At 55.3% G+C, this 123581-nt stretch overlaps 3 protein-coding genes across 13 annotated transcripts; 1 reads left to right on the top strand and 2 right to left on the bottom strand.

Annotated features, from left to right (window-relative positions):
* Positions 1 to 10093: 10093 nt before the first annotated feature.
* On the top strand, positions 10094 to 88022 carry SLC5A10 (solute carrier family 5 member 10). 11 transcript variants are annotated; one of them, XM_080679962.1, is made up of 15 exons: positions 10094 to 10360; positions 36078 to 36149; positions 36401 to 36505; positions 36892 to 36951; positions 37798 to 37902; positions 44719 to 44824; positions 45138 to 45218; positions 46406 to 46611; positions 49900 to 50035; positions 81637 to 81744; positions 83907 to 84057; positions 86793 to 86961; positions 87093 to 87308; positions 87530 to 87587; positions 87706 to 88022. In XM_080679962.1, the coding sequence occupies exons 1-15, from the start codon at positions 10163 to 10165 to the stop codon at positions 87801 to 87803; spliced, it is 1869 nt and encodes a 622-aa protein (XP_080536088.1). In that variant the 5' UTR covers positions 10094 to 10162; the 3' UTR covers positions 87804 to 88022. The 11 variants fall into 11 exon arrangements, with proteins under 11 accessions (XP_080536088.1, XP_080536081.1, XP_080536087.1 ...); XM_080679955.1 differs by having other exon boundaries at positions 10223 to 10360; positions 83778 to 84057; XM_080679963.1 differs by having other exon boundaries at positions 10229 to 10360; positions 87254 to 87308.
* Positions 46131 to 74056, bottom strand: FAM83G (family with sequence similarity 83 member G). Its single transcript, XM_080679954.1, has 5 exons — positions 71436 to 74056; positions 59757 to 59924; positions 52353 to 52477; positions 50505 to 51750; positions 46131 to 47104 (listed from the first exon to the last, which is right to left on the bottom strand). Exons 1-5 carry the CDS (start codon positions 71955 to 71957, stop codon positions 46754 to 46756), a joined length of 2412 nt encoding a protein of 803 aa, XP_080536080.1. The 5' UTR covers positions 71958 to 74056; the 3' UTR covers positions 46131 to 46753.
* On the bottom strand, positions 88009 to 116969 carry GRAP (GRB2 related adaptor protein). The gene is made up of 5 exons (XM_080679966.1): positions 116815 to 116969; positions 111013 to 111110; positions 102029 to 102151; positions 90968 to 91136; positions 88009 to 89150 (listed from the first exon to the last, which is right to left on the bottom strand). The coding sequence occupies exons 1-5, from the start codon at positions 116890 to 116892 to the stop codon at positions 88965 to 88967; spliced, it is 654 nt and encodes a 217-aa protein (XP_080536092.1). The 5' UTR covers positions 116893 to 116969; the 3' UTR covers positions 88009 to 88964.
* Positions 116970 to 123581: the final 6612 nt, after the last annotated feature.

Genomic DNA, 123581 nt, shown 5'->3' with positions numbered 1-123581 from the left:
GTTTTCGGTCATTATTTCTTCAAATAGGTTTTCAGTATCTTGCTCTCTCTCTTCTTCTGGCACCCCCATAATTCTGATGTTGGTACGCTTGAAGTTGTCCCAGAGTCTTCTTACATTATCTTCAACTTTTTGGATTTTTTTTTTTTGCTTTTTGCTTTTTCGGTTGAGTGTTTTTTGCTTCTTTGTAATTCAATTCTTTGACTTGATTTTTGTGTTCCTCTTGTCTGTTTTTGGGTCTCTGTATAATATTTTTTATTTCAGTCAGTGTATGTTTAATTTCTAGTTGGTCCTTTTTCATCTCTTCGAGGGTCTCGTTATATTTATCGGCCTTTTCTAGGATATTCTTAAAAAGCCTTATAACCGTGGTTTTGAATTCTATATCCAGTCGTTTGTTTTCCTCCATTTCTTTTGTTTGTGATCTGATTCTTAGACGCCGCATTTTCACTGCTTCCCTGAGTTGGTAGATTTGTGTGCTAGGTTTCCAATTTGGCCCAGTGGGTCTGCCTCCCCAGTTAACCTGAGGTGGACACTCTTGGTGCACACCTTTGTGGACTGTGTGTACAGCCTTGTTGTAATTAAGTCTTTATTGTTGTTGGTATCACTGGGAAGAATTGACCTCCAGGCCAGTTGGCTGTAAGGATCAGCTGTGTCTATGCTGGGAGAAGTCCGGTGCTGGAGACAGCCTTATAGGATTAGGCTTGCCAAATTGCAATAGCCTCTGTGCTCAGCTTGGATGGGGTGGAGTCTCAGTCTTGGCTTCCCGTCAGCCTTGCCCTTGCGCGCACATGTGTGCCTTCAGTCCTCTGCTTTCCCGGCTCCCGATTCTCCGCCCGAGAGTCCAGACTCCCCCCACAAGAGCGTGGGTCCCCAGGGGCTCACCTGGAACTGGGGTTCACTGCAGTCAGAACTGGGGCTCACTTCAGTCAGAACTGGAGTTCAGTGCCGTCAGTAGCCTCTCACTCCCTTCTGCTAGGGAAAGCCTGTGGCAGCCTCCGCAGCCTTTGTGCGCACTGGCGCGAGCGGACTTTCAGTCCTCCGCCTTCCCCGGCTCCTGAGTCTCCGCCCGAGAGTCCAGACTCCCCCCACAAGAGCGTGGGTCCCCAGGGGCTCGCCTGGAACTGGGGTTCACTGCAGTCAGAACTGGGGCTCACTTCAGTCAGAACTGGAGTTCAGTGCCGTCAGGAGCCTCTCACTCCCTTCCGCTAAGGAAAGCCTGTGGCAGCCTCCGCAGCCTTTGTGCGCACTGGCGCGAGCAGACTTTCAGTCCTCCGCCTTCCCCGGCTCCCGAGTCTCCGCCTGAGAGTCCAGACTCCCCCCACAAGAGCGTGGGTCCCCAGGGGCTCGCCCGGAACAGGTGTTCAGTGCAGTCAGAACTGGGGTTCAGTGCGGTCGGGGGCTCCCTTCCCCCTTCCGCCAGAGAAAGTCAGCCAGGCTCTCAGCCGCCCTTCCTCTCTGCGTGCACAAAGACCCTTTGCCGTACCTCCAATTCTCTGTGAGCTTTTCTCTATCCTTCTAGTTGTAGAATTTTCACTCAGTCAGCTTTCCTGCGGTTCTGGATGGTGTCCGTTCTGTCTTTTAGTTGTAGTTTTGAAATTGTTGTGCGAGGCAGCAGTTTAGGTGTTTACCTATGCCGCCATCTTGGTTTCCTGTTCCATTGACTTTCAAAGAGAGTGGAAGAGAGAGGGAAAGATTGAAACATTGATGTGAGAGACACATGGATTGGTTGCCTCCTGCACAAGCCCTGACCAGGGCCCGGACCGGTGAGGAGCCTGCAACCAAGGCATGTGCCCTTGACCGGAATTGAACCTGAGACCCTTTGGTCCGAAGCCCAACACTCTATCAACTGAGCCAAACTGGCTAGGGCTGAACCAATTACTTTTTTAAAAAATTCTCACCCAAGGATATGTTTTTATTTTTTTTTATTTTTAGAGCGATGAAGGAAAGAAGAGAAAGAGAAACATCGGTTGCCTCCCATATGCATACCAACCATGGATCAAACCCGCAACCTAAGTATGTGCCCTGACTGAGGATCGAACCTGCAACCTTTGGTGTATGGGTGACACTCCAACCAACTAAGCCCCCAGTCAGTTTCTTGGAAGATAATAAATGGCTCAAATAGTTGGTCCTTGTTTATTTTGTCTCTGTTTCCCTTATTTCTCTAGCTTCTTACTATCCTTTCTCAACATGGCTCATGGCAGTCTTTCCAGGTAAGGAATGAAGGTTACTTTCCTGAGAGATGGCAAAGGAGGAACCTAGGACATTTTTGGGAACCTCAAGAACTTCAGGAATTCACCCAAACCTATTGGTATTGCAGTCAAAGCCTGATGACAACAGTGTGGCTTGGCTTCTTTTACCTGAGGGGATGAGTAAAGCTCAAGCTGAAGATTCCAGCAAAGCAGATTTAAAAGAGCCTGTGACCTGCCCTGGCCCGTTGCTCAGTGGTTAGAGCATCAGCCTGCGGACTGAAGGGTCTCAGGTTCAATTCCTGGTCAAGGGCATGTACCTCAGTTACAGGCTCGATCCCCTAAAAAAAAAAAAAGATACTCTCTCTAAAAAAAAAGAAAATCAATGGGAAAAGTAATTATAAAAATAAAAGAGCCTATGTGATCAATTTCTGTTCTTGTGTTTATGCAAATTATCAGGCCAGATTGAAATTAGACTCAGTGCAGTCTCTTTAATGAAAATAGTGGTAATTTTAGGGAGAGAAATTGTGTTTCAATAGAAATTACAACGCCCAGTTTTGGACACTGGACTCTCGTGCAGTTAACTGTCTTCAGAGTTTTGTTTTGTTTTTTACCTGTGAACTAAACTGGTTCCTGAATTCTTCAACCCTCCAAACCAACATTTCATCTCCCATCTTCGGACTAGGACTTTTGAGAACTTTTTCCTAAGTGTGTCTGTATATGCCTGCCAGGGTCGCTGAAGGAGGAATGCATGAGGCCGAAAGGGGTAAAGAATTATGAATTTATCAGGTCATCTGGAAACCAGGTGGACTGAGCCCCAAAATGGCGCCAGCAACCAGGGGCCAGGAATTAGAGGTTTTAAAGGACTCTAGGTGGGCTTTTTTGGTGGGCAGGAATTCTCTGGGCCTGTCTGGACCCAGGGCAAGTCCGGAGGGGAAAGTTACTGGTCTTAACAAATGGAATGTGGTCTAAGCCAGTGATCGGCAAACTGCGGCTCGCGAGCCACATGCGGCTCTTTGGCCCCTTGAGTGTGGCTCTTCCACAAAATACCACGGCCTGGGCGAGTCTATTTTGAAGAAGTGGCGTTAGAAGAAGTTTAAGTTTAAAAAATTTGGCTCTCAAAAGAAATTTCAATCGTTGTACTGTTGATATTTGGCTCTGTTGACTAATGAGTTTGCCGACCACTGGTCTAAGCGAAAGGGAATGTAGGTTGCAAAACGGTCTGAAAGTCAGTTTCCCAGGGGAGGGGCTATCGCTTCCATGATTTGCTCAGACCTAACAACACCATGCAGAATTTCCCTCAGCACCTCTGGACATCGCCAGAGATGTTCAAACTGAAGACAGAGAATCTACCAGATGGTCACTGTTTGCTTTCATTCCAGCAAAAGCCTTGCATCTGAAAGTCTTCTCAACTGAGGCTTGCAGACTCAGAAAATGGTTTATGACTTGCTGTGCTCATTAGCCTTTGTGTCTTCCTGCGTCTGTATTCATAGGGGGTATGCCGTGACCATATTTACCTGCTGCTTGTTTACACAGTCTAGGGCGGGCCTCACTCAGCAGCCCATTGGCTGGGCTGGGTTGACGTGCCAGGACTAGACAGTGAAGCACGAAGTGGTCTTTCGGCTTTGCTTTCCCTTTCTGCCCAAGTGGTTCAGACAGAAAAGGCCCGAGTTCTTCAGAGGGAAAATCTTAGAATAGTCCCCTCAGCTTAATTTGCATTAAGAATGGTAAACAAGAGGCTTCCGACACGTGGGATACACCTTTGTCCAGGGAGGCCCTCCTCCACCCTAACCTGGGACCCTGTAAAGTTCATCTCCTTCTGTCACCTGGTTTTTACCTCACCAGACCTTTATTTGCTACATTTCTCCTCATTTTGGATGGCACTGCCAGCTTGTCCAACAACGCCTTCCCCTCGACATCATGGATACTGCCTCCAGGGTGATCTGGATTTGCAAATCCCTCTTCCCTGTGGGAAGACTCCCACTCCCTCCTGCTCCTTTCTTCCTTGGCAGGTCCTGGGGAGAGGCAGGACTGTGCCCGGGACAGCAAGAAGCTGAAGAACAGGAGGCATCACCCATCTACCCTCTAAGATTGCAGGCCCCGGTCTTCAGGAGGGAAAGGCGTTGGTGTAGGTGGCTAGATGTTAATCAAGGAAGGGGCATAAGACATTATCAGCCTAGTATCAACCAGGAAGCAACAGCTTCACCCACTCCAGGGATTTCCAGCATTGCCCCGCCAAGGGGGTTAGCGCACCCCTTATCTCCCCACCTCAAGCACGGAGCAGCCAGCCCTCGGATTGTGGGGAGGGCAAGTGGGGGGGGTCGGGGTGGGAGGTAAGCACACGCGCAGAAGTAAAGTTGGCGGCCATAAGGGCCTGTGAGTGTAGCCTGGGAAAAGGACGGGTTGGATAAGGAGCACAGAAGCAGGAGATCTAGAAATGGGTTAGGTGGGGTGGAGCCACCGGAAGCCCAGGAAAGCTTGGGAAGTTGAGTGGTTGGTTATCATCACCTGGTCTGTTCCGAATTTAGATGAGATAGCAGCCTGACACAGACGCTCTCCTTCTGCACGGCAGGGCTGCCTGTGCAGCAGCCTTCCCTCCTGGCAGCCACGTGATGGGCGCCTGAGCGTAGCGCCAGCCGGAACCGCTGCGCCAGCTGGACCGGGACAGGGCCATGGCCTGAAACAACGCGCAAAATCTCTGGCACTGGCTCTAGTGTGGGCCTGATGAAGACGACACTGGACTTCAGAGCGGGTGGACAGAGGAGACATGGGGAATCCGGGGGGTGGGGGTGGGGGGCCAAGTAAGAGACCGGCCTCTTCGATTCATCTTCATAGAAAGGAAACAGCAGGCGGCCAGTCCGTCACAAGCTTCCCCGGGGCGCGCAGGCTGTGGGGAAGATAGGGGGAGGGTGTGAGGGCTGTGCACACGTGTGACTGGTAGCACCTTTTCCTGGAAGACCCGCCTAGACAAAAGGAGGAAGAGAAACCTAGAAAAGGACTCTGCCCATTAAAAAACAAACAAACAAACAAACAAACAAACAAACAAACCAATAGGAGACAAGACCTGGGCAACCTACAGGATAGAATGTAAACTCCATAGGAGTCAGCCAGGGAGGGCCCAGAGGAGGGACTCCCCAGCAATAGGATAAAATTGCGCTGCTCGCTGCCCCGGTGGGCCTGCAGCCCGGACACGGGCAAGAGCGTGTTAGAAGTCCTTTCGCCATCCATCCCTCTGTCTCCCGTCCCATGATTTGAATTCAGACAGGTGAGCGTTTCTCACAGGGCAGCCTTCTATTTTCACCCAAATACGTCTCACCACCAGACCTCATCCTCCCTTGTGGGTCCCCGAAAATGTTTTTCTCGTGACACTGCAAGGACCCCACTTCCACTGGCAACACTATTTATTGCAAAAGCAGGAGCCACAGATAGACACCCAGCTGGAGGGTGCAGTCCACAGCTGGGCAGAAGGACGCGGATATCACGCGTGCTTTAGCCCGTTCTAGCTCATCTACGTGGGTTCGCCTAAGCTGGCCTCCTGCACTTCCGAGGCACCAAGAAAGAAAATAACCCCATAGATGTCTCCTCCCCGCACCGAGAGAGATGCTCCCAGCCCTCCTGCTTTGGCCCCAGCCAACCCCTCTCCTGCCCAGCCCCCCTCCTTGTCCAAAAGACGTTTTTCATGAATCTTGGGCTGTAACATAAAAAAATGAATACGACTGTGCCCTTTAATGACAGGGATACGCTCTGAGACATGCATTGTTAGGTGAATTCGTCATTGTGTAAACATAGAGCATACCTACACACACCTCGGGGTGTAGCCTCCTACATGCCCAGGCTCTATGGCGTACCACCAGGCGAATGCAGTTCATCCTTGACCAAAACCTGGTTATGAGGTGTATTTGGTCTTCGTTCCCAGATCCTGGCACTTAGCCCCTAAAACCCTTGGAATTTCCAGAGTGATATGTTGGAAGCTGCCCATTGCCTTCACTAGCAGAGAGGTGTGGACAAGGAGTCCGGAAGGCTGGTCAACCTTGAGGCTCTGGCTAGGGTCAGAGCCATACACCCACTGTCTGGTAGAGACAAAGGGAGCTGAAGCAACTTCCCCACCAGACAGATAGTCATGTAAATCCTTACTGATAAGATAGTTTGCCTGTTACTGGAAATTGCCTGCCTAAGGGCTATAGGTGGATCCCAAACCTGAATAAAAGAGATCGCAAGGCCAGAGCAAAGCGGAGTCCTCTCTTGGGCTTCTGCCTGGCCCCCAATTCCCAAATTAGTATTTTCTTGTCTAGTCTCTTTCATTTGTGTGCGGCCTCCTCCAGAGCCCGAACCCTGAACCTGAACCCTGAACAACGCGGGACGTGGGGGATACACTCGCAACTGGCAGCCCAACGTGGGGCACTTGCAGTGATAGAGTGTTTTTTGTATGATAATGATGTTAACGTGAAAAAACATTGAAACTTGTAAAGAATTTTGTGAGTATATTTGCGCCAAACTGTCCACATATGCTTGGAAGCAGAACCTCAATGAATTGAGATAATGCTCCGGAGAATGGCAGGTTACATCTGTATTGATACATTGCCATCAAAGGAAGGGACGTAGGTGGGTTACATGAAATCCATTGGTGAGCCCTAACCGGTTTGGCTCAGTGGCTAGAGCGTCGGCCTGAGGACTCAAGGGTCCCAGGTTCGATTCCGGTCAAGGGCATGTACCTCGGTTGCGGGCACATCCCCAGTGGGAGGTGTGCAGGAGGCAGCTGATCGATGTTTCTCTCTCATCGATGTTTCTAACTCTCTATCCCTCTTCCTTCCTCTCTGTAAAAAAATCAATAAAAGGTATTTAAAAAAAAAAAAAAGAAAGAAATCCATTGGTGATAGACTAGAGAGGCGGGCCATGCTAGGCGCCGAAGCTCCTTAGCCCGCCCATGGGGAGTGGGATTTGGGGAGCTGCCAGGTCAGTGAACACACCCCTGTGCCAGGAGGGTGACACACCCCAGCTTCACTGGGGCGGAGGCTCCTGTGCTCAGGAACCTTCTGAACCTCACTGTACAGACATCTTTGTCTGGCTGTTCATCTGTACCCTTCATCAGACCTTTACTATAACCATAATAGCAAAGTGTGTCCCTGAGTTCTGTAAGCGGTTCTAGAAAATTATCAACCTGAAGAGGGCACTGTGGGAACCCTGATGTATAGACATTTGACTAGAAGTACCGGAGGCCCGGAACTGTAACTGGCGCCTCAAGCAGGAGCAGCCTGATGGGGCAGAGCCGCACTCTGTGGAGTCTCAGGGAGACAGTGTCAGAATTGAATTGAATTGCAAGACACCCCGTTGTCCAGAGATGGAGAACTGGTTGGTGTAGAAAACCCCACACATTAGGTGTCAGAGTGGTGTCTCAAGATATGACATTGATGCTTTCTCTTGGGACGGATGAGCTCACAGAGTGTGATATGGTTGGCTTCTCGGCTGGGCAGACCCTGGTGTTCCTGACCAGAAGTGTTGGATCTGTGCGTGTGATCATGTTGGACCGGATGGGGTGGGGATGTAGAAGGTGACTGGGCTTAAGCGTGGAATTTGTCCCTCCTGTCCCCTCTGCCTCGCTCTCCCTGGCCCTGCCCATCAGCTCCTCCTGACCCACAGTCTTTGTCCAGGACTTTTGATCAGAAGGGGGTCCGGGTGTTATCTCTAAAAGGTTTATTTCCTTCTTTTTTTTTTTTCTGACTTCCAGCTGAGGCAGGTAGGGGACAAACAAATCGTGGTGGTTTATATTTTTACAGACACCCAGAATTCTTTGTGTAGGTGTGGATCTACCCACTGCCAGGGAGTCCAAAAGCAGATCACTGCGTTCTACTCAATGGAACATCTAAAGCCCTTAACAGACTAAAGCAAAGCAGATTGGCTGACTATGCAAACCTTTGTGAGCTTGTGGGTGCTGCAATGAAGTACAGACACCCCAGGCTTAGAGAGCTCCCCATTCTTTTTTTCTCATTTCAGGTCTGCTTCTCAAATTCTGGTTTGGTATAGAAAGCTCCCTGTGAACACGTTGCCTATTGACTTTCATATTCTCAGACTCTCGGCATCAGAGGCATCTATGCTCTCTCTCTTGGCCATGTCCTTACGTGAAGAGGCACGGTGGGAGGCGGGCATGGTCCCCATCTAACCCCTGTTCTGGCAATAGGAATGTGAGTCACCACCTCGGTTTGCCCGGCGGTTTTCGGTGAAGGTCTCGGTGCTCCTAACTTGGACAAGGGCACCCAGGTCATTCTGGCCTTTGCAGGGGGGCATGACCCCCTCCGCAGAAACCAGGAGGGACCTCAGTCTTCCGGACGATGGTCCTTTATTCCTTCCTACAGCCCCTCCTCAGACTGAGGAGCCCCAGACACCTCCCTCATGCCTGCGCCCAGCTTCTCACACCCTAATCCAGGGCCTAAATTCGGGAGAAGCAATGCGTTTCCAAAGCCCGCAGACTGCAAGCCTGCGGCAGGAGGCTGGGGGTATCCCCGCCCTCGCGGCGCGCTCCCCATCCCCCCAGGTTTTTTTCCTTCTGAGACCCAGGCTGAGGAGAGGGGATCAAATACGTTTTTATCTTTATTTTGGAGAGGGAGGAGGGGAAGGGGGAGAGAGAGAGAGAGAGAGAGAGAGAGAGAGAGAGAGAGAGAGAGAGAGAGAGAGAGATATCAATGCGAGAGAGATACATTGATCAGTTTCCTCCCATATGCACCCAACCGAGGATTAAACCTTCAACCTAGGTATGTGCCCTGACCAGGGATCGAACCTGTGACCTCCGTGCACAGGAAAACGCTCTAACCAACTGACCCACACTGCCCAGTTGCTTTATTTTTAAGAGACATGTCTAATAAATCTGGATCCTTATGATGTGAACTAAGTGGCCTTTTGATTTGTGATACACTTCTGGCAATGGCTTGGGAAATAAATGCCACCTGAGGGGTTAGTTGACTGAAGGCGAAGGGAGTTGGGGAGGTCAGTCTGAGCCTTTCCTAGTTTACTATAAGCCGTGACTTAATGTTTCCTGCGTGGGAGGGGATTAATTTTAAACCCACACCGCCTGTTACTAAATAACAGGCATAGCTGGGTTTGCAGGCCAGCGTGTTCCCAGTGGCAGCCGCTCACCCATGAACGCCCTGGAAGGGCTAAGTGTCCTGGTCAAACTCCAAAGGTGTTGCAAAGCCACAGGCCCTGTCACTGCGATGCCCGCGGCTGTACACGATTTAATTAGTGAGTGAGTGTCAGGGCTGAAGGACAACAGCATCTGATGGGCCCAGAGCCATTGCTGCCACCAGCAAGGAGGGTCTGGGGTCAGCTAAGCCCCAGCCTTGTCTCTTCAGGGGCAGTGAAATGACAGATGGCGCAGCCTCCTGGCCTCTGTTCCCGGCTGGGGTGATGCCACCTGAGTGGTTTGCTGAGCACAGAAAGGGACAGTGCAGCTAGGCCAGTCCTCAGGCTCGGCAAGAGCTCGCTGGATACCAGGTCCCTTCGAGGACCTAAGGAGACCACAGCGACCCAAAAGAGGTCAAGCTGAGGGGCCTGGGCCTATTTCAGGTCTAGAAAGGGTGTTGGGGCAGGTCCTTACTGCCCCTCACGAGTACAATCTGGGACCAGGCTGTTGTGGCTGGAAGTAAGCCACGCACGTGAAAGTCACCCTCCCAGTCTCCTCGCCCACTCCCAGCCCACGGGCTGTCCAGGTGGGGTGTGTGGTGACCTTTGTCCCCGCCCCTCCATGCTTCTCACAGGAACTAAACAGAGGTCCAGCCACCCATTGGGTAACAGCCTTCCTGGGAACATCCTGATGGCTTTGGATCCACTACATTTTCTTTATTTTCCCCAGACCTCCTCTGAATTTATGGAGGCTCCTCCCTCCTCCCTCCCTTTCAGTTCTCCCTGAGGGAGGCCCCGCTGCACTTTGAAACAGTCGCCCTGCCCGGCCACAGGGGGCTGGGGATGCCCTGGTCTTGCTCGGTTTAATGATCAATTTATCGCTGCCAGGAAGTCCTATTTGTCCTGGTTTGGCCCCTATTCCCTTTGGTCAGAGAAGGCACTGCTGTAGGATGGCGGTGGACAACACCACCGGCGACCCCCAAGCCCTGAGCTCGCAGCTGAGCCTGGCTGACATCATCATCATCACCGTGTACTTTGCCGTGAACGTGGCCGTGGGCATATGGGTGAGAGCGTGTGGGGTGTGGGACCTGGGCGCTGACAGCATCTCCCCGGTGACCAGGGCCCATTGGGTCCTGCTCCCAGTCCTGGGATGGGTTTGTCAGAGACTGTGACCAACTTCCTTTCTTTCTTTGGGCAACAGATTCTCAGCCTACAAAGTGAGGAAGAGGAAGGTCTCTCTAAGGGACGGGGGATGGGAAGCTCCTTGGGCTTGTCTGGGCTGGGAGCCTGGATGCAGCAGGTCCTCTTCCTGGCCTCCGTCTCCTCCATGTCAGGTGGGCTCCCAGGGCCAACATCTACCTGAGCACCAGAGTCACACGGGTTCCTGTCTGGATGCCAGGCCGCTGGGTCGGAATCCAGAGGTGGGAAGGGCACTTGGGCCTGGGTATCTGACTTTTAACAAGCTCCCAAGATATCTGTGTTTGCTGCCTGGCCCAATCCAGGAGCCAGTTTCTCTTGCCCTCGATAAGAAAGACCTGATCACAGAACCCAGTGAGGTGGAGGCCCCAGGAGTGCAGGCCTAGGCAGGTGCCATGCAAGTCGCCCATCCGCCTGTTTGCCTACAGCTCCACAAAGCCATCGCCTGCGGGGGACCCAGGCCTGGGGAAGCGATCGCAGTGAGCCCAGGCCCTGCGAACAGGGGAGGCGCTGCTGTTTACTTGGGATGCGGATCTCTGAGCCTTCCTGATGCTGTGCTTAGCAGAGGTCAAGCTACCCGTGCCATGTGCCAAGGTGCCCAGGCCAGTGTCCTCGAGCCCTGACATATGGTCTTCATTTCTGGCTTCTGGCCTGACTGAGGGCTGGGAGGGAGAATGGTGTGTGCCACTCTGGCATCCTAGGAAGTTGCTTGGCTTTCTGGGCCTCGGAGTTTGATCTGTAAGATGGACACACCACCTACATTGTCCTCAGTCCCAAGTCCTTGAAGTGGGGAGAGGTCCCTGGGCCTGGACCCTGCTGCTGCTGCTTCCATAGCTGCAGTGGTGCCGGCAGCTGCAGTGGTAGTGGTGGTGGTGGTAGTGGCAGCTGCAGTGCTAGTGGTGGTGGTAGCTGCAGTGGTAGTGGTGGTGTGTTAATGATGGTCATAGTTGTGGTGGTAGCTGTGGTGGTATTAGTGGTATTGCTGGACAGTTGTGGCTAGAAGATTAGTTGTGATTGTTGTGGTGGTAGTTGTAGCAACAACAGAAGTGGCAGTTGAAGTTGATTCTTTTGTGATTAAATCGTGAATCACATTGAAAGCTGGGCTTAGCCCTGACTTTCTCTGTGCACTTGGAGCTCTTTACTTAACCTCTCTGGCCTCAGTTTCCTCAAACACACAATGTGATGTCAGTGCAGCCCATGCCCCTGGGCTGTGTCAAGGAGCACAAGGGATGTATCTGGTGCCAGCCATGATGGGCCATGTTCCGGAGAGAGCTGGGAATTCAGAGGCGGGCATGTGCATGCACCAAGTGGTCAAGACAGGCTTCCTGCATGCGACAGGTGGGAGCGAGGCTGAGAGGGCAGCCAGACCTCAGGAAGGACAGGAGAGGAGAGATGCTTTTCCGCCGGCACCAGCGGGGATTTAGCTGCGAGGCGTCCCTAAGGAAGGAGTTTGGGGCATCTGAGGCCAGGTACTGTGCTGAGCAGGGTCCACCTGTCCCAGCGCAGCCTGCCTGTGGCCCAGGCAGTGTGGGGTGGTGGGAGTTATGACCTGTCCCTCACAGAGGCCATGCCAGCCCAGCTGGGTGCAGCTGGCAGAGAGCTGTGAGCATATGCAGAATAGAACAGGGCTGGGAGAGGAGGGTGCTGAGCCAGGGCCCACAGGGTTGTGAGGTGCTCAGGGCCAGAGGCAGATGGACCAGCGGGACAGGTACAGCTCTGCAAAGATGCTCTGGTGGTGAAGTTAGAGAGCCAGGGGAGGGCCTTCAAGGATGTGCTCCTGGAGGAGAGGGCTCTGAGTTAACCCTTTGCATCCATTAGGGCATCTGTTAACAAGTGACAGAAAACCTATTGCTAATGAGCTAAAACACTGAAGAAAGTGTCAGGCATCCACACTGAAAAGCCCAGCAATAATGAAGGTTTCAGGTGCAGTGTGATCTTGGGGTTCGCAGTATCATCAAGGCTAGAGCTGCACTGCACTGTGGCTCTCTCGCCTCCACCTATGTGTGGCTTTGTCCTGAGTCCAGTTTCCCTCAGGAAGGGAAGATGTCTGGCCTAGTGGTCCAGCCTGGGTTTAAATTCTGAGTCCACTTGGAACCAACTCTGCCACAGAGGGGCTCTCGGTGGATGTACACGAGGTGTACATGGTGCTGGCAGCCCCAGAGCGCAGCTTTCTCCTCCACCTCGCAGGGTCCAGGAGCAACCCCGGCTGCACTCTGACCACCGCCTCTTAAGCCAGTGCTGGCCCCTGACCAGGTGTGACTACAGCTAAGGGGTGTGATAGGCACAGGGCCCGGCGCTGGAGATGGGGTGGGACTACTCAAGCCAATTGCTGGGAAAAGGGGCCCCTTTAGGAATGGAAAAGAAAATAAGGAGGCAATTGGCTGTGCACTGAGTCCTTGAAAATGAGAAGGCGTTAGCAAAAGGCAGGGCTACGGCCAGAGCTGCTCGAGCTGCGGGTGCGCAGGCCGCCAGCTGATGGAGCCTTCAGGCTGCACCGCACACAGTTCCGCTGGTCACAGGCAGAGAGGAAGTGGGGTACTCGTGTGGACCTGGGGCCGGGGAAAGGCATGAAGGAGCCACATCAGAATCTTTGGAGAGCAGGTCCAGAAACGTTGGCTTAATCACCTTGAATACAGGATGTGGGACAATGAAAGCCAGGAAGAAAGAAGCCTCGTGCATGGTGACTGCTACTTTCTGATCTAGCCTTATAATGTGTATCTAAGATACGTCCTGTTTTCAATTTTATATCCTTTCAATTTCTCTCACCCAGATAGCACCAAATGGGGCTTGAAAAAGCCACCTAATCACTGACCCTATTCAACACTAACCAGGTCCCAGGCGCCAGTGCAGAGCTACATGCATTAACTCATTAACCCCGTAAGAAAAGGACGAGGGAAGAACTCTTATTAGGGCCACAATTCAGAAGAGGATACTGAGGCACGTGGTTACATTAAGTCACTTGCCCAGGCATTCTGATTTCAGATTTTTAAATTCCATACACATAGAGCCAAAATATACACTCCCCCCCCCCCCCAAATAAAAGGCAGGCAGGGCACTCAAGTGAAAATTTGTTGAAATGTATTAGAAATATAAATATTAGAAGTAAGGAATCAAGACCAAAGGTCTTTCAGCTTCCTGGGCTCAAAGTCCTCATCCAGAGCAGAACTAAGAAAGCCCAGCTTAACTGTGCACTGAGGAACGTGCTGAGGAAGGTCAAAACTTGACCTTCAGGGCCATAGCAACTTTCCGGAAGTGGTTTGACTGGTCAGGGATAAGAAGCCAGGAGGGACCTGGCTCAGTCAGCGCTGGTCAGCACTGCTCGTGGTCACAGCTCCTCGTTATGTCTGTATCCATCCCTACCTGAAGCCCAGAGCTCCCCCCACCCCTGGGGTGGGGGCGGGGGCTCCAGGGAGTTGGGTGAGGCCTGGAGTAGGCTAGACAGAACTGAAGCCCTGGGGAAGCTGACGGCTGAGCCCAGGGCAGGGGTAGCGGGCTGTGGGTGGGGAGCTGGCTGCCTCTGTTCTTTTTTCTTTTAAGCGGTAATATTCACATAACATAAAACCATTTTAACCATTTTTTAGTGTTATAAGTTTTGTTTTGTGTTATTTCTATTAGTATTCAAAACAAGTAGCAAAATGATTAATAGTTGCATTCATCTCATGAAGCTACAATCATGAAGGGGAAGTGTGTAGGACATGGGGTTAGGAGTGCAGTGGGAACCTCTTGTGCTGCTTGTTCACCAGCCTCTCACTCCATGGAGCTCATCATCCTGCTGATCCTTGGAGCAGCCTGCAGGGCATAAAGCCAAATGCAACCCGTTAGTGTCTTCCCAGACCAAGATGCAGCAACTCTTTCTTTTTCTTTATTCATTTTTTATTTTTGACAGTATTACAGATGCCCCCCTTTCTCTCCCTTTCCCCCCTCCCCCCAACCCCTGCCTCACACAGGCCTTCACCGCAGTATTGTATGTGTCCATGGGCTATGCATATATGTGTATAAGTTCTTTAAGCTAATCTCCCCCCCCCCCCCCCCCCGCCGCTTTCCCTCTGAGTTTTGTCAGTCTGTTCCATGCATCCATGTCTCTGGATCTATTTTGTTCATCAGTTTATTTTGTTCATTAGATTCCACATATACATGAGATTATGTGATATTTGTCTTTCTCTGACTGGCTTATTTCACTTAGTATAATGCTCTCCAGGTCCCTTCCATGCTGCTGCAAAGGGTAAGAGATTTTGCTTTTTTACTGCTGCATAGTATTCCATGGTGTAAATGTCCCACAGCCTTTTTATCCACTCATTTGCTGATGAGCACTTGGGCTGTTTCCAGATCTTAGCTATTGTAAATTGTGCTGCTATGAACATAGGGATGCATATAGTCTTTCTAATTGAGTTTTGGGACTCTTAGGATATATTCCCAAAAAGGGGGTTGCTGGGTCAAACTGTGGTTCCACTTTAAATATTTTGGGCAACTCCATACTGTTTTCCACAGTGGTTGCACCAGTCTGCATTCCCACCAACAGTGCACTTTTCTCCACATCCTTGCCAGCACTTGTTGTTTGTTGATTTGTTGATCATAGCCATTTTGGCAAGTGTGAGGTGATACCTCATTGCGTTTTAATTTGCATCTCTGGGATAATTAGTGACTTTTGAGTGTTTTTTCATATGTCTCTTGGCCATCTGTATGTCCTCTTCAGAGAAGTGTCTATTCAGGTCCTTTGCCCATTTTTAATCAGTTTATTTGTCTTCCTGGTATTGATTTGTATGAGTTCTCTGATTGTTTTGGAAATTAACCCCTTATCAGATGTATTATGGGTGAATATGTTCTCCCATACAGTGGGTTCCCTTATCATTTAAAAAAATTTTTTTTATTGTTTCTTTACAGAGAGGAAGGAAGAGGGAGAGAGAGTTAGAAACATCGATGAGAGAGAAACATCAGTCAGCTGCCTCCTGCACACCCCCTACTGGGGATGTGCCCGCAACCAAGGTACATGCCCTTGACCGGAATCAAACCTGGGACCCTTGAGTCGGCAGGCCGACGCTCTATCCACTGAGCCAAACCAGTTAGGGCATCCTTTATCATTTTGATGTTGATTTCTTTTCCTGTGAGAAAGATTTTTAGTTTGATGTAGTCCCATTTGTTTATTTTTTCCTTTGTTTCTGTTACCATAGGAGATGTATCGGTGAAAAATCTGCTATTTGAGATATCTACAATTTTACTGCCTGTTTTCTTCTAGGATATTTATATTTTTGTGACTTATATTTAAGTCTTTTATCCATTTTGAGTTTATTCTTGTGTGTGGTGTAAGTTGTAGCCTAATTTAATTTCTTTTTCACATACCTGTTAATTTTCCAAGCACCGTTTATTGAAGAGACTGTCTTGCTCTATTGTACGCTTTTGCCTCCTTTGTCAAATATTAATTGAACATAATGGCTTGGGTCAATTGCTGGGGTCTCTGTTCTGTTCCACTGATCTATATGCCTGTTCTTGTGCCAGTACCAGGCTGTTTTGATGACAATGGCTTTGTAGTATAGTTTGATATCTAGTATTGTGATCCCTCCAACTTTGATCTTCTTTATCAAGATTGCTGTAGCTATTCACAGTCTTTTTTGGTTCCATATAAATTTTTGGAATATTTGCTCTACATCTGTGAAATATGTCAATTGTATTTTAACTGGGATTGTATTGAATCTAAAGATTGCTTTGGGTGATATGGACGTTTTAATGATGTTAATGCTACCAACCCATGAGCACGGTATATGATTCCACTTGTTTATATCTTCCTCTATCTCTTTTTTCAATGTCCTGTAGTTTTCCGAGTACAGGTCTTTTACCTTGTTGGTTAAGTTTATTCCTAGATATCTTTTTTTTTTTTTTTTTTTTTTTGGTTACAGTGGTAAATGGGATTTTTTTTTTTTTTTTAGTTTCTCTTTCTGATAATTCATTATTGGTGTATAGAAATTCCTTGGTTTCTGGATGTTCATTTTGTATCCTGCTACTTTAACAAATTCATTTATTAAATCTAGTAGTTCTTTTTATGGAGTCTTTAGGGTTTTCTATGTACAATATCATGCCATCTGTGAATAATGAGAGTTTTACTTCCTCCTTTTCGATTTGGATGCTTTTTATTTGTTCATCCTTTCTGATTACTGGGGCCAGGACTTCCAGTGCTATGTTGAATAAGAGTGGTGAAAGTGGACATCCCTGTCTTGTTCCTGTTCTTAATGGGAATGCTTTTAGTTTTTGGTCATTGAGTATGATATTGGCTGTGGGTTTGTCATATATGGCCTTTATCATGTTGATCCCTCTATTCCCCCTTTCTGAGAGTTTTTATCAAAAATGGGTGCTGGATTTTGTCAAATGCTTTTTCTGCATCTATTGATATGATCATGTGATTTTTAAAAAATATGTTTTTACTGATTTCAGAGAAGAAGGGAGGGGGGAGAGAAATAGAAACATCAATGATGAGAGAGAATCATTGATCAGCTGTGTCCTGCACGCCCTCCACTGGGGATCGAGCCCGCAACCAGGGCATGTGCCCTTGACCGGAATCGGACTGAGAACCCTTTGGTCCTCAGGCCAGCACTCTATCTACTGAGCCAAACCAGTGAGGGTTGATTTTTATTCTTTGTTTTTGAATGTGATGCAACACATTTATTGATTTGAGAATATTGTACAAGTGTTGTATCCCCAGAATAAATGCCCTGGTCATGGTCTATGATCTCTTATTTTTTAAATTAAATTGATTGGGTGACATTGCTCAACATGAACACAGGTGTCAGGGGTGGGTTTCTATGTTATCAGATCTGTATATTGCTCCGTATGCCCACCACCCACAGCCAAATATTCTCCTGTCACCATGTATTAGGATCTCCTTCTCCTCGCACCCCCTTCCCTCTGGCAACCACCACACTGCTGTTTGTGTTCATGAGTTTCGGTTTTATATCCCACATATGAGTGAGATCATATGGTTCTTAGCTTTTTCTGACTGACTTATTTCACTCAGCATAATGTTCTCAAGGTCCATCCATGTGTGGCAAATGGCACTATTCCATCCTTTCTCATGGCTGAGGAGTACTCCATTGTTCTATGTACCACATCTTCTTTATTCAGTCCTCTATGGCTGGGTACTTTGGTTGCTTCCATGTCTTGGCCACCATGAATAATGATGCAATAAGGGTGCATGTATCTTTGTGAATACAAGATTTCGAGATCTTGGAGTATATACTCAGGAGAGGGACTGTTGGGTCATATGGTAGCTCTATTCTTTTAAAAAATATATTTTTATTGATTTCAGAGAGGAACGGAGAGGGAAAGAGAGATGGAAACATCAATAATGAGAAAATCACTGATCGACTGCTTCCTGCATGCCCCATACTGGGGATCGAGCCCACAGCCCAGGCATGTGCCCTTGACCAGAATCGAACTTGGGACCCTTCAGTCCGCAGGCTGACACTCTATCCACTGAGCCAAACCAGCTAGGGCAGTAGCTCTATTCTTAATTTTTTGAGGAATCGCCAGACTGCTTTCCATAGTGGTTGTACCATCTACATTCCCACCAGCAGTGAATGAGTGTTCCCTTTTTTCTACAGCCTCTCCAACACTTGTTTTTGCTTGTCTTGTTGATAAGGGCACTCTAACAAATGTGAGGTGGTATCTCACTGTAGTTTTGATTTGCATTTCCCTAATTGCTAGTGAGGTTGAACATCTTTTCATATATCTATTGGCTGTTCGTATGTCTTCTTGGGAGAGGTGTATTTTCAGGTCCTCTGCCCACTTTTTGATTGGGTTGTTTGTTTGGTGTTGAGTTTTATGAGTTCTTTTTATATTTTGGAAATTAAACCTTTGTCGGAGCTACTGCTTGCAAATATCATCTCCCATCTGGTTGTCTGCCTCTTTGTTTTGTTGTTCCTTTTACTGTGCAGAAGCTTTTTATTTGATATAGTCCCATTCATTTATTTTTGCCTTTACTTCCCTTGTCTTTGGGGTCAAGTTCATAAAATGTTCTCTGGGACCAGGGTCCATAAGTTTGGTTCCTGTATTTTCTTCTCTGTAACTAATTGTTTTGGGTCTTATATTTAGGTCTTTGATCCATTTTGAATTAATTGTTGTACATGGGGACAGGCTGTAATCCAGTTTCATTCATTTGCATGTGGCTTTCCAGTTTTCCCAGCACTATTTATTGAAGAGACTGTCTTTACTCCATTGTGCATTTCTGGCTCCTTTATAAAAAATTATCTGTCCACATATATGTGTGTTTTTATAGCTGGGCTCTCTGTTCTGTTCCATTGATCTGTGTGTCTGTTTCTCAGCCAGTACCATGCTGTTTTGATTATCGTAGCTCTGTAGTATAATTTGAAGTCAGGTAGTGTGATACCTCCAGCTTGGTTCTTTTTTCTCAGGATTGCTTTGGCTATTTGGGGTCTTTTGTGGTTCCATACAAATCTGATGATTTCTCATTGTATTTCTTGAAAAAATGACATTAGGATTTTGATGACGATTGCATTAAATTGGTATATTGCTTTGGGTAATATGGCCATTTTAGCTATGTTGATTCTTCCAATCCATGAACACAGGATATTTTCCCATTTTGTTGTGTCTTTTTCAGTCTCTTTTAATAATGCTTTGTATTTCTCAGTATATAGATCCTTCACATCCTTTGTTAAGCTTATTCCTAGATATTTTATTCTTTTGGTTGCAATTGCAAGGAATTGTTTTTTCATTTCTTTTTCAGAAGTTTTGTTGTTAGTGTACAGGAAGGCAATGATTTTTGCATGTTAATTTTGTACCCTGCAACTTGACTGTATGTTTATTGTTTCTAATAGTTTCTTCAGTGGAGTCTTTAGGGTTTTCTACATGCAGAATCATGTTGTCCACAAAAAGTGACAGTTTGGCTTCTTCCTTCCCTATTTGGATGTCTTTTATATCTTTCTCTTGCCTCATTGCTCTGTCTAGGACTTCCAGCACTGTGTTGAAAAAGAGTGGTGAGAGTGGACATCCTTGTCTTGTTCCTGATCTTAGAGAAAAAGCTTTCAGTTTTTCACCATTGAGTATATTAGCTGAGGGTTTATCATATACTAGAGGCCTGGTGCACAAAATTCACGCATGGGTAGGGTCCCTAGGCCTGGCGGGCGATCAGGGCCAATCGGGGCCTTCCGGCTTCCAGCTGGGGCCTTCCTTCATTCTGCACCGCCCCCTTGTGGTCAATGCACATCATAGCGAGCAGTCAAACTCCTGGTGGATAGAACTCCTGAGGGGACAATTTGCATATTAGCCTTGTATTATATAGGAGGCCTTTATTATGTTGAGGTACTTTCTTTCTATTCCTATTTTATTGAGAGTTTTAATCATAAATGGATGTTGCATCTTGTCAAATGCTTTTTCTGTATCTCTTGATAAGATCACATGAATTTTATCTTTTCTTTGGTTTATGTGGTGTATTACATTGATTGATTTGCATATGTTGAACCATCCTGGTGCCCCTGGAATGAACCCCACTTGATCGTGATGTATGAAATTGTGGATGTACTGTTGTATCAAATTTCCTAGTGGTTGGTTTAGGATTTTTTGCATCTGTATTCATCAGAAATATTGATCTATAGTTTTCTTTTTTTTGTCTTATCTTTGCCAGGTTTTGGTATCAGGGCTATATTGGCTTCATAGAATACGTTAGGAAGTAGTATTGCCTCCTCTTCAATTTTTTGGAAGAGTTTGAGAAAGATAAGTTTTAAATCTTTGAACATTTGGTAGAATTCACTGGTGAAGCCATCTAGTCCTGGACTTTTATTTTTGGAGAGGTGCTTGATGGTGGTTTCAATTTTGTCACTGCTAATAGGTCTATTTAGATTTTTTCAGTTCTTCATGATTTAGTCTAGGAAGGTTATATATTTCTAGGAACACATCCATTTCTTCTAGATTATTGAATTTGGTGGCATGTAGTCTTTCATAATATTCTAGTATGATCCTTTGTATATTTGTGATGTGTGTGGTGAATTCTCCTCTCTCACTTCTGATTTAGTTTATATGGGTCTTTCTCCTTTTTTTCTTAGTGAGTCGAGCCAGGGGTTTGTCAAATTTATTAATCTTTTCAAAGAACCAGCTCTTTCTTTTATTGATTTTTTGTATAGTCTTTTTGTTTTCGATTTCATTCAGTTCTGCTCTATTTCATTATTTTCTTTGGATTGCTTTTGTTCTTCTTTCTCTAGTTCTTTAAGATGTGACATTAGGTTGTTTACTTGGGATTTCTCTTGTTTCTGGAGATAGGCCTGTAATGACATAAACTTCCCTCTTATTACTGCTTTCCCTGCATCCCTGAAGTTTTGATGTGTTGTATTGTATTTCCTGCAATACAGGTTTTCTGGTGATAAAATACCTCAGGTGCTGTTGTCTGAGAACAACTTTATTTCTCCATCAACTTTAAAGGATAATTTTGCTGGATATATTATTTGTGGTTGACAATTTGTCTCTTTCAGACTTTTGAATATTTGGTTCCACTCTCTTCTGGCTTGTAGAGTTTCTGCTGAGATGTTGGATGAAATTCTGATGTGGTTTTCTTGTTTTCCCTGGCTGCTTTGAGAATGATTCTTTGTCATTAATTTTTGACAGTTTTAATATCAAGTGCCTTGAAGAGGGCCTCTTTCGATTGAGGTAACAAGGTGTTCTTTTTTTTGGGGGGGGGTGTGGGGTGGGAATTCAAGGATCTAGTTCTTTCCATAGGTTTGCGAAGTTCTCATCCACTGTTTGTTTTAATAGACTCTTCATTTCTTGTTCACTCTCTTCCTCTTCCAGAATGCCTATAATTCTAATATTGCTTTTTTTGATGGAGTCAGATGATTCTCATAGAGCTCTTTCATTTTTCTTTATGTTCAGGCCTTTCTCTTCTTTCCTCTGCATCATTACTAGATTCCTATCTTTGACATCACTAATTCTTTCAATTATCTGGTTGGCTCTGTGTTCTATGCTCAGTAGTTCACTCTTTTTGTTTTGTCTTGTGTGTTTTTTTTGTTTGTTTATTCTCACCAAGAATATTTTCCCCATTGATATTTAGAGGGAGTGGAAAGGAGGGAAAGAGATATATATAGAGAGAAACATCAATGTTTGAGAGATACATTGATTGTTTGCCTCCCACATGCCCCTGACCAGGCCAGGGATTAAGCTTGCAACAAGGTATGTGTCCTTGACCAGAATTGAACCTACGACCCTTCAGTCTGAGGGCTATGCTCTAACCACTGAGAAAACCGGCTAGGGAAGTAGTTCACTTTTTTTTTAAAAAAAATGTAATTTTATTGATTTCAGAGAGGAAGGGAGAGGGAGAGAGAGATAGAAACACCAAGGATGAGAAATAATCATTGATGGTTTGCCTCCTGCACACCCCACTCTGGAGATCCATCCCACAACCCAGGCATATGCCTCAACCAGGAATTGAACCGTGACCTCCTGGTTCATAGGTCGACACTTAACCACTGAGCCATGCCGGCCAGGCATTAGTTCACTCTTTTTAATTTTTTAAAATTAATATTTATTGTTGAGATTATTATAGATACCCCTCTTTTTCCCCCCCATAGCACCCCTCCATCCGGTTCCCATCCTGCCCCAGGCCCTTGCCACCCTATTGTCTGTGCCCACAGATAATGCATACATGCATATAAGATCTTTGTCTACTCTCTTCCCGCCCCTCCCTTTTTTCTTCTGAGAATTGTCCATTTCCATACCCTTGATTCTATTCTATTCACCAGATTATTCTGTTCATAAGAGTTTTTATTTGTTTGATTTTTAGATTCAGTTGTTGATAGATATGTATTTGTTGCCACTTTGTTGGTCATATTTTTTAACTTAACCGTTTTCTTCTTCCTCTTCTTAAAGAATACCCTTCAGCATTTCATATAATACTCGTTTGGTGGTGATGAACTCCTTTAGCTTTTTCTTATTTGTGAAGCTCTTTATCTGACCTTCAATTTTAAATGATAGCTTTGCTGGGTAATCTTGGTTGTAGGTTCTTGCTATTCATCACTTTGAATATTTCTTGCCACTCCCTTCTGGCCTGCATAGTTTCTGTTGACAAATCAGCTGACAGTCGTATGGGCACTCCCTTGTAGGTAACTAACTGCTTTTCTCTTGCTGCTTTTAAGATTCTCTTTGTCTTTTGCTCTTTGCATTTTAATTATGACGTGTCTTGGTGTGGTCCTCTTTGGATTCCTCTTGTTTGGAGTTCTTTGTGCTTCCTGGACTTGGGAAGTTTTCTATCATTATTTCTTCAAATAGGTTTTCGATATCTCTCTCTCTTCTTCTGGCACCTGCATAATTCAGATGTTGGTATGCTTGAAGTTATCTGAAAGGCTCCTTACACTCTTTTCATATTTTTGGATTCTTTTTTCTTTTTGCTCTTTTGGTTGTGTGTTTTTTCCTTCCTCGATTTCAAATCATTGATTTGATTCTCAGGATCCTCTACTCTACTGTTGAATCCATGTATATTATTCTTTATTTCAGTCAGTGTATGCTTAATTTCTGACTGGTCCTTTTCCATTTTGTTGACATTCTCACTAATATCCTTGAAAGTCTTACTAAGTCCCTTGCAGCAGTAGTTGCCAACATTTCGGACCTCATGGACCACCAGCGGTCCGCGATCACCAGTTGGCGACTGCTGCCTTGGAGGTTTCTAGAAGATTCTTGAGTAACTTTATAACTATGGTTTTGAACTCTATATCCAGTAGTTTGCTTTCTTCCATTTCTTTCATTTGTGACATGTTACTTTGTCTCTGCATTTTGGCTGCTTCCCTGTGTTTGTTTCTATGTATTGGGAGCTGCTAAGCCTCCTTGAATTGATAGAGTGGCCTTGTATAGTAGATGTCCTATAGGACCCAGTGGCTCAGCCTCCCCAATCACCTGCAGTGGACACTCTTGGTGCACCCCTTTGTGGGCTGTGTGCACAGTCTTGTTGTGGTTGAGCCTTGATTGCTGTTGGTATCACTGGGAGGAATTGACCTCCAGGCCAATTGGCTGTGGGGACCAGCTGCTACTGCAGTGGGAGATCTGCTGTGCAGGAGACACCCTTATGGAGCAGAACTTGCTTCAGTGGGGTTTTGGTGCTCACTGAGTCTGCCCCTTGAGCATATCACTTATGGATGTGAAGAGTTGTAATCTGGTATGGTCTCACTCTGACCACTGGGTACACTACTCTTGGGTCTCCAGGGAGGTGCCAAGTCAGCCACTGCCTGGGGCTATCCAGCAGGAGCTACAGAGAGAGCTGCAGATTTCTCCTCTTTGTATCGGGTTTGGAAGTGCCCAGATGAGGCCCAGCTGTGAAGCAAGACAGGCTGGTGCTGGTGCCAGGTCTTGGGGTTTTTATTGATAGGTTGGGGGCTCCCTGATCCAGCTGCAGCTTGTTTAACAGGTTTTTAGTCTTTGAAAGGACAGGCCATTCATATGCAAAAGCTGCTGCACACAGCTTGGGTGGGGTTGTAAATGGGGTGGGGCAGGGTCTCAGGGAATCACCAGGGCAGAGAAAACAGAGATGGCTGCCAGTCAGCCCTGCACCGGGGAGGTCACAGCACGGAACAATGACCGCTGCCAGCACCTCCATCTGGAAGAAAGCTGGCCCCGCGTTCCTGCCCCGATGCCAGACAGTCCAGTTTCTCCCCGTTTGTGTCTGGGTCCCCCAGAGCCTCACCCGACACTGGAACTCAGAGGAAGTGGGGGCTTGTAAATTCAATTCATGGTGCTGGCCTTTTAAGAGGAGCAGCTGGGTCTCCAGCAGCCTGTGTGTCACTCAGCCCCAATCCGCACTGGTTTTTACAGTCCGTAGTTGTTATGGCCCATAGGGACTTCTTTCCCCAGCTCTGGGATCCTGAGATGGGCATATGGTATGTGACTGGGACCCCTTGCTCCTTCCTCATGGAGGCCTCCCCAGAGGTGATCTCCCTCACAATTAAAAAAGCGGCACACCTGGGTGCCAGACCAGCCCGTTCTGTACCTCCACACCTCCTACCAGTCTCAGTGTGCTTTCTTCTTTACCTCTCTAGTTGTAGTACTTCCATTCAGCCAGCTTTCAGGCAGTTCTGGATGATGGTTGTTCTGTATTTTAGTTGTAATTTTGATGTGGTTGTGGGAGGCAGTGAGTACAGGCATTTGCCTATGCTGCCATCTTATTTCTCTCAGTAGTTCACTCTTAATCTCCTTAATAGCATGCTTCATTTCCAGGATTTCTGATTAGTTCTTTTTTTAAAGTTTCAATCTCTTTGGTAAAGTGCTCATTTTGTTCATTGATTTATTTTCTGAGAGCATTGAACTGCCTGTCTGTATTTCCTCATATTTCATTGAGTATTTTCAGAACTGCAAATCTCTGTCATTTATGTCATATATTAGTGGCCCGATGTACAAATGAAGATTCGTGCAAGAATGGGCTTTTGTTCCCCTGGCTGCTGGCACCACCTTCGCTCTGGCCAGAGCTGCCTTTCCCCTCTGTCCCAGAGCCGCCTTTCTACCTTCTTCCCACGCTGCCCAGAGGCCCCAAGCAGCTGGGGTGGTGCGGAACACCTGTGTCTCACCCCTCCCCTGCTGCTTGGTGCCTGAATATGCAAATTAACCTGCCATCTTTGTTAGGTCGATTTGCATACTCACGCCTGATTGGCTGGTGGGCATTGCGAAGGTACAGTCAATTAGCATGTTACTCTTTTATTAGGTAGATTTCCATGTGGTATAGGTTGCTTCTGGGGATTTTTCCTTTTCTTTCTCATCATCCTTGTTATCATGGTTATTCATGGTATTTGTTGTTCTCCTTTGCCTAGGCATTTATATCTATATCCAGTAGTTTGCTTTCTGGATATATATGGCTGATAGCAGCTTCCTCTGAAGAGGTCTTTCTACTATTTTCTAGTAGATGGCACTGAACTGCAAGATTTTGTTTTCCTCTGTGATCTCCCTGTCAACCTCCACAGCTTCTGTAAGAAAGTACAGCTGTGCTGCTTGGGGGTGGGGTTTGTTTTGCCCTCACTATAATGGTGACCCCTGACCTCTGTGGGGTTTCACCCCAAGTACCCCACCTGGGTATCAGTCACAGAGGGAAATAGCAGTTCTACTGCAGTAGCTCTTGGTTTACAGATAATATGTTCCTCCCTGACTCCAAGGGCAATGGGAGGCAAGTTTTGGGAGTCCAAGTGGTGGCAGTCCTCTGTGGTTCCATTTCTTTGTCTGAAACTCCACTGCCTGGTCCAACAGTGGAGCTGCATGGCCAAACCCTGTGCTTTGTCAGGCATCTGCTGGCTCAGTCACTGTTTGCTCCCTTGCTGCTCACCCTGCTGGACTGCTCCTCCAGTCCCTCCCCTCTTGCATCTCTCTGTTCCTCTGGTGGAAGGAAGCACCTGCTACTGCTGGCTTCCTCCACTCTCTAGGTAGAGCCTTGAGCTCCCGGCTGCAGTGCTGCACCTGCAGGCCATCTGTGCTTTCCTCTCTTCTTGTGTCCCAGTTTATTCTTGGTTGCCCACCTTTAGATATTTCAGTATGCAGGTCTCTCAGGCATGGGATTTCTTTGTTAAATTATAGTTGGTTAAGTTGTTGAAATTTCTATGATCTCTTTAATGTATTGCTGGATCTGATTTGCTAATATTTTGTTGAGGATTTTAGCATCTATGTTCATCAGGGATATCCTATATAATAAAAGGGTAATATGCAAATTAACCATCACTCTGTCACAAATATAGCGGCACCCATAGCCACAAGATGGCAGTGCCCAGTCCCTTCAGCCCCGCCAGAGTCCCCCAGTCCTGCAGGGGGGGCGGTGGTTGCTGAGAGCGGGCAGTGTGAGCGACCTGGCGGAATGCTTGCTTCATTGCCACAGCAATGAAGCAAGCATCCCGCCCCAGCTGCGGAGGGCCTCTGGGCCGCAGAGAGCCTCTGAGCAATGGGAGCAAAGCAGCCAGGCCCCGCATAGAGCAGAGAACAATGGGGAGTGGGCCTAAGCCATCAGGGCTCCCGGATAGGAGAGGGTGCAGATCGGTCTGAGGGACCCACCCCCCATGCACGAATTTCATGCACTGGGCCTCTAGTTGGCCTATAATTTTTATTCTTTGTAGTATCTTTAATTGGTTTGGAATTAGGATAATGCTGGCCTAATAAAAGGAAGTCTTCCCTCCTCTTGAATTTTCTGGAGTAGTTTGAGGAGGCTAGGTGTTAGTTCTCCTTTGAATGTTTAGTAAAAATAGCCTGTGAAGCCATCCAGTATAAGACTTTTATTTGCTGGGAGTGTGAATGACCCATGTCCCGCGTGGTTCAGGGTTCAGAGTTCGGGATCTGGAAGAGGGGCCACATGCAAATGAAAGAGATGAGAAAAGAAATAATAATTTGGAAATTGGAGGGCCAGGTGGGAGCCCAACCCAAGAGGAAGGACTCCGCTTGGGCTCAGGCCTTGCCTTGCTTTTGTTCAATTTGGGATACACCTATAGCCCTTAGGCAGGCAATTTCCAGTAACAGACTATCTTATCAGTAAGGATTTACATGACTGTCTGGTGGGGAAGTTGCTTCAGCTACCATTGTCTTGACTAAACAGTGGGTGCATAGCTCTGACCTTTGCCAGGGGTCAAGGGTCACCAGCATTCCGGGCTCCTTGTCCACACCTCTCTGCTAGTGAAGACAATACGTGGTTTCCCACAGGGAGTTTTTTTTATTACTGCTTCAAATTCATTAGTTGTTACCGGCCTATTCAAGTTTCCTGATTCTTCCTGACTGAGTTTTGGAAGATTGTATATTTCCTGGAATTTGTCCATTTCACCCAGGTTGTTCAGTTTGTTGGCATATAGTTGTTCATAGGTTTTTTTTGTTTTGTTTTGTTTTTACAATCCTTTGTATTTCTGTGGTGTCAATTGTTACTTCAACTCTTTCATTTCTGATTTTATTTATTTGGCTTCTCTCTTTGTTTCTTGATAAAGTCAGGCTAACGGTTCATCAATCCTGTTTATCTTTTCAAAGGACTAGCTCTTGATTTCATTGATCTTTTATATTGTATTTTTATTTATTTATTTTTTAAAAAAATTATTTTATTGATTTTTTACAGAGAGGAAGGAAGAGGGATAGAGAGTTAGAAACATCGATGAGAGAGAAACATTGATCAGCTGCCTCCTGCACACCTCCTACTGGGGATGTGCCCGCAACCAAGGTACGTGCCCTTGACCAGAATCGAACCTGGGACCCTTCAGTCCACAGGCCGACGCTCTATCCACTGAGCCAAACCGGTTTTGGCAATGTTGTATTTAGTCTCTTTGCCATTAATTTCTGCTCTGATATTTATTATTTCCTTTTTTCTACTTCTTCTGGGCTTTTCTTCTGGTTCTCTTTCTAATATCTTATTTGTGGGTTTAGGTAGTTTAGTTGATGTTTTTCTTGTTTTGTGAGGTAGGCCTGTAATGCTATGAATTTTCCTCTCAGAACTGCTTTCGCTGTGTCCCATAGCTTTTGGGTGATGGCACATCCATTTTTATTTATTTCCAGGAAGTTTTTTATTTCTCCCTTGATCTCATTGTTAACCCATTCATTGTTTAATAACATGCTATGTAGCCTCCATGTGTTTGAATGTTTTTGAGATTTGTTATTATAGTTGATTTCTAGTTTCATGTCATTGTGATCTTAGAATCCAATATAATAAAAGCCTAGGTAGCATCACACCCTTTCATGACGCCCTCATGCGATGTTGTCAAAGATGGCTGTGCGCACAGCAGAGGCAGGCCCTGGGGGCCATTTCTCACAGTGAGGCCTGGGGGTCCCACAGCTCTGCATGGCATGGAGGAGGCTGGTCCCGGCAGTCAGCGATCCGGCCGGCAGGGGAGGGCAGTTGTGGGAGATCAGGCTGGCAGGGGAGGGCAGTTGTGGGTGATCAGGCTGGCAGGGGAGGGCAGTTGTGGGCGATCAGGCCGGCAAGGGAGGGAAGTTAAGGGCGATCAGGCTGGCAGGGGAGGGCAGTTGGGGGCAATCAGGTCAGGAGGGGAGCAGTTAGGCGTCAATCAGGCCAGCAGGGGACTACTTAGGGGGCAATCAGGCTGGCAAGCAGAGCGGTTTAGGGGCAATCAGGCAGGCAGGCAGGCGAGTGGTTAAGAGCCAGAGGTCCTGGAATGTGAGAGGGATGTTGGACATCCCCCGAGGGATCCCAGATTGGAGAGGGTGGAGGCCAGGTTAAGGGACACCCACCCCATGCACAAATTTCATGCACTGGGCCTCTAGTCCTATACACTGAGTGGCCAGATTATTATGATCTTTGAATGCATAATAATCTGGCCACTCAGTGTAGACTGACAGAGATGGGATTTTAAAATAAGGTTTTTCCATGTATAAGAACTGCATTGTGGGTAGTTAGAAAGAAGCAGAGGACTTAATAGCCAGAGGCTGGGGGCCACTATCTCCTGGTCCCTCGACATATCAAGATTTGCAAGCTTTCCCTTATACATAAGTACACTGAGTGGCCAGATTATTATGCATTCAGAGATCATAATAATCTGGCCACTCAGTGTATAATAAAGAATTAATATGCTAATTAGATGGATGGCGGAATGACCTTCTGGAACAACCTTCCGGAACGACCAGTGGGTTGGGGCAGGGCCGTGGGGCAGAGAGGCAGCCAGGGCCATGAGGCAGCTGGGGCTGCAAGGGCTGGGCCCCTTGCCCGAATTTTGTGTATCGGGCCTCTAGTATACTTGATATGATTTCAATCTTATTGAACTTGTAAAGGCTTATTTTGTGTCCTAACATGTAGTCTGTCTTTAAGAATGTTCCATGTGCACTTGAGAATAATGTATGTTCTGCAGCTTTGGGATGAAATGTTCTATAAATATCAATTAAATCCATCTGATCTAGTATGTCATTTAAGGTTGCTGCTTCCTTGTTGATTTTTTTGTGTATGAAAAATCTCCAGTGATGTCAGTGAAGTACCCTACTATGACTGTATTGCTGACAATCTCTCCCTTAAAGTCCTCCAGGATTTTTTAAATAATTTTTTTATTTGCTGAATCCAGATTGGTTTCTAGTGCTCTGAGTATACATCAGCCTCTTTTGTACTTTGAGGCTTTTATTTTTATTTATTTATTTTAATATATTTTTAGTTGATTTCAGAGAGGAAGGGAGAGGAAGCGAGAGATAGAAACATCAATAATGAGAGGGAATCATTGATTGGCTGCCTCCTGCACGTTGGACCGAGCCCACAACCCAGGCATGTGCCCTTGACTGGAATCAAACCTGGGACCCTTCCTCCGCAGGCCAATGCTCTGTCCACTGAGCCAAACCGGTTAGAGCGAGTCCTCCAGGAATTTTTAGATATATTTACATGCTCATTTATTGGGTACATATATATTTACCAGGGTTAAATCCTTTTGTTAGATCAATCCCTTTAGTATTATGCAATGACCATCTTTGTCTCTTTTATCACCGTTGTTTTGAAGTCTATTTTCTCAGATATAAGTATTGCTATCCCCACCTTTTTCATTTCCATTTTCATGGGAAATTTTCTCCCATCCCTTCACTTTCATGCTGTGTGAGTCTTTTGTTCTGAGGTGGGTCTCTTGAAGAGAGCATATATATGGGCCATTTTTTAAAAATCTGTTGAGTTACCTTATGTCATTTGATTGGAGCATTTAAGGTTATTATTGATAGGTACTTATTTATTACCATTTTTATTCTTTATGCCTATGCTCCTCTAGTTCTATATTTCTTCTTTTTTCTTCCAACAGTCCCTTTAGCATTTATTGCTATGCTGGTTTAGTCGTAATAAGCTCATTTAGCCTTTTTTTTTTTTTTTTTTTTTTTTTTGGTCTGGGAAGTTCTTTATTTTCCCTTCAATTTTATTTATTTGTTTATTGATTTCAGAGAGGAAGGGAAAGGGAGATAGACATAGGAACACCAATGATGGGAGAGAATCATTGATCAGCTGCCTCCTGCATGCCCCACACTGGGGATCAAGCCTGCAACCTGGGCATGTGCCCTGACTGGGAATCAAACACATCTTGATTGGGTCTCTCTCTGCCTCTTGAATTTGTGTGACTTTTTCCTTCACCAGGTTTGGGAAGTTTTCTGTCATTATTTCTTCAAATAGGTTCTCTACCCGTTGATCACTTTCTTCTCCCTCTGGTACTCTGATGATGCAAATGTTGTTACAGTTCATATTACCCCAAAGTTCCCTTAAATTCTTGTCATACTTTTTTTCTTTTTTAAAAATATATTTTTTATTGATTTCTGAGAGGAACAGAGAGTAAAAGAGAGTTAAAACATCAATGATGAGAGAGAATCATTTATTGGCTGCCTGCTACATGCCCCACATTAGGCATGTTCCCTGACCGGGAATTGAACCATGACCTCCTGATTCATAGGTTGATGCTCAACCACTGAGCCATGCCACTCAGGCTGTCATCATACTTTAAAAAAAAATAAGTCTTTATTGTTCAGATTATTACAGTTGTTCCTCTTTTTTCTCCCCATAGCTCCCCTCCAACCGGTTCCCACCCCACCCCATGCCCATACCCCCCACCTATTATCCTCATCTATAGGTATTCAATTTTTGTCCAGTCTCTCCCCACACCTCCCACACTCTTCCCCCTGAGAATTGTCAGTCCACTCCCTTTCTATGCCCCTGATTCTATTATATTCACCAGTTTATTCTGTCCATCAGATTTTTTTATTCACTCGATTTTTAGATTCACTTGCTGATAGATATGTATTTGTTGTCACTTCATTGTTCATAATTTTTATCTTTACCTTTTTCTTCTCCTTCCTCTTCTTAAAGAATACCCTTCAGCATTTCACATAAAACTGGTTTGGCGGTGATGAACTCCTTTAGATTGTTCTTACCTGTGAAGCTCTTTATCTGACCTTCAATTCTGAATGATAGCTTTGCTGGGTAGAGTAATATTGGTTGTAGGTTCTTGCTATTCATCACTTTGAATATTTAATATTTCTTGCCACTCCCTTCTGGCCTGCATAGTTTCTGTTGAGAATTCAGCTGACAGTCATATGGGTACTCCCTTGTAGGTAGCTAACTGTTTTTCTCTTGCTGCTTTTAATATTCTCTCTGTCTTTTGCTCTTGGTATTTTAATTATGATGTGTCTTGGTGTGGTCCTCTTTGGATTCTTTTTGTTCAGGGTTCTCTGCACTTCCTGGACTTGTAAGTCTATTTCTTTCACCAGGTAGGGGAAGTTTTCTGTCATTATTTCTTCAAATAGGTTTTCAATATCTTGCTCTCTCTCTTCTTCTGGCACCCCCATAATTCGGATGTTGGTACGCTTGAAGTTGTCCCAGAGGCTCCTTACACTATCTTCATATTTTTGGATTCTTTTTTTCTTTTTGCTTTTCCAGTTGGGTGTTTTTTGCTTCTTCATGTTTCAAATCTTTGACTTGATTCTTGGGATCCTCTAGTCTGCTGTTGGATCTCTGTATATTATTCTTTATTTCAGTCATTGTATGCTTAATTTCTAGTTGGTCCTTTTTCATATCCTTGAGGGTCTCACTAAATTTCTCCAAGGTTTCTAGAAGATTCTTGAGTAACCTTATAACCGTGGTTTTGAACTCTATATCCAGTAGTTTGCTTTCCTCAATTTCTGACATTTGTGACCTGTTTCTTTGTCTCCACATTTTGGCTGCTTCCCTTTGTTGATAGAGTGGCTTTGTGTGCTAGGTGTCCTATAGGGCCGAGTGGCTCAGCCTCCCTAATTACCTGAGGTGGATACTCTTGGTGCACCCCTTTGTGGGCTGTGTGCACAGTCTTGTTGTAGTTAAGCCTTGATTGTTGTTGGTATCACTGGGAGGAATTGACCTCCAGGCCAACTGGCTTTGAGGATCAGCTGTGTCTACGATGGGACAACTTCTGTGCTGGAGACACCCTTATGGGGCAAGACTTGCTTCAGTGGGGCTTTGGTGCTCACTGAGTCTGCCCCTTGAGTGTGTCCCTTATGGATCTGAGGAGTTGTAATCTGGATGGTCCCACTCTGACCACTGGGAGATCCAAGGAAGTGCAAATTTAGCCTCTGCCTGAGGCCACCCTGCAGGAACTACTGAGAGATCTGCAGATTCATCTTCTTTGTTTGGGGTTTGGAGGTGCCCAGATGAGGCCCAGATCTGCACTTTACTTTCGCACCTCCTCTGAGTCTCAGTGTGCTTTTTTCTTTCCTTCTAGTTGTAGAATTTCCACTCAGCCAGCCTTTCTGTGGTTCTGGATGATGTCCATTTTGTCTTTTAGTTGTAGTTTTGAAGTGGTTGTGCAAGGCAGCAATTTCAGGTGTTTACCTATGCCGCCATCTTGGTTTCTCCTCAAGCACCCAGATTTGGTTCTCATTGGTCGGTTCCTATATCGAATCTCTGTATATTATTCTTTATTTCAGTCAGTGTATGCTTAATTTCTAATTGATCCTTTTTCATATCCTTGAGGACCTCACTAAATTTCTCGGAGGTGTCTAGAAGATTCTTGAGTAACCTTATAACTGTGGTTTTGAACTCTATATCTTGTAGTTTGCTTTCCTCCATTTCTTTCATTTGTTACATGTTTCTTTGTCTCCGCATTTTGGCTGCTTCCCTGTGTTGATAGGGTGGCTTTGTGTGCTAGGTGTCCTATAGGGTCCAGTGGCTCAGCCTCCCCAGTCACCTGAGGTGGATGCTCTTGGTGAACCCCTTTTTGGGCTATGTGCACAGTCTTGTTGTAGTTAAGCTTTGATCGCTGTTGATATCACTGGGTGAAATTGACCTCCAGACCAACTGGCTGTGAGGACCAGTTGTGTCTACAATGGGAGAACTGCTGTGTTGGAGACACCCTTATGGGGCAGGACTTGCTTCAGTGGGGCTTTGGTGCTCACTGAGTCTGCCCCTTGAGTGTGTCTCTTATGGATCTGAAGAGTTGTAATCTGGTGTGGTCTCACTTTGACCACTGGGTGCACTGGCTCTTGGATCTCCAAGGAGGTGCTAAGTCAACCCCTTCCTGAGGCCACCCTGCAGGAGCTACAGAGAGATATGCAGATTCCTCCTCTTAGTTTTGGGTTTGGAGGTGCCCAGATGAGGCCCAGCTGTGAAGCAATGCAGGCTGCTGATGAGCCTTAGGCCTTCTTTTGGAAGCTCTGGGGTTCTTTGACCCAGCTGCAGTTTGTAAGGTTAGGTTGCAAAAGGCCAGGCCATTCATATGCAAATGCCTCTGCGCACAGCTTGGGTGTGGTTGTAAATTGGGTGGGGCGTGGCCTCAGGGAATCACTGGGCAGTGCAAACAGCAATGGTTGCCCATCGGCCCTGCCCCGGATAGGTCCCTGGGTCTCTGTGTCCCACGGCCCTGTGCAGGAACAATGAATGCTGCGACCACCTCTGAGAGAAAGCCACCCTTGTGTTCTGGCCCGATGCCAGGCAGTCCAGTTTCTCCCCGTATGAGTCTGGGTCCCCAGAGTCTCACCTGGTACTGGAATTCAGAGCAGCCGGGAGTTTATATCTCCCTCCCGATGGAAAAAGACCACAGTGTACTCAATTGCCAGCCTGTTTCTGTGCGTGCCTCCGTACCTTCACTCTTCCATACTTCTGCACCTCCTACCAGTCTAGATGTGCTTTTTTCTTTCCGTCTTTTGTAGAACTTCCTCTCAGCCAGCCTTCCCATGGTTCTGAATGATATCCATTTTTTTCTTTTAGTTGTAGTTTTGATGTGGTTGTGTGAGACAGCAAGTTCAGGTGTTTACTTACCTATGCTGCCATCTTGGTTCCTCTCTGTCATCATACTTTTTAAGTGTTTTTTTTTTTTTTTCCTTTTTGCTGCTCTAATTGAGTATTTTTTCTACCTTGTCTTCCAAATCACTAATTTGATCCTCTGCTTTCTCCAGCCTCTTTAAATTCCTTCTAGTGTCTTTTTGATGTCAGATATGGTATTCTTCATTTCTGACTGGTTCTCTCTTATTCATGGTTTTTCTGTCCTTTTTAATGCTGATGTCATCCCCACTAAGTTCCATGTAGTTCCCATTAAGTTCTTTGTAGTTTTCACTAAGTTCCTTGAGCATCCTTATAACCATTAATCTGAAATCTGTGTCTGATAAATTGCTTACCTCCATTTCGTTTAGCTCTTTTTCTGGAGAGTCCTTTTTTTTTTCATCCATTTCATTTAGGGGTTATTTCTTTGCCTCCCCATTTTAGTTGTTGCTTTGTGTTTGTTTCTACGTATGAGGTAGAACTGCTATGACTCCCAGTCTTCATGGGTGGTCTTTTGTAGTAAATGTCTGGTGGGACCCAGTGGTACAAGTCTTCTTGACCTCCTGAACTGGATGCTCTAGGATTGTCCCTTTTGTCACTTCTTTGGGCTCTGCTGTTGTAATTGGGTCTTTCTAAAACATATATATTTTTATTGATTTTAGAGGGAGAGAGAGAGATAGAAACATCAATGATGAGAGAGAATCATTGACTGGTTGCCTCCTGCATGCCCCCCACTGGGGAGTGAACTCACATCTGGGCATGTGCCCTGATCGGGAATCAAACCATGACCTCCTGGTTCATAGGTTGACGCTCAACCACTGAGCCACGCTGGCCGGGCATAATTGGGTCTTGATTGTTTTTTCCCCATTCTTTGGTGGGATCTGCTCTCAGGCTGGCTGACTGTGAGGCTCAACCCCGACCATGTCATGCGAGCTGTTGTACAGGTACAGTTGTTCTAACGCTCCACCCAGAAGTTAGTGTCCCCACTTGTACAACTGGTATGACTCTGTTGATTGCTGTGCTTAAAGGACATAGTCTAGCCCTGGTCAGGTGGTTCAGTTGGTTGGAGCATTGTCCCGATACACCAATGTTGCGGTTTCACTCTCAGTGAGGTGAGAAATGAGTAAAGCTGCAGGAGATGAGCCAGGAGTCAGAATGCAGAAATCAGAACTGGAGTGAGAACTGAGAGGAAGCTGTGTGTCCTTGGAACGTTTGTTAATATCTTAAGCGTTAATTTCTCCATCAGTTCACTCTCTGTGAGGAGAGAAGCTCTGTGATCCATTTTAACTGTTTTAAAGTAAACAATTCAGTGGCATTTAGTGCATTCACAATGCTGTGCAACCACCACCCCTATCTAGTTCCAAAATATTTTCATTACCCCAAAAGGAAACCCCATACTTATTAGCAGTCATTTTCTATTGCCCCCTCTCCCTGGCCCCTGGCAACCACTATCTACTTTTTGTTTCAGGATTTACCTATTCTGGACATTTGTATGAACAGAACCACACCACATGTGGTCTTTTGTGCCTGATTTCTTTCACTTAACAGAATGTTTTCAAGAGTCAGCCATGTTGTAGCATGTGTTAGTATTTCATTTATGTGGTTGGATACTATTCCATTGTGTGGAGAGACCATGTTTTGTTATCTACTCATCAGATGGTGGACATTGGCTGGTTTCTACCTTTTGGCTATTGTGAATACTGCTGCTATGAGCATTCATGTGTATGAGTTTTGTCTGAAAGCCTGTTTTCAGTTCCCCTAGATATGCACCTAGGAGGGGAATTGCTGGACTATGGAATAATTGTATGTTTAACTCTTTGAGGAATGGCCAGACTATTTTCCACAGCAATAGCACCATTGTACATTCCTTCTAGCAATGCACAGGGGTTCCAATTTCTGCTCTATTCTTGCAGTCCTCCTGTCGAGCCAGCAGGAACACAGTGAGCGGCTACTTCCTTGCGGGCCGGGACATGACATGGTGGCCGGTAAGTGCACCCTGACTCCTCCCACCCCTCCTTCTATTGGGGCCACATCTGACCTCCAGGTCAGCCAGCATCTGCATCCTTGAGGTCACTGCCCAGTCCAGTTTAAGCAGGTGGTGATGGGGCAGGCTGAGGCTGTCAGGGGGTCCTCAAGCTGAGGGTATAGGAGTGGGGTCCTGGAAATTGTGGGAAGGGTGGGGACTTTGGAATCTGGATGGCTCACAGCTGATTCCTTCTCCTCTCTCCCCCACCAGATCGGAGCCTCCCTCTTTGCCAGCAGCGAGGGTTCTGGCCTCTTCATTGGACTGGCCGGCTCAGGCGCAGCTGGAGGCCTGGCTGTGGCAGGCTTTGAGTGGAATGTGAGCTCCCAGAGAGTGGGTACAGGGTGTGGGAGAGCACAACCATCCTGCAAGGCCCTGGATAGGGGATCCACTGGAGTTCACACCTCGATGGCCAGAGGGGCACCTCTTAGCAACTTAGGTCTGCCAGTGTCCAGCTGTGTTCTATGCAGCAGTGTTCCTGGGGAGGTCTGGTCTTCAGAATGCCAAAATGCTGGACAGACCAGCAGGAAGGCAGCTGCTAGCCTAGGCTCAGGCCATCTGTTTACAGAGGTGCAAGGAGGGGAAGGGGCTGGCCTGAGTTCTCCTGGCAAGTCAGGCCTCCAGTCCCCTGGTCCCCGTTTCTCCTATGGAGCAGGGCTGTGGGGCTGTGCCCACTGTCCTCACCCTGCCTCTGTCGCCCGCAGGCCACCTATGTGCTGCTGGCCCTAGCGTGGGTTTTTGTGCCTATCTACATCTCCTCGGAGGTAAGTCTGCTCCTGGAACCTTGCAGCAGCCTCCCTTGGGTCGGGTCCTTGGTCCTAATTGGTGGTGGTGATGGGCACGACCCTCTGGCTTCACTCACAAGTTGGCAAACTCTCCAAACTGTGTTTATTATTATGCAATTAACACTCCTATCAACCCAGCAAAGCAGGCCCCTGGGATGTCAGCCAGGGTACATTCTCTGTTGGTTTGCATGCTGCATCTTGGAGTCCACATCTCAGTGGCCAGAAGGGCACTCCCAGCAACTTAGGTCTGCCAGTGTCCTGATGGGTTCTATGCAGCAGTATTTCTGGGTCACACAAGCCACACACCTGGACAGCACACCTGAATGGCACATCAGGGTGGCACACCTGGGTATTACACCTGAGCTGCACACCAAAGTGGCACACCTGGGCTGCGTACCTGGACTGCATACCTGGGTGGCACACCTAGGCAACACTGTCCTTGCCTCTGCCCACTCTTTTAGCCCCAGCTGAGCAGTCACTAAGTCTAGGGGATCCCATTTCCTGGATGTCTCTCAGTCTGTCCCCTGCTCTGCCCCTCACAGTCACCTTCTCCATTCAACCTCACATAACTCATCTGGTTTTGTCCTATAAGCTTCCGAGCCTGTCCCTCTGTCCCCATCAGCAGCCCCTCCAATCCATTCCTCTTGTCAGTCTTGAGCAGCCCACACAAGCTTGCCCGCCACGCCCCTGCCTGAAACCCTCAGATGAGGTGACACTCTTTGCCTGGAGCTCAGTACTCAGTGTGGGCCCGGGCCTGCCCTTGAGCAACTCCCAGCCCGAGTGCTGGTGTGGCCTCAGGAGAGTGACCCTGTCCGGCCTCCCCAGATCGTCACCATGCCTGAATACATCCAGAAGCGCTATGGAGGCCAGAGGATGCGCATATACCTGTCTGTCCTGTCCCTGCTGCTGTCTGTCTTCACCAAGATATCGGTGAGCCGCCCCACCTCAGCTTCTAGCCAGCAGAGCCTGGACACATCCCACGCCGGAGGCCCCTCAAACAGACCTGATGTCCTCTCACCCTTGTTTAACATCTGGGGAAACTGAGGCCCAAAGAGGGACAATGCTGGCCTAAGGTCACACAGTGAGTTTGTGACAACTGGTCCAGGGCCCCCAGAGTGGAGGCTCAGCAGCCAGCATAGTTGGGGGAAGAATGTAGGTTCTATGACTCTTGATTCACTGCAGGTTCTAGATATGGGGTCCCAGGGGGGTACTCAGTATCAGAGGTTGGTGGTGGACATCCCTGGTCAGCCTCTGGTCTTCCCTGGACCTGAACTGAGGTGAGCAGGACTGCCCACGAGGGGGCGCTGAGAGCCCTCCTGGTCTTGGCTGAGGTTCAGAGGCTGCATGGAGCCCACCTTCTGCCTCTCACTGTGGCTGGTCAGCACTGTCACTAGCTGGTCCCCAACAGCACCCCGCCCCCTGGCCCCCCGCCCCCAGCATTGGGGTGCCATCACAGGCCTCTTTCCCTGGGGGCCTGGACCTGGTCCCGCTGGAAGGGTAAGATCAGAAAGCACATCAGAATTCCAGTCAGCACTTGCTGGTGGCTTTCCTGTCCAAATTCCTGATTTTGCAGGTAGGGAGTCAAGGCCCAGGGAAGGCATGGCCTGGTCTTAGGCTTGCTGGTGACGTCATGGCAATGCCAGGCCTGGCTCTCACTCCCCTGACGGGGTTCAGGAGAGGGGACCTGGCTGTGTCCTGGGTCAGCCTGCTGTCAGCTAAGTGAGCCTGGACAAGACCTGAGACCCGAGACCCGAGACCCGAGCCTTGGCCCCCGAAGGTGGTGGACTGGCCGGCCTGCCTCCTAGGCTCTGTGCAGGGGGGTGGGGTGGCACGTTGGAGGCGGGATGTGCTCCGTGAGTCTGGCCTTCTCCTTAGTGGTGCTCACCTCCTGGGCCTTTTTCAGGTCGGCTCTGGGCCTGGAAAAACCCAGACATGCCATGGATTTTGTGGAGGGAGTGGAGGCCTCATTGGTCAGCCAGGAGCTGCAGGCAGGGCTCCCTGGAAATGCGGTCCTGGGAGAGTGACTGCTCCTCAGTGGCCCCGGGGTGCCTTGGGACTGGCCTGGGGTGGCCTGGGACTGGCCTGGGGCGGTCTGGGACTGGCTTGGGGCCACCTGGACCACATGGGCTCTGACTGGGGGGTCTGACCTGGCATTTGACCTGACCCTCCCCCACCTTGGGCCTGGGGACAGTGGTCGGCAGCCCTCTGCACACCCTGGGCTTTGTCTGGGCCTGGCCTCTACTGTGCACCCACAGGTCAACTCCGGGGGCCCCAGAGCATCTTGTTCTTGCGCAGGTTTCCGGGACCTGTTAACAAGCAAGCATTGCTCTGCCTTCCAAAGACAAGGTGCTCTCGGAGTATCATGAGGTTTCTGGCTCAGGGTTTCCCTTTGGAGACTGGAGGGACCTGCTCTGTACTGCGCTGAAGGTCCAGTTTAGAATTTCCCACACATGCGCTTCCTCTCCGCATCCCCGGCCCCTGTGCCAACGCCTCTCCTGGGACCAGAGGCTCAGAAACAGATAAGACCTGGCCCCTGCTCTAAGGTGCACCAGAAGCTGCGCTCCAGTTCTCACCAAACAAACCTATGTGTCATCTGGCTGTGGGGCTGCCATGTCCGCCCTGGCCAGAGCGCGACAGTGAGTGGTGAGGCTGGAGGTGCTGATGGTCAGGGGTCCAAGTACCAAGCGGCGCTGGGGGTTAGGCAGGTAGTGGCACAGTCAGGCTGGAGTTAGTGCCTCTGGCCCCTCCCAGAGGACAGGCCAGAGGGCGGGAGGCAAGAGGAGGGGAGGCCCCCTGGGTCTGCAGGGGCCAAGTACTGGGTCTAGGGGGTTCTTTTATCCCCCGTGTCAGCCTATTGGTAGTCTGTGGTAAGGTTTATGTCTCACACTCAGAACAACCTGAAATGGGCGGCTTGGGTGAACTTTCAGAATGACGAACGGTTAGGTGGGAGGTCCTCAGAGACTTTCTTGTCCTGCAGCCCCAGTTTATAGATGAGACAATTGAGACCTAGAGAGTGGCTGCACTTGCTGAAGGCCATGCTGAGTCAGGCAGAATCACAGTTAGAACCCAGGCCTCTGCCTCCCAGGCCCGCCCTGACCACTGCCTGCTGTGCCAAAGCAGCCACAATGGGATACTTGAAGCTCCACTTTGTGATGAGGGTGACTCAGTTTACCCACCTATAAGATGGGGAGCAACCCATTGACGTCAAGGCTGGGCTTCAGCACTGATGCTGGGGTTGCCCAGGTGAAGCAGAGAGGGGGCTAGAGCCCTGGCTGATGGCCCCGGGTGGAAGCTGTTTGCAGGCCTGTGCCCAACTGGCCTCCAGAGGCCCTGGCCTCCCTGGGCTGAATCCCAGGGATGTCCAGGTACTGCACTCCCAGGACCCATCCCAGATACAGCCTGTCCAGGAAGACACCACAGGGCCTGCCTGCTGCCACCCCTCCAAGGGGACCCATGTCTGCAGAGAGAACATGCGACGTCAGGGTGCAGAGAGCACCACTGACCCTCGGATGGGGCTGAGGGAGCCAAGGTCCAGCTCCATCATGTGGCTCTGGGCCCATCTACTCTCTGGAAAGTAGGGAATCTTGGCATGACACATTAGGCCACTTGGAGTCAAGGCCAACTGAGCCTACACGGTCCTTCACGATGCAGCCCCTGCTATGTCAGTGACCTCACCGCTCCCTCTTCTCCCTGTTGCACCTGGCATTCCAGCATGGCCTCCTTGCAACCTCCTGAACATGCCAGGCATGATCCTACTTCAGGGCCTTGGCACTTGCTATGGTCTCTGCCTGGAACCTTCTTTCCCTGGATAGCCACATGGCTCACTCCCTGACTTGTCTCAAGTCTTTCAAAGCTCACCTTCACCATGAGGGCTAGCCTGCCCAGCAGGCCCGGACTCCCTGACCTGCTCCCTCTTTTCCATCCATGAACTATCTTGCAGTATGCTGTACAGTTTGCTTAGAATGTCTGTTGTCGCCCCCATTTTTTCTTTGTTCATTGATGTATCTCCAGTCCCACATCATGGGAATTAATTAGATAATATATGCCAGGGATCAGCTATTTTTATGTTTTTGGTAGAGGGTTAGTAGTAAATATTGTGGCTTTGCAGGCCACATGCAAACTAGTTGACCCTTCAACAGCCTGGGTTTGAACTGCACAGGTCCACTGCTACATGACTTTTTTTCAGTAACTACGCAGTTGGCTCTCCATTTCCTGGGTTTTGCATCCACAATTGGGAGTCCACGGATGTGGAGGGCCAAGTGTATGGATTCCTCTTACTCCACATATATCAGGGACTTGAGTGTCAGTGGACATGGTGTCTGTGGGGTCCTGGAATCAATCCCCCGCAGTACCGAGGGACTGGAGTTAAGTCTCAGGGGGTCAAAAGTTATAGGTGGATTTTCAACTGCACAGGAGTCAGGACCCCTAGCCCCCAAGTTGTTCAAGGGCCATTTGCCTTTGACAACACCAGTGGGCATGGCGGATTGGTCTGTGGGCTCCAGTGCCATCCCTGACACAGTTCGTGCTCAGCGGTGCACCAGGCCGGGGCTGAGCCTGGGCGATGATCTCTTTTCTGGCTCTCAGGGAGCTTATGTTCCAGACAGATGAGATAAGTACACAGACCAACGCAATCTCAATAAACAGTGAACGTGCGACAAAAGCAGCGAAGGCTGGCCTGCCGTCTAGAGTGAGAGTAAGAGAACGGGAGTGGGACCAGGCTCGTGTGGGAGATGAAAACGCAGGGTTTGCAGCAGCTGAAGGTGGGGCTGGAGATGCGGCCGCAGCGGGGAGCGGGGAGCAGTGACAGCAGGGCTGCCCGGGTGGCTTTTACTCTGCACGCAGTGGTCATGCAGCCTCCGGGTTTCCCTGGCACCAGCCACGCGCAGGAAGGCAGCGCGGGGGGGTGGGGGGGGCGGCGGCTGAGGTGATGGGGGAGGGAAGGGGAAGGGGGGCTGAGGTGGGAGGTGATGAGGGCGTTGGCCGCGGGACTGTCCTGCAGCTGTGGCTGGTGGGTCTGGTGCAGGGAGTGTGGCAAAGGGGAGGGTTTCTGCAACCCTGAGGGATGGTTATGGCCCTGGTGAGATGGGCCAGGTGTGGGAGCGAGGGACACTCAGGATAATCTGGGGGAAATCACCACGCCTGCAGCTTCTCTGCTAGCACATGTGCAGGGGGCACGCGCTCGCTCCTGGGGAACCTGGGCCCAGCAGGTCCACCCAGCGGGAGCTCGGCGGGACAGCCCCTCTTGCTGCCTGGGCCTCACTCCCTGTCCCTCCGTGTCCTGGGCTCTGGGTGTTTTTCAAGCTCCATGAGATGGTGCCACAATGGGGTCCGCTGGCTCTAGGGACCTGGGAGCTCAGGGTCCCCAGGGCCAGCCCAGCGAAGACTGCAGCCATGGCCCCGCCTGGAGACAGCAGGGCTTTGGGCAGCGTTTCCCTCCATAGTGCGCTTCCTTGTGGGGAAACCAGGTCGGGACACCCACCTGGTAGGTAAGCCGAGCCTTAGAGATTCTCAGAATAAAGCGCTGTGGCGTGTGGGCGCAGGGTAGGTGTGCCAGGCACCAGCGGGCACTGCTTGGGGAGGGGGCCTTCCGGAGCGGCAGTGTTTCTGAGGGGAGAGGGGAAGCCCTGTGGACAGAAGGCACGGTGTGAGCGCCACCAGGCCTCACGCTTGGGGAAGAAGTAACAGGAAGTGGCAAGGACAGTTGGCGAGGAGTGAGTTTGGGGTCAGATCACGGAGCAGCCCCCACAGCGGGTCCTGAGTGAGGGTGGGCCAGGGGCTCTGCCCAGCAGACCTGGTTAGCCTGTGCCCTTGAGAGTGGCCTTCCTTTGAGCCTCCTGTCCCTGCTGCTGTCCTTGCATCTTCTCCCAGGGTTTTGCCAGCAGGGGCGACTCCCTGTGGCTTCGCCTCTATCTGCGCTTTCCTGGGCCCAGGGAAAGAGGCAGAGGGGAGTGGCCCGCGGGGGGTCCAGAGGGGATAGAGGAGCTGAGTGCTCCTGCGGTCTCCCACCCATCCCCCCTCCATTTCATAGATAAGAGCCAGAGGCTCGGGGTGAAGCAACCTTTAGCTGGGACAGTTGACCAGGGACACAGACCCAGGTCCCTGCAGCTCTGGGTTTAGGGCTCTGAGCTTCTACCAGGTTGCAGCTTGCCTGGATCTGCCGGGGAGAGTTCTGGTCAGCTTAGACACCGAGACGGACCGGGTGTCCCTGAAATTGCTCTGGTGACAGCAGCAAGCCTTTGCTGGACGCTGTGTGGGACCTGGAGCGAAGACAGGGCATGTCCCACCTCCACACTGTGACCTGCGCTGTCTGCTGCTAACCCTCTTTGGGGCCTGCTGCCACGGAGGGAGGTGGAACTGGCCTTGAGTGGAGAGGGCGGCGGGACCTGGCAGCTGGGGAGTGACTTCTGGAGGATGAGATGGAGACTGGGTGAGCCAAGGCCGGGAGGCAGCAAAGTGCTGGGCGCTGGGTGGTGTGGCCAGCGTCACCTGTGCTTAAAGGGACGTGTGGCCGGAAGGTCAGGCACAGGCCAGGACTCCGCTCTGAGGGCAGCTGGGGTTCAGGGAGGGTCTTTTGTGGTGGCCGGAGGAGCCTCCCGCCTGGCATCGCCACTCTCTACTTTCCTGGGTCTGACCTTGATGAAGTCCCTTCCCTCCCTGTGCCCCCGTTTCTCCTCTAGTCTCATGGGAGCTGAGGTAGATGCCTCAACGCATGCACACACGCACATACAAATACGTGTGCGCACACACGCACACACACGTGTTAGTCTCTGCACAGCTGGTGTCTTCTCCAAAAGAAGGTGAGGAGGAGCCTGGAGGCAGGCGCAGGAATGTGGGCTCTGTCCCTAAGGCCTGGGAGCAGGGGGTCTGCAGGCCTCACTCCCGGCAGTGCTGGCAGCTCCAAGTTGGACCAGGCGCTGGGGTAGCTCAAGGGTCTGGTGCCCTCTGGCCTCACAGACTAGCCCACAGCCCGGCTCAGCCTTCTCAGGAGCTGTGGCCCCAAAGGCTATTTCGGCTTGTCTTCCCTCTTAGCCAGCACGAATGGCAGGCCTGGAAATGGGCAGGGCCCTGCCCTTCTCTTTCTGGGCGCCCCCTGCACAGGGCGACGGGCAAGCTCTGGGAGGCCGCGTCCAGAGCGCACCCTGGAGCGCGAATTCTTGCCCCAAATGGGTCCTGGATGGCAAGGGCTGTGTCGAGCCCAGCCCCTGGGTCCAGCCTCAGCCTGACACACGGTCCTGACTTCAGTTCCAGTCCCGCCAGGGCATTAAGCAAGGCCACCCATTTCCCCCACCCACACTGATCTCCTCTTGGAGGCCCTGGCTGACAGGGAGCGGGTACACCCAGACAGGCTCTCCTGGACAGAGGCACGCTGCACGTGCACCTGCTTCCTGAGGCCTCTTAGTCTTTGTGGGCCTCCCCCAGGAAGCCCTCCTTGGGTCCTCCTCATCAAGGATCCCCAGGGAACCACAGGGCCAGGGCTCTGCCCTTACACCCTGCAGGGGCCAGATTCAATAGCAACGCTGCTCCCCGGTGGGCGTGGGTCACTAGGACTTTATCACCAATACTAGCATCCCTGCTGCATACAGTGCCATGGCCAGGACCTCCTCCGCCCTCACCCAGCTCCTGGCAGGTGGGGTCCCCTCCTCATCCACAGGGCGTTGAGGCCACTTGGGGAGTGAGCAGCAGCGTGGGGGCTAGCTCACCCTGCGGTCCCCTCGGGCCTCTACACAGATGCCTTTCCCACCCCAGATCGACCTGTACGCGGGGGCTCTGTTTGTGCACATCTGCCTGGGCTGGAACTTCTACCTGTCCACCATCCTCATGCTCGCCATCACCGCCCTGTACACCATCGCAGGTACAGCGCCAGGCCCGGTCGGGGGGTCATCCTGCAGAGAGGGGTCCTGACCGCTGGGCTGGGCGTCGGTGCCCGAATCCGAGAGGCCAGCAGAGCCCACAGGCATGAGCAGGAGGCAGGGCCACCTCCCCCCACAGCCCTGGACAGCTGTAGTCCGGCTGTGCTGGCCCAGCTTCCTGCTCCCACCGCTCACCCACCCGGGAAAGGGCAGGGCCTGGATGTGGAACAGTAGGCCCACCCGGAGCCCTGGAATCGCTTCCCGGTCCCTGCTCCCTCCAGACCAGACCCCTCCAACTCCCTCTCTCTGCCGCAGGAGGCCTGGCCGCTGTGATCTACACCGACGCCCTGCAAACGCTTATCATGGTGGTGGGAGCTGTCATTCTGACAGTCAAAGGTGAGGGCTACTGACTGGCAGGGCCGCCCAGCAGCATGCCCTATGGGGCCTGGGTGTCGGTGTTGGTTCAGAGGGTGAGGCGGGACCCAGGGCGGATGTGCAGATGCACAATGAGGCCACAAACCTGCCTGGGTGCCTGCTCCGATTGTTAAGAGCCATGTACAAGAGCCCCAGAAGCGCTGGGCAAGGCGGAGGAGAGCAGGGCGAGGCAGACCTGACCCTGGCAGGGGCTGTCCTGGGGCTCCGGGGAACTCCTCATTCCTGGAAGTATGCAAGCAGAGCCAGGACCCCACAGAGGGTGGCCAGGGGCCTTTAAAGTCTGTTCCAGACTCAGGTGCCCGATCCCGTGGTAACTTCTGCCTTTTGCGTCATGTTTGTACCTTTGCTCTGAGCACTCACCCCAGCCTGGCCTGGGCTCCAGGCGGCAAGGATGCTGGGGCCCAGAGTCTGGGCAGCAGACGTCCCGCGTGGGAAAGGTGGGGAGTAGGTCCTGGGTTCTCCTGTGTCCAGGCGTCTGTGTATCTGCTTCCTCTCAGACCAGGGGCCCGAGACCCTAGCACCTACTGTAGGCGAGAGGCCTGGGCGGCCAGGCCCAGTCTGCACAGAGGGGAGTGACTGCAGACACAGCCAAAGCCACAAGGAGCCAGGGCTGGGCCACGAAGGGCTGACCCTGAGGTAGACAGGAAGAGTGAGGGGTGAATGTGGTCTGGGCTTGAGGCCCAGCTGGGTGGCCCTGTGGCCTTGTCATGCCGGTCCCTATCCCCCGGGACCAGGTTCCTTTCTCAGGCCACGTCACTGCCAGCCACTCTCCGCCCTGCCTCCTTCAGAAGCCCCTGGGGCAGGACTTTAACACTTTACACTCCTCGGAAGGTCCTTACATGCTAAGAAAAAGTACTTTTGCTTCCCTGAATTGAGAGTTTAAAGCCCTTGCTCACGGCCAACCAGCATCAGAGGCCATAGGACCAAGTGCTCATTTAATGGTATTTAAATACATAGAAAACAGCCGTGGGGATTCCCCTCTGCAGAGAGCCCTCCCCGTCTGTGCTCTGCCCGACGCTGGGAAGGTGAAGTGGGGAGGCCAGCTGGACCCACAGGAAGTTCCCTGTGAGGTGAGGGCAGTGGGGGGGGCGGGGGTGGGAGCCAGGCCACCAGCCACCAACCATCCTGTCCTGCCCCAACCCGACCAGCTTTCGACCAGATCGGCGGGTATGAGCAGCTGGCAGCAGCCTACGCCCAGGCCATACCATCCAAGACTGTTGCCAACACGACCTGCCACCTGCCACGTGCGGATGCCATGCACATGTTCCGAGACCCCTACACGGCGGACCTCCCGTGGACCGGGATGACCTTTGGGCTGACCATCATGGCCACCTGGTACTGGTGCACTGACCAGGTGGGTGTCAACATCATCGCCTGCAGCCTTCTTGCCTTCCAGGGTGGGCTGCAGGGTCCGGCGGCCCATCTGCCCGCCCGTGGTGCAGCCCCAGGAACACCCGCATGGGCCTGGGCTTCAGTGGAGGCCGGGCACGACCTGGCTAGGGGTCCTTGTGGTCCCGAGGGGTCTGCACTCTCTGTCTGGAATCAGACGAAGCCCACTGGCTGCCTCCCGGCCTGGCCTTCAGGTGCTTTGACTGGGACAGTTTGGAGTACGGGATCCCCAAGGGACTGGGACGCACGTTGGTGGCCAGTCTCGGGCTCCCGGGGTCTGGCAGTGTGTGGGGCACGAGGCTGCCCTTGGCCTGCCAGTAATGGGAACCCACTTTCCTGGTAGAGCCCTGGGCGCCCTCGGCAGCGGGGCAGTACGGCGGGGGTCCTGGGGTCCTCGATGGCCGTGGGAAGCCGTCTTTATCCCTGGTCTCCAAGGCAGGGGCTCCACGATGGTGGTCCTGGGAGGGAGAGAAAAGACAGGTGACATCCGAGGAGCACCCACCTCCCGCGGGCTCTGCCAGCGGCTGCAGCTGCACCCTCGCAGCTGGTGGTCTGACAGATGGTTTCCTTACTTTGTGCCCCAGCTCCCAGGTGTCCTGTGGGAATAACCGCCTTTTGTGTCTGTGATATGGCAAGTGCGGTTCCTCGCTGTCCCTGCCCCGCCTCCGCCCCCTGTAAGCGGCTGCCAGCGAGGTTCTGGTGCGTAGGGGCGGGCCCCTCGGAGCCTGCCTCCAGGTACCTCACAGCCACCGCCTCTCTCTGGGTGGAAGCAGACGACGCCATCGCTGCCCTGGCAGCCCCGGCGGGGAAAGGTGTTGAGAGGCAGCTGCGCCTTAGCAGGCACAGACCCGTGACCGTGCCACTGCACCCGAGCAAGAGGGCCCCATCCTGGGAGTGAGGCACCAGGCCCCAGGGCCAGCCCAGCGTCACTGTGGGCCAATGGGGACACCTCCCCTGTGGGGGAGGTTCAGTGAGCCCCATTCCCAGGCTGGACCACTGAAGCCCAGAGGGCAGGATCGGGGCTGCGCCCACAGGGAGGGATTTCTCCTGGGGCCAGGGCTGCCTGTCCAGCGAGGGGCTGCTCAGGGCTCTCCCAGTCCCAGCAGCAGGTGCTCAGTGTGTTTGCTGACAGACCCTCCCGGGGCCGTGACAGTGGGAAGCAATCCATGTCGGGAGAAACCCTGGGAGGTCAGGCCTGTTTCCCCATATTCCTACGTCGGCCTCGCCTCGAGCATGGGCCTCCGAGGAGCACTGCTTTCCTCTCCTGGGAGGGCTGAGGACACACCTGGGGGGTGAGGGCTGGCTGAAGGCTGGCCATGGAGGGCATGCGGCTGAGCCGGCCAGTGGCCCTGTACCCCGGGCACCTCTTATTTCCTCCCCACTCAGCACAGGCCTGGTGTGGTGCTGGCACGTCTGGCCAATATTATTCAGGAGATTTCTCATGAAGGGCTGGCCTCGAGGTCAGGGCTGAATGGGCCTCCATCTGAAAAGAGGGCTACCCGGGGAGGCTGAGGCGGGATGCCACCGGCATTGGTGGCCCGCAGCCTGGCCTCAGCCTTTCCTCCCATCCTCCTCTTGCCTACTCTGGGGCCTGTAGGGGGCAGCCAGGCCTTGGTCCAGAGCACCCACAAGGCAGGGACGGGTCCACTGGGTCCCACCTGTCTGGACCTCCTGGGCCTGCTCTGCTGTGACCCACACTAGCTAGCACCTGTGGACTCCACAGGACACCCGGAGGGCTAACTCCACTCAGTCCCAGGCCAGGACGCCCCTTCAAGATGCCCGGTCTGGTCAATGCCAGGTGGTAGCTCTGTGTGCTGGGACCCAGGGTACTTCTCATTTCCTTCTTTAGACTTTTTTCCCTGTCTCCTAGCTCCGTGGTCGGCAAACTGCGGCTCGCGAGCCACATGCGGCTCTTTGGCCCCTTGAGTGTGGCTCTTCCACAAAATACCACGGCCTGGGCGAGTCTATTTTGAAGAAGTGGCGTTAGAAGAAGTTTAAGTTTAAAAAATTTGGCTCTCAAAAGAAATTTCCGTCGTTGTACTGTTGATATTTGGCTCTGTTGACTAATGAGTTTGCCGACCACTGCCCTAGCTCATCCACAGGCACGGGCTACACTCTTGTGATTAGAAACAAACAACCAATAGCACAGGAGGCCTGGTGGCCCCAAGCCTCAGCCTCCACCTGCAGGCGGCCGAGAGCAGTGACATGCAGCCCACCGTGCCAGGGCTCGTGTCATCACAGGGCACCAGTGGGCAGGGTCCACAGAGCCTCCTCGCTGTCCAGACAGGGAAACTGAGGCTCACCATGAGGCAAGGAAGGTCCCCAAGTCACCAGAAGCTGGTGAAGAGGGACTGACATCAGCTTGCCCTGCGTCCCAGTGCTGCCACACCGGCACCCTGCGCCTCGTGCCTTCGAGAGCCGTGCATGGAAGGAGCTGCTGGGCACTGTCTGTTAAACTAGCATGTGCTTGAAACAGCTAAAGTCTCAGATAATCCTGCTTCTCCATGCTGGTAGTGATTTACAACGCAGACAGCAAAGGGAAATACTTATATTTAAAAGTTATAGGTGCAGTGCTGTGAACATACGAAAAAGCACTGAAATGTACACTTTGTGGCTGAACCATAGGTGAATTCATAGCTTAATAAAGCTGTTTTTTAAAGAAGTGTTTTAAAAAGTAGAATCGTAATGTCAGAGTTGGGAGGGATCTCGAAGCCATCAGTTCCCATGAGCCCTCCCTCCTCCCATTCTGCAGACCTGGAAACGGAGGCTCAGCCAGGATCTGCCCAAGGCTACCTGACAATGCCTCAGGCAGATCTAGAACTGGAAGCTTCCCCAAACCACAGGTCTGAAAGCTCCTGTCCTCAGCCAGCAACACAAAGGAGTTGCTGCCAGGCTCCTGGCACGTGTGTGAACATGCCAGCCACTCTTGTGAGGGTACAGGAGCTGGGGAGTCCCCTGGTACCATCCTACCAGGGCCTCTCCAGCCCTGCCAATTGCTGGGTGGCAGGATGGGCAGGATCCACTTTCCCTGCTCAACCAACGGGGAGACAGAGTCCCTGGATGAGTGCCTTGGCCCCAGTTGCTTGGCCAATCAGGATGAGCTCTGCTTCTGGGGGAGCCGTCAGGTATCAGGCTTGGGTGTTGGTTGTCTCAGGCGGGTCTGGCACTAGTGGGACAGCACCCCATGCCTCTCCCTGGGGCTCACCAGGAGAAAGTCCTGCCACTGGGACTCACTGCCTCCATGTGCCCCCAGGTCATTGTGCAGCGGTCGCTGTCTGCCCGGGACTTGAACCACGCCAAAGCAGGCTCCATCCTGGCCAGCTACCTCAAGATGCTGCCCATGGGCCTGATCATCATGCCAGGCATGATCAGCCGTGCACTGTTCCCAGGTAGGGCCGGCGCCAGGGCTGGGCCGGGGCTGCAGAGGTTACCAGGAAGAGTGGCACAGGATGAATATGAGCTGTTTCCTGCGGAGCGGGGGGGGGGGGGGGGGGGGGGGGGAGGCAGGAGAGTGGTCCCCAGGGCCACAATCAAAGGGATCCACGCGGAAGTGGCTTGACACAAGCCCCTCCCCCTCGAGGACCACTTGCTATGTGCCTGGGGATGTAAAGGAATACCTCTTTGCCACTGCCACTGACTTCCTGTAACACGTGGGTGTGAAACTCCACCAGTGCTGCAGAGGCTGCCTTTAGGGGAGACTGGGGCCAAGGTCTCTAGCATTGTCACGTGTGTGCAGGTCCTGGGTGGTTCCTGCCCACTCCCTACCCCATTCATCAGGGAGCCCAGCAGAGCGCCGCTCTGGGTGCTCAGGCCCAGGAAAAGGGGCTCCTAGACCCCAGTGCAGAGACCCTAACCCACCTGTGCGTTCTTGTCCATGGAGCGAAAGGCCTGCATCTTCCGCGGAGTGCCCGCGTCTTCTCTCTCCCGACCCTGGGCCCACGGTGAACCACACAGGGGCTCCCCAAAGGTCCCGCGGGTCATGTGGGGGGCACTCAGCTGTCGGCGAGGGGGCTGGGCCGGCCCATTGGCTACTTGCTCTGAGTGGCGCCTCCGGAGAGGGGTCGGGTGCCCCCTCACCTCGAAATACTCATCCGACACAGAAGAGGAAGCCACTGAGGGCCGCCGCTGGCCACGGCCAAGGCCAGAGCTGCCCGAGAGGCTGTCCTGGTCACTGAGGGTCACGTAGTCGTCATCGTCGTCCTCGTCCTCCTGGTCCAGGCCGTTGGGGATCCCCACACACTCACCGCCAGGGTCACCCTGGGCCACAGACAGCTGCCGCCGGAGTGGGGCAGGGCCTGGGATTGGGGTCCTGGGCAGCCCGTGGTCTGTTCTGTTCTGCAGCGCCTCCTCTTCTGGGCTCTCTGGGGCCCAGCCGGCATCGCCGCCATCCTGGGCAAGCACGTCTGCCACAGGGACTGTCCGGGGCTTGGGCACCGGGGGCTCTGGCTTGGGGTCCCTCTGGGGGAGGCCATTCTTGGCTGGGAGACCATCCCGGGGCATGCTGGGCTCCGGAGCGGGGCTGCAGTCCTGGCTCTGCCTCCACAGCTGGGCGCCCACCTGGGAGGTGTCTCGGATCTTGATGCGGTTGATCTGGTTGGGCTGGGGGTTCCAGATGTTGGGGTCGATGATGTTGATGTAGCCCAGGATGTCGCTGCCCGGCTCTGGGTCCGGCTCCACCCACGTGGGCAGGTATTCGAACATGTTGGCCCGCTCCAGGTTGAGCAGCCCCGGGTGGACCGACAGGGGCGGCTCCGGGAGGTCCCCTGGCTGCTCGGCCAGCTCTGGGCCGCGCAGCCCCGGGGGCCTCTTGACCTCCTGCTTCTCCGAGGCGACCTTGGCGATCTCCTCGGCGCTCTTAGCCTTGACCAGCGCATACTTAGGATTGACGAGCTTCTTGGCCACAGTGCCGGAGGGCGCCAGGGGGACCACGGCGGGCAGCACGATGGGCTCGGGCTCAGGCTCCTTCTCCATGGGGATGCCCTTGAGGCTGACGCCGTGCGAGGTGAGGTATAGCTCCTGGAACTGCCGGTCGAACGTCTCCACCACTTGGCCCGACAGCACGGAGATCACGTTGCGGTCCGTTCGGGCAGCGGACCAGGTGAAGCTGCAACACAGGGACAGCTGCTGGTCAGCACGGGCCACTCCCCCAAGCCCAAGCCCCCACATGGGCGTCCATGCCCCCAGGCACCCCAGAGGCCAAGGGGCCCTGGGTAGGATTGATAAGTGAGGGGACAGAGGACGGGCACAGGCTCGGGGCCAGACCTGACCTGGGTCCTAGCGCAAGTCACTGCCACCAAGCCCTCTCCCAGCTGCGCTCCTCTGGGAGTTACAGCACCCCAAAGGCCACTTCTGGGGCCCAGAGCTGCCCTGGACACCTGGTGTCATTGAGTGTCTGTGGGCAGCACCACCCTGCTGCCCCTGCTGGTGGGGCTTGCAGAGCGGGGCCATGATGTCCCCTCTTGGCCACACACCCCACCTCTAGGCTGGTGACACCTCTAGGCTGGAGCAAGTCTCAGACAAAAGTCTTCCACTGCCTCTTTCTGGAGAGCTGGGTGGTGTCTGGGAGTGCCCCAGCCCAGCTCACACCTCAGCAGTTTGAGGGCCAATGAAACGGAATAACCAAGGTGTCATAAGGCAGGATTATGGGCAGAAACTAGCTGGGACCCAAAGCCACCTCTTCCCCAACCCCAGAAAGCCAGAAGTCACCTGTAGGAGCCACAGACGGCTCGGTCTCCATCCACAAACATGAACTTCTGGGCCAGGGCGCCCTTGAACTTGGTGGCCGACCTCGTGAAGAACTCTGTTCCCCCACTGCTCCGTACTCTGAGATTCTGGAGGGGACAGGAGACAGAATTACATGCCCACAGCGCTGACCACGCTGAGGGAGGCCCAGCCATCTCTGCCTGGGCTTCAGGGGCTCTGGGGAGCTTGGATGGGGAAGGCTAAGGCCTGGGGAGGAGCTGGTGTGGGACTGCAGCGTAGAGCCAGGCAGGAAGAGCTGGGATGTGAGTTGGACAGGAGGGTGGGGCACAGCTTGAAGGCGTCGGAGAGCACGCCCAGGCAGGACGCGGCCTGCAGCCCAGTGTGGGGAATGCTGCTCAGGCTCAGGTAGGGGCAGGGTCTTGAGAGGAGGGATGTGGGCACTTCAGAAAGGTCCCCATGGCGGTGGGGGCTGCGCAGCGGGGCAGGTGGGACCTGCCCTACGGGGTCTGGCTCTGGCACTCGGGCCGAGCTGTGGCCTTCCCAGGACGGGCGGCGGGCGGCCTCTCCCTGGGTCTCTCACATGCTGTCTCTGTCGCAGCTGGTGCTGGCTGGCCCAGGGCGCACTGACTGTAACCCGGAGCAGTTCCGCACATGGTTCAGTCCCACTCCTCACGGCGGCACTGTCTGGCTCAGGAGCAAGCCAGAGGCCCTGAGAGACCATGGGAGGGGAGGGGAGACCCAGGCAGAGGAGGGGTCCCCAGGAGTCACGAGCAGTGCCTCCTGCCCAAGTCCATGGCCAGGCCACTCCTGCCCATTTCTGGACTCTGGCCATGAAGGCGCCTCCCTGTGGAGTCTGTGCTGCCTGTGGCCTCTCCCCGTGGAGTCTGTGGCTCTGCCCATGGCCTCTGGGTCTGGGTGTGTGACGCGTCTCAGACCCCTGGGCACTGCACACCCTCCTCCCCGAGGAGGCAGCTCTATCTGAGGGGCAGCTGTGAAAAGCCAGTGGTGGGCCTGGCAGACCCTGGAGGGCAGGATGAGCCCGGCTGAGAACTAGAGTTGAGGGAAGGGCTGGGGGCCCGGAAGGAGACCTGGGCTCCTCTGGGTAAGCACCGCCAGGGTGGCGTGTTGGATACACGGGCCTGGGGCCCCCAAAGCGTCGTCTCAGGAGGCCTGTGGTCAGGCTGGGAATTTCCTAGTTCACACAAGCCTTAGTGAGTCCAACACCTGCCCAGGCAGGTCTGCATGGCCCGCGAGGCAGGCCCTTCCTGAGGGGCTCCGTGCCAGCTGTGGGTGCTGGGCTGTCACACCTTCTGCGACTCCTGTTGCCCTCACCCATGCACTGGCCTCAGCTCGGTGACTGCCCACCCGTTCTTGCACTCACCAACCCCCGCCGAGGTCCCAGCTGCAGACAGAACAGACTGTGATGAGGACCCCGCAGGGCAGGGCAGAATTCGAGCTGTGAGGGGCTGCAGGCTGGCATGTGAAGGGCGGGAAGAAGGGCAGGGGCAGGGCAGGGCTGGCATTGCAGACAGGAGCACGGGCTGGTGACAAGTCTGTTTAAGACACATGAGGACTTCAGGGGCGGCGGTGCGCACTGGAGCCTGTGGAGTGGGCTCAGCTGGTGCTGGTGGCAGGCCCTACACCTGCCAAAGCGCCTGACTCGGCCTGTGGGAGTCACGAAATTGGAGCTGGCACCCAGCAGAGGCCGCATGGCATGAACAGAGAGCCGGAGGTAGAGGGCACGGAGGGGCTGTGGGCAGGGGAGGTGGGCCTGCGTCCGGGCAAGGGCAACAGAGAAGGGATGGGTCTGAGACTGGAGTTTGCCCTCTGCTCCACCCACGACCTCTGGGTGTGACACGTCTCAGACCCCTCTGCTTGGGTCGAGGGGCAGGTCCCCATGGACCCCACCTGGCCAGGGGACGAACAGTTGTCTTGTTGGGCCCAATCCAGAAGGCAGGTAAGTCTCTGTGCCCAGGGCCAGCTCCTCTGCCCCAGGCCGCCGGTCGCAGGCTGCCAGCTCAGCCGGAAGCTGGCCGCAGCCCAGGGCAATTAGTGCTCGTGACTCTGTACCCAACACAGGGCACGCTCAGGACCAGAAATCGGGAGCAAAGATCCTGGAGGCGGTACAAGGCCTTCTTTGTCACCTGTGCCCAACCACAGCCAGCTCCACAGCTCCTGTGGGCTCCGGGCCCAGGGTTCTGTGCGCCAGGGCCTCAGCCCCTCCTCCCAGGAGGGCCAGCCACTGTCTCGACGCCCCTCACAGTGTTGGCCCCACCCACCCCACCTTGTGCGGATGGAGGGCTCAGCTCAGCACCTGCATCTCGGAGTGGCTCGGCTCTGTGCGAGAGGCACCAGAATTGCTGTGTGACTCTAATCAGGTCTCTGGCCCTCTCTGGGCCTCGGTTTCCCTGCCTACATGCTGGGGACAGGCCTCGAATCTAAGGCCCATTAGCCTGGGGCTCAGTGGCAGGCGAGGGCCTCGTGGCAGCTGCCACTCCCCCTCCCTCGCCTCCTATCAGCTCCCAAGCCTGCTTCCTGGGAGGGCCCACCCCCTGGGGCCTGGCCCACATGAGGTAATGTCTCAGGAGTCAGGGCTTGGGGGAGCAGCAGAGGCTCCCACAAAGCTGCATTGTCTCTGAGCCATGACACCCCTGCCGAGGACACAGAGGCCAGGGGAAGGCCGGGGGGCCACTTGGAAGAACGGCCACTGGGCTGGCCTGAGCGGGTGCCCCGGGCAAGTCCTCGGACTTGTGCCTGGTGCTCAGTGGGTGCCACACATGTGCAAGGTGACAGGTAGGCTGTGACTGCGCGTGCTAGGGTGTGATCCCTTCCACTGAGCGGAGGGGGCGGGGACAGGTGGGGGACCCACACAAAGGACCAGAAAGTATCTGGAATGACATGGATGAGGGTTCCAGGAAGCCAAGACTGTCAGCTGTCCATGACGGCCAGGATGACCCGCCACAGCGCCCCAGTGGGCACCCACTCCTGGATTGAGGACAGCCTCCAGCTGGACCGTGGTGACTTCTGCCCACACTCTGAAGGGGCCTGTTGGCATCTCCTGGGCCTGAGGAGGAGTGGGGAGGCCCATGGGAGCGCTGTGACCAGGCCTGGCCCCTGACAGCAATTAGGCCAGATGTGCAGAGCACAGAGACAGAGGGCGTGTCCCCATGTGCCGGGTACCTGGCCAGCATCCACTCTGTTCTTTTTTAAAATTATATGTTATTGACTTTTAGAGAAAGGAAGGGAGAGGCATGGGGAGATAAAAACATCAGCTGCCTCTTGCATGCCCCCTACTGGGGATAGAGCCCAAAACCTGGACACGTAACCTGACCGTGACCTTCTGGTTCACGGGCCATGCTCAGCCACTGAGCCACCCCGGCCTCCGCTCTCTTCTAAAGGGTCTGTTTCACTCTGCAAGGTGGGGGGCGGGGGGCACACCCTGGCCTCCCCTGGCTGTCTGTCCTGGGATGGAAGCACCTTTGTGCACCACGGTTGGGGATGGGGAGCGAGCAGTGCCTGGCCAGCCCAGCTCCAAGACCTTGCTGGAGGGACACCCAGCTCCTCCCCTTGGCCGGCTGCTCAGCTCAGCGGCGGACACTCAGGGCAAGGGGATTCCCTGTTGTGGGGCTGTCTGTGCATCGCAGGGCATTGAACAACACCATGCCTCTACACCAGGCGCCAGCAGTGCTCCAGCCGTGACCATTAACGATGTCCCGGGCACTGCCAGTGTCCCACGCCAGGCAAACCCCTCGGCTGAGAAGCACCGAATACATGACACACCCTGAACCCATTACAGACCAGGCCAGGGTCTGAGAAGCGAGGCGGGAGGGAGGGAGCCGGCACCAGTGGAACCTGCGCTGCACATCCGACAAAGCACCTTCCCACAGCCTCCGTGGCTGGGATTTCTTTGTTCATCAGAAATGGGTCCAGCCTTTGCCCAAGCGGCTACTGGTTTTTCCAGTCTGACTGCACAAAGCCGACCAGCTTTTCAGATCAGCCAGGCATCTCACAGCCCACCTGTCCCAAGCTCTGAGCCTCGAGGCCCAGCCTGGCTCCCACTCACTCTGGGACATCCCTTGGCACCCAGTCTTACCCCCAAAAGTGGTTTGGCCACATGGCCTGGCCCTGGGAGGGGGGAGCGCTGGGTCTTCTTCTGAAGGTCTGTTGCCCATTTGTATCTGGGGCTTCATTCCCACACTCTCCACCTGATGGGCCGTCAGGGGCCAGGGCCCGGGGAAGGCTGAGAACCTCACACGTGGGGAGGTGCTAGCGTACGTCCTCATACTGCACCTGGAAACCAGGAGAGCAGCTGTTTCCAGAATGTGCTGGTGGAGCTCAAAGCTCAGGAGGCAGGTGGCTGGGAAGCGCTGCCTGGAGCAGGCACATGAGGCTGGCCCTAGCCCACGATGGCTCAGCGGGGAGGGAAGCCCCTTGGCCCTCAGACCTGAGCTGCGGTGTCCTGGGAGGAGCTGTGCCTGGCCCCACCCAAAGGCAGACCGAGCGTCCTGCCCGACATGGCCTCCACTCTTCACAGCAGCCCTGCCAAGTACATGACCATGTTCCCATTGTTTAGACCAGCCGTGGGCAAACTACGGCCCGCGGGCCGGATCCGGCCCGTTTGGCTGTTCTATCCGGCCCGCGGAGCCGAAAGAGCGGAGGGTTCTCTTGCTCTCCCCTCCGCTCCTTCACTTTGAATTTATATTAGTTCACACAAACACTCCATCCATGCTTTTGTTCCGGCCCTCCGGTCCAGTTTAAGAACCCATTGTGGCCCTCGAGTCAAAAAGTTTGCCCACCCCTGGTTTAGACAATGAGACTGACGTCCAGAGAGTCAGTGTCTCTGTCCAAGGTTTCAGTGCAGGTGGCAGAGCTGGGGCTCAGGCCTGGTTCCCCTAGATTCGCACCCGACAGGGCCATGGTCACAAAGATGACCCACCACGTGCCTCCTGTACCCTGGGCCTGGAGGATCTGGGGGCAGGTCGAAGCACAGCCGGCCGAGGACGGCGGGCGGCCGAGGGCGAGCCCAGCATTACTGGCAAAGGATGTACTCCCAAGACAGGTCCGGGCCCAGCCAGCTCGCGGGCAGGGAGGTGGGCCGTGTGGGCAGGCCCTAGACAAGGTGACACTTGGCCAGGGCTGGGCCCACGGAGCCTCTAGCCGTCCGCCCAGGCTGTAGAGGGGGCAGCTCAGAGGCCAAGGTCCCCCATTCCTTCCCATGAAGGCACCCAGTTCTGAGCACAGTACCCTGCCACCTTCCCTAGTGCCAGGTAGTGGCGAGGGGGCAGGCAGGCCCAGAACCCAGTGTGAGCTGCCTCTCCTGTGCCCCAGCTGTAGCTTCATTTTCAAGCAGGGCGGTGGGGGGGCAGGGGAGGAAGCCTGTGGTTACGATGTCCTATGACTGCTAGTCCTGCACAGCCCGCCCCCCACCCCAACCCCAGCTCACAGAGCACTTTACAGCCCTGATTTCATCCTCAAACAACTCTATGAGGCGTCATTACAGTCGTGGGGTGCTAGAGGCTCAGGGAGGTGGAACCACGTCCCAAGGAGGACGCTCTGGCAGGGGCAGCCTCCATCAGGGACGTCAGGCACCAAGGGTCTGTGCTCCCTCCTGTCCAGGCTGAGTTCACACTACTGGCTTTTAGGTTCAGCCCATCTTGCAGGAATACAGGCCTCAGTTTCCCCATCTGTCCTGTGGGAGTCTAGTATAGACGGCCTCGAGGCCCCTCTGGCTCATGCACTCCAGGTCCCACAAGGCTGTGGGGCTGCAGCGGATCCTAAGGCCCCCACTACACTAGAGAGTGAAGGACAGGGCAGGGGGGTGGGAGCTGTACACCCTGCGGGCGTGTTCTCAGCCCAGCCCCACTTGCCTCCCACACCTGGGAGTTCAGGCACTTCAAATACTCTGAGGAGACCAGAGTGTAGGGTTTCCCTGCTGAGAAGAGTGTGGGCACTGGATGGGGCGAGGCTTCTGGAGCAGCCAGCCCCAGGTCTGGGTGCCTTCTCAGCACGGACAAGTGCTCCGGCCTCATCCACACCTGGGAATGCACGGGCTGGGGGAGGCGGCTGTGTAGAGCACCCACTGGCGTGGGGGGGGGGCCTGTCGGGGGAGGGGCTGGGCAGCGAGCGCTGAGGGTCTCTGATCCACTGGCCACAGGGCCAGGGCCTCTACAGTGCCTCTCAGAGATGCCTCTCCACGCCCTGGACTCTCCAGTGTGAGCTGTCTGCCCCGGACCTGACCCTCAGTGCTAATTACACGGCAGGCAGTGTGGCGAGTGAGTGTGGGGCTTGGGGTCACCCCACTAAAGAGCCCACATAAAAATGTCTTAGCAGCTGGAGCCTCACCATTGGGAGAGCTCACAGCCACTTGAAAGGCTCAGTGTGATCCGGGGCATACTTGACAAATGCCGACAAATTACAGGCACAGGTGCCCAGCCCTTTGTTACCCAGCCTAGCGTCTCCCCTTCTCCTGGGATTTTTTTCAGATTGCAGCCCTGAAGCCCAAGGACTCCTGACCCGTCAAGGCTGTTCTCAGCCAAGGGTTCTGGTGCTTCCCCACCGCCCCACCCCCCGCCCTCTAACTTTCTAGCCATGAGTGACACCCAGGCAAGTGACTCCATTTCCTCATCTGTAAAATGGGACCAACTGGGTTGATCTGTACTCTCTGGGGAGTGTGCTGCACACAGTAGGTGCCAAGTGGTGTCAGGGTGGAAGGAGGGCTCCCTCTACCCCCAAGCAGATTACTAAATGCCAGGTGTCGGTGCGGAAGAGGCCAGCCACACTGGCCCACACCCCGCTCCATCGGGCCAATGCGATCCTGGGCCCAGAGGGGAGGTAATGTGCTCACGGACACACAGCAAGCAGCGCTCAGGCCCCACCACCACCCCTCTTCTCTACCCCATGGTGTCCCGCTCTAAGGCCCTTTCCACACTGCTCTCCTTCCTCAAATCCACCGTAACTCCGCAGCTACCAAGGAGGCCTTCCCTGACCTCAGCCCAGGGAGCCTCCTGTCAGAGCGAGTTCCTAAAACCTGTGGGTGGACGTTACAGTGACAGATCTTGGCTTACACTCAGGAAGCCTTCTGGGAGTCAGCTCTCCAGATGAGGCGTGAGCTGCTGGGGCCAGGGTCTAAGCACACGTCACCGGAGGCATGTAAGCACACAGGTCACCAGCATAGCACGGGCTACTAAGAAAAACCATGAGAGGTGGCACTTGTGTGGCTCTGGCACCTGGCCAGCAGGCCCTTCAGCAATGTCTGCCGTATCTCTGACTGTTGGAGGTAGTTAGCGCCCTGTCCCTCGGGCATGCAGCAGAGGCCAGGTGACCCCTGCAGGAAGCTCAGGATTACTGAAAGCAGGTGCACAGTGTGTGCTGAGCGATGAGTCAGTCATTTGTGACCAGCCAGCTCACCTTGAGGTGGCCCAGGTGCATGTGGGCCCGCTCGCACATGTGCAGGAAGTACTTGACGTTGCTCTCGTCCAGGATGATGTACACGGCCACCTTCCTTTTGAAGCCGGCGTCCAGCAGGTCCTTAAAGATGTCTACATCGGTGAACATGTCCATGACCACGGCTACCACCTGGGGACAGGAGAGACGGCTGTCAGGCAGTACGACAGTGGGGACGGGTGCCTTGCAAGACAAACAACCCTCCCATGCCTGCCACCTCTCTGGGTGCCACTCCAACTCTGCTCCCCACACCTCAGGACTGGGACTGGGACGTGACAAGCTGGCCCCGAAATCCTAGGCTCAGTATCTCAATCGGTGGCAGAGAATGGACTCCGAGACCGCAAGGAGGAGAGGAGAAGTCCAACATGCCTGCTGCCTCCCTAACACGAGACCCTGAGCTCAGTAACTAGGTGGTGGGTGAGGGAGGTGTGTGCTGCACAAGGAGCGAGAGGGGTCAGCTCCCAGAGGCCTTGCAGTCAGAAAGGAGCTGCGTCCTGAGGCCTCCCTCCTTGTGGTTGCCAGGGCTCCCCGGGCCTGTTTCAGTACGATCTGGGGTTGCAGGTCACGCCACTGCCCTCCACCTGCCACCCCAGGTGCTGAGATGAACCCCAGGCGTCAACAGCCAGAAGGCAGGGCAGCAGCTGGCACAGGCTCACCGAGGTCGCCCCGCGGCCCAGGGGGGTGAGGTTTGGCAGGCACCCTCGCCGCCCACACCAGCACAGGGGCTCTTCCTGTCCTCTGACGACCTCTGCCCACACAGCTGACCTCCACCTTCCTGGACCTGGCTCAGGGCAGAGCCCCAGAGGTCAAGGTGCACCTCCCCCACCCCAGCCTAGCCATAGTCCAGCATGGTCAGTGACACGCCCAAGGCCTGAGGAGAGAGAGGCGCAGGGAAAGGACAGGGTGGTTTGGACAAGCCTGGTGGCTACCAGGCCTGGTAGGGCTCAGTGCCCACCAGGCGCCGGCCTCAGTCTCTCATCCCCCTTCCCTGCCCCACTGGGCAGCAAGGGGAGCACATCAGACAGGGCACACCGCTGGCCCCGCCGCCCTCCAGGCTAGCGCCACCACCCTGTCCTAGGTGTGAGCCCCTCCTGGAGGAGCCTTACCCAGAGAGGCGGGGGTGTGCTGGGTCACGGAGCACGCAGGCTGGGCCCTCGCTAGCCTGCCAGGGAGACTCGCTGGCTCTGTGGACACAGGGGACAGGGCAGCCGCCAGGGCCGCTGGCCATGAGTCTGCACACTCTGGGGAGCATATCGGGGGGGCCCCGCAGGCTCTAAGCTCCTCTGGGACTCGGGCCCCTGCCCTCCACAGACAGGATCCCTGAGCTTTTCTCATCGGTCTGTGAAAGGGCCAGCTTTCGCATCGGCACCGCGGGTACAGCGTAGCTGAGACCAGCAGGGCTCCCCGTGCCTGAGGCCCGGGCCCACTGTCCTCAGGGAGACACCACTGTCTGAGTCCAGAGCTGGTCCCGGTGGCAGAGGCGCACGGTCCTGTCACGTGGGGCCGGGACCAGCCGGGACCAGCCAGCGAGAGCAGGGAGGCAGATATTGGCACTAGATAAGGAAGCACTTGCTGACTGAATTAGGCAGGGGTCCCGAGAGGGAGGGAATTCCCCGGCCCAGCAGGTGTTTAGGCAAAGGCCAGAGGTGACTTGGTGAGCGGGTGCTGAGCACAGATGACACACGAGGTCAGAGCCGAGTGGACTCACACCGCCCTGGGTGTCACCATCCGGGGTGACGAGACCCTGAGATGGCTGGGGTGGCAGCAGACCCCTCCTCGCCCAGGACCCTACAGCCCAAAGCTGCTCCAGCAGGCAGACAGGCTCACGTGCCACCCTGGGAGGGTGCAGCCCCCCACCCCTTTGTGCACCCACCGGGTTGGTCAGGCTTGGTTCCAGGCCCTGCCCACTGGCAGATGGGGGCCTGCCCTGTGGCAGGGCTGCTCTGTGTTCGTCCTTTCCCATGTCACCCTCTGGTAGGCAGGATGCCTGATCCAGGGGCCGTCTGCTGCAGGGCTGGCTCTGTTGGGGCCTGCTCCCCACCATGGGCCCTCACGGCATCTGGCCGAGCACTGACTCTCTCCAGGAGGGCTGGTAACAGGCGCCCATTGAAGCTGGAGAGGGGAGGGGGGTGGTCGCCGGCGCTCCCCAGAGGCACCGCCGCTTGCTCAGTCAGCCCCTGGGCTCTCTGGCAGCCCCGAGTCCTGCACATGGGAAAGCTGGGGCAAGAGACTCAGCTAGCACCCAGGGTCCCCCCACCTCCCAGCCCTTCTGCCCGAGGGAGCACAGCTACTTCCAGACCTTGTGCCAAGGGTTGATATGCCCTTGGCAACCACTACCTGTTCAGTACTCACAGCCTCAGGGCGTGGGCCGCAGCAATACCCATCTTACAGATGAGGAAACTGAGGCACAAAGGGGTTCATTCCCTTGCCTGGTTCTCTATCTGGGAGGCCCAGACTGCCTTTGACAGTATGAGCTCATTGATGGCAGAGCCCCTGGCTGGGCCCCGCTTGGGGCGTGGACTGGGGCCCTCCGGGAACTATTGTCAACTGCGAATGGGAGCTCATGGCTTGGGTTGCAGGAATGAGGGTAGCCAGGGACAAGCCCAGCCCCTCCCGAACCCTGTCTGCCATCAACCAGTGGGGTGTTGGCCTGGCTCTCGGTCTCTCCAGCTCACACACCAAGGCTTGAGCACAAAGCTGCCAGCCCTGCCTCGAGGGGAATGCTGGCTGCTCCTGTAGCCCCAGCCCCAGCCCCACGAGGCCCTGGGCGAGGCCGGGCCAAAGCCACCAAGACAGAGGGGAAGCTGGAGTCTGGAGACGCCACTGCCTGAGGTCTGTCAGGAGACTGCACAGCGCGAGGGGCAGGCGGCCTGGGCCCAGCTCCAAAGCTCGCCTGTGAACTGGCTGTGTCCACGTGAGCACTGCACCACCTGCCTGGCTCTGAGGGGGCGGGCGGCAGGCACATGTGTGTTCCATACCCGAGGCCCGGTGGCGCTGTGGAGCTGCTGGGGCAGCCTCGGCCCACAGCCCAGAACCTGCACAAACTGCACAGGCCAATGCCTGGGGGGGAGGGAGGGAGCCCGGGGTCCCTGCGTCTTCCTGACAGGAAAGATGCAGCCACAGAGCAAGGAGGGCCAAACACCACGAAAACCATCTGGTTCCCAGCCCCAGAGAGCAGCAGGGTGGGGGCTGATGATGTCTTGTGGAGGGGGAGGATGGCTGTGCCAGGACTGGAGAGGAGGGGGACATGGGCAGGGCCTGGCATCAGTGCTGGGTTTGAGTGCCTCTTGTACCCAAATCCCTCCCCACGTCTGGGGGGGTTGCATTGTGTGCAAGCCCCCAAAGTGTGCTCCTCCGGCAGCTCCACGCCTCCCTCTCCCCTGCCGCATCCAACAGAGCTGCCTCCTGCCTCCCGGGTCTGAATCCCCCACCACTTTCCCTGTGGCTGGGACTGCTCTCAGGTCTCCTCTAATGACCCCATCAATCTGCTGACAATTTCAGTCCCCACAATGCCCTTGGGATGGGTGAACATCCACCTCCACTAGAGACATGCTGACACTGTGGCCCAGAGAGGGGAGGGGACCCCCAGTCTCACCTCAAGCCAGTAGGAGGTGGACATGGTACCTGGCCCAGGCACCGGTGCCCCACCACAGGCACCTCCACCACCCAGGTGGTTACTGGAGGAGGTGGGTGGGACCCTCCACCTGTGGCCACCGTCCCAATAGCCATGGCCTGAGATCTGTGACACCTGTGCTGGCACTGATGGCATGGCCCAGGGCACTGGAGTGTGCCCCCTCCTCTCAGGGCCCTACCAGACGTCTGAGCACATGGGCAGGGCCAGGGCTGGAGCTCCGGGCTTGGCCCTGGTATGGCATTGGGTGCGCCATGTCCCTCTCTGGTCTCAGTCTCCTCATCTATAAAATGGGGAAGGTTGATGTGCCACCCAAGGCCATCCCTGCAGGGCATTCCCGATTCCCTGTGCCCTTCCTGGGTGGCAGCATGGGTTCTAGACTGTCCCTGTGGGAAGATGCGCGACCTCAGGCAAGTGCCTTGGTTCCTGCATAAGATGAGGACAAGGCCACCCTGCAGCGGCTGGAGGTGCAGTGAACGCTGCCAGTGCACAGCCACTTCCTGCATCCTCCTCGTCATAGCAACCTAAGATATTCCTCCAGACCCACACCCCTCCAGGGTGGACAGGTGGAAATCATCCCCTGCCAATTCACACGGACCAGGGACTGTTCTCATCCCCTCAGCCAGGGTGCAGACCCCTCTAACACACAGGGTCTGCAGGGCAGTCCCCAGAAGGGTCCTGCTGCCTAAGGAGTGGGCACATGAACCCTAGAGACTTTTTCTGTAAAGGCCAGATAGTAAATATTTCAGCCCCTACAAGTCACATGGTCTCTGACACAACCACTCAGCTCTGCTAGTATAGCAGGAAGCAGCCGAGGACCGCACAAAGCAAACGTGTCTGTCTGTGCTCCCTTATTTACAAAATCAGGCAGGAGGCCAGGCTTGATCCAACTTCTACCCTGGACTAAACCTGCCGGTTCCACCCAGCACAGCTTAGCAGCCAGCCTCAAAAGCATGGAATTGTTTCCAAGCAACTTCACTGCATCCCCAGAACAAAGCTCCAAGATACTTAAAGGAAAAAAATCAAACTTCAGCCCTCCACAGCATAAAATTGCTATCCAATAAGAAATTACCAGACACACAATTAAACTGAAAAACAATGACCCTTGTGAGAAAAAAAATCTATCAAAACTACCCCAGAATGGATACAGATGTTAGAACTGGCAGCTACGGACATAAAAACACTGATAACTGTACTCTATATGTCAAAAAGTTACTTACAGACAGGGAAGATAGTTTAAAAACACCAAACTGAATCTCAAGAGGTGAAACACTTCAATATTTAAGATAAGAAATACATAGGATGGGATTAATAGGTTATACACTATAGAGAAAAGACAGTGAACTTGAAGACATGTCAATAAAATTATCCAAAATGACACACAGAGAAGGAGATGAAAAAACGGGGTCAGGGCTTCAGTGAGCTGTGGGCGTAACTAAAGTCACAGAGGTACCCAGGCAGAGGGTGGGGGGCGAGACAGAAAGACATTGAAAAATAATGGCCATAACTTTTCACATTGATGAGAACTACACATTCATGAGTTTAGGAAGTTCAATGAATTCCAAGCAGAAGAGACAAAGAAAACGACACCAAGGCATATCATAACCACATCACTTACAGTCACCGACAAGGAGACAATCTTAAAAACAGCCGGAGGGGGCAAGGCCATTACACAATGAGGAACAAGGTGAGCAGGTTTCTCCTCAGAACTGATGCAAGCCAGAGGACACCAGAGCAACACCTCCAAGGTCCTGAATGGGAAACTGCTAGCCTAGATTCCATGCCGGCAAAAATAGCTTCCAAACCAAAGGTGAAGTGAGGACCTTCTCAGACATGCAGACAGAGATGAGAGGCTCCCAGCAGACAGGCACGTCGTACAGATGGAGGGGCTGCTCCCATGGGATCTGCTGCTGTCCTGCCCGGCCGCCTCCAGCAGGGGGCTGGGGCAGACCGGGTGCGTGACCTGCTCTCCTCTCCTGGTGCTTGCAGGATAAATGAGATGCTGTCTGAGGCCAGGAAGGTCCTCTAACCACTGAGGGTGCTTCCTGGGAGCCCCTGGCCCCCTGTGGGCAGTGTCCCCCCATGCCTGGTGCTCCCCAAACCAGTCTGCATATCCTCTGGCTCTAAAGGCCTGGCACTGAGTTCAGTCCCACCTCCCTGGCAGGCAGGGAGCACGTCTGTGATTGTAAATGCTGAGCTCGGCCAGGCTGCCTCTGACACTGGTACCCGACCAGAGGGGCAGGGGAGTCACTGTCAGCCTCTCAGAGGGGGTCCTGTGTAAATTCCAGTTGTGACTCCACCCACCGCTTCCTAGAGCCACTGTGGGTCCTAAAATAAACCCCTGACCTTGAGCATCGCCCAGAGGGCAATGCCTCGGGGCTTTACCCCTCCAACATGTACCAGCTCTGGCACTTTCCCCCCTTGCTGGAAGATTAAGACAGAAGCCTCACTAGGAACAATTAAAGAAGGCTCGGGCCTCCTGAGCACCAAAGGGCCGAAGCAGGATGAGGTCAAGAAGCACATACTGGTCCGGCCCAGAACCCTCTGACTAGGAGGCCTGCCCTGAGGCTCCAGCCTTCCCCACAGACACACCAACTCCTCACCAGGCTCAGGACTGTGCTGGCAGAGCCTGGGAAAGGCCATCAGGTGACCAGGCTGTGCCCTGGGGACCGGACAGGAGGACAGGCTGCTCCCGCTTCCACCAGCCCCAGGGACCCACAGTCCTCCAAGCTTCACGGCCTGTGGGTGTAGGACCCAGCCCAACAGACCGCCCACAGTTGTCAGTGACTGGCATAAATGGAGGATTTTCAAACTGGAAAATCTCAGAATCATAAATTCAAAAGCCTTTAAAAGCTTAGCTTCCTCAGACTCCCAGTGAGCATCCTGAGCCCCCAGAACTGGCCTAGAAAGGACTTGCCCAAGGCCGCCGGCGAACCATGCCCTCTGCTGTGTCCCCCCAAACCCCTGCTTGAACTCCGGCAGGATGGGGAGCTCGCTATTTCTCAGCCCTTCTCCCAGAGAGGGGGGCTCTCAGGAGAGGGGTAAGGGGAAAGGCAGCAGGAAGGCAGGGAGTGAATACCAGCTCCATGCAGATACCACACCAAGTGCTTTACACCCTCTTCCATTAAATCCCACCACAACTCCCAGGCAGGCGCCGCCATCGCCATGGCACTGAAGGAGCAGGAGTAGGGTCGGAGGCAGAGGGGCTGTCTCGGGGCACGGCTAACAGCAGCGCTGGGCTCGTGCCAGGTCTGCAGGACAGGAGCCTTTCCACTGCATTTAACCTGGGAAGGTGCCTGAGCCTGGGGTCACTGGGACCCCACAAAGGAGGTTGGCGCAGCCCACCCAGGCCAGGCCTGCTGACTGTGCCCTGCACTCGGCATCCTGTGGGCACTCACGACTGTTACTGCCTCAAGACAAGTGTCCAATTCCCATTGTAAACAGAGGCCCAAGGTCATGTAGCAAGGACGTGGCTGAGCTGGGCAGGTGAGCCAGGGGCCTCTGAGAGGACCAGCCCCTCTCTGCTGGCCCAGGGGCGGAGCCTCGGCTTCAGGGTGAGCCTGTCAAACCAGGGAGAGTGGGATTCTGTGGAGCCCAGAGCAGGCTGGCCACGCCAAGGAGGCTGGTGCGACCTGCGGCAGGCCCCAGCCTGCTCGGAGCCTCTGGATCCTCATCTGCCACAGGACTGTGACGACAGGCCCTGCCTCCCAGGGTCGAGGGAGGGCAGGGCCTGCAGGTCTGAGGCTGCCTGCAGGTCTGAGGCTGCCTGCCCGCAAGAGCCAGGTGTGTACCCGAGGGGCCGCCCTCCTTCCTGGTAGAGCCCTCCTGGCTCTCCCCAAACTCTCAAGATGCAAAGGCCACTGGGATTATGTTATCAGAGGGCTCCCCGCCTGCAGGTGAGGACCTTGGGCCCTGGGCTGGGAATTGCCAGGAGGCAGCTCCCTGGACCTGCTGTGCCCCTGGGATAGCTGCTGGGCCCCCTGGGGCCTCTGGGGTGCTGCCTAGCTCAGGGACAGGGAGAGCTCGCCCTCTGGTCTGTAGGGATCCGCTGTGGCCTGGGCTCCCGGTCACCCTGTCTTCGCCAGCCCCTCTCGGAGAGCCGTGTGTGGGAGCCTGTGGGGACAAGGAGATTAAGGTAGTACTTTTCCGGTCCCGAGTGTGCTGGGGAGCTGCGAGGCTGCACTGCTCCCGGGAAAGGGTCTGAGCCTGCGACCTGGGTTCTGCACCCAGCCCCTCAGTGTCAGCTCTGTGACCTCCGACAAGCTATGGAGAGGTCAGCCCTACCAGGCCTCAGTTTCCTCATCTGCATCCCTAGTTTATGGAGTTGCTGGGAGGATTATAGCACCTGGTATACACCTGGTGTTTAATAAATGCCTCATTAAAGTGCTTTCATTCTCCTGGAGGTAACCATCAGTCAGAACTCCAGTGTGTGACGGCAGGGCCGGAGAGGAAAGATGTGGGCTTGGCCAGGTATCGCACGACCTGGTTCCTGCCCCTTCCTTCTGGGTGGCACTCGGCAAGAAACATAACTTCTCTGAGTCTCTGTTCCTGAGCCCTGCCTGGCTGGCATGAAATCGCATGTAGGCTAGCCCTGGCCGCTCGTTCCCCCTCAGTTTCCTCAGGTGTGTATGACTCACCCTGCCCCTGGGGCCTCCCCAAGGCAGTCAGGCTGGTGAAGGGGCCCTGCTAGGGGCTCTGGTCCTATGTGGTGGGGGGGGGGGCGGCTAGCACACCACCCTTCTGCCAATCCAGCCTCTCCCCTTCTCTGAGGCTGTAGCCGGCCCCTGGCATGCAGTTGAACCCCAGAGCAGTTTCCCCAGCCCAGACAAATCACTGGCCCCTGGGGGCGGGGCCAGGCAGGCAGATGACCTCCCACCTTGGAAAGCTGGAGCCCAGTGGGGCCGGGAGATGTCAGAGAGCAAGCGCTCAGAACCACAGACACAACCAGCGGTCCTCTGAGGCCCAGGACCACCATCCCTGCCCAGCCTGGCCCAGGCTCCCCAGAGGAGTGTGGAATATCAGGGCAGCAGGTGTCAGTGCTGAAGGGACGTTAACAGTCTTCAAGGACTAACCCATTTTATAGATGGGATGATTGGGGCTGAGAGAGAAGCTTGGGCTTGTGCCCGGGCCCAGCAGGGACACAGCAATGGAGGCACAGCAGGGACAGCAGGGACCGGACCCCAGCACTCAGCTTCGTATACTGTGGCCTATTAGTTCTATTCTAGTCTTTGGGAAAGGGGGACCTGGGGTAACCCTGGCAGGAACAGTCTCCCAGGCTGCCCAAGGTCTGCCTGTCATGCTGACGACAGCTCAGGCGGAGGAGGTGGCGGGCTGGGTTTCCCTGACTCAGTGCCAGCAGCCCCAGCCCAGTGCCCAGTGGGAAGGGGTCCAGTGTTCCAGCCATGCGGCTGGACAGTGGGATCCCCACTCTTGGCCTGGGAAGGGGGGTGTTCTCCTTGCAGTGGTACCAGGGGTGAGAGGATTCGGGGCAAGGGGAAAAGAAGTGACTCATGGGAAGAGAGACGGCAGGAAGAGCTCCCAGGCAGGCAGCCAGTTAAGGGCTCGGTCAGCATTTGTCAGCATCCGTCAGTGTCACGGCCCAGCCCTGGGAGCTGGGAAGCAGCCAGAGCAGGGGCAGGGGAAATGGGAGGCTCGGTGAGCGCTCCGCCCTGCCCTGTCAGGGCCAGGCAGGATGGGCAGGGGACCGGTCCTCGAGTCTGAGGACAACACGGGCTTGGTCCCCACCCTCCACCCAAGAACTAGCTAGGTGACCCTGGAGGGACTAACCAGCCAGGCCTCAGTTCTACATCTGAAAAATGGGGCAGATCCACTACCTGAGATCATGAAGTGCCTCGCGCTCGATAAACAGCAGCTGTTGTTTTTACAGATGGCTTGTACACATCACACTAGCCTCGGGGCCAGGATGGACATGACAGAGAAGCAGACGGGCTGGGCAGCAGCTTGGTGTGCCACAGTGCTGTGGGCACGAACCAACCCCATCTTCTCTGCGCCTGTGTCCCTCTGAAGGGCAAGGAGCTTGGCCTCTATTGCCTCTGAGATTCCTCTTGTTGGGCTCGCAAGGCTCCCTGCTGCGTGAGAGGGCATCCGGCTCAGCAGTGAGCCCCATTCTTAGGGGGATGAAAGTAGGGCAATGCCTACCTGTCTGAGGCTGCAGGAGAACATGACTGTGGGGCCAACAGATCTAGGTTTCAACCCTAGATGGACTTGTTCCTGGTTATGTCACCCATCACCTTGTGGGGTTTTATGGGGAGCAAGTAAAGTTATGGGAGGACCCACGGGACTAAATGGAATGGCTGGGTCTCAGCCCTGGTCATAGAGACATGGGGAGGCTACCCTGAGTGCCCAGCCTAGCCTCAGGCACCCCTATCTGGCCCCATCGCTGAGCCAGGCCGTCTGTCTTTCTGTCTGGGGGAGATTAGACACTGGCTGTTCCCAGGCCAAGCTGGGATCCGGTGTCTGCCTCCTTCCTACTCCCGTGGGGAGAAGGGGATAAAAGGAGGGAGAACGCTGACAGAGCAGGTTGTTTTCTTGGCCTCAGTTCCCCCAATTTTATAAAGGGGGTGGAGGCTAGATAATAGGTCCCAATAGGCCCTCCAGGGAACTGGGTTTCAAGACCTCAAGTCAGCAGCACCTTCTTATCCCACAGCAGGTGTGGGGCAGGTTATCTGGGCTGGAAACTATGAAAGCCCCTTTCTCCTCCCCCTTCTCCTCTTCCTCCAACTCTTCCTCACGCCCGGCACCCAATTCTATCCTCACAATAGCCAGAGACACGGCTTTTATCCTCGCCACCTCCATTTACAGACCAGAGACCCAAAGCCCCAGCGCGGCCTGGACATGCTGAGAGCCGGCCCCTGGCACAGGCCATCGGCCCCAGCCAGCCCCCTCGGGAGACAGACGCTCCGCTTCTGGAAGCCTAAGCTGCGGTTATTCCTCAACTCCTGACCCACTTCTGGTTTCTTTGCGGTAGAGCTCCCTAGGCCTGTCTGGCAGCCGGGATGGCCCCCACAGCCAAGGTTCAGGTCTTGTGCCATTGGCTGCCTCCTCTGGGCCTGGAACAGCGAAGGGGTGAGATTCCACTAGAAATACCTGCCTACAACCCAATCACTCACTGCTCTCTACTGAGCCAGGGCCTGGCCTCAGAATCCTTCTCAGCACAGCTAGCACGGCAGGCTTTATCAATCACATCAGGATGTGCTTTGAAACCATGCAAAAGGCACTTCCACTTGGCAGGGAGAAGCATCCGTTCAAGGTCATGGCTGTCCAGCAATGGCCTGGCTGTCTCTGCAAGTGGTAAGCTCTTCTCAGAATATGTGTCAGTGTGTCAACTGGTGTATGGCTACCCACTGCACAGCTTGGCAGGGGCCTGCAAGGGGAGGTCCAGACAATGAGGTCCCTACCAGTGGAGAAATTCAATGAGGTCCCCACCAGTGGGTGGACAACCCTCAGCTGAACTCACTGCTCCCACCCTGAAGACCACGCCATCCCCACCTCTCACATCCTCGGCTGAAGGGTGCTGCCATTGCAAGGCTCATGAAGAAGCGCAGAGAGGTGAAGCGACCGGCTCTGTGGCCCAGCACACCCAGGAAACAGGCACATTTGAACTCAGACCTCCAGGCCAGCCTCAGAGGGCTCAGGCAACTTCTCGGTCTCCATGACGATTCTCCCACCCGACAAAAGCAACATCAGAGAGCACATAGTGGTGTGAGAGCTGCACCTCTCAGGGCGGAGTCAGAGCCGTCCCCAGGGACTTGAGAGAAAGCACACAATTCCTCTCCCCACCCCACTGCAGCACCTTCTTCTGGGAAACCCACTCACCGGGCCTCTGGAAGTCAGACACACCCCCAAAACGCACAAAGGCCATGACATGCAGCAGCCATTGCTGCTACCTGCCAGAGCACACAGGCGCCCTGTCCCTCAGGACCATGGCCTCTCCACTCCAGGAGAGGAGTGTTCGCGGTGGGAGGTGCTGGTCTCCCACCCGTGGTGCTCACCTTCTGGGCCTGGCTGATCATCTTGCGCACCACCTCTTTGATGTGGGCCTGCCCGTCCAGGGGGGGCTGCATGTAGACACTAGCCCGGGTCACGCCGCGGTAGGCGATGGTGTCGGGCCAGCCCAAGTCCAGCTGTGGGATGGAGCGGTCTGACTTCTGGGGCCAGTACTCCAGGGAGGGCGGGGGCTCGGCCTCAGTGCGGGCTCCCCCTGCCCCACTGGCCTCCTCATGGTCCCTCACTCCATGGTCCTCAGGCCCCGGGGGGCAGCCCGAGTCCCGCGGGTCCTGAGAGCCCGGGTCGTACACCTCGATGGTCTCCAGGATGCGCCGCAGCTCCAGCTCTGAGAGGAAGTCTCGGATGTTCTCCCGACTCAGCACCTCGTAGAAGGCCTCGGGGCCCTGGGCCACCAGCGCCTCCAGCGCCAGGCGCTGCTCCTCGCTGTAGAAGAACTCGGGCTTGGACTCGCTGGAGCGCCAGTTGACGTGGCTGTTGTCCAGACACTGCACCTGGGAGAAGGCCATGGTGCCGCCTGTCCAGCTGCTGCTGGGGGCAGGGGAGCAGGAGGCAGAGCGCTCAGCAAGGTGGGATCCTAAGTCCGGGCGGGCAGGGACAGCGCTGGGGCCTCAGGGCGGTCTGCTCCTCTGCCCATAGGAGCCTGAGGAGAGAGCAGGTAGGCGCAGGTCAGCTTAGCGCAGGCAGCACCGGGGGGCAGGGCAGGGCTGAGAGGGCGGGGCACGCGCAGGGCCCGGGTCCTGAATCTGTCGGGGACTGGGCTCACGTCCCAAAAGGTTTCTGGAGCCGCCTGAAGTCCTAGGCTACTTCTGGGGGGAACTTCCCAAAAGTTTTCCAGGTGGGAGGCAGGAGACTGAAATCCGACGGGCACCGGCTCTGTTCAGAGCCGCCGCACTCCCAGGGCTTCCGGGAAGGAAGGGGTCTTAAAAACCCCCAGGCGCCGGGACGGGCAACACGAGGGGCCTGCCTGGAGGAGGCCAGGGGCAGCGCGGCCGGCAGGCTTGGCGTTCGCTCGGGAGGAAGGGCCGGGATCCGGGGTGCGGGCAGACCTCGCTTACCGGGAGATCTCAGGCGCGTCGCGCAGCCGGCGAGAAAGCCGTGAGGGCGGAGCGGTGAGCACCGGCGGCGGCAGGCGGGTGACTAAGTGCCACCCCGCCCACCCCGCCACCACCTGAGGTCACGTGCGGCCCGGGGGCGGGGCCGGAAACTGGTTCACACCGCAGACAGCACAGACCCGCCCCTTCCACGCCCCCAGGCGTGGGCTCCCGAATTGGGAAAAGCTCAGGGAACAAGTCCAAGAGTTCCTGGAACATTGCATGAGGCTCAGAGAGGGACAGTGTTCTTCCTGAGGTCACACAGCAAGTGAGCAGCCTTGGCAGTCCCGCCCCCAGGGCCTGTTGGTAACCCTGGTCCAGCCCTACCTATGCTGCTGCCCAGGTGGGATGGGAAGTCAATGGCGGTGGCCAGCTGTCCAGCTGTGGAAGTAGAGGCTGGGAATCCCCAAGGCACCAACCTTAGGAGGCTTCCCAGAGCTTGGTGTGGACAAGCAGGTGAGGAACCCTGCTCCCTGCGGGGAGGGGTGCCCTGCCCCAGGACTGGTCCTGCGTGATGAGCAGGCCCCACCTAAGGCAGGGAGCTGGAAAGGTCTGCTGTGGGCTGGGGTCAGGCCCAGCACTGCACAGCGTCCCTGGGGCTTGGGACCCTGGTTATGGGAGGTGTGGGGACCACATCTGAAAGCAGGCTGCCAGGGCAAGGACAACAAAGCCCATTAAACCTGGCCAAACAGCCCACACCCCATTTTTGTGCCACAGCCAGTCGCCCAGGCACCTGGCCCAGCCTTCCCTCCTGTCCCTCATCCCCTATCGCTTGCCCTCGCTGGGGCTGCTCTGGCTGGGGTTGGGACCCTGAGGACACTACTCTGGATGGCTGAGGGCTGGAACCTGCTCCATGAGACCCTCACTACCCTTCTTCGCCTGTCAGGCCTCCCCTCACCCCACTGCCCTGAGCATGACTACTTTCTCCCCGTGGTCCCCATCACTAACCCCTCAAGCCTCAAGTCCTGCACTCCTCCCTGGCCTGGCAGGTGGGGGTGGGGGGGAGGATCACATTGTCTGAACACAGTAGCTCCAAAGACCAGGTCCCTGCCTCCCTGAGCACAGTCCACAGGTGCCCCTGCTCCTCCCAGGTATATGAGCACACACCTGCACCCTCCTCCCCAGGAGCCCATGGACATGCTGCCCTGGGGGTTCTGACGCCTGGGGTCGAGCCTCTGCCACTGGGGACCCAGAACATGACTCTCTCTGGGCCCCTGTCCCTCCTTTGTTCGTAGCCCAGCACAAAGGCCCTGGGCTCACAGGGAGTTCTAGCTGTCAGGACTGAAAGGCCGCTAGCCTCCCACTTCTGCAGTTACCTGCCCATAAGTGACAGATTCACAGGAAGCTGTTTAAAAAACAAACAGTGTGGCTCAGTGGTTGAACTAGGAGGTCACGGTTTGATTCCGGGTCAGGACACATGCTGGCTTGATCCCCAGATGATAAATGATTCTCTCTCATCACTGATGTTTCTGTCTCTCTTTCCCTCTCCCTTCTTCTCTGAAATCAATAAAAATTTTTTTAAAATAAAATAAAAAACAAACAAAAAACCCAGAGAGCTTGCATGTAGCTTTCTCTGTTCCCCCAGTGGTACCATCCTGCACAACTATCTACAGTAACATCACAGCAGGGAAGGTGATATTGGTGCGATGTGCTCATGTGTATGTGCATGTGTGCAAGCTCATGTGCAGATCTGTGTAACCACTGTCACAATCAAGATGCAGAACTGTTCTGTCACCACCAGGCTCTCCCTCTTTTCAGTCACAGCCCACCCCAGCCCTGGCCCTCGGCAGTCACAGCCCACCCCAGGCCTGGCCCTCGGCAGCCACTGACCTGTCTCCGCTGCTGGGAGTGGTTGGTAGCTTGCTCCTTCTGTGGCTGACTGGTACTCCATGGAGTGGATGGGCTAGTGATTTAACCATTTCATCTGTTGAAGGACATTTGCTTTTCCAGTTTGGGGCTATTATGAATAAAGCTGCTTTGAACATTCACATACATAGTAACTTATGTATATTTTACATTTCCCCCAACAATGTATGAGTGATTCAACTTCACGGCCTTGCGACATGTTATGTTGCCACAATCATTTGATTTTAGCCCTTCCGATAGACGTGTAACAGTCTCTTACTGTGGTGTTAACGTGCATTTCCTTAATGACTCATGACATTGAACACATGTTCATGTGCTTATTTGTCATCTGTATGTGTTCTTCAGTGACATGTTTGTTCATGTATTTTACCCATTTCCTAATTGGATAGTCTGGTTTCACTGTTGAGTTGAGAGCGCTTTATAGTCTCCATACCAGGCCTTTGCCGGGTGTGTGGTCTGCAGCTCTCCCCCTTATGTATATAATACAGTTGTCTCGAACAATGTGGGGGTTAGGGACACTGAATTCCACCCCCCCCCCCGGTGGGGTCAAAAATCTGTGTAGAAATTTTGATTCCTCCAAAATTTAACTACTAATAGCCTACTGTTGACCAGAAGCCTTACTGATAACAAATAATCGATTAACACATATGTTGTGTGTTATGTGGATTATATGCGTTATTCTTTAAATATGTTTTTATTGATTTTTAGAAAGAGAGGAAGGGAGAGGAATAGAGAGAAACATCAATGAGACAGTAACATCATCAATCGGCTGCCTCCTGCACGCCCCACACTAGGGATCGAGCCACAACCCGGGCACCATGCCCTGAAGGGGAATCGAACCAGAAACCTCTTGGTTCCTGGATTGACGTTCAACCGCTGAGCCACACCAGCCAGGCATGTGTTATTCTTAAATAAGTAAGCTAGAGAAAAGAAAATGTTATTAAGATCATCATAAGGAAGAGAAAAACACATTTAAAGTCTTTATTGAAAAAATCCACCTATAATTTTAAATCCATGTTCAAATCCATATTGGCCAAGGGCCAACTGTATAATATTATTAACTATAATCACTATGGTGTACATTATACCCCTATAACTCATTCATTTTATAACTGGAAGTTTATACCCTGTGGCTACCATATCCCCTTTCCCCTGACTCCCTAGCCCCTGGTAACCACATTCTGATCTCTGTTTCTATGAATTTGGCATTTTAAAATTCTGAATATAAGTGCTATCATACAATATTTGTCTCCCTCTGACTTATTTCACTTAGCATAACACCTTCTAGGTCCATCCTTGTTGTTGCAAATGACAGGATGTCTGCCTTTCTCATGGCTGAATAATACTCTGTTATATATATATACATGTATATGTAAATTATATATATGTATATATTATATATATAATCTTTACCCATTTATCTGTTGATGGGCAGTTAGGTTGTCTCCATATCTTGGCTACTGTGAATAATGAACATGAGAATGCAGATATCTCTTAGAGGGAGTGACTTCATTTCCTAAAGATGTATAAACTACCCCTAGCTGGTTTGGCTCAGTGGATAGAACCTCAGCCTGCAGACTGAAGGGTCTTGGGTTTAATTCCAGTGAAGGGCACATGCCCAGGTTGCGGACTCGATCCTTAGTGGGGGGCATGCAGGAGGCAGCTGATCAATGATTCTCTCTCATCATTGATGTTTCTATCTCTCTCTCCCTCTCCCTTCCTCTCTGAAATCAATAAAAATATATTTTTAAAAAGATGTATAAACTAGAAGTGGGATTGCTGGATTATATGATAGTCCTATTTATAATCTTTTTAGGAACCTCCCTGTTTTTCATAGTGGCTGCACCAATTTGCATTCTCACCAGCAGTGCACATGGGTTCCCTTTCGTCCACATCCTTGACAACGCATGTTATCTCTTGTCTTTTTGTTGATAACTGTTCTAAGAAGTACAGGTGGTAGCTGATTGTGGTTCTGTTTTGCATTTCCCTGATGATGAGGGAATTGAGCACTTTTTCATGCACCTGTTGGCCATTTGTACTTTTCCTTTGGAAAAATGTCTACTCAGTTCCTCTGATCATTTTTAAATCAGATTTTTTTGTGGTTTGTTCGTGTTTTTGTTTGTTTGTTTGTTTTTTGCTGTTGAGTTATAGGAGTTCTTTATGTAATTTTAGATATTAACCCTTTATCAGATATATGGTTTGCAAATGTTTTTTCCCAATACATAGGTTGCCATTTCATTTTGTTGATGGTTTCCTTTGTTGTGCAGAAGTAGTCCCATTTGTTGTTTACTTTTTCCTGTGCTTTTGGTGTCAAATAAAAAAAATTACTGCCAAAACTGATGTAAAGGAGCTTACCCCATGTTCTCTTGCCGGGGCTTTATGGTTTCAGGCCTTATGTTCAAATCTTTCATCTATTTTGAGTTGATGGATGTTTGCATATGGTGTAAGATATGGCTCTAGTTTCATTCTTTTGCATGTGTCTATGCAGTTTCCCAACACCATTTATTGAAGAGACTGTCCTTTCCCTACTGTACAGTATATTCTTGGTTTCTCTGTTGTAAAGTGATAGAGTATGTATACATGAGTTCATTTCTGGGCTCTCTATTCTATTCCATTTATTTATGTATCTGCTTTTGTGCCAATACTGTACTGTTTTGATTACTATAGCTTTGTAATACAGTTGTTTTGTTTTGTTTTTGTTCATCCTCACCTGAGGATATTTTTACCATTGATTTTTAGAGAGTGGAAGGGGCGGGGGGAGAGTTAGAGAAACATTGATGTGAGAGAGACACATTGATTGACTGCCTCCCGCATGTACCCCTTCCAGGGCCAAGGATCAAACCTGCAACCCAGGTATGTGCTCTTGACTGGGAATTGAACCCGCAACCCTTCCATGCACTGGCTGACACTCTAACCACTTGGAACACTGGCCAGGGCTGTAATACAGTTTGAAATCAGGAAATGTGATGCCTCCATTTTTGCTTATCTTTCTTAAGATCACTTTGGCTATTTGGAGTATTTTGTGGTCTGATACAAACATTTAAAAATTGTTTTTTCTATTTTTGTGAAAAATACCATTGGAGTTTTGATAAGGATTGCATTGAATCTTAGATTGCTTTAGGCTGTAATACATTTTAACAACATGAATTCTCCTAACCCCTGAGCACAGTAAAGTTCCCGTTTATTTGTGTCTTCCTGGTTTCTTTCAGCAGTGGCTTGTAAGTTTTCAGTGCACAGATGTTTCATTCCTTGCTTAAATATGTTCCTTGGTATTTTACTCTTTTTATAATTGTAAATGGGATTGCTTTCTGAATTTCTCTGGTAGTTCGTTGTTAGTGTAGAGACACACAGGGATTTTTTTTTTCTAAGTAGGTTTTTTTTTTAATTTCTTTATTAATTAAGGTATCACATACACACAGGGATTTTTGTACATTGATTTTGTAGTCAGAAACTTGACTAAAGTCATTTCTGTAGCTTTTCTTTCGTCCTTTTCACAGGTGTCTTAACCAGAGCAAAGGCGTTGAATTTTGATGAGTCTAATTCACCACTTTCCTTCTATGGCTCATGCTTTTCATGTCAAGTCAAAATGCTTCCCCTTGCCCTAGGTCGCAACGAGTTTCCTATCTTTTTTCTCCTTAACGTTGGATAGTTTTACATTTAAATCTTTGATCTATTTGAGTTAGTTTTCGTGTAAGGGGTGAAGTTTAGGTTGAAGTTGGGTTTGTGGCCATGGATGTCCCCAGAAAGGCTTTGCAGAGGAGAAAGCCCCAGAGAGGGATCTCACCCAGGACCACAGAGGAAGGGATCAGAGAGCCGGACTCAAGCCCGCTGGCACTGCCCTCTGCTCCCAACTGTGACGCCACATCTGGACGGCTCCCAGGGAGGAGCAAGCCTGGTGGGGAGGGGGGTCTAGATTAGCCCTCCGGGTGGTATTCCCAGTGGCCAGCTTGGGAAGGGGTCATTCCAACACCAGCAGAGCCTGCCATGCATTTGCTGTGCTGGGCACTGCTGGGCCCCAGGCTTCCCTGGCCCCAGGCCATAGGGAGGCAGGACAGACACTGGTCACAGAGTTATTGGTGTCATTGAGGGTGTTGCCCTGAGATTCAGGAGCCCAGACACCCACAGAGTTGAGAGGAGTGAGTATGTGCTCCTGGTTCAGGAAGGAGGGAAGGGTGATCTAGGGAGAGGGAACAGCAAATACAGAGGCTTGGAGTGTGGGTGAAACTGGTGGGAGTGAGGGCAGCCGAATGGGCAGAGACTGTGAGTGGCACAGTTAGAGCGTGACTGACCCACTGTGGGATGGAGAGGCACAGGAAGTGTGAGCAAGGAGGAGAGGGGCAGTGGTGGTGTTGGAAGTTCCCTCTGCTGCTCACAAGGCCGTGCTGCGACAAGGTGGTGCAGTTTCCTGGTCACTCAGCCCAGTGCTGCCCTTGGCATTGGCTGCAGGGAGGGGGGACTTGGGGAAAAGGAGAGGAGCACCTCCGGGCTTCTGTGTGGGCCCTTGGCTGGGTGCGGATGCTGGTGCCGGTGTGGAGGCCTGGGCGGCTCTTCCGTCCACTGAAGCTGGTGCTCCGGCGCACCCAGAGGCCTGCCCATGCCCTGGCCCTCACTGTTCGGGACGGTGCACTCCTGAGTTGGCACATTCAGGGGACTTTGTTTAAGTGGCGACACCTCTGCTGCTGTCATAAAGGAGGGGTTGTTCTTTCTTGAAGTTCAGCACAAACACTAGCGAGGTGAACTGAGCCAGCCGGTGCGGGGTGGTGCCGTGCCAGCAGCCTGCAGCAGGCTGCATAAACTCAGCAGAACCTCCTGACTCAGGCTTTCTGAGCTATTATGTGGCTGTGACTCCTCATCTGTCCCTCCCAGGAGGCCTGGGTCCTCAGGCACCAGAGCCAGCCAGGCCAAGCCCAGGACTTGTCAGGAGGGGCCCTCCCTCCCCTCTAATGCTGCACCCTGAGTGGTCGGGTCCTGCCGGGCCCTGAGCTCTGTCCTTGGTCTGATTGTGTGTCCCAGGCAAGCCCCTTTCTGTGCCTGAGTTCTCTCAGCACAACTGGTGGGGGTGGAGGTGGTAGGGTAGGGAAGCTGGATCAAACAGGGCTTGAACTCCTCCAGGGATCTTTCTGGGATCCTTTCTCTCTTTCTTTTCTCCTGTGCCTTTCCTCCTTCCTCACTCGCTTATTCACTCATTCATTCACAAATGTTCAAAGACCATCTCTCATGGGCCCAGCCCTGAACCTGGGACTGGGAAATGATTCAGACCCATTGTGCACCCTCGGGGAGCTCCCAGTCTGGTAGGGAAGGTAAAAATGCAAGCAGACAATTGTGGTTCAACCCTTGGCCTAGGAGCCCTTAGGAGGAAGCTACTCTGCCCTGGGGAGAGTGGGAGGGAGGCGGGAAGCCTCAGAGGATGGGCTGTTTGCAATTGGCCATGAAGCAGGAGGTAAACAAGGGCAGGGATGGAGCACCCGAGGAGGAGACATCAGCACAGGCGTGGAGGAGCCGAAATGCTGGGTGTGTATGAAAATACAAACAGGTCAGGGAGGGCTGGGACCGAGGCTCGAATGCTGTGCAAAGGACTTTCCCCAGGAAGCCACGGGCGCAGTGCTGGGGTGGGGAGGCATCCTAAGAAGTAAGTGGTATGAACAGAGCTGTGATTCTGAAAGGATGGAGAGAATGGGAGGGAGGCAGTGAGGAGGTGGTGGTGGAGAGCAGGCGACATGGCTGGAGAAGCCATGGGGTTGGGGCTGGGGGGAGGAGGAGGGCAGAGGGAGGCAGGACCATCACCGGGACAAGGAGGTGGAGGGACAAATCTGATTAAACATGGAGTGGTAGGGGCCTGGGAGATGACAGGGAGCCGGTGTCCTGGAACCTGGGGCTCCGGAGGCTGGACAAGGCTGGGATGTAGGGTAGTGGGGGGACGAGTGACTCAGCCCTTCTGACTGAGAGGAAGGGCGCTGAGGCCACGCCCTGCCCTTGCAGTGGGCATCTAAAAAGGGACTTTTCAGAAGGGGCATGTGGAGGGGGCAGTGCTTACTCCCCGAGGGCCGAGTGCCGAGTCTGCGTGGAAACATCAACGCTGCTGTTAGGGACTTGACCACGCTGCTCCCCACCGCAGAGGCCTCCGTGGCCTCTGCCGGAACCCCAGCGGAGCGGAGCCAAAGGCGTTTTAAAGTGTTTTTGCCTGGCCGGCATGGCTCCGTGGTTGGTCATCGGCTCATGAATCAGGAGGTCACTGGTTCGATTCCTGGTCAGGGCACGTGCCCGGATCCCGGCAGAGCAAGCAGAAGGCTTGGGGCAGACAGAGCCAGTGGGGGCATGCAGGAGACAGCCGATTGATGATGTTTCTCTCTCATTGATGTTTCTATCTCTCTTTCCCTCTCCCTTCCTCTCTCTCTAAAAAAATCAATAAAAACATATTTTTTAAAAGTATTTCCTGCAGAACAAGTGAGCACGAGGTTGGTGCTACTTGTCACCTATACTGTGCTTGTGTGCAGAGATGGACCCCAGCTGCTGTGGGCGGTGGAGGAGCAGACCACCCGCCCCCGCACCCCCCCTCCCCCCGCCCCGGGAACCGCATCAGAGCCAGAGCCAGGCTCCCAGGGCTTCCCACAGGTGCCCGGGCAGTGCTGAGGTTCCTGCCCTAGGCGGTTCTGCTCCGCAGCTTGCTAGGGAGGCCCGCACTTAGGGTTTGGTCCAGGTCTGGGCTGAGGCTGAGACATTCACTGATGCCTCCATTCACTTACCAGGGGAGCTGTGTGCCTGTCCCAGTGCTGAGGGGGCTGCCACAGCAGGTCCAGGTCCCCAGCATCACCAGATCCCCCACCATGGGAAGAGGCGAGACACAAACATGTCCTAGTCATCAGGGAGGAAAAGAGACAGGAGAGCAGAGAGGTTTATTTCAGGTGCAGGCGCCCATCTTCTGGGAAGGCCCAGGAGAGCCACTTCAGCCCGAGGGCCCAAGAGGCCACAGTTGAGAGGGAGGCTGCTGGAGAAAGGGCAGGAAGGCCAGCTGCTGGCATCCGGTCAGAGGGGAGCAAGGAAGGAGAGGAGCCCTGAGGGCCAAGGGCCAGGAGTCCAGATGAGCCCCCGGAGATGTCTGGGGAGGGGTGACGGGTGTGCCTGGTATAGTAAGAGTCCCCGGGAGCTCCTGGAGGCAGCTCACCCAGTGCTCCTGTATGTCTGAAGGGGCAGTGGGGATGGCGTGGAAATCTGGGCATCTCTCACACAGATGACGTGGGCTGTGTGTTGCCGTCCGAGTGTCTGCGGGCCTGCGGGGCCGAGATTGGCTGCTCCAACATTGCCTACCCCAAGCTGGTCATGGAACTGATGCCCATTGGTGAGGTTCTGGTGGGTCTGGGGGGCGGGCAATGAGGGAGCTGTGGTGGCCATTCTGGATCCAATGTGATGGTGTTTGGCATCCAGTTAGGATGTTCTGCTCATCGGGGAAGAGAGGAAAGTAATAGAAAACACTCACATGCCATGTGAGTAACTTGCATCTTCATCTCAGGGAGCGTATGTGCCATTATTATCATCCCCATTTTAGAGATGGGGAAACTGAGACCCAGAGAGGTTACATGACTTGGCCAAGGTCACATGGCAGGTGAGCTGCAAAACTGGGTCTGAACCTGGATAATCTGCCTCCAGAGCTGGTCCTGTCACTTGAGAAATGGGGCTACTTTCCCTTTCAGGCCCACTGGGTGCCACACGCTTTTGCAAACTGCTTCTCTCCTTAAAGGCTGTGAGGCAGAGTTATTAGCTGCATGACAGATGGAAAGCGAGGCATGGGGTTAGAGGAGTGCTTGCCAAGGCTACAGAGTGGCTGAGACACAAACCCATCTGCCTGCCCCAAGCCCACTGCTTGCTCTGCCGGGATCATGTGATCAAGGCCCCGTGAACCTTCACCTCTGCCTCCCCCGAGACCCTGTGGGCCAACGGGTAAACCTAGGGGACAGGCTTAGGCCTTTTTCATGTTTCTCGTGGCAGCAGAGGTCCTGCCAGTGGGATCTGGGTGATGGGGTCCCCATCGCAGGAAGGGTGCAGCAAGGCCACAGCAGAGTGGGGGCTCCACCTAAGCAGAAAGGAGACCCTCTGCAGCCAGTTCCTTAGGCCCTCTAGTCTGCACCTCCCTCCCTCGCCTCTCCCGTGGAAGCAGCCTGGCCTGGCCTGCCCCGTCCTTGCCTCCTCCAGGGAGCCCAGGCCCAGGGAGGTTAGTGCTCGGAGCGGGATCAGATCTTGGCTCTGTCAAGGTTGGCTGTGATATTTGGGGCATGTCACGTCCCTGCTCCAAGCTTCTGTGTCCTCGTTTGTAAATTGGAGATAATGACACCTACCCACCCTTAGTGTTGCTGCTGGGATTAAACCATAACTCAGAGGACTGCCTGGTGCCAGTCCTGGCTGCGTGGGGTTCCCCTCCAGGCCTCGCCTTCTCCTGTTCTGGGGCTTCTTTATTGGGCCACACCCTTCTCTAGGCCTTGATCTCCCTGTCAGAAAAATGGGTGGAGAATAAGCCCTGAGTTCATCCACCTCTCTGAGCAAGAAAAGGAGAGCGGAGAAATGTTTTTGGGAAAACACTTTATTGAACACACTTTCCTTTCGGCCCCATCCCAGTCAGACTGACACATGAACAGCAAAGACCATGGGATGCCTGGGAGTCACACCTCTGCTCAGATGCAGAACCTGGGCCAGGCAACAAATGGCACCTGTACAGCCGAGCCTCAGATTATCCTAGGGCCGGGGTGGAGGTCAGACAGGGGATCTGTGGGAGTGGTGGTAGGGTGTGTGTTCGGCGGGGAGGGGTGGGGAGGGGGGGCTTAGGCGCTTGAAGGAAAAGCATAAAAGCCTTGGAGACAGACGTGCACCAAGACCCAGCAAGGGTCAGCCCCTCTCCAGCCCAGGACTCCTGGAAGGCTTTGCACACAGTGCCTGGCCCACCTCCAGGGGCCCTCACTCATTTCAGCCAATCAGCAGGTGGATTTTTCTGTTCCCCATGGGAACCACATCTCTTCCACAGAGCCAACAAGAAAGGGACTCCCCTGGGCCTGCCGGGGCCTGCCACACATAGGAGGCCAGGGCTGAGCCACTGCCCTGCCCACCCAGACCTCCCTCACTCCCCCGCCTCCACCCCCCACTCCCCACCCCGAGTTTTGCATCTGGCCTGCGGTGGGACCTGGGCTCCTATCTTCCCCTCTCTGAACTTTCACTGTCTTATCTGTCAAATGGGTTACTAAGCCTCCGTCACAGGAAGTCCCGGTGGCCTTTGCCAGCTGCGAGGCTCTGTAGACACGAGGGCCGCTGACTGCACCAGGAGGGGGCCATGCGGAGGGGACTGACTTTGCGCATTCAGTCCTCGTGTTTGTCCTCCGCCTCCAGCCTCCTCCTTGGGGCTTCTCCCACCACCTCCAGCGCTGGCAGGGCCTGAGGAGGGCCTCACACTGGAGGCCACAGCAGGAGAGGCTCCGGTGGGTGAGGCAGGCTGGCCAGCAGCGTCTCCGACCACAGGTCTGCGGGGCCTGATGATCGCAGTGATGATGGCCGCGCTCATGTCGTCGCTGACCTCCATCTTTAACAGCAGCAGCACGCTCTTCACCATGGACATCTGGAGGCGGCTGCGGCCGCGGGCTGGCGAGCGGGAGCTGCTGCTGGTGGGACGGTAGGTATGGCGGCGGGTGCTGGCACCAGGCGGGCGGAGAAGTGGGCTTCCCCAGCCACGCACCCAGCCCGTGAGGCCCATCAGAGTGGGCTTTAAGGGATGAATAGGAGTTTGTCCATTGGAAAAAGGAGGCTGCCAGGAAGGAGAGAAGAGGCCAGGAAGTCCTGTCCATTCCGCTTCCCTCTGTCTCCTGCCCCTTCACAGTCCCCGCCTCCTCCTGGGTACACCCCTGCCCTCGGCGACCTCTCTGAGGGGCGCCCTCCCCCAGACGGCCCAGAGGTCCTTCTGTCGTCCCCAAATCTGAGCCCCTAGCCTGCTGCTGACCCACTGCTCCAAAGAGAGCCCCAGCCAGGCTCAGGAATGACCACGCTCAGGTCGCACTGCCCCTCTGCCCCTGTGCCCAGGCCCCACTGCACTCTGCCCATTTTCTCCAAGCCCTGCGGTCCCATTGCCTCAGTGCCTCACCCCAAGAGTCCCCTCCTCAGCCCTCCCTGATACACTGACCAGGAATGAGCCCCTCTCCCCTCAACACCTCCCACAAAAGACCTGCCAGACTCTGTCACAGCCCGTCTGTCACACCCCCACCCCGGAGGCGGGCAGGGCGGCTCCCCAGGTGAAGTCAGCAGTGCATGAGCACTTGGCCTCCAAGTGTGCATGTCCGACTGTTTCGCCCTCTCCCAGGCCGCCTCCTCTCTCCCACTGAGCCACACGGCTCCTGCCTGCTGGGTGAGGGGTCCAGCCTTCCGGTGCTTAGCGTGGCCGACCCTGCACCCTCTGCCCGTGGCGCCCATCGGCAGGGTGGGGTCCCCCTGGGCTGCAGGCAGCGGTCCCGGTGATGCAAAGCCGCTGGCTCCTGTGGAAGGGCCCTGCTGGGACACGCCGGCAGCAGGCAGGCATGAGCTCATCTGCAGGCGCAGAGCCTCCCAACAAGGAGCCTCGCCCTCCTGCCTCCAGATGCTTCAGCGCTCCTGCCCTCCACCCTCCCTTCGGCAGCTTCCCTGCCCTCCACGGGCCCAGGCTGTCAGGGCAGGTTGCGCCCTCTCTGGGTATCAGCTCTCCCAGCGGCCAGTTTGGTGGCGTGGAAAGGGCCCAGGGCCAGGGCTCAGCTCTGCCCACACCTCCAGCCACCTCGTGCCTCAAGCAACACCGTTCAAGCTGTGCCCTACCATGTGGGGTCTGGGATCTGCGGCACCTCAATCCCAGGAGGAATGGGAATTCTACAGGAAGGCCCGCACTCGGGCTGAGCTGTCCCTCCGGCCCCTGGGCACTCCCAGAAGCCTGGGGAGGAGGCCAAGTGGGCGGGGCGGCAGGGGCATGCTGGTGGCCCGAGGTGGTGTCACAGGCCAGGGGCTGTGACAGCTCTCCCTCTAGGACCCTGACCTTTGCCAGCCCCAGGCCCAGGCCCACTCCCCAGCCTTCACTCCTGTGTTCTCCTCCCCTGCTGCCCCTTGTCTTCCCTTCTCTGTTATTTGCAAATAGTGCCGAGGCCTCCCTTGTACCCTGCCTGAATCTGGGCAGTCTAGGGATCCTGGGAAATCCAGAGCCCCCCTCCCCCCCTGACCTGAGGGGTTCCCCTAAACCACACTGCAGCCCTAGCGCACAGAGGGGCAGTCATCCTGTCAGCAGTGTGTGTGTGCGGGCGGGAGCTTCCTGGAGGAGGAAGGCCCTGAGCTGGGCCTTGGAAGATGGGGGCTGCTGGGGAGGTGAGAAGGGTATTCCAGGCAGAAGGAAAGACTCTGGCCTTGGGGTCCCCCTGGCAGCTGGGTGGTGGCTGAATCAGAAGAACCCTAGCCCTGGCCAGTGTGGCTCAGCTGTTTGAGTGTCATCCTATGCGCCTAAGGGGGGGTTCGATGCTTCTCTCCCCCTCCCGCCCCCCCCCCTCCGCCCCACACACACTCCTGACAGGATGACTGCCCTTCCGTGCGCCTGGCCTGCAGTATAGTTTAGGGGAGCCCCTCAGGTCGGGGGACGGGGAGCTCTGGATCTCCCAGGATCCCTAGACTGCCCAGATCCAACTTGAAGAGGGCAGGGCCTGTGTCTGCCAGGCTGAGGGTTAATTAGCCTTCATCGAGGTGGCACCTCCTTCCTCTCGCCTCCCCCTGGGGCCTGGGAAGGAAAAAAGGAGGCAGGCAGGCAGGCGGACCCACCCCAGCTCACACAGAGCCTCGGTCACGCCTGCTGTGCAGGCTCCAGGAGGTCTCATCCACCCCCCCATTAGGGGTGAGGGGCACTCAACTGACACAGGGGTGAGGGTGCTCAGCCAGGGAGGAGTAGATGGAACACCTTGCCCAACCTCTGTCCCTTTAGCTGAGCTGCACGCCCTTCAAGGCTCTGGGCTCCTCTTCCTGGAAGCCCTCCTAGATTGATGCTTCCTCTGGGCTCCCTGAGCCCAGCCTTTAGCACAGGTGACAGGGTGACAGGCTCATCTGTTTTTTTGCTCAATTCTGATCAGTGCAGTGACAAGGGCCCACTCATTATAGAGTCTGAGTTCCTAGCACAGCACCCTCGCGCTCCGGGGGGCTCTTGTTGAAGAGCTTCTGGAATGAACAGGTGAAGCGCGGCTGCGTGGAGGGGCCTCGCGTAGAGGGGAGGCGGGCAGGAGCCCAAAGGAGTTGGTGCGGGTGGGGGGAAGGGCTCCTCGGCTGGTGCAGGTTTGGGAAGGTTTGGAGTGGGCAGCAGGGGAGGGGAAGGGAAGGGAGAGGAAGGGGCTCCTGATGAAGCCGCTGCCGCTGCAGGCTGGTCATTGTGGTGTTGATCGGCGTGAGCGTGGCCTGGATCCCGGTCCTGCAGGGTGCCAACAGCGGGCAGCTCTTCATTTACATGCAGTCGGTGACCAGCTCTCTGGCCCCCCCAGTGACCGCTGTCTTCGTCCTGGGTGTCTTCTGGCGGCGAGCCAACGAGCAGGTGGGTGCGGAGGAGAGCTGGGGTGGGGACAGGCCTGGCCGGCTCCTCGGTCCCCTCTGGGATGGGCTGCCACTGGCTCGAATCGTCCCCTTGGTCTTCGTCCAGTGGCCCAGCTGCCCTGCCTCCCCCAGGGGGCCTTCTGGGGCCTGATGGTCGGGCTGGCGGTGGGCGCCACAAGGCTGGTCCTGGAGTTCCTGCACCCGGCCCTGCCCTGTGGCGCCATGGACACTCGGCCTGCCGTTCTGGGCAGCATCCACTACCTGCACTTTTCCGTTGCCCTCTTCGCACTCAGCGGGGCCGTGGTGGTGGCCGGAAGCCTGCTGACGCCCCCACCCTCAGGGGCCCAGGTAAGCCTGCCTGACCCCGGGCTCTGACCCTTACCAACTTCTGACTCAGGTCCCAATTCTCTGAATCAAGAATTTTCTAGCTCTTGACCTAGCCCTGGCCCCCGGCCCTTTTTGCACTCAGCTGCCCTCTTTCATCACTGACCCCTGATCCTGTTTGGGTCCACCTCCCAGCCCCCCACACCCTCCCCGTCCTGCCACCCTATCCCTCCCGTTCCCTGTAGATCCAGAACCTTACCTGGTGGACTCTAAGGAAGGACCTGCCCCCAGGAGCCAAAACAGGTATGCACGTGACCCTGGGCATCCCTCTCACGCCACCCCTGGGGCTTGGCTTCGGAGCCACAGGGCCCTGGGGGTGGCCCTGAGATACTCAGTGGCCCCTCTTTCCCACCTATGCCAGGTGGCACCCAGAAGCAAGCTTTCTGGGCCCGGGTCTGTGGCCTCAATGCCATCCTTCTCATGTGCGTCAACATCTTCTTTTATGCCTACTTCGCCTGACGTGGCCCGGCCTTGAGGCCGCCCCTTTCCCTACTGAGGACACCAGGCCCAAAGAAGGGTGACTCCCCTCGCAGCTGCGTGGCGGATCTGTGCCCCGGGACTGCCCGGCCAGCAAGGTGGGAGCCTGAAAAATTAGGGAGGGAATGGGCGAAAAGAATGTGATACTTCAAAAATGGTAGTCATAAGTGGCAAGAAAAGGCGATTTCGGTGGACATTCCTACACTGTGTTACTGTTTTTATTTTGCATACGTGGGTCCAGGGCAGGAGCAGCGCTGTCGTCAGAGCTCAGGGCCTGGAGGGTGTCAGGCCCCCCTGGGTGGAGGGAGAGCCCCCCACTGTTCCATCTGCTCCCAGTGCCACAGGGCCCCCCTGCTCACTGCCCCCAACCCAGTCTGGCATTCCAGCTGCTTCTGAGTTCCCCTCTCTTCCTGCTCCCAAAGGTGCCCAGACTCTGGGCAGGCGCAGCCTAGTAACCCCCTGCTGGGTGCACATTCCATTCTCCAATTGGGGCCCCACCCAGACTGCCCCCTATGCTGCTGGGCTTCCGAGTCCAACCCAAGCCCAGCTCCCCCTGGCCCGCAGGTCCTCCCGGCTCCTGGGGCCCGGGCAGAACCTGGGCCTGAACTAAGCCTTCTCGGCGGCTGCGTCCAGGGCTCGCCCCTCAGACCTTGTCCATTTTGAGAAGCAGCTGCCCCATTGCCTTCACTGCGGCGCCCTCAGGGTCCGGCCCACCCGGTGTCGGGGGGCCCAGGCGGGGCTCTGGAGAAGCTGGTCTCCACCTGGATCTGTCCAGTGAGCCAGGCCATCAGTTGTGCAGCGCCCTCGCCTTCCCTCACCTTGAAGCCACTTCCCCGATAGCCAGACGCCTCTGCCAGCCCACCCTAGGGTGTCACAATGCTGGTGACCAGTGGAAAGAGGCCGGCGGGAAACCCGGGAGCGCCCCTTGCTTGGCGGGCATTGCACATTGTGTTGGCTGTGGGCACCTGGGCAGTCCCCTGGGTTCATGTAGAGCAGTGGGCTGGGCTGGGCAGTCAGAGGCTGTGTCCCTACCAAGGCCTGGGCCGAGCCCAGGGGTCCTGGAGGGGTGTCCATGGTCTCTCTCTGGACTTCAGCGTCCTGTGGACAGGTGGTCTGCTGGCTCGACCCCCAGCCCCACTCCGGTCAGAGGTGCACAGGCTGGACGTAGCTCCGGGGGAAGAAACCCACCTGCCCGCAGAACCGGCCTCGCCACCAGTGCGGGTCCAGGTGCTCCAGGACCTCAATGATGTCACCGCGGCGGAAGCTGAGCTGGGAGGGGTCCTGGGCCGAGAAGTCAAACTGGGCCTGGGCGAAGTCGGCCCGCGGCGGCTGCAAACGGAGTGGGTGTTAGTGGGGCCTTGGAGGCCGGACAAGAGAAGGGATTTGCGGCCGGTCGGGAAGGACAATGTTTTCGAGGCAGAATTGAGGTCAAGGGGATGGCCACCTGCATGGGCCTCCTGCTGCCCGCCCCCACCCCCTTACTCCGCATGGCCGCCACACAGACACTGCCTCTCCAGAGAGCCCCGCTGTCCTGGGCTCTGCTGGGACCAAGTCCTGGCCTCAGGGAGGGCGGGGTTCAGTCCCTGCCGTTCGGGGTCTCAGTTCCCTGGCTGTGCAACGGCCGTGATAACTGGACTCCAGGCCCCGAGACCACCAGGGTCACACACGGACGATAACATGACTGCTGGTGCCCTTGGCCGGGCTCTGGGAGAGAAGGCGTCACTTCTAGCTGCCCCCAGCTCTCGGGCCTGGCCTCCAGTCCCATCTATGCCCCAAAGTGACCTTGGTTAAGTCTCTGCCCTTTGTGGGACTCAGTTTCTCCACCTTCGAATGGCACCTGGACTAGAGCTCTCAGCCTGACACCAGGACACCTCCTCCCAGCCCGGGCTCTGCGGAGCGAGTCCCAGGCAGGATGGCGATAGGATCGGGGCACTGGCTGTAATTAGCAGTTCTCTGCCCAGGAAGGAGGAGGCGGCCTGGGTCCTAAGAGACAGAGCCAGCTCTGGAATCTCGCCACAGGGTAGGCGATCCCAGGGCTGGGCCCAGGGAAGTGGTGGGTGTGGGGGAGCTCACAATTGGCCCCCAGTTCCATCCTGGCTCCCTCACACTCTTCAGAGTCAGAGCTGGCCCAGGCAGCGATGGGGAGGGATAAAGGTCTGGGTTACAGAGGCCCAGAGGAGCCTCAGGGCTGATCTGACCCAGGTCAGGCTGCGGAGGTGGAGCCTCCCGGTGGGACAAGGGGGCACAACGGGGGGTGGGGGGGGGCGGCGGGGAGGGACATGTCCAAGGCACTGCTGACTCCCTGGAATATCAGATCCCAGGGCACATCCTATGGGACAGAGGGGACACTGAGGCCCAGGTGAGGGATGAACTGTCCCTGAAATCGCGCTGGACGAGGCAGCTGGGGCCCAGGAATAGGCTGAACGGGCTTCCCTCAGCATCCATCAGCCTCCTGTCGTGGGGTCCTGCCTCCAGCCCCAGGCCTGGCCGACCCCCGCCCCCGCCTCCCCCAAGGAAAAGAGCACATCGGGGCTAATAACCCCATTAGCGGATGTCATCATCCTAATGAGAGCTGGCCTCGAGCCCCTGATGAAAGGCTGGCTGGCAAATTGCTGTGATTGCGAGGACACAGGGTGGCCAACCTCCCCCACACACACCGTGTCTGGCCAGGACCTCACCCACGCTGCCACACCCCGCCCAAGGCCAGCACCTCTGGGGCAGGAAGCAGAACTGAGCTACCCGGCCGGTAGCCTTGGTGAGTCACATCACTCTCCTTCCTCAGCTGCCTCACCTGCACGACACGGGGACAGTAAAGCTCCAGTGCAGAGCCCAGTCCAGTACGTGGCACTCAGAAGGTTCAGTAGGTGTCAGTACCTTCAGCCATTCAACATTTATTGAACACCTAATGTGTGCCATGCACTACTGACAACAAGCCAGACATGGTTTGCCCCAGAGAATTGTCAGTCTGTTCCTTCCTTTTCTCCCCCTCTCCTTCCCAGCCTTGCTTGTTTCCCTGCAGTGACACCAGAATAGAACCTCACAACCTGGCCGGACCCCCTCCCATGCGGGGAGCTGGCGGGCCTGGCCCCAGCAGGTGTCGTGGCCCCTGCACACAGCAGGGCGCCCGCCCGGCCTTGCCCACCTACCTGGAGCGGGGGCTCCTCATCCCGCAGGAAGACCTGGCGCTTCTTGGCGATGGTGGTGGTGCGGTAGAAGTCGACCAGCTCGTTGAGGGAGTTGAACTTCTCTTCCCACAGGAAGTACTTGCCCGAGGCCTCACGCAGCACCTTGAAGTGCTGCACCTGGTCCCCATAGCTGGAGGGGAGGACCCATGGTCACCTGGGATGGGTCCACAGCCAAGGACCACTCCCAGCCCAGCACAGCCCTGCATCTCCCCTTCTTGCCCTGGGACCAGCCTTCCTCTTTCCTGGTGAGACCTGGGCTCAGAAGGTGCAAGAGGGAGGACAGGCCAGGCCTCCTGCCCAGGCTCCATGTGAGACCTCGTGAGCACCCCTGGCCGTTAAGGGGGTGGACCCTGGACCAGGCATTTTCTTGCTGTGTGACTTTAGGCAAATCACTTCTCTGAACCTCAGTTTCCTCATAATACCTCCTCCCTCTGGTTCAGTGCTCAGGAAATGCTGACTGTGGCTCATTGGCAACATGAAATAGGTTTCTCTGAGCGCATTTCCTCTCTCTTTGTTTGTTAATCCTCACCCAAGGATAGTTTTTCTATGGATTTTTAGAGCGAGTGGGAGGGAGGGCTAGAGACAGAGAAACATCAATGTGAGAGAGACACATTGATTGGTTGCCTCCCAAATGCACCCCCATGTGGGCTGGAGATTGAGTGGGCAACCGAGGAACATGCTCTTGACTGGAATCAAACCTGTGCTCCGGCGCTCTAACCACTGAGCACCCCTCAGGTCACTAGGGCCATTTCCTCTCTTTAACATCCCCTTCAGCCTTCCCTTCTCCTCCTGCTGTGTCCCCTCCTGGCTCTTGCAATCACTTGAGGAGCAAATCCTCAGGCTGCTCTGACTCAGGCCTAAGCCTGTGGGTGGGAGGGGAGCTTAGGCATGTTGGATGCTTCTGTCCTTCCCACCCACACCCACCTCGAGGACCTGGTATGGAATATACTAGTATGCGGACAGCAGATTTGACTTTGGGTGGTGGGCACATGGTGCAATATACAGATCTTTGTAACACAGAAACCTACACCTGAAACCTATATGTTTATGTTGACCAATGTCACCCCAGTCAATCCTATATAACAAAAGCATAATATGCAAATAGACCGAACGGCCGAACAGTGGAATGACCATCCAGACAACCATCTGGGACCACACTATGACACCCACCGGCACCAGGCCAGCCAAGGCAGGTGTGATGTGATTGGTCAGGGGGCCCGGCCATTGCCCCATGATCTCCCCATGATTGCCCCGCAGAGGGAGGAGGCTCAGGCCACTGGATGGCGGGGCAATCAATTGGGGGGCTCCACGATCACCCCAAAGAGGGAGGCCCAGGCCACTGACCAGCAGACTGCGGCGGGTGGCGGGTGGGCGTGGCCTCCCTTTGTGAGGGAAGCCTGGGTCCCAGGTGCTGGTGGCTGGAGGGAAGCCTGGGTCCCAGGTGCCGGAGGGAAGCCAGTGCTGGCAGCTGGGGGAAGGAAGGCCTACTCCTGCACGAATTTCCTGCATCAGTCCCCTAGTCTATATATATATATAAAAGACTAAGCAACCCTCTGACCTCTGGACCAGTAACTATGATGCACAATGACCACCAGGGGACAGACACTCAATGCAGGAGCTGCTGAGAACCTGAGAACCACCCTCTCCACTATTCAGGATCCCTCGGGGGATGTCGGAGTGCCGGTTTCAGCCCAATCCCTGCAGGCCAGGCCAAGGGACCCCACCAGTGCATGAATCTGTGCACTGGGCTTCTAGTTTAATAATAAAAAGAACTTTCCAGCCCTAACTGGTTTGGCTCAGTGGATAGAGCGTCGGCCTGCGGACTGAAGGGTCCCAGGTTCGATTCCGGTCAAGGGCATATACCTGGGTTGCGGGCACATCCCCAGTAGGGGGCGTGCAGGAGGCAGCTGATCGATGTCTCTCTCTCATCGATGTTTCTAACTCTCTATCCCTCTCTCTTCCTCTCTGTAAAAAAAATCAATAAAATATATTTAAAAAAAAAAAAGAACTTTCCATGGCTCCCATTGCCCTTGGGACAAAATCTTAACACCAAGACTCAATATTAGGCTCTAATTGCATGTCCAGCCTCTTTCCTTCTATAATCTCTGATGTAATCAGCAGCCCCTTCTTGCCCCCCAGACCTCGCCCAGCCCCCCAGCCCAAGCCCAGCCACTGCATCCTCTCACACTCCTTCTCGCTCAGTGCAGAAACTGCCTGCCTCTCCCAACTGGCCAGAGGGGTGGAGCCTGCTCTGCCTGGCCTGACCCGAGGGACCTGCCCAGGACCTTCCCACTCGCTGCGTATTTCAGGCCAGGACAGGACATGCCGGCAGAGGCCAGGGGAGATGCTGGGTGGGTCAGGACAGTGGGGAGCAAGCCACTGTGATTCTCCTCCCTGCTGCAGGGTGGCCAGGCTCGCACGGGTAGGGAGGAGCAAATAGGGCCCTTTTTGCTGTGGGGAAACCAAGGCCCCAAGGGCAGCCAGCACCTGGCCAGAGTAGGGCCACATCTGAGCTCCTACATGTCACTATACGTGCCCCCAACTGGTCATCACTGTACAACAGCAGCAGTAATGCTGGTCCCATTGTGATAATCATGTCCCAGATCTTGTCACTCCACGTCCAGAGCTACTCCTCCGCGTCGTACCTGGGTTGTGGCCCCAGGAGGCGCGCCCTCTGTCCTCTCTGCCTGGCCAAGCAGGGCCCCCTCCCCCCTCCACACCCAGATCCATTGGCTTACACCCAGCTCACTGCTCTGGGCCTCAGGGTCCTCCCCTGCCCCATGGAGGGGGCGCTGGCACTCCCCACAGTGCACTGGGGGACCTGGGACCCCTGGCTGTGCCGGTGCCCACAGGGTGGCCCTGAGGGACTTCTGGGCATTGCCCGATGTGCACTGGGCAGGGGCGGCCTGGGATGGAGCTGTTATCATTTTGTTTGCAACTAGATGAGAACTAAATACAGGTCTGGAAACTCGATAATAAAAAGAAAAAAAATCTCGGGTTCTAAATTTCAATTTTGTTAAACGATTTTGGATACAGCGCACTGACAAGCCAGTTAGCCCTCAGCTTGGGTCTGTCCAGGCGGCCCACACACCGGGGTCTCGGGCCGAACGGGAGCACATGTCTGTCCCGCGCTGCCAGCCTGCTCGCTGCCCACCCCTGGCTGCTGCTCGCCTCCCCAGCATCCTGTGGCTGCTTTGTTAAGTTTAAGATGAAGAGTTGTTTAAGGTAAATACCCCGTGGTATGGGAGGCAGAGGGCAGAGTGGGATTCCCCGACCTGCCTAAGTCAAGGGTCCAACAAATACACAGCACCTCTCTCTCCACCTGTAAACACACCTCCAGGCTTTGCACATTCTAGTCCCTCCACATTCTTCTCCAGACTTCTACTCATTCGTCAGGCCCAGGTAAAGGGGCCCAACCTCTGAGAGCTGCTCAGCCCCCCATCGGAGTCAGGGTTCGTGGGCTCCTTGGCCCCTGCACAGCCTTGTAACCAACTGCTTCTAAGGGCCCCCCACTAGCCACCTAGACAGCCCAAGGGCGGGAGGCGGGGCAGCCCCTGAGGGTGGAGCCCGGTGAGAGCTGCTGATCAGGTAATGGCTGTCAGCCTGCTGAAGTGCTCACCTAGTGCTCCCAGCTGTGGCTCCGGCCTCCAGGCGCCCAGCCCCTGATGCAGGCCCAGCCCCCAGGCTTGTGTACAGCCCAGAGCGAGTCTGCTCCCACCACAGAACTGAGGCCAAAATGCTGAGGCTCTGACCATGGCGAGCAATGGTCTCGAACCCAAGACAAGGCCACCTGTGGGCCATCGGCAAGTGTTGCTCCAGGTGCCTAGGCTGCTGGCGTTGTGGGCGCGGGCACCCCTGTTCGTGTCCGGGGATGGGAAAGAGGGCGCGTGGACGGTGCTCCTGCCATCTGACCTGCAGCTGCCGAGGCCACAACCCTCCCTGAAGCAGCCGCTGCCGGTGACTTCGCAGCGCCCTAAGCCAGGGGTCCTCAAACTTTTTAAACAGGGGGCCAGTTCACTGTCCCTCAGATGGTTGGAGGGCCGGACTATAGTTTTAAAAAAACAACTATGAAAAAATTCCTATGCGCACTGCGGGCCTGGGACGAGTAAGCTGCTAAGCAGGACAGGCAGCGGCACCCCGCGGGCCGGATAAATGTCCTCGGCCGGCCGCATGTGGCCCGTGGGCCGTAGTTTGAGGAGCCCTGCAAGCGATTGGTTTCCGGGCCCTGGACCTGGCTATGGTGCCCAGAGGAGTGTCAGCCACGCAGCAGAGTGAGGATGCCAGCACCAGAAGGCGGTGAGGAGCCAGGGCTCAGGCCTGAGGCACCTGGCAGAGGCACAGCCCTGCCTCGGAGCTGCGGGAGGTGCCGGGTGCAATGATCCTCTCCTCCGGGTGAGGGCAGACGAGGTGTGGTGGGTTGAAAAGATCTCAACCTCCAATGGCCACAACTTTGAACATTTTGGTGTTTGAAGGTTATCCTGTTACCTGAAAGTACTCAAAACAAAGCATCCTTGCCCTGGACGGTGTGGCTTAGAAAGGTTGTGGCTAGATTCCCGGTCAGGGCACATGCCAGGGTCGCGGGCGCAATCCAAGGTAGGGGGTGTGCAGGAGGCAGCCAATTGATGTTCTCTCTCATCATTGATGTTCTCTCTCATCATTGATGTCCTCTCTCTCTCCCCCCTCACTTCCTCTCTCTCTCTCTCTAAAAAAAAAATCAATTAAAATATTTTAAAAACAACAACAAGCATTCTCTGAGCATATAGGAGGGTCAAGGGAGTGGAGAGCAAGAGATGAGATGTGGGAAAGGGCAAGAGACCCAGGAAGTCTAGAATCTTCCAACCTGAGAATTCAAGAACCCTCAATGGGTAGTGCTCAGTGAACGGCAGATCTCGTCCCTTCTCCCACCCATCCGAGTCCTGTCCCTATGAGGAGAGCAGGCAGAGGGGGCCTGCCTGCAGCCAGGGGCCCCTGCTGGGCCAGCCCAGCCTGACCGGTGACCACATCTACCTGAGGCTCAGCCAGGTCACATCCTCTGCTGACCCCATGGACTGCGCACCTGGGCGGTCTCTCCCGCCCAGCCCGCCTGTCTCCCGAGCTCCTGGGCCTCACCTCTGACTCTCATCAGGAACTCTTTTCCTCCTTTTCTGCCTGGCCTTGGCCTTAGCCATCCTTCAAGGCACCTGAGAAGCCATCACCGGGGATGCCCTCCCCCAGCCCAGGGATCTGCGGGCATGCAGAGGACTGCCTCTGGGAGCCAGGCAGGCCCCCTGGCCTGGAGGGGGCTGAGCGCAGAAGCCCTGCTGGCCGAGCCGTCTCAAGCAGCAGGGGAAGGGCAGCCCGAGGGGCTCCGAGCCTGGCGCGGAGCTGGTCCAGGACGGTGGGCAGTGCCTAGGCCACATGTTCCTGTGTCCTGGCCCGTGGGTGTCAGGCAGCTATCTCCGTTGTGTGACTGGGTGTGTGCATCCCTCTCTGAGCAGCTATGGCTGCATTTGTCTCTGTGTGTGTGACCCCCACACCCACCTTCCCAGGGGGCTGAGGGGCTGGGCCGGCTCCTGGGCAGTTGAGAAAGCCCCAAGGAGCAGGTCAGGCCTGATGCGAGCAGCAGCCAGTCCTGCCCAACGGGTTTTTCTGGCTTGGTGGCGGCAGCAGCAAAGGTGGCAGTGGCAGCCTAGAGAGGATGAAACAGGCTGGGTATGGTCACAGCACAGCCCTGGCAGAGACCTGGGTGCTGACTGCCCACTGGGTGGTCTCCATTAGGCTTGGCCCTTCTGCACCTTCAGTGTTCCCATCTGTGAACAGGGAGGGGCTACCTGTACCGCTGCAGACACGAAACAGCATCACCCTGACCCTGGCTGGGCTGTGGGTCTCCGGGAAGGGGGTGGCAGAGGAGACCAAATCTGCCAGGGCACAGGGCCAATAGGCACCAGCTCTGCTACTCCTTGCTCTGTGATCTTGGGCAAGTTACTGCACCTCTCTGAGCTTCAGGGGTGTTTTTTGTTTGTTTGTTTGTTTGTTTGTTTGTTTATTTGTTTGTTTTACCTGTAAACTGTTTCTGGGATCAATTCCTCCCAGTCTTTGCATGTATAAAACCATGCCCCCCACGTTCCTGCTTCATTTTCCCAACTGTCTTTATCACCTCCCAGGATTTTGTGTAATTTACTAGCCATTTATCGTCCCTTATCCCAGTGGAACGAGAGCCCAAAGAACGGGAGCTTTGTTCTAGTAGTTTGTATCTGAATCCTGAGCACCGGGCCAGGCCTGTGCACGTGGGTGCTCAGTGACCCGAGGGCAGGGTAGGCCGTGCATTGAATCCAGGGCACCTCTAGCCTAAAAGGAAGCAAACCCCTCACTTGGGAACAAATTCTCATTTACAACAGAGGAGACCACAGCAGCCCAGAGTGAAGTGTGAGGCAGTCACACAGCGCAGGCCGGGCGCCCAGCCAGTGCGACGCGCTTCTGCAGGGGAGGGCACAGCCCTTTGTAAACTCGTAAAGGCCAGCCAGCTGTGGCCACTGCTGCTCCTGAGGCCCATAAACCCCACTCTGATGGCTTTATGAGCTTAGCATGAGCAAACAGGAGGTAGCATGCAAGGGGGTGAGAGGCCCCGAGAGCCACGCCGGCGAGGGAGGGAATGCTCTGGCCCACGAGTCTGCAGCCATCACCTTCTGGATGGCCTTCGGTCGTTGTCTCCCCCGTTACAGATGAGGGCATTACAGGAAGGAGAGCGGGATCTGCTGGTACCAGCAGGGCCCAGCGGAGCCAGGCAAGCACTGGGCTCCCGCCTCGCGCCACCACCCTTCTCTAGCCGTCCTGGGGCCTGGGGCAGGGCCAGGAAGCGCCGTGCGACCTCGGAGGGCTCCTATGATGACAATGCTGTAACTGGCATGTACGAAGCACTTACTATGTGCTCGACGTCACACTTTACATAGATGTTCAGTTTACAGGTGAGGAAACTGAGGCTCACAGGCAACGTGCCAGGTTATGCAGCCGTAGGTATCAGAGCTGAGATTCCTGCCCCGAAGCCCACAGTCCTAGCCACATCGGTTCTCTGAGTGTGTTTCCTTCTCTGATCGCTGCCTGATCCTATAAGGACCACCAAAAGGCTCCGTGAGAGACGATGGGCCGAGAGTGGGAGCAGGACCTGGGAGCCCTGACCCAGTTGGACGAAACCAAGGGTGGAGGACACCACGGCTGGTGGGTGCGCAAACCGGCCAGCAGGGCGGCAGCTCCTGTGGTTCTAACTGTGGGGTCTCGGCCCGGAAGCCTGGGGGAGGTGCTGGGGCATATGCCAGGATTTCTCCTGGGGGTGCTCCCAGGCCCTTTCCCTGACAACATTGGTGCAGGCTCCCTAGCGCTACCCATGTCTCCTGGTCCAACTTGCTCTCTAGGCCCACGCCTCCTGGGCCCACCTTCTTCGGGCCTTTGCACATACTCTCCTCCTTAACCATGTGGAATGCACTTGTCATTGAATTCCCCCGCCCCTCCCCATTTGTTCATTCATCACGAGCACCCTGGGCCAGGCAGTGCCGACTCCTCCCCCACCCCTTGGGTTGGACTCCTCCCTGACCTGCCCTTCCTTGGTTGACACACACTAAGTAGGCTGAGATGTGTGGGTGTGAACCTCCACACGCACCAGCTCGGCTGCATTTACAGACGCCAGAGGGCAGTGCAGGAGGCACTGAGGGAAGGTCCACCTGATTTGTGAGCGGAGGAGGGAGAGTGGAGAGGAGTAGGGGTTGGGAGGGCCCGCCCACCTCCCCGCTGCTCAGGCTCCAGAAGCCGGCCCAGTGACTTCCCTGTGACCCTGCTTTGCTGGGTGACTTGGGCTTTGGAGATAATTCCAGGAGCCATTCAAAGGTCCGCCGCCCGGCGCCATGCCCAGGAGACCACCTGGGCAGCCAGCACAGGGCACTACCATTTCTGCTTCACACTGAGAGGGGGAATGTGGGGGCGGGCTTGGGAGTGGGAGGTGAGCCGGGCCTCCAGCCCACAGCCATCCTGAGAGGGAGTCAGGGCCAGGAACTCACAGTACCCCCCACTTACAGCGCCCCTATTTTTAACATGGGGAATGGAGGCGTGAAGAGGGTGAAGCCATTCCTGTCCTCGGGCTGGCCAGCCTGCCCAGGGCAGGGGAGTGGAGCCAGCGGGCGGCGGGCTGTGGGCTATGGGGGGACCCAGCTGAGCGAGCTCTTCACAGTAGTGCCCACCGCAGGGCCCGGGGGCGCCCGGAAGGGTTTGCGGGGCCCTTTCTGCAAACAGGAGCCCTCGAGGTAACTGGTTTGGAGCTGCCAAGGATGCTGCGAACCCTCCCTGTCCAAGGCTGCCTTTCTCTGCTTCCGTGAGATTCCCGTGGCCCCAGCACCCTCACCCAGCCGCTCAGTCAACTCAGAGCAGATCATATCCGTTTATCCTTCAGAAAATCATGGCGCCATTGGCATGAGCCACACAATAGCCTGAGCAGCCCCGCCTGGAGGCAGCTGGCCACCTTTCTCGAAGGCAAGGCTGGCATGGTGGTGCCTGCTCCATGTGGACTCTGTGCCCGTGCCCTCAACACTCCTGGCGATTGCTCTTGCCGGTGGTTCCCACCCCACAGACCTGTGCCACCTCCCACCGCCCCTTTCACTCCCTCAGCCCCACCTCAGCCCGAGGCCACCCTCCCCGCTCCTCACTCGCCCCTGTTCTCCCTTGCTCTAGTCACGCCACCTCCTGGGGGTTTCCCGCATCCAAGCCCTTGTGCACCCCAGGGCCTCTGCGCGTGCTGCTCCCTGTGTCTCCACCCAGGTCCTCCTGTCTGGGGCCTGGGCAGCCTCCACTTCTGGTTCAGATATTTGCTCAGATGCCGCCGCCTCAGAGAGGCGTGTTCATCTGTCCTCTGTTTGCTGTCTCACCTACCAAGACGGAAGCCCAGGATGGCTCTCATGGCCTCTGCCCAGCCTGTGGCTCAGCGACTAGCCCCGAGGTTCTGCATCTAGACCCTCCCGGCCCAGGGGAGGGGCCGAGGCTGCCACCTCAAATGTGCCTCTTTGGGATGTCGAGTTGTTATTTTTAAGAAACAGAAGACTCAGGGGGAACCGTTGACGTTCCCTTTGCCTAAAAGAATGGAGAGAGGACCCGCTGCAGGCAGTGGGCGTCACGCAGGGAACTGGTTCCACGTGAGGGAGCTGTGACGACAGAGGGACTCAGCGAGGCCCTGTGACCGAGCCTTTGGGGCCACTGGTAGCCATGGCCCAGCGGACATTTCTTCACCCAGCATTTGGGTTTCCATCTCCACGTGAACTCCTCCCTCCCTGTGAAGTCCCAAACCACAGCTTTCCTTTCTCTTTAGCTCAAGATGGCAGCTAGCCTGAAACCCCGTCTGACTCCAGGTGCCGTCTCCTTATGGAGCCCCCATCTGTACACATGTGACTAAATTTGATTATTCTCCAGATAGTCTGTCTCATGCATTTTAATTGTTTGACCAGCCGGGAGAACTAAGAGGGGGAAGAGGGGGAAATTCCCCTTCTCACACAGACACTGGAGATAGGAAGGACAGAGACCCACCAGGGCCTGACCCCGCCACCCCACTCCTGTGCCTGCTCCCAACTTCCAGCCTGGACCCCCATCACCTCATGTGGCCTTGGGTCTGGCTGCCACCCCATGCCTGAGGAGCTGCCTTGTCTCAAAGCCAGACACTCCTCTGCAGCCATCTTGCCTCCATGCCAGGCACTATTCTAATGGCTCTTGATATACTGACTTAGTTCATCCCTGCAATAACTCACTGTACGTGTGAGGAAACAAGCACAGAGAGGGTGAGTGGCTTGTCCAAAGTCACACAGCCAGGAAGTGGCAGAGCCAGAATCTGAACCCAGCAGCCTGGCTCCAGAGTCCGTCCTCTCAGCTATGTCCCCATATAGTTGAGAGGCAGGATAGTAAGGAGCTAGAAAAATTCCTTGGCAAGCAAATGGAGGAAAGTGAGACAGAGAGCTGAGCAAACTGGCCAGCAATTTACAGCGACACAGAAGTCTCCTCCCTAGAGATCACAGCGAGGCCTCAGTTGTATTTCAGCTCCAGGCCCAGAAAAGCAGCGAATCCCGGTGGGCGGCACCAGGAGCAGCTGCCATGACCAACGACCCCCTGCCCTGGTGCCTACCAATCAGTGGAGACCCCCGACCCTGAAGGGACACCCCTGGAAAGCTGATGAATATTCTATTGAGACTTCCCCTGGGACCTCCCCTAAATGCCCAGCCTTTAAACACTCCAAGAGGGACCCAGCCTGCACTCTCCCTCTCAGGAGCGCGCCCATGCTTTTCTCTTCCCCTCAGGTGGGCACCTCCTACACTCCACGGGACCCCACAAGACTTGCAACCAGGGGTGCAATGGGCAGCGGCAGCTCATCCCGGGCTCACCCTCCGATCTGATCCTGTCTCCGAGGCCCCTTTTCTCTGACTCCTTAGTGAACGGAGAAGCCCCCCCAGGCTCTCCTGCTGCTTCCATCCCGACCCCTTCCTTGTCTCATTGCCCCAGCTTCAATAAGCATCCTCGCAGTCACCTGGACTCACGGTGTGAACTCTTTCCTGCACCAAGTCAAGAACCACACACTACCGGCCAGCCCTGGGCAGACCTGCTCTGGGTCAGTCCCTCTGCCCCCCAGGAGCAGCAGGACCCTGTCAGAGTACAACCTGAAGACCTGCCCTGGTGCCTGGGTGTCTCCTGTCCCTAGTCGTTCCCATCACATAAGCCACCTGCACCTTCTTCCTCCCTGAGGATGAATCTTCGGCCCTTACTAGTCATAGAATAATGTCCAGACCCCTAGCCTGGCACTGGAGGCCCGAGCCTGCTTTTCAAGCACATCCTTACTGCCCTGGAGGGGGTGTCCTCCCCTAACCCCCAGATGGTCACTGCTTCCAGGCATTTGCTGGGGCTGCTCCTCTCCAGGGACGCCATTTCTGCCACCTCAGTCTGTAAGCCTGTTCGGTGCTTGGACACAGCTCAGGTGCTGCCTCCCTGCCCACCCGCCTTGCCCCCTTGCAGGTCACAACTCACTTCACAGAGATGGAGAACTCCCCTGGGGAGCTCTCGCTCTCCCGGATCAGGAAGGCTCCCAGGTAGTTCCGCCTCATCAGAATCTCTTCTGCCAGCTGCCGGGAAATCCTGCCCGAGTACCACCTGCAGAGAGAGGGGACAGGTGAAGGCAGTGGGGGGGGGGGGGGGGCGCGGGGCGGGGGGCGGCGCCTTCTCTGCGCCCAGTGCTCAACATCACTCGTCCTCAAAGCAGTCCCGAAATGCAGGAGATCTCATTGCACCCATTTTACAGATGAGGAACCTGAGGCACAGAGAGACAAAGCAACGAGCCCAAGATTACGTGCTGTGGCAGGCAGGAGCTGGGAACCAATCCCAGCCTTCTGGCTTCCGGGCCCAATCCCTTCCCACCAGGCCAGGAAAACACATACCATCAGGAAAACAGAAATATCAAACCTCAGTGATATCAAACCCAGCCAACCCCAGCTGAGCTTTTCCGTTTTAGATGGTAGACTCTTTTTTATATATGTAAATATTTTTTTATTGATTTCAGAGAGAAAGGGAGAGGGAGAGGGAGAGAGAGATAGAAACATCAGTGATGAGAGAGAATCATTGGTTGGCTGCCTCCTGCACACCCCACACTGGGTTTGAGCCTGCAACCCGGGCATGTGCCCTGACCGGGAATCAAACCCAGGACCCTTCAGTCCGCAGGCCAACATTCTATCCACTGAGCCAAACTGGCTAGGGCTGAATAGTATATTCTTAAAAGTGAAAAAATAAAATAAAAACAATGACAAAAACAATAGCAGCTTTTATCTGATGAGGAAGGATCTCACCCTATACCCATTTCACAGATGCACAGACTGTGGCCACCTGGACTTTTCTCACAGGCACAAGTCCCTTTTCTGCTACCCAAACAGAACTGGGTAAACAGAAGGTGCCTGATTAATGCTTAGAATCTTGCAAGGCCCCCACCACCCTCAGAGTCTGGAAGTAAAAGGCTGGGATCCAGCTTTTCTTTCTGCCCATCTGCCGCAGGACTCCAGGCAGTTCCTGTCCCCACCCCAACGCCTGCCTGCCTGGCTCCTATCCTTGGAGAGTCCAGGTTTCAGCCCCTCATTGTTGGGGGAGGGGTGGGAACGATGGCTGGAGCAGCCAGTCTCCTGGTGGGACCATGGCCACCAAGGTCGACGGCAGGTGTAGCGGCAGGGCTGGCGCGTCCTGCCCATCTCCCCACTCGCCACTCGTGTCCCCTGTGCCCCTACGCTTGCAAACACTGGGGTTCTGCCCGAGGGCTTTCCCTGGTGCCTGGCACACTCGGCCCGTGTGCTGAGCCCTGGAACTCTCAGAGATGGCTGATGACCAGGGCGCAGGTGGACAAACAGCCAGCCCCAGCCCTGCCCGATGCCCTGGGAGCCTGAGCCTCTCCGGGCTGCCCTGGTCCCACTAACTCACCCTGCCTGCTCCTGCCCGCCCACTTCCCACTCCAAAGCCAAGCCCTGGCCTCACCCGGGTCTCAGGCCCTGCCTCCGCAAGAGCCCAAACCTCAGAAGTGAGGTGCCAACCAAGTGCTGCCCCCAGACAGTGGGCGTCCTGGGAGCAGAGGCAGGGAAGTGGTTGTTGCATGTGGAGGGCCAGGACACCCCCTGGAGAGCTCAGCCTGGGTCCTGGAGTCGGGGGGGAGGGGGGGGTCCTGGTCAAAGCCCCCGCCAGAGGCTGAGCTGACCATGGAGGCCGCCTGGGGCCAGGAAGGGAACCCTCTGCCCAGAAGCCTCGGCAGGACACATGTGCAGGCCCACAGGGCTCCACGTGGGCGTGTCCTGAGGGCCTGGGTATCTTCAAAGAACCCACAAACCCCACAGGAGGTGTCAGCATGTGGGCGGCCGCCACCCTCAAAGGGTGTTGCAACCACACCTTCCAAGGAGGCCAGCCCTGCCCCACCAGAGGGAGCCGGCTGGTCCGGGGCCCCTCCCTGGGGCGACAGAAGCAAGCACTCCTCACTGCCCAGAGCCTGTTCTCTCCACCGCCTGCTCCTCCACTAGGGGCACCTAGCCTAGTCCCCCTTCTCACTGATATGGAAAGTGAGCCCAGAGAAGGTCACAGATTCCCTGGCAGGTTACACAGCAAGTCCCTGACCTTAGACTCTCCCTCAACCCCAGTTACTCATAAGGGATCCCCCACCGCCCTTCCTGGGGAGCACAGCCCAGGCTCACAGCCCCGCTGCAAATCCCACTCTGCCTGTAGCCAGCCAAGTAACCTGAACAAGCCACTGGACCTCTCTGTGCCTCTCTGTGCCTGCTGCGCACGCGGTTTTCCTGCAGCTGCTGCTGTCATGAGCCGGCTCCAGCCCTCACCCTGCGCATCCCTCCCCATGTGCCTCCTCCCCATGTGCCTCCTCCCCCTGTGCATCCTCCCCCTGTGCCTCCTCCCCCTGTGCCTCCTCCCCCTGTGCATCCTCCCCCTGTGCCTCCTCCCCCTGTGCCTCCTCCCCCTGTGCCTCCCTTTTTCCCCCTGTGCATCCTCCCCCTGTGTCTCCTCCCCCTGTGCCTCCCTCCCCCTGTGCATCTTCCCCCTGTGCCTCCCTCCCAATGCGCCTCCTCCCCATGTGCATCCTCCCCCTGTGCATCCTCCCCCTGTGCCTCCTCCCCCTGTGCCTCCTCCCCCTGTGCCTCCTCCCCTTGTGCCTCCCTTTTTCCCCCTGTGCATCCTCCCCCTGTGCCTCCTCCCCCTGTGCCTCCCTTTTTCCCCCTGTGCATCCTCCCCCTGTGTCTCCTCCCCCTGTGCCTCCCTCCCCCTGTGCATCTTCCCCCTGTGCCTCCCTCCCAATGCGCCTCCTCCCCCTGTGCATCCTCCCCCTGTGCATCCTCCCCCTGTGCCTCCTCCCCCTGTGCCTCCTCCCCCTGTGCATCCTCCCTCTGTGCATCCTCCCCCTGTGCCTCCTCCCCCTGTGCCTCCTCCCCCTGTGCCTCCCTTTTTCCCCCTGTGCATCCTCCCCCTGTGTCTCCTCCCCCTGTGCCTCCCTCCCCCTGTGCATCTTCCCCCTGTGCCTCCCTCCCAATGCGCCTCCTCCCCCTGTGCATCCTCCCCCTGTGCATCCTCCCCCTGTGCCTCCTCCCCCTGTGCCTCCTCCCCCTGTGCCTCCTCCCCCTGTGCCTCCCTCCCCCTGTGCATCTTCCCCCTGTGCCTCCCTCCCAATGCGCCTCCTCCCCCTGTGCATCCTCCCCCTGTGCATCCTCCCCCTGTGCCTCCTCCCCCTGTGCCTCCTCCCCCTGTGCATCCTCCCCCTGTGCATCCTCCCCCTGTGCCTCCTCCCCCTGTGTCTCCTCCCCCTGTGCCTCCTCCCCCTGTGTCTCCTCCCCCTGTGCCTCCTCCCCCTGTGCATCCTCCCCCTGTGCCTCCTCCCCCTGTGCATCCTCCCCCTGTGCATCCTCCCCCTGTGCCTCCTCCCCCTGTGGACCCTCCCCCTGTGCCTCCTCCCCCTGTGCCTCCTCCCTCTGTGCATCCTCCCCCTGTGCATCCTCCCCCTGTGCCTCCTCCCCCTGTGCCTCCTCCCCTGGTGCCTCCTCCCCCTGTGCCTCCTCCCCTGGTGCCTCCTCCCCCTGTGCCTCCTCCCCCTGTGCCTCCCTTTTTCCCCCTGTGCATCCTCCCCCTGTGTCTCCTCCCCCTGTGCCTCCTCCCCCTGTGCCTCCTCCCCCTGTGCCTCCCTCCCCCTGTGCATCCTCCCCCTGTGCCTCCTCCCCCTGTGCCTCCTCCCCTGGTGCCTCCTCCCCCTGTGCATCCTCCCTCTGTGCATCCTCCCTCTGTGCCTCCTCCCCCTGTGCCTCCTCCCTCTGTGCATCCTCCCCCTGTGCCTCCTCCCCCTGTGCCTCCTCCCCCTGTGCCTCCTCCCCTGGTGCCTCCTCCCCCTGTGCCTCCTCCCACCGTGGACCCTCCCCCTGTGCCTCCTCCCCCTGTGCCTCCTCCCCCTGTGGACCCTCCCCCTGTGCCTCCTCCCCCTGTGTCTCCTCCCCCTGTGCATCCTCCCCCTGTGTCTCCTCCCCCTGTGCCTCCTCCCCTGGTGCCTCCTCCCCCTGTGCCTCCTCCCCCTGTGCCTCCTCCCCCTGTGCATCCTCCCTCTGTGCATCCTCCCCCTGTGCATCCTCCCCCTGTGCCTCCTCCCCCTGTGCATCCTCCCTCTGTGCATCCTTCCCCTGTGCATCCTCCCCCTGTGTCTCCTCCCCCTGTGCCTCCTCCCCCTGTGCATCCTCCCTCTGTGCATCCTCCCCCTGTGCATCCTCCCCCTGTGCCTCCTCCCCCTGTGCCTCCTCCCCTGGTGCCTCCTCCCCCTGTGCCTCCTCCCCTGGTGCCTCCTCCCCCTGTGCCTCCTCCCCCTGTGCCTCCCTTTTTCCCCCTGTGCATCCTCCCCCTGTGTCTCCTCCCCCTGTGCCTCCTCCCCCTGTGCCTCCTCCCCCTGTGCCTCCCTCCCCCTGTGCATCCTCCCCCTGTGCCTCCTCCCCCTGTGCCTCCTCCCCTGGTGCCTCCTCCCCCTGTGCATCCTCCCTCTGTGCATCCTCCCTCTGTGCCTCCTCCCCCTGTGCCTCCTCCCTCTGTGCATCCTCCCTCTGTGCCTCGTCCCCCTGTGCATCCTTCCCCTGTGCATCCTCCCCCTGTGCCTCCTCCCCCTGTGCCTCCCTTTTTCCCCCTGTGCCTCCTCCCCCTGTGCATCCTCCCCCTGTGCCTCCCTCCCCCTGTGCATCCTCCCCCTGTGTCTCCTCCCCCTGTGCCTCCCTCCCCCTGTGCATCCTCCCCCTGTGTCTCCTCCCCCTGTGCCTCCCTCCCTCTGTGCATCCTCCCTCTGTGCATCCTCCCTCTGTGCATCCTCCCCAGTGCATCCTCCCCCTGTGCATCCTCCCCCTGTGCCTCCTCCCCCCGTGCCTCCTCCCCCTGTGCCTCCTCCCCCTGTGCCTCCTCCCCCTGTGCATCCTCCCCCTGTGCATCCTCCCCCTGTGCCTCCTCCCCCTGTGCCTCCTCCCCCTGTGCATCCTTCCCCTGTGCATCCTCCCCCTGTGCCTCCTCCCCCTGTGCATCCTTCCTCTGTGCATCCTCCCCCTGTGCATCCTCCCCAGTGCATCCTCCCCCTGTGCATCCTCCCCCTGTGCCTCCTCCCCCTATGCATCCTTCCCCTGTGCATCCTCCCCCTGTGCATCCTCCCCAGTGCATCCTCCCCCTGTGCATCCTCCCCCTGTGCCTCCTCCCCCTGTGCCTCCTCCCCCTGTGCATCCTCCCCCTGTGCCTCCTCCCCCTGTGCATCCTTCCCCTGTGCATCCTCCCCCTGTGCATCCTCCCCAGTGCATCCTCCCTCTGTGCATCCTCCCCCTGTGCATCCTCCCCCTGTGCCTCCTCCCCCTGTGCATCCTCCCTCTGTGCATCCTCCCTCTGTGCATCCTTCCCCTGTGCATCCTCCCCCTGTGCCTCCTCCCTCTGTGCATCCTTCCCCTGTGCCTCCTCCCCCTGTGCATCCTCCCCCTGTGCATCCTCCCTCTGTGCATCCTCCCTCTGTGCATCCTTCCCCTGTGCATCCTCCCTCTGTGCATCCTCCCCCTGAGCCTCCCTCCTTCCCCCTGTGCATCCTCCTTCACCCTGTGCATCCTCCCCCTGTGCCTCCTCCCCCTGTGCATCCTCCCCCTGAGCCTCCCTCCTTCCCCCTGTGCATCCTCCTTCACCCTGTGCATCCTCCCCCTGTGCCTCCTCCCCCTGTGCATCCTCCCCCTGAGCCTCCCTCCTTCCCCCTGTGCATCCTCCTTCACCCTGTGCATCCTCCCCCTGTGCCTCCTCCCCCTGTGCATCCTCCCCCGTGCATCCTCCCCCTGTGCATCTTCCCTCTGTGCCTCCTCCCCCTGTGCCTCCTCCCCCTGTGCATCCTCCCCCTGTGCATCCTCCCTCTGTGCCTCCTCCCCCTGTGCCTCCTCCCCCTGTGCCTCCTCCCCCTGTGCCTCCCTCCCCCTGTGCATCCTCCCCCTGTGCCTCCTCCCCCTGTGCCTCCTCCCCTGGTGCCTCCTCCCCCTGTGCATCCTCCCTCTGTGCATCCTCCCTCTGTGCCTCCTCCCCCTGTGCCTCCTCCCTCTGTGCATCCTCCCTCTGTGCCTCGTCCCCCTGTGCATCCTTCCCCTGTGCATCCTCCCCCTGTGCCTCCTCCCCCTGTGCCTCCCTTTTTCCCCCTGTGCCTCCTCCCCCTGTGCATCCTCCCCCTGTGCCTCCCTCCCCCTGTGCATCCTCCCCCTGTGTCTCCTCCCCCTGTGCCTCCTCCCCCTGTGCCTCCTCCCCCTGTGCCTCCTCCCCTGGTGCCTCCTCCCCCTGTGCATCCTCCCTCTGTGCATCCTCCCTCTGTGCCTCCTCCCCCTGTGCCTCCTCCCTCTGTGCATCCTCCCCCTGTGCCTCCTCCCCCTGTGTCTCCTCCCCCTGTGCCTCCTCCCCCTGTGCATCCTCCCTCTGTGCATCCTCCCTCTGTGCATCCTTCCCCTGTGCATCCTCCCTCTGTGCATCCTCCCTCTGTGCATCCTTCCCCTGTGCATCCTCCCTCTGTGCATCCTCCCCCTGAGCCTCCCTCCTTCCCCCTGTGCATCCTCCTTCACCCTGTGCATCCTCCCCCTGTGCCTCCTCCCCCTGTGCATCCTCCCCCGTGCATCCTCCCCCTGTGCATCTTCCCTCTGTGCCTCCTCCCCCTGTGCCTCCTCCCCCTGTGCATCCTCCCCCTGTGCATCCTCCCTCTGTGCCTCCTCCCCCTGTGCCTCCTCCCCCTGTGCCTCCTCCCCCTGTGCATCCTCCCCCGTGCAACCTCCCCCTGTGCATCCTCCCTCTGTGCATCCTCCCCCTGAGCCTCCTCCCCCTGTGCCTCCTCCCCCTGTGCATCCTCCCCCTGTGTCTCCTCCCCCTGTGCCTCCTCCCCCTGTGCATCCTCCCCCTGTGCCTCCTCCCCCTGTGTCTCCTCCCCCTGTACCTCCTCCCCCCGTGCATCCTCCCCCTGTGCCTCCTCCCCCTGTGCATCCTCCCCCTGTGTCTCCTCCCCCTGTGCCTCCTCCCCCTGTGCATCCTCCCCCTGTGCCTCCCTCCTCCCCCTGTGCCTCTTCCCCCTGTGCATCCTCCCCCTGTGCCTCCTCCCCCTGTGCCTCCTCCCCTGTGCATCCTCCCCCGTGCATCTGGCCCCTGTGCATCCTCCCCCTGTGCCTCCTCCCCTTGTGCCTCCTGCTCCTGTGCCTCCTCCACCTGTGCATCCTCCCCCTGTGCCTCCTCCCCCTGTGCCTCCTCCCCCTGTGCCTCCTCCCCTTGTGCATCCTCCCCCTGTGCCTCCTCCCCTTGTGCATCCTCCCCCTGTGCCTCCTCCACCTGTGCATCTCTTGAGTAGGTCTGCCTGCTGTCCTCCCTGGCAAACTTCTGCTCTAACTTCGAGGCCCCGCAGGGCATGCCCTTCCTCTGGGCAGTTCTCCTTGGGAACCCTGGGCAGGTGTGCATGATGCTGGGTGCTCAGGGAAAAGTGGGCCTGGTGGAGGCACAGGGCTTTAGGGGAACCTGGCCCCCTCCGCACCGCCCTCCACACACCCTGGGGCCTGATGGGCTGGGTCAGGCCCAGAGCTGGAGTTTCCCCACTGCTGTTTTGGGGCCAGGGCAAGGCTGCGGTTAGCCAAGGACAAAACTGGGCATGGCCTTGGTTGGGTTGTGGGCTGAACCCCTTTCCTGCTCTGTCCCAGACACAAGTGCCAGAGCTGAGCCCAGGGTTACTGCGACTGGAACACTCCACGCCCCCAACAGCCCTGGTGCATTTTTGCCTCAACCACCAGCACTACCCGACAGACCTGGCCCCATGCCACACCTTTGCCAGCTTTCCACCCTGCTCAGGGCTCCTCAGCAGCTGTGGGCCTCGGGCTCGGGTCTGCCCGGTCCCACTGCTACCTGGAGACCTCCCCAGCCCATAGCCACGACCCTGCCTGTCCTCTGTTGGCCCTTGGATGGCTGGGCAGCTTACTCTTGGCCCTGCGTTGGGGTCTCACCATCTCTCCCCTCAGGCTCTCCCTTTACTGACAGGAAGATTGTCAGCCCTGGACCCAGGCCCTGGAGTCAGCTGGGGGCTGCAGCACTGGGAGGGGCTGGAGCTCAGGCTAGGGCCCTGGGTGGGAGGGCCTGGCCCAGCACGTGAAGCGGGAGGCTGTGTCGGTGGTTTTGGAAATAACTCAGAGACAGAGGAAGAGGAAACTCTCTAGGCCCCACCCCGGCCCTGCAGCCCTCCCCTCCCACCCGCAGGGCCCCTGGCCTCCAAGGCTGACTGAGTCCCTCCCCTGCTCAGACCTCAGGCATTGTGGCTCTCCTGCCCCGCCCCCTCCCCACCCCCACCCCGCCGCTCTCCCTCATAGTTTCCTGCGCCTTCCTCCAGACTGTCTTTCTCTTTTTCCACTGAGCTAACTCCTCCGCGGCCCTCGAAGCCTCGCTCACTGCACTTCTCCCCAGATGCCTCCTCTGGGGGCTGCTCAGTGCTGCCTGCCGCCTCCCGTGCTTTCTGTCCTGGCCCCACAGGTCCGGCTGCCCGGCCCCAGCAGCTCATCATGTCTCCAGCGCCGTCCGCTGTCCAGGCGAGGCCCTGGCCGCGGCTAGGACTTGGCGAATGGCTGAGTGAGCAGCTGGGCTTTCCAGAGTCTTGGCCACTGTGAGGCCTGTTCTGGGCTGGGCCCTGCTCCCACCATTCTCAGGGCCGGGGCCTTGGATGGTGCATGGTGGGAGCCTGACTAGGACCTCCCTGGGCCAGCAGGTCCCAGGCCCTGGGATACCTGGGCCCCACACATAAGCCCCATTCGGCCTCGATCCAGGTTCTGCTTGGCCAATGTCCTACTCTCTCTCATGTGCCCCAAATGGGCACATCCGCCATCCCTCCCCTGCCGCCCTCACTCCCACCTCTCAGAGCTGGGCCAGGTGGGGACATTCGGCTGCCCAGGGGCGGGGGTGTTCATTGAAGCTGCAGGGCTAGGGCGATGGTCACTCACGGGTGGGGCTTGACTCGGATGTAGTTCTTGGGAATGAACCCCTCGGCGCCCCAGAGCTCAGCCTTGTACCAGTTCTGGTCGTCTTCCATGTTCAGGATCTGCAGGAGGAGAAACACTCAGCCACTGGAGAGAAGCCGCTGCGGGCGAGGCCCTGCTCAGAGCCTGCAGCGTCACCGTTAGCCCTGGGCACCTCAGTCCTGCACCCCCAGCCCAGGCCAGCCTGTCCCCAGGAACCGCACCGCGTCCCTGGCGGGGTTGCAGCTGGGCTCAGGCTCTGGCACCCAGACCCCAGCAGCCTGGGCTCCTGGGTTGGCCTCGAGCGCAGGATCCCACAGCATTCACACCCAGCACTAAGCCCAGGGCAGGTCAGAGTCCTCGGGGAGGCCAGGGAGCCCCAGCCCGGGCTCCGCGCCCGGGGGCCCCCTCGAGTCATCTGCACTTACACCGCCCTCATAGTCTGATTCAGGGGTGACCACTCAGCAGGAGGCGGTGGCATTCAGGCTGTGGGAGCAGGGAAAGGAGACCTCTGGGCTGGGTGAGGCTGAGGCCTGGCCTGCTCGGGTCACGGGCTCCTCGCTCACAGCACGAGGCCCCTGCACCCCACAGGTGGCTGAGAGGAACCGAAACAGCCGAGTCCGGTGGGAGTCACTGCGGGTGAGCAGTCAAGTGCCTGTGGGACCCGCAGGCCAGGCCTGCAGAGCCCCAGCATGAAGCGTGGGGCTCCCTCCTCCCTTCTCTGGGCAAGCTTTCCATGCATCGCCCTGATTTTCATACAACCCTCTGAGGTCAGCATCACCCAGGGCTACTTCACAGATGGGGAAACAGCCCCCGAGGGGGTGAGCCAGGCCGCAGCGGGGCGAGGCCGGAGGGGCGAGGCAGAGCCACACAGCAGCCAGGACTCCGGGCCTGGGGTCCAGCTCAGCTTGTTTAAGGGAGACCCTGCTCACCAGGTTTTACTCTCACTCTACCTTCCACTTTGTCTCGGACCCAAGCCTGGGAAGGGGTCTCTCCTGCTAGTCCTGCAGCAGGCCCCACGTGGCTGGGTCCTAGTGGGGACATTTGCTGAGTGGAAATACTGGGCAGAGAGCAGCATCCCCAGTAGGGGCACTGCCAGAGCAGAGGCTGGCCAGGCTGCCTGAGGCAGCCACTCAGACAAGTGATCTTCCAAGAGGAGCTGGGATGGACTTCCTGGGGCCCAGGCCCAAGCCTGACCCACACCATCAGGCACTCTCGTCTGCCCCGGGTGCTGTGAGTTCTTCCTTCCTGTCCTGCAGCCGGGGCAGGATCAGCAGCCCAGGGACAGACGGAAGCAGGTGGCTGACTCAGGAAAACTTTTGCTGAAAACAAAACAAAACAATTCTTCCAATTTATTAGAAAATTAAAGCCACAGATTCCAGGAAGATGCCCTGGAGCCTGGGGCTCTAGCCTGCTGTCTGCCCCGCCTCACCACCGCTGCCTATTTCATCACCTGGGGAGTGGGTGCGGCTGTGGCCTGCACCAAGCATGGCAGTGCCTTGTGAACGCCAAGTCCCGCAGACGTGTGAATGTAATATAGTTAATCCAATCGCTATCTTGTTTTACTTTCCTATTATCTTCATTCTGAGGATCCAGAGATGTTCTCATTGTGTACAGCAGCTGAATTCTTACTGTTAATGTGGTTCAGAAGCCCTAGACTCTCAGAGACATGGCATTCCTGCCTGGTGCGACCTGCCTTCCCCTGAGCCTCGCCCTGCAGGGCCCTCCTCCCAGGGTGCAGGTCTACTCCTGTGCCTGGGCACCTGCTATCTGCCTGGGTTGGGTTCTCACCAGCTCGTTCCCCTCCTGCTCGCCTTTCCTAACAGAAAGATGCTGTCTGCTCATCTGCTGTTTCCTGAGCACTCACTGTGTGCCTGGCACTGTGCTAAGCTCTAGCAACACAGCAGGGAACAGGAGCTTACCTTCTGGTGGGTAAAGGTCATAATAAGAAAGGAAGGAAGGCATGTGGCGGGCGGGGGGGGGGGGGGGGGCGGGAGGGGGAGGCGGGTAGAGGGCCTATAAGTGGTGGTGGACCGGAGCTTGCCTTGGGCTGGTGAGCACAGTACAGTGTGCAGATGATGTGCTGCCGAGTTGTGACCTGAAACCTGAAACAGTTCCACCCCAATAAAGTCAATAAAAAGGAAAAAAATGTTTAAAAAGGAAGGAAACAAGTCAACGCGGGAAGAATGTAGCAGTAGGTGGTCTGGGAACAACAGGATACCATAGCTGAGGCGCTGGGCTGGGGCAGGGAGGTTTGCAACAGAGGTCAGATGGGGTGGCCGAGAAACACCTCCCTGAGACCCTGATTACAGGCACCGGACGTGGAGAGATGTGGGCGACAGTGTGCAGGGCAGAGGGAGCAGCCAGCCGGGGCAGAGGGAGCAGCCAGCGGTGCAGAGGCCCTGAAGTGGGTGGATATGCAATGAACAGGGAGCAACTGAGACAGTTCTGAGGGTTTGGGCCTGAGGCTGTGGGGAATGGCTATGGGGCAGCAGGCAGGCAGGGTTGCCTGGAGGGACCCAGGTGCCACTGGCCTTCACCATGGAAATGCCAAGGTGGCCCTAGGCTCCTCGAGTCTGGGTCTTGGAGACCAGGTTATCCTTGGAGATATGGGGGTGCAGTCACCACCCACACCCTCCTCCAGCCAGGAGCAGCAGGCACCATGCCTCCAGAAATGCCGGCCCATCGAGGAGGGGGTCTTTGCTCTGGGGGAGCGTTTGTGGCCCTTTGTTCAGGCGGGGCAGCATGCCACCAAGTTTTTCTCCAAGACAAGGGCACAGATTTGCTCACTGGCTCCTGGAGGCTGGGGGGCAGGACGGTGGGCACTGCTATGCAGGGCCTGGTCCACGCCGCGCGCTCAGGAAGCCGGTTGGATGGGTGAAAGGGCCAGGTCTCAGGGCCAGTGCCCGCCCAGCGCTGCTCGCTGCTCGGAAAGGGCCACCAAGCTCCCCCGCTGGGCCACCCAGGAGAGGAAGCGGGACAGTCACATTTTTATAGTCACAAAAAGCGGCCCGACTAGTGCAAGGTGGGTGAGGCACCTCAGGAGCAAAATTAAGGGAGCTCCAAACATCTCAGGAGTCAAGATAAATAGTATTGAAGACAACATGTTATAAAAATAAGAATGAATGCAAAAACTCTGAATATGATCTTAGTTAATAATAACGTATCAATATGGATTTTTAGAGACAGAGTAAGAGAAACGTGGATGTGAGAGAGAAACATCGATCGGGTGCCTCCCTCATGTGCCCCGCACCTGCCCTTGCCTGGAACGGAACCTGGGACCCTTCAGGGCTTTGTTATCTTTTAAAACATCACTGAGGAAGCCCTTCGTGAGTATAGCTCACCTTCACAGAAAAATCCAACCCCACTCCTGCCTCCTGCCTGCCGCCACACCTCATCGACCTCCTTCTCGCTCACTATCTTCAGCCACAGACCAGCCTTTCAATCCTTCCAACATGTGAGCAGGGTCCTGCCTCCTGGCCTGGCTCCAGGTGCTCCCCAGCCAGAGCCCCAGCCGCTTGCACGCTGTTTCCTGCTCATCCTTCAGGTCTCACGCAGGCGCCACCTCTCACAGTGTGCTTGCTGTGCATCCCTCTCCCGTGTCGACTCCTCAACCCACTAGACCTTCGGGGCCAGGAGCCTCTGGACTGTCAGGCCCAAGAGGGCAAGGGCTCTGCTGTGCTTGTTGCTGTGTCCTCCGCACACACAACAGTGCCTGGAGCGAGCCGGTGCTCAGGAGCTCAACACAGAGCACACTGCTGGTTGCCAGACGAGGGGTGAGGGTGGGGTGGGGTGTAAGGGGTCAAAGGTACACATTCCAGTTTAAGATAAATAAGTGATGAGATGTAACGTGCAGCATGGAGACACAGCTAATAACACTGTTGCATGTTTGAAAGCTGCGAGGAGAGTAGATCTTAAAAGTCCTCAAAAGGAAACCGGGTAGCTGGTGAGGCGATGAACCTTACCTCCGTAGCTCACTGTGGCGACGTTGCACATACTGACGTGTGACAAGTCCTATGCTGCACAGCTAAACAAGCACAACCTTATATGCCAATTAAATCTCAATAAACCAGAACAGAATTGCTCGACATTCATTCCTTCACCATTTTTTGAGCTTAAAGGCTTCTTCCTTGGTCTCCACCCATGGGGGAGGGGGGTATGTCCCACTGGAAGGCTCCCCAGTGTCTGCTAACACTTAGTCCTTCTTCCCTCCCTCCCTCCCTCCCTCCCTTCTGTCCGTCCTTCCTTCTGTCCCTCCCTTCCATTCTTCCTTCCTTCCTTCCATTCTTCCTTCCTTCCTTCCTTCCTTCCTTCCTTCCTTCCTTCTTCCCTTCCTTCCTTCGACATTTCTCTTGTCTTATTGACAGCCTGCTGTGTGCCAGGCAGTTCTATGCCCTGCGGCTCCAGTGTGATCCTGCCCTCATGAGCTCACTCCATCCTCAGCAGCCAGCATCTCTAATAGAAGCAAATACACCAGGAATTGGCTAACGCTTTAGCAAAGGTTAGTGGGAAATGACTCATCTTGGGGTAGGAAAGGTGGGCACAGGAATCTGGGAGGCAGGGGCCGTGGGGATGTTACAGTCTTTACAATGGCCTTGGGAACACCTGATCCACCCTCTCCACTGCTGGCCATTCACCCTGAGCCCCAGTCCTCTTTCCTCACATCTAGGCTTAGGTTGGCAAGCCAGGCCTCGCTGTGGCTCTCACAGACAGGGCCTCAGCAGCCCTGTGCCCGGCCTGCCTTCATCCCCATCGGGCCACACGCCCCTGGGCCTCCAGCCAGCCGCGCAGGTGTACCTAGGAACCCGCACTCTGGCATAGGGAGGGCTTGTAGGTCCTCAAGGGGATGTGGTTCCTTTTGCGAAGCATCAACCTCCCACCAGTCCTTCAGCCTCAGGGACAGACGGTTCCTAGAGTCAAAGGACACGCGTTCAAATTGGACCTCATTCTAAGCAAGTCATGTCACCACCCTGTGCCTCAGCTTAGTCATTGGTGGGGGAGGCACCCAGCCTCCCACCTGGGCAGCTGAAGCGGGACACGGGCACACTGCTGATCTGGGTTGGCGACAGCAGGGTGGCCACAGGGTGCGCTTAAAGCTCTGGGCCAAGAGTAGGCCCAGGGCTCAGAGGGCGAGACATATGGTCAAATGGCCATTGCTGTGGGGAGGGGGTGGTGGTGGTGGGGGAGACTCGGCCAGGAGGGGCATGGCAGCTCGGCACCTGCCTCCTGGCACAGCCACTCCTGAACCCAGCGCCTGAGCAGTCTGAGGAGCCAAGACATTTCCAGAGAGAGAGCCCATAGACCCCTCTGCCCGGCCCGCCCTGGAAGGCAGGCATTCCTTACAAAGGCCCAGACAAGACGCAATGGCAGTGGTGGGACCCTCCCCCTTTCTCCTGGCTGCTGGGAGCTGGTTCTCAACACCGAAATCACAGCTCTTCACCCACAGGTCAGCGTGCACTCATTCCTCTCCCAGGACTTCCTCCTCTCCCCCTTCGCTCCCTACCCCACCCCACCCGCCTCTCGTTTTGGCAACTGACTTCTCAAATTCTTCCCTGGGAAACCCCTGCCAGACACCATGCTAATGTCTCCTTGGCCCCTCCCCATGGCCCCACAGGAGGTGGGTCATAACAACCTCCCACTTCCTAGATGGCTTGTCCCGGTAACTGGAGAAGCTGGGCCTGGCCTCCAAAGAATGGATGGACTCTTTCGGGGGGACTGTCCTGGGACCCTGGTTCTTAGCCTCCCTGTCCCATGTGGGGCCCACTCGGCCCATTCTGAGCACCCTACCTTGAGTGTGTCCCCCTTGTTGAAGGCCAGTTCATCACTCTCTGTGGCCTGGAAACTGTACAGGGCCACGGACTCCATCCTGCTGCCCCTGGTCCCCAGCAGCTGGACTCTGAGCAGGCGGCAGCTTCCTGCTTCCTCGGCAGTCAGGACTGTCTTCCTTTGTTTTGAGGGCGGGTTTGTTCTTTTGAAGCTGAGACTGAAACTCCCCTGACAGGGAGAAACAGGAAGTAGAGCTATGTCACCCAGGAGGGGTGGGACCCCAGGCACAGGCACAGGCACAGGCACGCCCTGGGGGAGTCTCTGGGCAGCCCTGGGGGTGGGTCTCTCTCCTTGTACCCATGTTACAGAGGATAAAACTGAGGTCTCCAGTGGAGAATGCTGCACGGCCATCCTGCCAGCTCAGGCATGTGTCTTATGGCCCCACCCACTAGCACCACTTCGCCAATCTGTCTGCCACATTTCCTAAATGCCATGCCTGCATGATTCTCCAGTACCCGCTGCATCAACCCAAGCTCTTCTCCTGGCTTTCAAGGCTTTTCCAAACCACCACCGCACACCCCACAGACCACCTCACACCTCTCCAGACTCACTTCGTTATTCACCTTCCCTCTATTTTAAAAAAATTTTTAATTTACTTCAAAGAGAGGAAGGGAGAGTGAAAGACAGAAACATCAATGATGGGTCAAGCCCGCCACCCCAGGCACATGCCCTGCCCTGCCCCGGAATTGAACTGTGACCTCCAGGTCGATGCTCAACCACTGAGCACACCAGCCAGGCACTTGGAATAATTACAAAGGCAGCATTTATTAAAATACATTGCATTTTCAAAATCGAGCTACCAGCTGCTAAAATGTGTATACATTTTTGGAGGATACCCTGTATAATATACAGAATGAGTTTATATATAAAATGAATATATTTATATTAATTGAGTGGATACCTGTATATATAATGTGTGTGTATTAACTGAGTGGACACATGTATATATGTGAGTGTGTGTGTATATATATATATGTATATATATATATATACATACACACACTCACATATATACACATTTTTTCCCCTTCTGGCTTTGTCTGCAGAGAGGGTCTAGAAGAAATGACACCTCCACAGTAAGAAGCACACCCAGCCCCAGCTCCATCCTGGTTTCTAAACACAATCCTCCACTAAAAAGACTATCCTCCATCTCTTTGGAGAGATGGCTGGTTCCAGGGCTGGGGCAGGAAGGTCCTGGATGAGCCTGGAAGTTAGGAAGTGCTCAGGGGACAATGGGAACTTGTCAAAATGACAAGGAGGCAGCTTGAAGGGAGTTCCGTGGCCATAACTGGGACACTTTAGGATGGCCTGGCAGGTGGAACTGCGAGGCCTTGGCTCAGCCCATCCTGGACCTGCTGTGCGTCTCTCCTCCCAGCCCCTCCCTGTCTTCCGCAGGCCCCAGACCCCAGAGTGACAGGATGTGATAATGGGGCTCTTTCCGGCTCAGTGTCAGCTGAGGTTTCAAAGCCTCAGAATGGTTCAGTTGGGGGAGGGGTTGGGATCCACTCCACTCCAAATCTGAGGGGCCTGGAGGCAAAAGTGGGGCAGGCTCCCTTTCTGAGGGAGAGCATCTGTCCTCCGGCACCTGTGGACCTGGTGGCCGGTTTATTCTGTTTGTCAAAGTGCTTATTCTGGGCCAAGCCACGCACAAACGGGTGAGTAGCTCTCCCAAGGGCCTACGACTGGTAAGTGGCAGGACTGGAGTTCAAATCCACGCCCATCTGAGCCCAGGCCTCTGCCATAGTCCCTGTGCCACATGGCCTTGGCCTGGGCTGCTTTTTGCCGAGTGAGTCAAGAGAGCTGTGTGGGGGCCCTGGCCCATGTTGCTCAGCGGTTAGAGCATCGGCCGCACTGAAGGGCCTTGGGTTCAAATCCCAGTCAAGGGCACATACCTGGGTTGCATATTCGATCCCCGACCCCAGTTGGAATACGTGTGGGAGGCAATCAATCGATGTTTCTCTCTCTCCTTCCCCTCCTTCCCTCCATTCCAATCTCTCTAAAAATCAATGGAGCCCAGCTGGTGTGGCTCAGTGGTTGAGAGTCAACCTATGAACCAGGAGGTCACAGTTTGATTCCCAGTCAGGGCATATGGCCTGGTTGTGGACTCGATCCCCAGTGTGGGGCGTGCAGGAGGCAGCTGATCAGTGATTCTCTCTCATCATTGATGTTTCTATTTCTCTCTTCCTCTCCCTTCCTCTCTGAAATCAATAAAAATATATTTTTAAAAATAAAATAAAAATCAATGGAAAAAATATCCTCAGGTGAGGATTAACAAATACAAAAAGAGAGTTGTGGGGGGAGGGGGGGTTTGAGCAGCAAATCTTTGTTGGAGGGCAATCAGCCCAATTCTGAGACAAAGCAGGAGCCTGCAAATAGGACTTGACTGTGAGGACCCTTGAGGGGTGCAGGCACCAAAACTGAGGCTGGATGCTGGCGCCTAGAATGAGGAGGCACCAGGGCTGGCAGCTGGGAGCATATCAAGCCTCAGCATGGAGCTGCAGCTGGGATCCCCCGGGGAGACCTGCCAAAGCTGGCACACGAGAGTCAGGCTGGGCACAGCAGAACCAGCTGCCTAGACTGGCTCCATCCTAAGGAGGCAGGACAGTAAGAAGCTAGGCAAGTTCCTTGGCAAGTGGGCTGGGGAAACTGAGACAGAGAGCTGAACAAACTGGCCAGCAATTCACAGCAGATACACAAGGTCACCGGGTGCCCAGGGGACAAAGCTGGTGTGGAACCTCGCCCCCAGGTGGCCTTCCTCCCCAGCATATCGCTGGTCGCGCAGTTTGGACCCCTGACCTTTCCTCCCCAGAGACAACATCGAAGCCTCGGTTGTGTTTCAGCTCCAGGCCCAGAAAAGCAACAAACCCAGGAGGGCAATGCAAGGACCAGCTGGGATGACTAACGACCCCCCCTGCCTTGGTGCTGTCCAATCAGGGGAGACGCTGACTCTGCAAAGACACACCTGGATTGAGATCCTACCCTGAGACTTCCCCTAGACCCACAGCCTTTAAAACCCTCCAGACAAAGACCCAATGGAGCAGCCTGCTCCTCCCCCTCCCCCTCACTCCACCCTAAACTCTAAGGGACCCCAGGAGACTTGAAACCAGGGAAGCAATGGGCAGCAGTAGCCAGTCCCAGGCTCGCCCCTGGACCTGTCCCCAAGGCCCCCTTTTCTCTGACTCTCCAGCGAGCGCACAGCAGCTCCTCCTGGCTCACTTCTTTCCCGTAATGTTTCTGCAGCCAAACAGCCTGCCTTGGCGCTCCTGCTGCTCCTTTTAAACTAGGCCCTTCCTGTCTCAGTGTCCCAGCTTTAATAAAAGTGACTCTTTCCTGCAAAAAAATCAACAACCCACACACTATAGGCCGGCCCGAGGCCAGCGCTCTGGCCCAGTCCCTTTCCAGCAACACTTAGACCCCAACTTGTGTGAGGGCTCATTAACGGCTCAAAGACATTGGAGTCTTAACCTCCTGAACCCAAAAACATCCCCTTAGATAATGTGGAGTGTAGGAAATAGGCCTCTGCGATCCATCTTCAGCAAAGTCAACTTTTAATGGAAACGGTTACTGAACTTTCCCAGGGCAAACAGAATATGGGGAGGAGGGAAGAGGGTGTAAGAACAAAGAACTGTACATGACCAGCAGCACATTTTCAGGAAGATGCGCCTAGACAAAGGGAGGTGGAGACAACTAGAAAAGGCCTCCGCCCATTGTTTTCAATAACCCAATAGGAGACAATAAGACCTAGGCGACATATGAGGAAAACTATTAACCCCATAGTACTTAGCCAATGGGGAACTGGAGGAGGGACTCTCGCACCCTATGGGATAAATAGCCTGTCATCGCTGCTCTGTGTGTGCCTGTTCAGCTGGACACCCACTCTTGCAAGACCATATTAAAAGTCTCATTTTTTTTTTTTTGCCATATATGTCTCTGAGTCTGTTATTTGAAATTGGACAGGTGAGCATTTTTCACATGGGGGTTCAGAATGGCTTACCCCAAGATGTGCCTCAGTGATATGCAGATTACTTTGAGCCCAAGGCAGGTTTAGCCACAGGTTCAAGAGAAACTTTGCCCCTTCCTTTAACTGCCTAGAAGAACTTGAAATAGGAGCTTTGTCCATAATAAGGGATTATCAAGAATAATCTCTTTTTGACCCCCCTATTCATGGCAGGGTAACCACTATTTACTAATATCTGCTCTTATCATCCTACAATGAAGCCCTGAGGTGCATTAACTCATCTCTAGCTCAGGATCTTATGCACCCAAGTTCCCTTCTTCTCTTGTTCATGTGGGGTCTCTGGCTGTCTCATGTCTCCAGGATTCATGTCTATGAGAGTATTAGACCAGCCAAAAGAAAATGGGGTGTAGCCACATAGGAATTTCATTTCTTCAATATGAACTTTTCTCCTCTCTTTCCCTTGATTCAAACTGGCCTCACCCGGCCAGCATGGCTCAGTGGTTGAGTCTCGACCTCTGAACCGGGAGGTCACGGTTCAATTCCAGTCAGGGAACATGCCTGGGTTGCAGGCTTGATCCCTGGTATGGGGCCCCAGGAGGCAACCAATCAATGATTCTCTGTCATCATTGATGTTTCTATCTCTCCCTCTCCTTTCCTCTCTGAAATCAATAAAAATATTTTTTTAAAAAATAAAACTGGCCTCGCCCAGCACCTGACTTGCCTGCCTCCTTCTCCTTGCACATCCACTCCCTTCATCATTAAAAACCAAGAACAGTGAGGTTCTGATCAGCATTAAGTAATCTTAGGAACAACGCCTGGGGTCTGCTGACCACAGAGACAGAGTTTCAGTCAAATTAGAGACAACACCAAGGCCTCAGTTGTGTTTCAGCTCCAGGCCCAGAAAAGCTGTGAAACCAAATGAAGCAATGCCATGAGGACCAGATACAACCATCAGCCATCCCCACCCAAGTGCCTGCCATAGTCTCGGCCTATGAACCAGGAGGTTGCGGTTCGATTCCCAGTCAGGGCACAAGCCCGGGTTGCATGCTTGAACCATAATGTGGGGTGTACAGGAGGCAGCTGATCAATGATTCTCTCTCGTCATTGATGTTTCAATCTCTCTCTCCCTCTCCATTCCTTTCTGAAATCAATATTTTTTTTTAAGAGAAAGAAGGAGGCAGAAGTAGTGAGAGCAGTTTGCAGCCATTTAGTAAATTCTATTTTCCCTAAACCAAGGACACTTAAGAGTAAAGGGCTTGTACTTCTCCTCCCCAACCAGAGGATAATAGCTTAAATCACCCTACCCAGGAAGACAGCAGAAATCCAATTAGTGCAATTTGCCAACCACACCCAAGGACAAATGAAGAGAATAAATCTCATCTTGGTACATCAGCATATAGCTGACGAATATTGTATTGATTCTTCCCTAAACTCCCGGCTTTTAAAACCCTCCAAACAAAGGCCCTAGCATGCACTCTCCTTCCCAGGAACACTCCCGCTCCCCCCTTTTCTCTCCACAAGCATGCACTTCCTAAACTCTAGGGGACCCCACGAGGCTTGCGACCAGGGCAGCAATGGGCAGTGACAGTTGGTCTCTGTCCCAAAGCCCTCTTTTCTCTGACTTCTTAGTGAGCCAAAGCAGCCCAGCCGAGGCTCATTCCCCGCCCTTCCTTGTTTGAGGTCCCCAGCTCTAATACACGTCCTCTAACATTCACCTGCACTCGCGATGGGAAATCTTTCCTGTGTGAAGTCCAGAACCCACACTCTACAGGCTGGCTCTAGGCAGACCTGCTCAGGGCCAGGTCCCCTTTCTGATAATAGAAGGTGATGTGACTGAAGCAAGATGCTATGCTGCTGGCTTCAAATATGGAGAAAGAGCAGGATGGCCTCCCTGGAGGCTCCAGAGGGCAGCGCTACAATGCCTCAACTTCAACCCAGTGACATGGTTTTGGACTTCTGAACTCCAAAACTGTAGAGAATAATTTTGTGTTGTTAAAATCACTAAAGCTTGTGGTGACTTGTTACAGCAGCTACAGGAAACAAGCCCCCTCTCTTTGGGGCTGATCCCAAGGGGGTGATTGTCAAAAATGGCAGCTTGAGACTAGGAGATGAGGACAGAGAAGAAACTGACCATGATCTCCTATTCCAGGCCCCACACTGAGGCAAAGGGGCAGGTGTCAGAATGAAGTTCTGTAATTATTAGATGGGACTAGACCCTTAAACACTTAGAGGCTGGTGGGGGACTTCTTATCATCCGAGGTTGATTGAAACATCCTGGAGTTTTTGTCCTGGGGCAGAGAAGGAAGCATTTGTCAGGGACACTTTAACAAGTAAATTGCTCAGTGGCTGGAGCATTGGTCCTCAGACCAAAGGGTCACGGGTTTGATTCCTGGTCAAGGGCACATACCTCCGTTGCAGATTCGATTCTAGCCCTGGTCAGGGAGCTTGGGTGGGAGAGGCAACCTTTCAATGTCTCTCTCTCACATCAATGTTACTCTCTCTCTTCCTCTCCTCCCTCCCTTCCACTCTCTCTAAAGGAGATCAATTGAAAAAATATCCTCAAGTGAGGATTTAAAAAAGTGGAAAGAATCAAGCTGTTTCCTGCTGCTCACACATTCAAGAACTATGCATTGAGCCTCTGTTCTGTGCCTGCCTCTATGAAAGGTTTGTGCACATAAAACCAGGAAAATAAACCTCTTCTTCTGGATCAACCTTCAGCATGGTGAGCACAAGTGGCAACACTGACCAGCTCCCCATAAAACTAGTGAAA

The sequence above is a fragment of the Plecotus auritus genome (genome assembly GCF_963455305.1).
Source record: "Plecotus auritus genome assembly, chromosome: 7".
NCBI classification, from domain to species: Eukaryota; Metazoa; Chordata; class Mammalia; order Chiroptera; family Vespertilionidae; genus Plecotus; species Plecotus auritus.
The sequence above is the reverse complement of the archived record's forward strand: the minus strand, read 5'-3'. Positions and strand labels throughout refer to the sequence as shown.

Bases quoted from the DNA above. Each gene is read 5' to 3' on its own strand.
- SLC5A10 (XM_080679955.1), top strand. From the start codon at position 10,247: ATGGCGGTGGACAACACCACCGGCGACCCCCAAGCCCTGAGCTCGCAG. The intron at 36,506-36,891 runs GTGAGCTCCCAG...TGTCGCCCGCAG, and splicing joins TGGCAGGCTTTGAGTGGAAT to GCCACCTATGTGCTGCTGGC. The intron at 87,309-87,529 runs GTAAGCCTGCCT...CGTTCCCTGTAG, and splicing joins CCCCACCCTCAGGGGCCCAG to ATCCAGAACCTTACCTGGTG.
- FAM83G (XM_080679954.1), bottom strand. From the start codon at position 71,957: ATGGCCTTCTCCCAGGTGCAGTGTCTGGACAACAGCCACGTCAACTGG. The intron at 59,925-71,435 runs GTGAGCACCACG...TCCTGTCCCCAG, and splicing joins TGATCAGCCAGGCCCAGAAG to GTGGTAGCCGTGGTCATGGA. The intron at 47,105-50,504 runs GTGGGTTAGGGT...TCTCCCTCCCAG, and splicing joins CCATGGACAAGAACGCACAG to GACCACCATCGTGGAGCCCC.
- GRAP (XM_080679966.1), bottom strand. From the start codon at position 116,892: ATGGAGTCCGTGGCCCTGTACAGTTTCCAGGCCACAGAGAGTGATGAA. The intron at 111,111-116,814 runs GTAGGGTGCTCA...CTCCTCCTGCAG, and splicing joins ACAAGGGGGACACACTCAAG to ATCCTGAACATGGAAGACGA. The intron at 91,137-102,028 runs GTGAGTTGTGAC...CCTCCCCTCCAG, and splicing joins GAGTTCTCCATCTCTGTGAA to CTATGGGGACCAGGTGCAGC.